Genomic DNA, 144,179 nt, shown 5'->3' with positions numbered 1-144,179 from the left:
AAAATAGATTTTTTGTCTGTCGACAACCTCTTTCAATCTATCCTTGTTCAACTTCATCTGCTTGTCCATTTCCTTGAGCAAATAAGGACCAATAATTATCATATCTTTCTTTCTATCCCAACTAATGGGTATGCGATACTTTCGTGCATAGATTTCCTCAAAAGGTGTCATCCCTAAAGATGCGTGAAAGGAGTTGTTATATGCAAACTCGGCCAAAGGAAAATACTCCTCCCACTTGTACTGCTGATCCATGTGATACATCCGTAGAATATATTCCACAACCTGATTAACCCTTTATGTTTGGCCATCAGTCTGAGGATGATATGTTGAACTAAAGTTCAGTCTGGTTCCCAAAGCTGCATTCAATGTTGTCCAAAACCTAGATGTCATCCTGGTATCCCTATCATTAAATGGGGTAGTCAATGTTACTATCGACTCCCTTTTGTTCTAAAAAAAAGAGCTTGTTACTTTGCATAGTCAATATATTATCGACTCCTCCTTGTAATACAATATGCTTTGACGTTAATTACATGCTATTTAATAAGTCTGCCAAATAGAATGCTATGTGGAATAGTCAATATCAACATCGACTCCCACTTCGCATAATGAATGCATACAATTTGCAAGTAGATATACATGTGTGTGTGTGTGTATGTATGTGTGTGTGTATACTCTCAATTATTTCAATATTCATGAAGTAAAGCTATTCATTTTCATGATAATTAGATATATATATTATAATTATATACATGTATATGATCGAATCGATATTCGAACTCATACACACACACACACATATATAGTTATATAAATATATATACTATTATCAAAATACAAAAGTGAACACATAAGTACAATATTCCATCCAATTACACATATATGTACACAAAGAACGTATAAATCTACAATCAATATCCATATTTAACCTAATATTTGAATATAAGTCTTGCTTTGAAATAAGACATATCATTTAATATTAGTTATATGAAATTCATCATTTGAATTTGAACAAACACACAAATAAAGTCATTTAAATCATCTTTCTTTGCAAGATGAAATTACGCATTCTAAAGTGGTGTGTGAGATTCCATATATTCTAGCGAAGTCCATGAGCTAAAATAACTCTACCTGAACCATGTTCTTGCCTTTATCCATGTTCACCTGCTCCTGCATTCACTTGCACTCAATTGTTCATCAACAATGATGATCCCCAATTTCTTAATAAATTCAATACTGATCATTCAATTGCATTTACATAAATAAGGTAATGTAAATCATTTCATTGCATTTGAATTCCCCTTTCATTATCATCTTATTTCACTAAAAAAATTATTTCCATTTCAGTTTTATTTCATAGACGAAAAATAAACATTGTTTTCTCAACTAAATAATTATAGATAAATATGGTTCGTGACACATTCTTAATGCAAGATTTGGTGAGACTACATATACATGTCTTTTCTTTACTGATTGATGAGTCAAAATACACACTACGACAATTTAATAAAATATTTTGTTGACCTAGCTTATTGTAGTTAATCCATAAGCATTGGTTTTATTTTGATAAAATTTAAATTTAAATAAAATAGATTTTGGACTAAGAACTTATTATTGTTGTTAAACTCTTATTTAGATTCTTCTAATGAACCTAATATTTTAAGTGTAGGTATTTAATATGACAAATAGATGTTCATAACATAAGATAATTGGGCTGATTTGAAATGATGAAGTGTGTACGCGAAGGTAGAGGTGGGTCTAGGGCCTCGCAAGGAGATGCAAAAATCGGGGATAATGGTGAGCCAGATGAAGATGATGATTGGATTCCTTCGACAGAGGTGACTCTAACTCTTCCTTTTCAGTTTGGATTTGATATGTTTGGAGGCAGGAGTGAGAACCACATGAGGGCTGCAACTGGATGGGTTTTCGTTGGTGATGGATCTATCTTAGATGGCACAGATGGCAACGGGGAGGCTAATTTATTGCCTTCTTTTGTGGTTGTGGCAGTGTTTAGGTGTGTGGTAGGCAAAAATGGGGGTTTTCCCATTTCCCGGTTGTTTGTCCTTCTGCTCGCTTATCTCTGTGCTTTGGCGTGTGCATGGTGGTACGCACGTGTGGTGGACAGGCTTGAGATTCTAGTAGAGAGGTTGTTGCTAGAGACAATGGAGTCCCAAATAGAGTTGATGAGGTTTGGCCTTCCCAACTGTTGTGGGCTCTATTTTTCCTCCAGATTTTGTGATGGGTGATGGCCCTCTATTTGTGATTTGGGTGTGGTTCTTTCGGGGGTTATCTAGAAGTGCCAATTGCAGACCTTAGTGTTGGGGGTTGGTTGGGCCCTCTTTTTTGTGCTTTATAGTATCCTCAAGGAGGTTGTTGGTATTGCATTAGTGCCTTTCTTTGGGGTTGTTGTGGTGTGCCTCTTGACCTTGGCATCTCTTCAGTCTTCATGGGGGTTTCTCTTTTTCTTGCATCATGGACCTTGTGTTTTTTTATTGTTATCTTCATCACAATGTGTTATGGTTTTGTTTTGGCTCTCATATTTCTCTCCTTCTTAGGTATTTCTATTGATGTGAATGTCTCTTCTATTGAGGGTAAGAGTGGTTGGTTGGGTGTTATTGGATGGAGTTTTTGGGGATTTTTTTGGCCTTGTTTCTTGAGGCTGGTTGTTTGAATTCTTTCATCTCCACATTGTTAGCTCTCTATCACTTTTCTCCTATGGAGGTGAAGAATTTGATGGAGGTGTTTTGCTTGGGGCATGACTGATTTGTGCCTCGTTCATCTTTGAAGGTTTTTAGAGACTTTTTAAAACTCAATTTTTCCAGCAATATGGTGTTGTTTGGATCTCTTATTTTTGGATTTTATGGAGTTGGATGATGTTTGGCATGTCTATTTGTTGGTCTATTTCTCTTCAGCTCCTATTGAGGTGGATCCTTTTCCTATAGAGGTGGAGAGGAGTTGTGCTAGAAGGGAGCTGACTTTTAGTTGGATTGTCTTTGATGACTTCAACCTGATGGTTTTGGGAGTCAGTTCAAAACCCAATATGAAGGTTTGGGGATCCTTTCAAAACCCCTAGTTCCAAATTGCTCCTTCAGGATTCTATTCATGGATCTGGTTGATGTTCAGGTTATGGGTGCCTATAAAAACCCTTGGTATTTGTTACAAGTTAAGGGAACCTTGAAAAAACCCTTAGATTTACTTGTTTTGACATCCATTAGTGTTCTCTAAGTTTGGCTTCGAGGTACTTCTATTTTCAACCGATTCTTCAATGATTTTACCTTTTTGATTAGGCTAAGGTTGGGCTGCTAATTTTCTTTGTTGTATCTTTTGGCAGCGTTCTACTTTGGGTTTCAAATCATTATAAAATCTGAGAGTTTCAGGTTCATTCAAAACCTGTTGCAAGGGGTTTCGGTTCCACTCAAAACCTATTTTTTCCTTAATAAAAAACATAAGATAATTGGGCTACTAGGAAGAAGTCTTTTTAATAGAGTAATATATGAGAGGGTGAACGACTTATAGGATTATATTCACATTATTTCATTATAACTTCTAGATATCTATTACCCTATGTTGGTCTCATGTTCTAGTTTCATGTGTATCTCTTGCCCTATTTTAGTGTCACTTCCTCATTTTATTTCCTTCATTATCTTGGTGCCAATTGATATATGTTTGGTGTGTATCACTAACACATAAGTAACTAAAGAGGAGCCTCTAAAAAAGTTGTGAATTTAGTTTATTTATTTTTTATTTATATATTAATCACCCTAGTATCTCTTGGCACTTTATTGAATGCTATATTGTGTAATTCCAATATCCCTTTCTCTCTTTGTGATGACAAATAAAAAAGTGTGATCTATATAATGACAATGTAAACTAAATCAACATAATGTTTCCAATATCTCCTATTTAATCTAATAGACTATGAAAACCTCATATACATCACATAAGTAAATGTTTCTATTTACCATTATGACTAGTTATGATGAATCCAACATCACTCAGGTGACATTGGTCTTTACATAGATTAATAAAATAAAATAATGTTGATATTCATAAATTAAAGATAGTTGATAAGGTTTTTAGACATGCAACTATTTTCTTAAACAAGTCTTAGGATTTTCTTATGTTTTGTAGATAGTCTTTTTATTGTACAACTCTACCAATATTTTGATGTTAATCAATTCGTGTTTTCATTGTCAGATTTTTTACACCAAGATTTAGGAGAAACTTTTAGAAACTTAATTATTGTTTGAAGATTGCTTCAAGATTAGTTGACAGTGTTAAATAGAGGTATTTTATTTTCTTAATGGAAATGACAAATATTGAATATTTCAACAAATCAAATTACATGTATAAAACCTAATATCTAAACCCTAACTCATTTGAAGCAAAAACAATCAAATAAATACCCTTATCTTTAAACCAAAATTCAGTCGAAGCAAAAAAAAAAACACACTAAAATGGTGTTGAAGCATACCGATGGCTAGCCAACTGACGAAGTTGGTGAGAGGAGATGGTAGGGTGTGGTGGTAGCAAAAAATCAAGTACCCATTGTAGACACCTAAAATTGTCTTGTCTAATTAAATAAATATTTTTATTTATTTAATTATTTTAGCCTAATTCTTCTATTAATTAAATAAATCTTTATTTATGTATTTAATTTATTTATCCTCTTCTAGCCTTATTTCTCATTTAAATAAATACATTTATTTAAATAATCTCTTTACTAAATTAAATAAATACTTTTATTTATTTAATTGATCCCACTTCCTCTATTAATTAAATAAATCTTTATTTATTTAATTAATTCATTAGCCTTTTCTACCTATGATACATGCCATTCATTTCATAATTCCTACACTACCTACCCTCTCATTATTTTCTTATTTCCTCTACCTACCCTTTAATCCTAGCCGACCATTTATCTTTTACACCTCTCAATCTTATCCGTCCATTTCCTAAAGTGTCTTCTATATAAGGAGATGCTTCCTTCATTATCAATTCCCTCCCAAGCATTCTATGCTTTAAAACTTTCATATGCAATCAAGCCTACTTGCAACCACATTTATGTTCTTTGTTGAGCTCTTGTGCACACATAAAATCTAAGAGCAAATATATCAAGCAAGATCAATGAAGATAGGAAGAATGGAGATTCAAACCCTAGTGGACATGTGATGGTATCATCTTTGTGATTTTTGTTGGTTTGCATTGTCTTAGGTAATCTTCATATGTTATGGTGGATCTTTGTTGTTGTTAGGCTAGGGTTTTGTGGTTGAATTCATTTAATCTTTCAATATTGTTGTTTCCATTTTTACCATAAACATTTTGGCATGCCCGGTGGGACTCTTGTCCCTTTTGCATTTAACATCTTTGTTGCAAATTTTGTGTTTTTGAAGTTGAAGATCTGACATTTTCCAACAATATTTAAACATTTTCGCGTCTGCGGCTTCTGAAAGCACGTTTTTGTTTTTTACCGCATCTGTGACCTCTGAAATCGTGTCTATATCGCCGACAATATTTTACATTTTTTTCCAGATTATAGAGTCACGTCTGTGTTCCTGAATCGCGTTTGTGATCCTTTTGACCACGTTTGTGTTGCGGAGTCGTGTCTATATTTCAGAACTGCATCTGTGGGGTTTAAAGTCGCGTCTGTGTGGGATCTAATCACGTATGTGTTTGGTTCTTGCAATTTTTGGTTTTGTTTTAGTTTATAGGGTTTCATTTCGTCATTTTGATTTTAGATCTGGTTTATTCGAGCTTATATCTTGTGATCTAGCTAACAAATTGCTGCAGCTTGTCCTTGAAGTGAAACAAATTATCGAAGGCCCCTTTTTCACAAAGTCTTTTGGATCTAAAATTTACCTAACTTGTTTTCTTGCAGGAGGGGTATTATTGCAAAACTACTAATAAATCTTTGTTGCGGGATCTTGGCAAGGGTTTTCTTTTGATTTTCATTATGTACCTTGTTTTCATAGATAAGCAAACACTTCAATTGGTGCATTGACATTGAACCAATGTCTTTTGTGTCTTGGGCAATAGGTTGTTTGTATTTAATCTTTAGAGGGCCTGCCTCCCCATGTGGTCATTAGGACTACTAGTGAGGAGGGAACAACCCAAGTGGTAGTGAGGAAAACCCACCTCTTTCAAACCACTATAAATAATTGTATCCATGGTGAAAGCCATGGGTAACGTGTGTTGATTAGTTCATACCAACACTATGTCTCCCCATAAACCCATTTGATCAAATTTATTTGATCAATAGTAGGGTGTAACCTCTACCGGCTGGGAGCCTTATGTATTTACAGAGCTGAAAGTGTCACATGTATGGCCACACAAGCGGATTCCCTTACTGACACCTTTTTGTTTTAGAAAGCCAAAATCCTTCTAGTTGTTGGGGTAGGAGGTTGGACCTCTGGAGCGGCCCACACACATATGGTTCTTAGTAGAGATACAAGTTCACCACGGGGAGTTTTCATGGGGACTAGTGCTTGGTTGCCCCAGAGAAGTGAGTGTCGAGATTGGAGCCAGTGGGGTCAAGCATCTAAGTATCCACTTTGAATAGTGTAGCCTCGGGGGAAACCCCATGTGGGATCAACAACTATTGTCCTGACCAACCATAAGAATTGTGATCATCTTCTTTTAAACATTCAAACATTCAAGACCAAACATCAAAACATTGTGTCTTTTGTGTCTTCAAGTGTATGCAAAACATTTTTGCATCAAACAACTCACTTTCTTTTGAGTCATTTTGAGTCTAAACACTTGCAAACATTGAGTCCTCATCAACATTGTGTCCTCTTGTCATGAAAAATAGTAAAAAAAATTCAGATTTGGTCATAACAAATAACTTTACAAATTGGAAAAATTGCACTCATATTCTGGAAACGCGTTTGTGTCCTGTAACCGTGTCCATGTAGGACAGAAACACGTCTGTATTATCATAAGTAAAAACTACATTCACAAATTCTTAGAAACGCGTATGTGTAGTGTCTAATCATGTTTGTGTTGGGTAACCACGTCTATGAAGTATACAGGCATGTCTGTGTTCAGTATTGGGAAAATTTACAGTCCAACAAATAATAGCAATCAGTTTCAGAATTCTTGAGCTTCCTAGTTTATTTCTCCAAGTTTTCATCTAGAATTCAGCCTATATTTGGGTCTCGCAAAGTTCATAATTGCTTTACATCTTGCATTACATTCACATTTTTCTAAAATTGAGTCAAAAGGTCACTTGCTTGTCCTCATCTTGCTTTGTCAACACAATACATACAACAACATTTTGCTAAGTGGTCCCTCATCAAGGTCTATCACCTTTGGGTCTCATTTGGTCTTACTTAGAGTCAAGGTCAACTTACCTCATCAAGAGATCTATCATGTCTTTGGAAGTCACACCTACTCTACTACATACATACTTGGTCTTACACTTTGGACATTGCAAGTACACCTCAAATTCATTTACATTCCATCCAACTCTTGGTCTTCCATACTTTTCCATTTTCATCTAGTCTCACACATCTTGGTCAAGACCTAGTTCATGGTTGAGACTCGTTCCCAAAAATCTAGGAGAGAACCTAAAGAGGCTCAAGAGTCTGCAAACATGAGTGGCTATGAGTATGACAACGATATCTTTTTTAATTCTGATCATACCACATTACCTGACATGGACATCTATAGAAACATTCAGAATGTTGAGAACATGGATGATACAAACAACAATGATGCACAAAATGACAATGTGGACAATATTTCAGTACATTCAGTAGAAGTGGAAGACTCTATTATGGATCCCCATTTTAATAGATTGGTTGAAGAGATCATGAGAAGAGATAGACATTATTTCTTACAAGTGATGGCACAAAGTGGAGCTAAAATACCTCATGATTTTGACATGTCTCAAATAGTGGAAAATCAACCTATGCAAGAAACTCAACTCAACATGGAACAAAAGAGACCTAATAGTGTAGGTACTAGAGGACCACGTTTTGTGCCTGAGTCACCATCATCCTTGTTTCAAAAACCCAAGGTCCCAAATACACATGGTCAAGCTTATGATACTCGAGAAAGAGAATCTCATGAACAACTCCATCTATGCAGACCATTATGGATGTCTTATGTAGATAAATGCAGGCAATTGCATACCAATTCTAAGGACCAACCTCTAAAACAATTGGATATCTAGAGACAAGCTCAAAATTTGGACACAAGAAAACCCCGTGTCAAATTTGGGGGCACTACACAAGAACAAACTCATGACATACCTGTAGAATATGATATGCATGGACAAAGCAGATATTTCATTCCTCATTATGACTCTATACCAAGTGGTCCCTATACGCGGTATCATTATAGGCCTCATCCATATGATCATGTTTATGATCAATAGCATCCATATATGCAGTATCCTCCTCCTCCACCCGGTGGCTCAGGCATGTGATATGGTCCAAGAAGTCGGTCTCCACCTAAGAACAATTTGGAACAACAAATAAAGGACTTACAAAAGAAAATGGAGGACATAAATACACCAAATTCAGCTTACACAATGAGAGATATATGTCCCTATCCATTTGATAAGAGCATTCCAATGCCTCTTTTTCCTACACATTTCGTAACACCAAAGTTTGATAAGTATAGAGGCAAAGGAGACCCTAAGGCATATATAAGATAATTTTTCATAGCTTACATTGAGGTAGTAGCAGAAGAAATGTACTTGATTCGATTGTTCCCACAAAGCTTAGGTGATTAAGCTATGGAATGGTTCTCCCAACTTCCACCTAGAATTAAGTCATGGGGTGATCTAGCAGAAGCTTTCATACAACATTTCTCATATAACATAGAGACATATATATCAGTTACCACTCTGTGCAACACTAAACAAAAAGATGGGTAGTCATTTTCATCATTCTTACAAAGATGGAGGAATTTAGCCAGCAGATGCTCTTGTGAAATTCCACAAAAACAAATGGTAGAGATGTTTACACAGAATGTCAACACAAAAATTGGTTATGACTTGAGGAAAGCTTGTTTGTCCACTTTTAAGGACGTCATTGAGAAAGGCTTAGCAACAGAGAAGGTCTTAATTGAGCAAGGAGTCATTAAGATATTCAAAGAAAACAAAGAGGACTTTAAAGGAAAAGACAAGCCACAATTTTGGAACAACAATATTGAAAGACTAAATAATTCAACCACAAAACCCTAGCCTAACAACAACATAGATCCACCATAACATATGAAGATTACCTAAGACAATGCAAATCAACAAAAATCATAAAGATGATATCATCACATGTCCACTAGGGTTTGAATCTCCATTCTTCCTATCTCCATTGATCTTGCTTGATATATTTGCTTTTAGATTTTATGTGTGCACAAGAGATCAACAAAGAACGGAAATATGGTTGCAAGTAGGCTTGATTGCATATGAAAGTTTGAAAGCGTAGAATGCTTGGGAGGGAATTGATAATGAAGGAAGAATCTCCTTATATAGAAGACACTTTAAGAAATGGAGGGATAAGATTGAGAGGTGTAAAAGATAAATGGTCGGCTAGGATTAAAGGGTAGGTAGAGGAAATAAGAAAATAATGAGAGGGTAGGTAGTGTAGGAATTAAGAAATGAATAACATGTGTCATAGGTAGAAAAGGCTAATGAATTAATTAAATAAATAAAGATTTATTTAATTAATAGAGGAAGTAGGATCAATTAAATAAATAAAAGTATTTATTTAATTTAGGAAAGAGATTATTTAAATAAATAAATATATTTATTTAAATGAGAAATAAGGCTAGAAGAGGATAAATGAATTAATTAAATAAATAAAGATTTATTTAATTAATAGAAGAATTAGGCTAAAATAATTAAATAAATTAAAATATTTATTTAATTAGACAGGACAATTTTACGTGTCTACACCTGTTACTCTTTATCTATGTCTATTGGCCACACTCTACTAGTGTCACAAATTGTAACCCTTTACAATTTTACACTAAAAAATTGTTTAGTAACAAGTACTTATTTTTAGATAATAACTGTACACCTATTTAGTAAATAAAGGGTACCCATTATGTAAATAATCTGTACAAATTTTCATTGTGATCCTGAAGGAAAATAGGTACTTGTTTCAATTTTAGCCTTGGGACCTTGGGGCATAACAAGTATCTATTATTTAGAAAATGGGAACCCGTTTCTATTGATATTTTTTCTAAGGCCAAAACTTCCCCTTAATGGCTACTCAACTTCTTGCATGAACCCACGAGGACACTTGTCACAATTTAACTTAATCCTCTCCTACGGTTTCATTTAGGGTTTTATATTTTTGGTTTTATAAGCATTCATTATTGTGCATTGTAATCATCCAATTATATTCAATCGTATTCTATCGACAATAGTGTTAGTATATTCTGGTTCCTACAAAGAATATTTGAATGGTCATGATGTTAGACTTGTGTGAATAATATTGTCATTGATGTCAAACCAGCTATCCGGTTTGGACCAAACAGTGTATGAGGTCCAGATATTAGTTCAGATGTTATGGATGTTGTATGCGAGGTTGTATGTGGTCTATATGTGCAGTTCAAATGTTTTAGTTTTGGTCAGAAGTTATTATACAACATGATAGAGGTAATATTGACAGCTCTTGATGATGACTTTTTGAAGTTTCTTTGATTTCTCATTGATCTCGGTATCAGCTATGATCAAGGTGTTAGCTTCTTTGGTAATTGTCAGAAGTATATCTTAGAGTTTTGTATTGCAGTTTTTTGGGTACGTATGGAGTCTACATTTTGGAGATATTGAGCTTGATCTCATGATAATGGGTCAGTATTATTGGTTCCAGTTGACCCTGCCCCGTTTTGATAATCTTGTTATTTGCATTGGAAATCAAAGTGTGTAAAGGAAGCATGGAGATGTCTTTCGGAGGCCAACACAAGCATATTGATAATGTGCTGGGCTTGGCCGACACACTATTTTGTAATTGTGCTCTCTGGTACATATACATTCTAGTAGCATAATGATGAAAAATGAATAAGAGATTGAGTGTGTGAAGGTATGTGTGATATGTGAAAGAAATTTGGCAGTGAAGATAGCAGTGTATGTGAGTTGTGAACAACAAAGGCAAACAATGTTGTAGTAGTGTAGTAGTCCTTTACCGGACTTGTTGTAGGACATTTGTACATAGATCTCTAACTAGATATACTATAGGGTTTGAAATTCATAATCTGAGATTAACCATAGAACTGAGCCCATGCATTTAGAGATGATATCCTCTTCAGTTCAACCTTTTTACTTGTACTAAGCATTCCAGTAGTTACACATCTCTTTGTATATCTACAGTGAGCAGTCTGGCAGTGAGCCACTTGGCAACAATCCACCCTTTTGTAAACACAACTATAACTAGTTATATTCTCCTAAGAGTTAACACTCTCTATGGTTTTTTCCATTTGGGTTTTCCACATATAAAATCTGGTGTTTATCTTGTGGTTGTGTTCTTCATGATTATTTTGCATTAACTGCTTATTTGATATTTCTATGGATAATTATAATTGTGGAGAAAGGTTTTTTCTATTTTTAGATATGTGGGAATACTGATTCAACCCCCCTCTCAGTATTCCAGTGCTTTCAACCTGATCAGCAATTGGTATCAAAGCTTTGGTCCCTTTCTTAGAAAGCTTAACCGCTTAAGGGAGATCTATGTTGGTTGAGTCATGGCACCTATATGTTTGGCATAATATTTTCAAATGGATGAAGATTTGAAGACAACTCTTGAAGATTTGGAAAGCGTTGAATCAGAGAATGAAGAATTGAAGGAGAATGTGAAGATAGCAAATGAATGTGTGCAGAAGTTGAGAGAGAAAATCCAAAAATTCAAGTTGAGACATAAGGAGTTTAACAATTAGTTGAAACAAGTGAATGAGACTATCAAAGATCCAATGCAAAAGATTGAGGAAAAAGACAAGATAGAGCAGTTCCCGAAAGAGACAATAAAGAAGAAATTTGGAGAATGTGAAAAGCTTGAACAATAGGTGAAGGATCTTAAAGCAGAGAATAAGATCCTTGACAGTAGCAAGCTCTTGGAAGATCTGATCAACATGTAGCAAGGTAATTCAGACAAAACCAAACTTGGTTTCCAACTCAGTATGTGTTCAAAACAGAATGATAAAGAAGAAAACAAAGAAGTCAAAGCTGAAGAAGAGAATAAGTTAGAAGATGAGAGGAAATCCTGGAATTAGAAATCAAATGCAAGAAGACCACTGGGTTGACAGCCTAATGCACAAAGGTATCCATCTTTTAATGGCTATTGTTTCAAATGTAATAAATTTGAGCACAAGGTAGCAAACTGTAGAAACATTCAATGTTATAGTTGTAAGATGTTTGGACATAAAGCAAGTCTTTGTAGGAATCATATTGTGAATTGGAAGTATAATCGGGTAATTGAAAACAAGAAGAGTTACAACTTTCATGGATAATGTTACATTTTCAATAACTATGGACATAAGGCCAGAGAATGCAGATACAAATCACATCTGGTAAGATCTGAAAGGAAGATTGTTAGTTGTTTCAAATGCAAGCAATCCGGACATTATGCAAACCAATGCAAAAATGGAAATATTGAGAAATTTGTTGAGAAGAATGTGATGAAGAATGGTGAATAAAATAAGAAAGAAAATTTGGTTTGGAGAAAGAAGAATGAGAACAAAGGAAGTGAGCTTGATCTACCAGAATCCGGTGTAGGTACCCCTTCCTTTGGTAATTAAGTTTAGAGTTTTTGGTCAGGGGTGTTGGCAATTGACACTCATCCAGTGATATTTGATGCTTGATTTATGGTCTAGGGTTGTCATTGATGGAAAATCTTCTTGGAGATATGATCTGATGGTCATGATTCATCTTAACTAGAAGCTGGATTTAACCGATATAACCGGTAAAACAGGGTATCTCAGTAATGTTTTGATCCGGAATGATTTTCAATGATTGCGGTGTTTTTGGTGATTATTTTTGTGATCTCGCTAAATGGGAAGATCCTTAGGAAGTGTGTGATTACAATTTTTTGGTTCGGTGCTATGTTTTGTTCGAGATTGAAGTCAACTTGGAGCTACATGTTACACTTCTTGAAGCCGACTTGAAGGAGATTGCTTTTATGTTAAGACCAGATATATAAGAGTGAATTGGAGATTTATTTTTGGAGCATTAGTGGTGTGGCAATCAGTTTTGGTGCGATTGAGCGCAATTTCATGTGCGCATTTGATCTGGTAGCTGATTGAGATAGTAATAGAGTATTTGCAAAGCAAAGACGGTCAGAGATTTAGTGCTTAACCAAAACTCATTCTTGCATTATAAGATGCTACTTGAGAGTTAATTTCATTCTATTTTCTTATTGTAACCAAATTGTAAGTCAATGAGACTTCCCTGAAGGTTCCAACCTTCTAGGCAACTATATTTGAGTAGTGAGCTCTCGACAATAATCCTGAATGCAAGTGCATTCCCCATCTATGTAATATTTATGTACTCCTGGCCATAGTATATGAATATTGTGGCTTTTAGCCCCACCATGGTTTTTCCCTTTCTGTGTTTCCATGTAAAAATTTCGATGATGTGGATTTGTGGATTCTTTGTTGCATGTTTATGTTCTTATCTATTATGCATTGCTTACCGGTGGATAAAGAATAAGTTTGTGGATTTGATTTCTGGTAGATCACTGATTCACCCCTCCCCTCTCAGCGATCCCTAATTCTAACAATTGGTATAAGATCCTAGTTCCTTTGAGGAAGCTTAACCGCTTGAGGAAGATTTGGGAGATTGATTCAATGGATTCTAGTTTTCGGAGACAACTCAATGTGGCACATGAGGATCTTGATGCAACTAGAAATGAGGTTTGTTCCTTGAAGAAGAACCCAAATGTTTTTGATGAATTCATTAGTGAGTTGAAGGATCAAGCAAGTATCTATAGAGAAAAGAGGAAGGAATTAATGGACAAGTTAAAGGAGAAAGAAGATTAGATCATGGAATTATAGGACAAAGTTGATAAGGTTGACAAGCTTGAGAGAGAGAATGTTGCTTTGAAGAATGAGATGCAATCCATTGTGATGAGATTGACTAAGGAAATTGAGGACCGAAAGAAGAATGAAGAGAATCTGGCACAATCACTGAAGGAAAGAGTTGATGAATGCTTCAGGATTACCTATGAGAATGATCAGTTGTAGCTTGAGTTGACACAATCAAGGAATAATGGTCAAGAACTTGAAAGACAGATTGCTACCTTGAGAGATTAACTTGCTATTGTCAATGAACACAAACACAAATTCAAAGCTAGCTCAGCAAGGTTTGATGAGATGCTAGAAATTCAAAGACATGGAAAGGAAATGCAAGGTCTAGGATTTGAGAAAGGTGAATCCTTCGGATCTGGACAAGGCAATGCAAAACCTGATCAGAAGAAGAGCAAGAATCATCTGGTAAGACAACCTAATGCTCATAGATTCAATGGTAGATGTTTTACTTTCAACAAGTTTGTTCATATGGTGAGTCAGTACAGAAGTAGGATGAATAATGGAGTAAACAACATGAACAATGTGCCTACCTTTATCGGTTAGTATTTCATATGCAATAATTTTGGACACATTTCAAATGTGTGTAGAGAAGTAGTGAATAACTTCTAAAACAAGAATGCATATAGTCTTCTAGAAGGAAATGGGAGCAAGTGTGGAGCAAAAAGGAGCGAGAATCCCAAATTTCAAATTGGGAAATGGCGGAATCCCTGGGAACAGCAGATTACCTAGAGATTGCAGTTTTTCTGGGATCGAAATTGGCGATCAGGCAGGGGGTCAGGCACCTCAAGGGTCAGAAGAGGACAAGGAAAAAAAAAAACTGGGAGAGGACAAAGATTCGAACCCCAGGGACCCACACGACAGAGGTAAAGGAAAAAAATGGCCTTCACTCTTTGGGGTGAAACCGCTGGTTAAATCTAGGCTCCCGGAAGTAACAAACATTTCAGACCCTGCCTCTAGACAGTTTGCTATTTCTTTTCCAAACAAAGTGGTTGATATGACTGTTGTTGGCCTTTCTATGACATTAGTAGGACGATTCTCTAGCTTTAGGCCTAACATTGATGATGTTAGGAATTTCATAAGGAGAAAATGGCTTGTTAAAGGACAAGTAGAAGTGGTAGCGCTGCCTAGAGGGTTTTTTACCTTCGCTTTCAACTCTGAAGAAGACATGAATAAAGCTCTCTGCGAAGGCCCTTGGATGTTTGGCAAGTTATCCCTGGCTCTTCAGAAATGGGCCCCGAATCTCATCCTCGATGAATCCTTCTTTGTTTCTATGCCAATCTGGACGCGCCTCCCAGGTCTTCCATTGCAACACTAGAATGAGGAAGTCTTCAAGGGTATTGCAAAATCCTTTGGAGAACTCTTGTCAATCGACTTGATGACGACAGCTAAATCAAGGTTAGTCTTTGCTCGCATCTACGTAAATGTTAATCAAATGACAGATATGCCTCAATCCATAGACATTATTTCTAAACTTGGAAAATGGTCCCAAGCTATTGAATATGAATCTCTACCATTTGCTTGTTTGCATTGCAAAAAATTGGGGCATTGGGCTAAATCATGTCCGCTCAAGAAAAATAAGGAAAACAAGACTGATAGCAACAACAAGAACAAAAAGACCTGGCAAATGATAAATAAAAAAGGAGACTCATCAACAACTGAGAGTAACCAAAATAGGGATATAACGGATCTTATGAATGAAGCCAAGAGGAATGGGAGTAGTAGCAACGACCAACAAGATTGTGTTTTCTCCAATGACCAACCAAAGAGAACTAAAGAAGCAGAGCAAGGAACTGAGTTGAACAATAAAAAAAACCCAGAGGACCAGGAGACTGGATCTGTTAGTCAGGAGAAGGAAGAATCCATTCCGGACCAGGAGGCTGGATCAGTGAGTCAGGAGAAGGAAGAGACCATTCCAACCCTATCACTATCAAAACCGGTTGAGGAAAACTTTAATGAAGCTCAAGACCCTTCTAATACTGAGCCTTTATTGCTTTTAACCAATGGAAGCCCAAAGCCTCACCTCTGTAAAACCCCTTCTCATAGTGTGGATTTGTTGGATGGGAATCTCCAGATATTCAGATCGAGAGAAGGAAAATCGAACAAGGAGGAATTCAATGGAGGAATCTCAACTAGAAGCAAGATCAAGAAAAAGGTAGATGTTGGAAGTCAGAACAAAAATAAGGTAAGGCCATCCCTAAAACATCAAAGGGAACAGGAAAGTTGGAAGAACCATGCTGATGGAACACAGTGTTCCATTGAGTCAGCCTTATCCCCAGTTAAAGTATGAAGATAATATGCTAGAATATCAGAGGGTTGAATGCCCCTCATAAGCAAGATGTGTTATGGAACATCATCAGAGATCATAAACCGGATGTGGTCCTTGTTCAGGAAACCAAGATGTCTAAAGAAAAAGTTGAAAAGATTAGAATTTTCAAAGAAAATGGAGTCATAGGACCAAACTCGGAGGGAGCTTCTAGAGGAATTGCGATTTTTTGGAACCAAAAAACCATTACTGGAAAGGAAATCATCTCTGCTTCTAATAGGATCTCTGTTCAGCTTGATCATATTAAGGATAACTTTGTCTAGGTATTATCTAATGTCTATGTGCCTAATACCAAATCCGGGAGAGCTAAACATTGGAAAAGCCTTGCAGCTGACAGACTCCAGTTTGCTGATCAAAGTTGGATTATTATGGGAGACTTCAATACCCCACTCAAAGATGAAGAGAAGATGGGAGGTATCCCTTTACAACTTGATGGGAAACAAGACCTCATGGACTTCATTAATGACCAAGCTCTCATTGATGTGGATCTCCAGGGCATCAATTTCACTTGGACCAATAGAAGAACCGGAGTTGATCTGATTCAAGTCAAGCTTGATAGATCTTTAATTTCTCCTAATTGGCTTTCTAAGTATAGTTGTTCCCTTGCCTCTGTTATCAAAATTGGTTCAGACCATTACCCCATCCCCTTTATTACCAACTCTTTTTTGGCAAAGAGAAACTTCCCTTTCTGATTTGAAAAAGCTTGGCTCTCCCATCCTTCTCTGGAAGCTTGCATTGCTGAATGGTGGAACTCTGAAGTGGAGGGTAAGGCTCTGTTTAGAATTGCCAAAAAGCTCAACATCATAAAAGCCAAAATTAAAACCTGGAACAAAGAGTTTTTTGGGGACATATTCAAGAACAAAATTCAAGTCAAAGCTGAAATAAAGTATGTTCAGGATAGAATCCAAGAGGTGGGGTTGACCGAAGATCTTAGGACGGCTGAAAATGATCTTTTATCTAAATACCACTCCATCATTTCTAATGAAGAGACTTTCTGGAGACAAAGATCCAAAGCCTTGTTTCTGAAGGAAGGTGATAAAAATACCCGCTTCTTTCACTTAACTGCTCTGAAGCATAGGGTAGCCAACAGAATATCCAGACTAAATTGCAATAAAGGCATCTTAACAAAGGACTGTGACATTAGGAAGGAAGTTGTCGAGCATTTCAGTACCCTGTTGGGTGATGTGGATATCCTGGATTTCAGCAAGCAAAACACCCTTTATCCCTCCTATCCTGTCGGAAGCTGACAACCACCTTTTATCCCGTATTCCCTCTAATATGGAAATCAGAAAGGTGGTGTTCTCCTTTTAGGGTGATAAATCCCCTGGTCCAGACGGCTTCCCCATGTTTTTCTTCCAAAATTTCTGGCACATTGTGGAGGCTGACATATGCAATGGTGTTAAGGAATTCTTTGGCTCTAGAAGACTCCTAAAGGAACTAAACGCCACCTTCATTTTCCTAATCCCAAATATCCCCGGAGCTAATTCTCTTAACAAGTTTAGACCCATCAGCTTGTGTAATTCTGTCTACAAGATCTTATCTAAGGTTCTGACTTCCAGATTATTAGAAATTCTTCCAAGGATTATATCTATTCAGCAGATTGACTTTGTCCTTGGAAGACAGATTTTGGACTCCATTATTTCCGTTCATGAAAATATCCACTCCCTGAAAGTGGCGAATAACCAGGGATTCTTCCTAAAGTTAGACATGGCTAAAGCTTTTGATAGAGTGAACTGGCAGTTTCTCCTTAGGATCATGAAAGTGTTTGGTTTTGGTGACAAAGTTATTGACCTCTACTCGCGACTCATGGAAACTTCCTCCTCTGTCATTATTGTCAATGGCTCCTTGTCCAGTTTCTTCAAAAGCTCTAGAGGTCTCAAATAGGGGGACCCCATATCCCCTATCCTGTTCACCATTCTTGCTAAATGCTTAGGTAGATTCATCCTTTAAAATGTGGAAGATGGCAACATTAAGGATTTGAAACCTTCTTCATCCAATGTTGTCTGCTCTCATGAACAATTCGTTGATGACTCTATTACCATGGGAGAAGCCACCATCTTGGAAGCTAAAGATATGAAGATTATTCTGATTACCTATTAATCTGCCTCTAGCCAAAAAATCAACTGGGATAAAAGCTCTTTGTTTTTCATCAATACCCCGGTCCAAAGGCAAATAAGGATTGGCAGGATTCTTGGCTGCAACATCTATGAGTTTCCCTCTACCTATTTGGGGCTTCCTCTATGTCTTAAGCCTGAGGATTCCTTCTGGAACAAGCTAATTGATAGAATTAACTTGAAACTTGCTGGCTGAAAAGGGGTTGTCCTAAGTCAAGCAGGTAAAATCACTTTGCTCAAAGTCACTCTCCAAAATCTTCCCGTGTATGCTCTTAGCTTGTTCAAAATCCCCTCAAAGTTTGCGGAAGCTATTGAAAAAATCCAAAAAAAGTTCCTTTGGTCGGGAGTGGAAGTTAAAAATAGAATTCCCCTTATTGCCTGGAATAAAATTTGTTCCCCTAAGGCCTCAAGTGGGCTAGGCTTAAGGAACATTGGTTCTATGAATAAAGCTTTATTAGCCAAACAAATATGGAGATTCAAAGGGAAGGAAAGAGAATGGAACTCTATCTGGAAAAAAAAATATCTCTATATGTAACCTTCTGAGGAAGAATTCTTTGACAACTCTTTTAATGTTGAAGGACCCGTCATATGGAATACTGTGCAATCAGCTAAAAGCTAGGTTGTTGCTGGTAGAACTTGGAACCTTGGAGATGGGAGGAGAATAAGATTTTGGGAAGATAGATGGATCTTGGATAAACCTCTGGAGGAAATCCCAATCCTTAAAGATTGGAAAGACTGATTAAAAAGCAGGTATGGATAAATGGTAAGAGATTACTGGAGAAATGGGAAATGGATTGATTTTAGCCAGCAATGTCTAGGACTCAAGTTCCTTCAAATTGCTCTCTCTGCTAAAATCCCTAGAGACAACAAAGATGACAGATTGATATGGAGGGAAACTCTAGATGGGAATTACTTATTTCCTCTGTTGTGGCTATTCACAATGTCCTGGTGGAAGAAATTCCCATCTAGGCCAAAGTCTGGAACAAGAAGTTAGTTCCTAAGGTCAATATCTTCTTCTGGATTTTCATCCAAAATAAGGTATTAACCTTGGACAATCTTCATAAAAGAGGTATTATTTTTCCTAATAGGTGTTCTCTTTGCTGCAGGGAAGAAGAGACAGCTTGCCATATTCTCAATCAATGCACTTTTAGCCAAGATATCTAGAAAATCATCCTTACCAGGTGGAACCTAAGCTGGGTCTTCCCGAACTCTCTTGGTGACACCTGGCTTCAATGGCATTGCCCTAATTCTAATCCTAAAATTGTGGAGACTTGGAAACTTACTCTGTCGATTGGTATCTGGAATATCTAGAAAAAGCGCAACAACGGGATTTTTAGGGATAAAAGGGCTATTCCTGAAGTGGTTGCAGATAAAATCTTTAGGAGTGTTTTTGAATGCCTCTACTGCACTGATCAGGGACCTGCTGCTAAAGATGATTTTAAAGACAGGTGGAACCTCTCTACCACTACTACTAGCAAGGAGACTGGAAGAGAAGGTCTAGTCTGGTGTTTTCCCCCGCAGGGATGGATTAAGGCTAACTTTGATGGGGCCTCTAAAGGGAATCTAGGTAAAGCTAGATATGAGGGCATTGTCAAAAATTTTGCTGGAAGTTGTCTTAAGGTGGTGGCTGGTCCTCTAGGGAATCAAACTAGCCATTTTGTTGAAGCCTCTGTAGCCTTGAATACCTTAATTATAGCCAAAAATCTAAATTATGATAAAATATGGCTTGAGGGAGATTCACTCAATATTATAAAGTGCTTAAAGGGGGAATCGGAGCCTTCCTGGTCTATTGAAAATATCATCATGAAAGCTAGGGCGATCATTGCCAGTTTCAAAGAAATTATTATTCAACATGTCTTTAGAGAGCAAAACGGCATTGCCGATTTCTTAGAGAATACTGGAGTTAACTCTGACTCCCAAATGATTTGGCACGAGGAGGATCTCAATTTAAATATCAAAGAGTTCATTAGAAAGGACCGTTATACGGGGAGAGAAGGACAATTTAATCATGACAAGTAAAAAGCATCATTTATGCCTTGCTGGAAAGGCCATCATTACTTGGCGCTGCGGCAGATCTTCTATTATCTCTAATAAATTGCCACATGCTTTGTGGGTTACTCAGTTCGAAAACTTGAGCAACATCAGGAAAGAAGGTTATAATTTACAGAGAAACAGAGCAAATAGCCTATATCCGAAGATGGGAGGAGACCTAAGGTGGGAAGATCCAGACAATATGTCAACCTGGAAAGTGATGCCAAAAGTCTGGGTGAAATTGTAGAAGGGCTCTCTTACCAGCTTCATGGAGAAACTTGAGGACTATGACAAAGCTAGGGTTAACTTAGTTGTTTCCAAGATTTCTGAAAACTGGTCTAATGGCTCTTTTAAACTTTATGGAGTTAAGTTTAAGCTGGACACTGGGCTCATTTCCATTGTGTCCGGAATGCCCCACTCTGGGCTTAATTTCTTTCGAGACCTCAAATTCTCCAACAACACAGTTAACCCGCTCCCACGAAAAGAGAAAGAGAGGGCTAAAATTGGCAAGGCTACTGGGGGCTACTACGAAGCTGCAAACATCAAGAAGTTGTGAGGTTGGGTTTTGAACGCAATTATGGAGTACATCACGGTTGAAGGTCATTTCTCCAGGGCCCACACCTACCACTTTGTGCTCTTAAACCATTTCAGACATGACAAAAAGGTATCCCTTCCCTACTACCTTTTTCGGTTCCTCTCTAGGTCCCTCAACAAGCACAGGACTAACCCTTCTAGCCTAATTCTCCATTGCAGGTTTCTGTTGCTCATCTATGAGCATTGCAAAACCCTCATCCTACTGGAAAATAAGAGGATTTCCACCTCTCTAGGCAAGAGAAAGATGGAAGAGGGAGAAACTAGCAAGGAGAATGCATCCTCCAACAAAAAAAGGAAAAGCGTCCCTGGGTTGGAAACAGAGGACATTGTTAAGGAAAGCAGCGGAATGGAGACGGATGACTCCAACGGTGAAGACAGCTGGAAAGACGAGGAGCTAGGTAACAAGGAAGAAAGTGGCGATAATGAGCCTGGTCAAGAAAGCCCTACCCTTAGTGAATGCCCTGGTAAGGACAACAACTCTCTGATGGAAGAAGCAAAACCCAAGGATAACGAGGAAACCAGAGTGAATTCTGAGAAGGAAATGAACAAAGACTCTGAGAGGGACCTAACTGAGGATAGGGATAGCGAGGACAAGGAAAGTGCTAGTAAAGGGCTTATCCTGGATAACCTCAAGAAGCTCTCTAAGGCTAGAATGGATTTCGATAGATGGACCTACGAGACCCTGAAAAACCTAGATAAGAAAGGGATAAAAACGGATGAAAAGAGGGAGGATGAAAATAGAGAGCAAATTAATTGGAAGCAGGAAATGGAGAATAAGGTAAAATCGTTGGAAGAGGGAAACAAAGCGATGAAAAATTTGATGGGAGTTATCCCAAGTATCCTCTCTGCTATCACTAAAAACCTGGAGGACATCGCCAAGGTCATTAATCATACCTGCACTCCAAAAACGGTCATGGATCTTGACCTGGAGGAAGAGACCATCCAGACTGGAAGCGGTGATGCTACTCTGGTGGGTGGTACTACGAAGAGAACCAGGGCCAGTATCAAGAAAGTTGTGGCTGCTTCAACAAAGGATCCCCCTAACTTCAAAGACAACATCAAAGAGCTGTATGAAATCAGCAACACCCTAGCTAAAGCCCTGGAAAAAATCTGATTGCTGGAAGGCCTGCTGGCTTTATGGGGCTTTTTTGGGTTTTCTTCGGTTTTCCGCTAGTTTTTTGTGGATTCTGTTCTTTTCTGTTTCTCGTAGCTTTGTTGTTTAAGTTCTATTTGTAAAGGGTTTTGGGGCCCCTTCAAAACCTGCTTTTTCCTTAATCAAAAACTTCTAAAACAAGAGATGATATGCTTATGGAATGTTTGAACATATCTCTAATCAGTGCAGGACAAGACCAAATCAGATGAACTTCAGACCTATGAAGAATAATGTTGTTTGTAGAGCATGCAACAAAACCAGTCATATTGCAAAATTCTACAGAAGCAAAAACAGTGCTTTGATTAACAAGATCAAATCAGATGAAAAGGGAAAGGAAAAAGCATATGAGATCAAAGATCAACATAAGAAGATGTGGAGAAAGAAGGATGAATCTAAGGCAGATAATGAATTTGTACCTGAATCTGGTGCATAATCTTCATTCGGTAACTAGGGATTTTGGCCTTAGGGGAAGACAAACTAATGCAAATCTTGTAGTACCCCTTGATGAGATCTGAAGTTGATGGATTAAAGATGATGGGAATTGAGCTTCAGTTGATATCCAAAATTCAAATGGCCGATTTTGGCATCCGGTAGTCGAACAGGGCATCCAATTGGATATTTGAGGTGTATTTGTTTTGAGGAGAAATTAGGGTTTGCAAAGTTAAAAGGGAAAATATGAGAATCATTTTTCACTTTGCGAATAGTGTTTTTGAGCTGAAGAGAAAAAGCAATCCGACGAGCGATCTAGGGAATCCGCCAGTTGGTTGAGGTATTTTTCGAAGAGCATTTTCTGAGTTCGATTTTCTGAGAATTTGAAATGGGATATGCATCTTCCATTACTACTCCATTAGTAGTTTAGGTCAAGGACAAGACTCATTGTGTATCCAAGAAACACCCCTACAAATCCATGGAAGCTGACCTGGTTAGAGCTTTCTCTTTCATTCTGCACAAAGTTTTGCACATTGATGATATTCGAGCCTACATTCACTGTGAAATTGAGGAAATTGGCTCTGAGGATATCCTGGACTTGTACACTGACAACATCATGGATGAGATTGGCAATCCCAAGATGAAATTTGCACAGCTACAGAGAAAGGGTTTCACACAATTTGTAAACTTTTTGACATTCGATGAGAAGGAATGGGTGAGGTATGTGCTAAGGAGGATCCATGCTAAATTTATATGGCTAGACCAACCATACAAGATAACTACTGATATGATTAGGGAGTAAACTGTTCAAACCAAATTGGTGAAAAGCCATGGTTGCGCAAGGTCACAAACCCTACTGTGAACAAATTATTCAGTGCAGAGTTTGATGGGCGATCAATGAAGATTAGCACAATAAAGGAGGATGATATCAAATTTGTTGCAATGGTAATTGACTACAAGGTATACTAGTCTAACAGACTGAATTTTGTATCTGGCACTGCCATCCATGTAGCTTATAAGATAGTCAAAGAAGATGCTCATTATGACCTGTGCAGTGTGCTATTGGAGGAGTTATAAATTTGAAAAAACTCAAACAAGATAAAAAGCATGTCTTTAAATTTGGTTCTTTTATTATCTGTTTGGTGCTTTATTTCATGAATCAGATCCCTAGAACCGACATAGTACAATGGGATTTTGGCAGACCGCTGGCTCAACAGATAAAGCAGAGGCTTGACAGACTTGGTAATAAGGACAATTAGAATGTTGCATTGTGGGAATTATTCAAAACATTTCAAGACAAGATGGAACAGAGAGTCAGAATCCCAAAGAAATTATAAAGAAATATGAGGGGACAATCTGCTTTATGGTGAACAAAGATGAATGTCTTATGGAAGAGGTTCAACCCCGGATGGTATGGATATTGTCTATGGGATATGAGGTTGATGAAGCCAATTTGGATGCCTATGCACAACACTTGCTAAACACTCTGGTAGACACCAAAGAGGAAAGGTTCAGAACTTTCCAAGAGAAATCAATGGAGCTACATACCAAGTTCACCAAACCGGCTAGAAAAAAAAAAAAAAAAAGAGTTGCAAAAAATGTGGAGGACATTCTTGTTGAAGAATGACATCCCCGAGAGAAAGTTAGAGTTGCTAGAGTTGTGAGGGATGCAGTTGAGAAAGCAAAGAAACAAAAGAATGCACCTGCTTTAGTTAAGGTGAAGGTGATAGGACCTTCTCCTGCTCTGGTGAAGACACCTCTCGTTGAAGCGGAACCCTCCGGTGCATCTAAGGGGAAAGGTATTTTGAGGAAAAAGAAGAAAACCAAAAGGGAATATGTAGCAGTTTCTCCAATGCAATCTGAGACTGAATCAGATACTAACATTCCTAAGGCACCAAAGAAAGGAGAGTTTGCTAGAGTAATTCAGAAACCCCAACTCGGTGGTGAGAAGAAAGAGTTGAAGGAGAAGAAGGCAAGGTTGGATCCTGTATCGGCAAGCAAGCCCAAGAGAGGAAAGAAGACAAAATCTAACTTGGATGAAGCTATAGAATCCGGTAAGATGAAGACTTCTAAAACAGAGTATCATATTGTTGCGCCTTTGTCTATTCAAGAGTTGATTGATGAAATTATTAAAGATGGAAACTTAAAGAACATCTCTGTATATTATGAGAATATGGATGACAAGGATCAAAGGCAAATTGAAGAAGCTGTAATTTTGTATATGGATGTATTTAGTAAAGCATTGATTGAATTAAAAAAATAATCTTCCCAAAGATTTGTATAGTTTAATTGATGCTAGGAGAAAAGTTGCTAGCCAAATGGACAGACAAATAAAGAAGAGTGAACTGGTTAATCAGTTCACCAGTATCACTATAGAGGAAACTGACAGATTAATTTTATTGTCTAATAAAAAGGAATTCAGGAGAAAGCACAGAGTAAATAGTTTGATGGTTGGTTGAGTTGGAGAAATAAGGAGAGAAACCAGTGAAATCTGGAAGAATTTTCTTACTGAGAACGGACTTGTAGAAATTGTCTCACAAGATGAAGCCACTCAGTCAAAAAATCCTCCAGTTAATGATGTAAATAAGGAAGAGGATACTTAGGATGTTGGGGAGCAACATATTTTGGATTTTGTTGAGGTTGAGCCTGCTAAAGAAAATGACAAATCAACAGAGGTAGAGGATGGTGCACCAAGTGGTGGCACCGATGCATAGGAGGCACCTAAAGGAGGCAAATCCAGATTGGTTGAGACTAAGAAGAAGGAAGGAGAAAAATAGGAAGAACCAGTTAGAGGAAAGGGTAAGGAAACGAAGACTCTAGTCCTTGTGGAAATTGACAGCTAAAATTTAAGACAATGGATTTTTCCACAATTCAATATCAGTTTTGATAAAGCTTTCAATCAGATGTCTCTAGCAGAAAGGATGATAGTTGTTGCTACTCTTTAGGCACAAGCTAGTCAAGAGTTAGCACAGACAGAATCTAAAGAGAAGAGACTCATTGAAAAATCAGTTAAAGTTTTGGAATAGGTGGTACCGGAACTGCAACTTGATGCAAACACCAGCTCATCATGTAAGATTTAAAACTTAATAGATCATATATCCACCCAATTTGATTCTTTGACTAAGGCATCATCCCGACAAGCTATGGAGAAATTTAAAGATGCTAAAGTTCAAACATTTTTGCAAATGATTAGTAATGATAAGGCTCAGCTAGATAAGGAGTTAAAACTAATTGATGAGGCCTTAGCAGAAGGTGGCAAAATTTATAAGTCTTTTCTAATTTTGACCAATTTTACTGCTAATATAGACAAGCAAATAGATAGTTGTAGAGGACGGATAGTTGATATTTCTCAAGCCTATAATCCTACATCTAGCCTAACCGACAATATTGAAGGACAAATTTTGGGTACTTCTAAGCAGATTGGGAATTTTGAGAAGGAGAAGGAGAAGATGATCAGGTAGACAGGTGAACTTCAAAACCTAATTGGTCCCCGATTGAACACCTTAATGTATCATAAGATGGACTGCTTTCAGAACATGTCTCAGGAGACTCCTACTAAGATTGTGGCTGTAGAATTTTACACTTATGTTTTGAATGGTTTTGTTTCAATTTTTGAGAAGTTGTGACCAGGATGGAACACATATCTTGGGTTCCTTAAGATGGCATATGTCGATGTCCTGAAACATGTATAGGTTTGATTCTCTGGTATGTGTATATATGTACATGCAATTTTGATGCACACCCTATCTTTGGCATTGTTGTCAAAGGGGGAGAGATGAGGTGAAAAATGTACAGGCTCATTGTATGTATGGAGTGTACAATTTTTGGATTGTTGATCTAAGAGAGAGCCTTAGAATTCTTTTATTCTTTCATCCGGTGTACATGTTTCAACACTTAAGACATTTTTCACAGGTGTTGCCATCAATGCTAAAGGGGGAGATTGTTGGTAATTGACACTCATCTGGTGATCTTTGATGATTTATTTATGGTCTATGGTTTTCATTGATGGTAACTCTTCTTGGAGATTCGATCCAATGGTCGTGATTCATCTTAACTAGAACCTAGAATTAACGGGTATGTTGTTAATCGGTAAAATAGGGTATCTCGGTAATGTTTTGGTCTGGAATGATTTCTGATGATTGCGGTGTTTTTGGTGATTTTTTTTGTGATCTTCGTAAATGGGAAGATCCTTAGGAAGCGCATGATTACAATATTTTGGTCTGGTGCTATGTTTTGTTCGAGATTGAAGTCAACTTGGAGCTACACGTTACACTTCTTGAAGCCGACTTGAAGGAGATTGCTTTTATGTTAAGATCGGATATATAAGATCAAATTGGCGATTGATTTTTGGAGCATTAGTGGTGTGATGATCAGTTTTGGTGCAATTGAGTGCAATTTCACATGCGCATTTGATCTAGTAGCCGACTGAGACAATAACAAAGTATTTGCAGAGCGAAGACAGTCAGAGATTCACTACTTAACTAGAACTCATTCTTGCATTGTCAGATGCTACTTGAGAGTTCATTTCATTGTATTTTCTCATTGTAACCAAATTATAAGTTAGTGAGACTTCCCTCAAGGTTGTATCCTTCTGGGAAACTATATTTGAGCGGTGAGCTCTAGGCAGTAAGCCTGAATGCAAGTGCATTCCCCATCTATGTAATATTTATGTACTTCTGGCCATAGTATATGAATATTGTGGGTTTCAGCCCCACCATGGTTTTTCCCTTTCTAGGTTTCCACGTAAAAATTTAGTGTTGTGGATTCTTTGTTGCATGTTTATGTTCTTATCGGTTATGCATTGCTTACCAGTGGATAGAGAATAAGTTTGTGGATTTGATTTCTGGTAGATCACTGATTCACCCCCCCCCCCCCTTAGTGATCCCTGATTCTAACAAGGGGGAGGCTTGATTTGAAACAAATATATTTTATCCTCCCCATCTAAGTGGATCATTCGGAATGAGAGTGCTTTGAGTGGTATCCGGTAATCAGAGTAATCTTGCTGACATCATCAAAAAGACAGTTCTTGGCAGCAAAACCCTAATGAAGTATCTTTAGCAAGATAAGTATCAGTTTTTGAGTTCAGTTCTTTCATATCAGCTGTTTGAGAATATTGCAAATAGTAGAGCAATAGTAGAGTGAGCAGTGCAAGAAATCATGGAAGTAAAATTGATCATTGGAGAATCTAACATCAAGGAATTTCAGACTGTGGACAAAGTACTCCTGGATAAGTTTAACCCAGAAAATATTCGAGTTGTTGAAGCTGGTATGAATAATGATGAATTGCAGTGGGTCAAAGAATTGGAAGGCAAAGGTCTAAATCTATGGACCAAATTCCCCTAGTTTGATAATGTAGAGGTCATCAAGATAATTCTTAGTCGTGTACGAAACAACTGCATTGTGTTGGATAAACCCTATTTGATCATGAAGGAAATCATTTCTATGATCATCGGCTTATACGACAGTGGAGATGTTCCAGCAAAGAAGTCAATCTTGAACAAAGAAATGGAAGCCCTAACTGGCATGAAGGGTGATCAACGAGCTTTAATCATCAACACAGTCATCAACCCTGTGGTGAGGTATGTTGCCTATAGAATCTCTTATAAAATCTATTTCAGAAATAGGGAAGGTGCCACCTTGGCAATTGTAGTATATGGCACATATGCTTGTGATGGAGAACCAATAATTCAACTTGTGTGAATTGTTGAAAGAATTGTTGTTAGAAAACATTAATATGACAAAGGAGAAGAACTATGCTTTTCGGTTTGGGTCTTTGCTTGTAAGTTTGGTTATGTACTATTTGGAATCCCTTCTAATAAAAGATAATGTTACATGGGAGTTTGGTGTTCCAATTGCAAGACAAATATTTAGATATTTGAACGATTTTGCTAACAAAGAGGAAGTTTTCAATGTCTATTTCAAATCATTTGTGGACGTGGAGTGTTGGCCTGATTTCTATATCTTTCTCTTCTAGTTCTAGAGATTCGTTCTCCAAAAAGAAGAAAAGGAAACAATTTATTCCCATCAGTATGTAAAAGACAAAGAGAAGCAAGGTGGAATATGGTGTGGTAATTGATGATCCAGAATCCCCTGTAGCTAGAGGAGTTTCGAAAGTTGTAGAGCAGGAAGCTGGAGATTCAGATGATGAGTCTAATTTGTTGAAATTGGTTGACAACATGGATGGAATCGAGAATATCAGTGGGAAATGGCTAACTTCAGTAGAGTCAGATACAATTGAGAGCTTTATGATGGAGCACTTGATTTGGAACAACATGAGCCTAGAAGATATCAGTAATCTGATTTCAAAATATTTGAATGAGGTTCTAAAAGAAAGAATGTTTAAGCAGTCAGTTGAGGAGAAAGGTCTGGATATGCAGAATTTGATGAATGAATGTATTATTGCACAAAAGAACTTGTCAATATGTATTGAGGAATTAAGAGATTGTATTCATAGTGCTAGTAGATTCTACAGATATTGTATCTCTTGACCGACAGTTGCAGTGAAACACAAAGTAAGATTGATGCTATTGAAGATGAACTGACAAGTCTAGGCAAGTCTTTTGATTTTTTGAGTGATAAGGATGGTGAGCAGAGGAAAAGAGTTAACTCTCTTCAAGTTGATTTCTTACTACTGCAAAGGAAAAAAGAAGAATTTGTGAGCATGTTTTGGAAGGTTAAGGAGATTGTTGAAGCTAAGATAGAGTATTTTTCAGAGTTGCTTGAGAATGCAGTTGAGTATGAGTAGAATCTATCTGCTCCAGATAATTTTTCAAATTTAGTTGATCTATTGGTAGAGTGCAAAATTATTTCAGTAAGTATCAAACTAGCTACACATTCTTGGGAACCTAAAAGAAAAATACAAATTCACATTTCTGAAGAAGAACAACTGCAAGGTTCTTGCATGATATTTAGGTTTTGACATTTTTCGTTGTATATATCTGTCCCTTTTTTTTCTTTTGTTTCATCAAAGGAATCCTTTGTCCTTGATGTCAAAAGGGGGATAAAGTGATATGGATTTGAGGAGTTGCATAAGGGGGAGTTGTGCGCAATTATGTTTTGAATATGTTTTGCCATCAATGACAAAGGGAGAGATTGTTAGACTTGTGTGAATAATGTTGTCATTGATGTCAAACTAGCTATCTAGTTTGGATAAGACAGTGTATGAGGTTTGGGTATTAGTCCGAATGTTATGGATGTGATGAATGTTAAGGATGTTGTATGCGAGATTGTATGCAGTCTGTATGTGCAGTTCAAATGTTGCGGTTTTGGTCAGAAGTTATTATGCAACATAATAGAGGTAATATGGACAACTCTAGATAATGACTTTTTGAAGTTTCTTTGATTTCTCATTGATCCCGACATCATCTATGTGTCTCAGTGTTAGATGTTTTGGTAATTGTCAGAAGTATCTCTTCGATTTTGTGTTGCAGTTTTCTTGGTATGTATGGAGTCTACATTTGGAGATATTGAGCTTGATCTCATGATAATGCGTTAGTATTCTTGGGTCTGGATGACCCTGCCCCATTATGGTAATCTCGGTATATGCATTGGCAATCATAGTGTGTAAAGGAAGTGTGTAGAAGTCTTGCGAAGGCCGACACAAGCATATTGATAATGTGTTGGGCTTGGTCAACATACTATTTTGTATTTGTGCTCTTCGATATATTTACATTATAGTAGCACAAGGATGAACAACGAACAAGAGATTGAGTGTGTGAAGGTATGTGTGATATGAGAAAGAAAGTTGGCAGCGAAGATAGTAATGTATGTGAGTTGCAGACAACAAAGACAAACAATGTTGCAGTAGTCCTTTACCGGACCTGTTGCAAGACAGTTGTACAGAGATCTCTAATCGGATCTATTGTAGGGTTTGAAATTTGTAAATTGAGCTTAACCTTATAACTGATCCCATGCATTTAGAGATGATATCCTTTTCAGTTCAAGCTTTTTACTTGCAGTGAGCATTCCGACAGTTAGACATCTCTTTGTATATCTGCAATGAGCAGTCTGGCAGTGAGTCGTTTTGTAATCTAGCAGTGAGCCAGCCCTTTGTAAACATGACTATAACTAGTTATATTCTCTTAAGAGTTAACACTCTCTATGGTTTTTCCCATTTGGGTTTTCCACGTATAAAATATGATGTTTATCTTGTGGTTGTGTTCTTTATGCTTATTTTGCATTAACTGCTTGTTTGATATTTTTGTGGATAATTATAATTGTGGAGAAAGGTTTTTCATGTTTTTAGATCTATGGGAATACTAATTCACACCCACCCCCCCCAACTCAGTATTCTGGTGCTTTCAACCTAATCAACACATGACATGTTTTGACTAAATCCCAACAATGATAACTACAAGGATATTCTGACCATCAAATAGGAATATTTCAATGAATCTTCTTTTTCAGGCTTTGTATTGTTTTTCAATGACACTTTTTGGCAAGGGGATTTTTTGAACCCAAGGCAATATTCATGATCTAACATTTCATTGATGTCAGTAGTGCCATGCTCCCTTGGTCCCCTCCTAGCCCTAATGTGCCCCAAATGAGCTATTTTCTTTCTTTTTGGCATAATTTGTGCATACAAAGTCAAAATTAGGCAAATGAGATATCATCATAAAGCTATTTTTAAGCACTTTCAATGGTGTAAGTCTCATCATTAGATTTTGTTGTTGGTACATGTTATCTTAATTCAAAGTTAGAGCATCATTTTTAATTTCTAAGTTCACAATTTTTCGATAGTATATTTAATTTTCACAAATCTTGTGATGTTGGAAATCTATTTCAAATATCTTCAATTATGTCCATGCACTTTTTCTAGAACCTACCCTAGATACATTTTATTTAGTTTTCTATGAATTCATATTCGGGTCAACTAATTGGACATTTTGATATAAAAGAAAAGGAAATTTTGAATGAGATGACTTCTTTTGATCTATTTTACATGCATTAAGGTTATTGGTCTCTAATTTTTTCATTTAAGGAGGTATCATGGTTTTTTTTCCTATTCTTTGATTGTCATCCTCATAAAGGATAATTATGAGTTTAGGTGAAACGACATACTAACACATTTCAAGTGGCTTGATATTTTACCTTATATATATGAACTCATATCTACACTAACTACACTAAGGGGTAGATCAACTTGGGTTTTATCATTGACCATGTTGTAGGGATGATTTGTTCTAGTGTTGATAACCTCACATTTCTTCATTCCTAGGCGTTCTTGATGTAGATTGTATACCCTTTGATGATGATACTTTAGAGGAGATTGAGTATCTCACGTGTCTTGCATATTCAATGGTTCAAAGACTTGCCTCTTTGTTCCTACTCACATTTTGATTCAATCTCCATCTTTTGTTGTTCTTGATTAGCTTGGCATCACCACATCTTTGGTCCATATTGATTCAGTGCAACAAAACATTCATCCTCTTCTAGAAATGACTACTTGGGATTCATATCTTGCAAACATATCATCCTTGTTTGTGGAGTCTTTAGGGGTCACGATCTTCTTATCCATCTTTCACCAGTGCATTTATTCCATTTTTATCTTTTTTTGAGAGGATTGGTTTGCTCCTTTTCCTTGGTTATGAAAGCTTAATGTTTTTATTACATGGGTACTTCATTAGGCCTTGTAGTTGGGACCCATCCATTCATGCATCCATCTTTGCATTCATCATTAAGTTTGTAGTTTCCCCCTAAGTTAATATTAAGGGTGGGTGTTGGATCAATGAGATAATCACCTTTGTAATTATTTAATTAATCATTAATTACTTAAGTCCCCTATTTCTTATTCATTTAAGCTAAACTTAGGAGTTCTTTTATATATTTAGATTAAGCTAAGTATAGGTTGTGTTGTCTCATAGAATAAGATGAGGATGCTTGTCATGCAATTTAAATTAATCCTCATGTGGCGTTTCATCTAGGGTTTTATGCTTTTGCTTTTATAAGCATTCATTATTGTACATTGTAGTCATTTAGTTTTATTCAAACAATCAATATAGGCATAGCATCATACTTTTCTAGATCAATCTCTCTCTCAAGGTTGCCAAACACTCAATAATGGCCTTTTATTTTTAGATGTGATGTGTGTTTTGGTTGCAAGTGATTTTTGAGAGTTATGGGGTTCACTATCAACTCCAATAGATGGAAACCCTAGAAAAGTAGAAAGTTGAAACATGTGAAACACACAAGTGAACATATGTAGAGAAATGTTATTGAAGTGAACATTTGAATGAAAATGGGAACATTTGGTTACACCTTGAATTCCACAAAGATGATAAGGGAAATAGAGTGAGAAGTAATTTTGTGGGGAAATAATGTGAAAGTGAACTAAGATACTAGATGGGAAAGTATTTGGTTTTTTATCAGAATCTTGTAAAATTGACATTGTTTAAAAGGATCAAAAGGAAGGTTTCAAAAAAAAGACAAGGTGAACCAAAGGAGAACAATATTAAATTAGCACATCAAATTTTGCATCAGGTTGGAAGGAGAAATCTTGCAAACTTTAGAAAATGCTAAAAATTAGACCAAAACCTTCAAATTTAGGAATTTTGAGACCACAATGACATTCAACACATGAGTAGGTACATGAAGGACAATAGAAAATAACATTTAGACAAAGGTGGCAAATGAGGACCCCATAAAAAGATTTCTTAGTCTATTATATATGATGGGTTATATAAAACCTAAGTGCATAAAGGCACTAAGACTTAACAAAAACATGACATGAGTGGAGTAAGTCATAACAAGGTGGCTATTGAATCATTGGTTCCATGATGTGATGTTGATTTCCAACCATTTGATTCACATCATAATAAAAATGAACCTTTTTAAATTAAATTTGACCAAATAAAAAGTGTATATCCAAGAAACTCTTAAGATTCTAAAAATATAATATATGGTTATCATAATTTTAATAGATAATTTTAATTAATTTTTTACAAACTCTATCTAAAATTTTAATAGATATTCATATTGAAAAACATTCATATATTCAAATTGATTATCATTTTTCAAATCTAAAAGATGTATCACACTCTAGGAGATTCATTAACTACATGTTTTATAAAAATCAAATTTCATTTTTTGACAAAGTTAGGTTTGTTAGAAAATTAATTTTTATTTGAAAAAAGTTGTAAAAACATCATAACTAATTGTCTACTTGCAAAAGAAAACACAAATATATAACACATCTTCCTTCACTTATATCCAAAGATTTTGTAAAACAATCTCATACTTAAACTAGTGGCAATGACATTTTTATTTTAAATTTTCATAGTACCTTATCGAAATATCTGAATTTTGTCAAATTAATTTAAAATATAATAGCTTATAAAATACATCCAGTTTCTTAACTTTTATTATTACATATTTATTATTGCAACTTTTACAAATGATACTTGGTTTCTTTCAATGTTTTCACATGAAGTTGTTTAAATTTGACCCACCATAATCTCATTCTCAACCAAAATACAAACTTAAAATATGAATTCATTTTAATATGAAAATATTATGTGTTGTTTGTACAAATTAACTTCTACAACTTTTAAATGATTTTCTATAATTTATCTCTTTAATATATAGGTCATTATAATATACAAATTCAAAATCTATTTCATTAGGGTACATTTATGGGTTTTGTCACATTATATTATTTTTTATTTTATAAGTAGTGTTAATCAGGGCACTGACCCTTAACATAGTCCAAGGACTATCGACAACACTTTAACAACACCTTAACAACACAAAACAAAACTTAAAATGAGAGTCTTGCAGTAGTAAAAGAGAGCAACAAGGGTATACCCCATAAATCCAAAGAAACATTAACCAACATCATAAGCCAAAAACAAATAGACCTAGAGCTAGGGGGGTGGCTTATGGAGCCCAACCAACTCAATGACATTTCCCCATTCCCCAGTTAGGAACCTTTAGAGTTCCATGCAGGCCTATTTATCTGCATCATCTTCAGTAGTCTTGTCCTGTAGGAGGCAAAGGGTCATCATCGAGCTATGAATGATTCTCATGCAGAATTTGTTGATGCTGGCTAGTTGCTTATCTCTGATGTCTCATTTACGCTTTATCTCCCTCAGTTCCTCCTTCAAATTATGTATTTCCTTGTATGTTCCAATAGTATCAAGATGGTCCCATAGCTCATTGACCTCACATTTGAGGTCTTGAATCTCATCATTCCTAGGGTGGTCAATAGGTTGTACTTTCTCATCCATCTGTATTTCCTATTGGTCTTCTTCCTTTTTTCTTCTTCCCCTTTTTCTTGTCACTTTTCTTACCCTTTTCCATTCCTTCCACAAAAACCCCATTGTTACCCTCGAGCCCTTCATCCAATTAAGAAGCCATCGTAATGCTTGGGTCCGCATTCTGTAAAATTTTCTCTAAGGCCGCATTTTCAAAATTCTTGAAGTAGGGAGATCATTTGTTGTATTTAAATCTTAAGGGCCCAGTTGGGGACTAAAGTCATCCACATTGGCAACAGTTCCAATCTCTTCCCCCTCAAGTTCATTTAAATTACTGTCACCCTCACTCATTTCAGGATCATCTTTAGTGTCAACGACAATTTGATTCTTATCCTTTTTCTCACTAACATCCTTGGAAGCAAGCCTTCGTGATCTTCTCCTTCCCTTAGTTTCTATGACTGGGTCATCTTCATCCATGTCCTCCGAGCTAGAATTATTAATCACAATTCATTTTCATTTTCCAACGAATTCGCCCTTGTCCTTAGAGAAAAGGGGTTTTCACTCTCTAGTGACAAAGGAGGAAGGGAAGGCAGGGGGGCTCAACTTAGTGGTGGTAATCGAAGAAGAGGGGAGAGGTGAGGAAACAAAAGCTTCATTAGAGAATTGGAAGAATCTGGAAGGGGCCACTCCACTCGCAAATGCCACCCAAGGGTGAGAGGCATGCATAGGGGGTTGGACTAACATAACATTACCGAGGGGGGTATAAGGACAAATGGTAATGATAGAGCCTATAAATCAAAACTTGGTGGAGGGGATAGGTTTTTTATCCTCATTCTTTGAGTCTAGGGCTTCCTTGATAGATCATTCTAGAGTGCAACACATAGAAAGGCAAACATTAAAGATCATGGTTCCTGAGATGATTTAGCAATGGTAAATGACAATAATAATAAACTTTGTGGTGGCCCTCAAGAGTGAAATATTTCATTATCATTAAACATACCATGCCCCACGAATGTTTGTGTTCTTCTCTGGTGAAACCACCTTGCAATTTGACAAGGGCTTCCTTCCCCTTGAAGAATTTGTTGAGGTCATTACTCTTTGCCACATGACTCGCCCGCTTCCATCTCCTTCCCTCCAAAGAAAGGTCAGTCGCATGAGCAATAACTTCCTCAAAAACTTCAAAGGAGATTCGCCCAACAACAACTCTGTGATTATTCCAGGAAACAATGAATTGAATAGAGAGATGTGCATCATGTCCATACATGTTTTCTATGAACTCCTCCACCCCACCTTCAATGCAATAGTTCCAACCCACCAGGTCCTTCTTGAAATAGTCGGGCTTATTTGGCTCAAAGCAAACTCTATCCCCTCCCATGGTGGAATCACTAGAATTAATAGCTAAAGTAGTTTCCTGAACTCTTGACATAAACTCTTTAGCATGAAAGATAACCAAAAAACATTGTCTTGTAAAAATAAGATTAACTTGACCAAAAATGTAAAAATTGTGGAAATCATACAAGCTAGCAGCAAAATTATTGCACAGATTATCCTCTAGAAAAAAGGGACATGTGTGAAGGGTAACTCTAGCCTTTCGAAGTGACATTAGAAATTAACGATGCCACCTTGTAATTGGGGCATAAGGAATAATCATTAATAAGACACCCACATGTCCATCCAATCTCTTTTCTTTCCATGAGTGTGTGAATTTCTAGAGGTGTCACATGTGTTCCAACCCAAGTAAACTGCATCATTAAAATGAAATATAGAGAGGCAATACCAAGTGATGATGGAGAGGAGGTTACCACACATAGAAGCCCATTTGGCAGTCCACATCATATGACCATTGTTGCCAGTTGACACCGAGTCAAGATAGTTGAAATTTGAAAACTCCCTCTTCTGGAAACACCCATAGGCTAGATGAGGAGGGTGGGTAAAATCAAAGAGGTGGATATCCATGGGGGATTCAAGTGTTATAATCTCCTTGGAGGAGTAGTATGAAATTGATGGGTAAGGAATTCAAACTCCTCTAGCATCTTAGTCCCTGGCTAGGGAGCCCAAGCGTCATCAAGGAATTGACAACCCTGTTACCTTCTTTGAAAATATGACCTATAGTGAAGGAATCAAAACCTAAGATTAGCCTGAGAATATCTCTGATAATGCCATTAATTGACCAATTGATTTTGTTCGACCCTTTAATAGCATCAATGATGACCTTGGAATCCCCTTCAATATCAATAACACAAATGCCAATAGAGAGAGTGATTCGAAGACCCCAAGCAAGGGCCATACCTTCAGCCTGGTTACTAGTACAACCATTCAAATTGCTAGTATAAGCAGCCATAAGCTCTCTAGAGTGTGATCTTAAAATTCCTCCACCCACTGCCAGCCCCATGGAGTGTCTAGTAGCACCATCAAAGTTTATCTTGAAGCAGCCAGGGGACGGTGGTGACCACTTGGTATTCGTTCTAAGAAAATGCTTAGAGTTATTAAAGGCTACAAAAGAGCATGGGAGGTTCCATTGAAGAGCTACCTCAATGTCACTAACAGAGGAAGGGTTGGGGGAGGTTTAACAACTGTAACATAGATATTCTCGAGAAGGAGCTTGAGGAAGGATCTGAAAACTGTCTCTACATGGGTTTCAACATCATGAAAGATCTTGTTATTCCTTTCCTTCCAAATGCACCAGCCTAGGTGTAGTTGTATTAGCCTCCATAGTTGGCGAATCAAGGGATTAGAAGTTGAACCCCCCCATTCCTGTATCAAGTGGGTCAAATCCTCATTCAAGGTCCAATAAAGATCAAACTTCTAATAAACTATCCCTCAAAGGGTTCTAGCAAAAACACAATGTGGGATTAAGTGAGGAACATTTTCTTCATCCAATTTGCACATGACACATCTATTAGAAAACTAAAAACCTCAACCTCTTTTGGAGAGGTTGTCTTGGGTGAGGATTTTATTATGAAGGGTAGTCCACCAAAAGAAATTGATTTTAGGGATGAGGTGGGGGTTCCAAACTTGCTTCCACCAATCAGGGGCATTGTTATCCCTGAGAGGAGTGTGGTAAGTTGTTTTAACTGAAAAGTCCCAACTTGGGTTCCATCTCCAAATGGATTTATCCTCCTAGTGGAAAAGGGGTAGTTTGGCTTTACCGAGCATGTTTTGCAACTCTTGGGCAAAGGGCAGCAAGAGGGGTTGGTCACGACAACGGGCCAAAATATCCTTCTAAGTGTTTGCAAAGAGATAATTGTTAACCCAATGACCAAAGAAAGTAATAGTGTAGCCCTGAAGTCTCTTGAGAGAAGGAGAAGAAATTAGAGGTTCATCTCCCAACCAACAATCCTCCCAAAAGCGAATGTTTCTTCCATCGCCTAAAAGCCACCTTATATCATGAGAGACAATGTCTCTACACCTTAGAATGTTGTTCCAAATTTTGGAGCCCATGGGGATACCATCCAAATCTAGAACCTTGTGGAAATCGTCTTGACCAAGATACTTTGCACACATAATGCGACCCCAATTAGCATTTTGGTAGGCCAACTTCCAAGCAATTTTAGCAATAAGGGCCTTATTAAAAAGAGAATTTTTCTTGATTCCCAATCGACCATTATATTTCAGGAGGCATACTTTGTCCCAACTTACCAAAGCCAGCCTTTTTTTTTCTTCCATACCCGTCCAACGAAAAGTTCTTTTGATTCTTTCCAATTTCTCAACCATTGGGGCAAATATTTTAATTAATGATAGGAAATACACATGGATCCCTTGCAAAGAGGCCAAGAGCTAATGTTTACTTGCACTACTGAGAAGTCTACCCTTCCAACCTGCAAGTTTCTTCTGCATTCTCTTGAGGATGGAGTTCCAAAAGGAGTTAGAAACTTCCTTAATAGTAAGTGGTAGTCCAAGATAGGTGCCCGAGAGAGAAGCAATTTGACATCCCATAATCCCCTTGATTTTGATTTGGAGTCTGTCAGAAGTATGGAAGAAATAAATGTTCGTTTTGTCATAATTGATATGTTGGCCAGACGCATCTGCATAATGATTAAGAAAGGTTTTCCACCCCTTGGCTTGAACCACCGAAGCTACCTGAAAAAGGATAATGTCATCTACAAAACAGTTGGGGGGGGGGGTGAGGAAGTTGGTTTGATCCCCAATAAGTTTCCATTGCAGACTAAAGAACTAAAGTTCCTGCCAATAACCTCAACCAAAATAATAAAAAGGTAGGGGGATAGAGGATCACCTTGGTAAAGTCCCTTGGACACCCCAAAGGAATCCCTAGGGATGCCATTAACAAGAATAGAATATTTGGCTATGGTGATGCATTCATTGATAAGGTTAAGTAGTCTATCACCAGCCCCAAGCTTTTTAAGGACTTTAAATAAGAAATTCCAATTAACTCTGTCGTAGGCCTTAGAGATGTCAAACTTCAAGACCATACCTGGCTGACGACTTTTGTCCATAGAGTGAATAACCTCATGAGTAGTGATGGTGGCATCTAGGATTTGTCTTCTTGGTACAAAACCTTTTTGACTCGAGCTTATAAGATTATCAAGGAAAGGCTTAATCCTGTTGACAAGGACTTTGGAAAATATTTTGTAGACTATGCTACAAAGGTTGATAGGTTTGAAGTCCTTGAGGCATGTAGGTTCTTGAACTTTAGGAATCAAGGCAATAAAAGTGTTGTTTAGATTTTTAAGCAACTTTCCTGATCTGAAAAAATCCTTAGTGACTATCACAACATCAGGACCAACGATATCCTAGAAGTCTTGAAAGAAAGTTAGAGGGAAGCCATATGGGCCTAGGGCCTTATAGGCACCCATAGAGAAGACTACCACCCTCACCTCATCATCAAAAATCGGGGCACTTATTACAACATTGTCCTCCTAATTCAGGGGAGTCGGGAGGCATTAAAGGAGAACTGTTTCATTGAAAAGAGAATCCTTGCATCTGTTATCATCTTCAAATAGCCTACAAAATTAGTCTGAGTCCATAGACCCTAAAGCATCATCGTCCTCAATTTCCTAATTCTGATCATTCTTTAAGAAAGTAATTAGATTTCTTCTCTTGTGCCTACTAGTCGATTTGTGGAAGAAAGCAAAGTTTCTATCCCTCTCTCAACCACTAAACTCTAGATTTTTGCTTCCAAAAGATCTCCTCTTGCTTCAAATTTTCCTTCCATTCCCTTCTTAAAGCTTCCTCCTCGCAATGGGTGGCATCAAGGAGGTCTCCCTGATCAATATGCTCTTGGATTGCAGATAATTTGCTACTAAGTTCCTTTTTCTTGACAAAAATATTTCCAAAAGTGTTTTTGTTCCATTCCTTCACATTTGTTTGGATTAGGTCTAGTTTTTGAGTCACCCTAAACATAGGTGTTCCTATGATAGGGGTGTTCCACCATCTTTTGATGCAGTTCCTAAAATCTGGATGAGAAGTCCACACTATTTCATAACGGAAAGGGTAACCTCCCTTAACGTGAGTAGGACACAACCAAGAGAATGGGATTATGGTCAGACACCATCCAAGGTAAGGCAAACATGGAGGCATTGAAACCAAGATCCCAGTTGCATGAAATAAAAAATCTGTCTAGTCTAACTTGAATGAGATGATCACCTTTCCTCTAATTGGACCAATTAAAACTTTGTCCGACCAACTCCACATCCATCAACGCATTCTTGTTAATGAAGTCAGCCAGGTTTGTCATATCAGAATAATCAAGGAGACCCCCAAGCTTTTCAGAATGGAAAAGAGGGGAGTTGAAATCCCCAACAATGATCTAGTGAGTGTCAAAGTCACTTTGGACTAAAAGGGAGATGTCATTCCAGAGGGTAAGATGACCCATTCTAGTGTTGGGAGCATAGACATTGATAAGAAACCAGGAACCATTATGGGAAGATAATTTAGTAGCAAGGAAGTTGATTGAGGAAGAGACAAAAATGTTAGAAAATCATAGGGGATCCCACATAGTAACCACCCCACCAGAGGCCCCAATGACATTACTGATGAGAAATAGGGAACTAGGCCAAATTTTAGTAGTAATAGTAATAAAGGAGGTATCAATCATTATAACTTCTCGAAGTAAGAGAACATCTATCTTATTTTCTAGAATATAATTCTTAAGGGCATATTGTTTCTGGGGACTATTAAGGCCCCACATTTTCCATGAAAGGATCTTCATTTCTTACCTTTGGTTGATGCCTCCACGGTCCTCTACCTTCCATTGGCGATTTCCTTCCTTAGCCACTTCCTTCTGTTGAGATAGTCTATGCAATGGGAAGCCCGTCTTTGGGTCAATCCCAACATCAACTTTCATGTTCCTAGTCTTTCACCTCTACGTAATCCAACCATCATCACTAGAGAGGAGACAACTGCTTGATAAGGCCCTTGACGAAGAAAAATTCTTCAGAGGTGCAGAGGGGACCGTTGTGCTAGCCGAACAAGTCCCCATAATCGTCTTATTCAGAGCCTTGGAATTTGGGGTCAGGACCTCCTCAGTTTTGCTAGCAAGAGTTGAAGGCCAGTCTAGGATCTCCCCCTCCTCCAGAGGTGTCTCCCTCAAAGTGGGGCTAGAACTAGGCATGCTAGAGGGAGTCAAAAGCACTTGTCCATCCTCGTTAGTCAGAGGGTGAGGTACTCCCTGTGAAAGCATATTATTCGCATAGTCTGGTAAGGAGGGGATCGTGGTTATAACAACCCTGCCAACAGACTTAGTAGGGGTTTCCAGTAACTTATCTATTCCTTCCTAGAAGGGATATTCATTGCTATCCGACATAGAACCAGTATCCCCCTTCTCTGAGGAGTCCACATTGACCATAGGTCCATTAAGCTCGAGAGGCTTAGGATCAGGGACCTTACATTCAGAAACTAGGTGGCTAGCTTTGAAGCATTTTTGACAAAAGAGAGTAGCATTTTCATAAACCAAAGCCCGAGTCCAACTTCCCAATTTGGATTTTAGAGTTATACGTTGGTAAGATTTTTATTAACCATAGCCAAAACATAGAAACGAGCATACACCAGCTTAGATTTAGCCCAGGTAATTTCGTCCACCACCACAAAGTGCTTGAATGTATTTCCAATCCATTTGAACACCGATTCATCCCAGTATTCCAAATGTAGTCCCGGAAGGCGGACCTAGATAGGGGAAAACTTATGCAAATCAACTGTCGGGTTGAAACCTGGTTTTCATCTACATAGAGAAAGGTGATGCTTGACGTACATCCGAAATCCAAAGAGAACCATGACAACATCCTCCTCTATCGTAAACTTAAGAAGAAAGAGAGCACCAAGCATGGCGCTAATAGAGACACTGCCCTTTAGCTTCCATTTTGCAACAACCCATTTCCTAACCATATCGACGTTAGGTCTGAGGGAGAAGAATTTTCCCACCAAAGTATTGTTCATGTTGGACACAATACGATCCACAACCACACCCAGTAAGACAATAATCATGCCCTCCTCAGTTTTTAATTGTTCAAGGACAAAATTGGGGTCCACCACTCCTTGAGTGCTGCCAACAAGCGTGTTCTACCAACCCTTGTCAAGTGTGCTACCATTTGGCTGCACCCTCTCTGTCTCCCCAACTTTGGAAACAATTTCATCATGGGCGGTAGTCGCCTTGGAATTGGAAATTGTAACATTTAAAGTTGAAAGGGGCCCTAAATCCAAGGGTTGGGAACCCAAAGGTCCCAACAAAACCACCATCACAGTACCATTTACTATCGTCTCCTTTACATGCAAAGTGTTTGTAGGGGCCCCCACGGAATGAGAAGCCACCTTATCACCAAGGGAAGTATTATCCCCCAAAAGACCAAGAAAATTTGTGACAAATCCTATCATCGTAGCAATCCGACGGAGGATCAACAGGTGGGGGGATCTGGCCCCCACCTTCCATGAACACCATGAGAGGAGATTCAAAATTCAAAATCGTTGTAGAGTGGGAAAGTTGCAATATTGTTATATGATACATATAATTTCTATATATCCCTTGTATGTCAATATTAACATATTTAATAATCATGAGCAATTTGTATTTTGGAAAATTGCCTATCTCCTAAAGAAAACAAATTATACTAGATAATCACATTATAAAATGTTTACATCTTTTGTGTATTGCTATATTTGTGATTTATACTAAGTTTAATATAAAATAAGAATGCGTGAAAAATTTATTATTGAATATAAAATATATGAACAAAATTAATATGCAATCACAATAACATTTTCATTAAACATACAATCAATTTAATAGTAAAAAACACAAATATATTAAATTTTATTCAATCAATATAAATTATAATATACAATGATTTTTTTTTGGACGATTGGTAAGGTTGTGCCAAGACTTCGAGTTCTTTCCATGTAGATTTAATGTTCAATTGTCACTAGCTGAATTCACCTAATGACTAGCTGGGTTGTTTGAGACTAGCTAAAAAAAAACTTCTTTAAGAGTCCTTAATCACTCAAATAGTAGCTAAAAAAACTTCTTTAAAGAGTCCTTAATCACAAAAATAGTAGCTAAAAAAAACTTCTTTAAAAAATCCCTACTCACTCAAATTACTATTTGACATGATACAAAATGTACCTTTGACTATAATATTAATTAATTAAAAAATATTTTATTTTAATTTTCTATTAATTAATAAATAAGGTCAAAACTGCATCATGCATAGAGAAAAGTCTTTTTAACTTGGCCATGCAATTAGTATTGATCATTTCATTTCATAATATTTATTTATCATTCTTGATATGAACTTCATCAAATCCCCCCTTCTACTATCGGGAAAAAATATTAGGTGCACGCAAATAACAACTTCCATATTTTTTTTTAATTAGAAAAGAGGGGATTTGGTGAAGTTCATATTTGGAATAAATAAATACTGTGAAATGAAATGAAATGATCAATACTAATTGGGGGCAAAATTAAAAAGACTTTTCTCTATACAATATAGATGATGCACTTTTGATTTTATTTATTTATTAATTAATAGAAAAATAAAATAATAATAATTTGAGTGATTAAAAAAAAAAATATGGAAGTTGTTATGCTGATTCACCTAATATTCCCGGTGGTCCTGGAGAAAGCCCGACAAAAGCAGTTTATTAGCGAGTTTTACAGATAGGCAAAGCTAGATAAATCTTTTTATAGTGATAAAAAGAACGTGGTTTTGAATTACAATTGACAAATAAATGTCGTCCGACGTGCGAATATAGTTGAGGCGTCGTAATATATTTTTCCTCTGAATTGTTTTCCATTTTTTGTGGGTGTCGGCAGGGAGACAAGGCATGCATTAACTAAGATTTGAACATGATGGCTTACGTAGTTGCACTTTTGCTTGAAATATGTGTTAGGGAGGGAAGAAGGGAATTTTGTTTCTGCGTGGAAGATGGCCGTGTCACTGGATTTGGAAGAGGCTCTGGGTAGAGCAAGCAATGCATGGGCCAGTGAAGACAATGCGTTTTCCACATCGTTCAGCAACCGCAGAAGCAGCGGCTTGAAGAATGACGAAGAGGCTCTCAAATGGGCTGCTCTTGAAAAGCTCCCAACTTATGATCGCCTTAGGAAGTCTGTTCTCAGTGAAGTTGCAGCAACTGGAAGTTTCAAATACCAGAATGTTGATGTCACAACACTTTCTACTGAAACGCGGAGGAAGTTCATTCAGAGAGTTCTGCAGGTCGCAGAAGTGGACAACGAGCACTTTATTTCGAAATTCATAGAAAGAATTGAGAGGTAAATAAAAACGCTACTTTTTTCCAGTCAAGATATTCAAAACAGGGTAAGGTGCTGATAATGATAATGGGTGTAATTACAGAGTGGGGATTCAATTGCCAACAATAGAAGTTCGGTTCGACCACCTGACTGCTGATGCGGATGTGCATGTTGGAGGAAGAGCTCTTCCTACTGTTATCAATTTTACTACAAACTTGGTTGAGGTAAACTGCTATGCTGGTTCTGTTTATTTGTTATTACTGGACTCTTAAAATGAGGAAAGGGGCTTCTGATTCTTTGGGTTCCTCGGTGTTCTGATGCATTGTAAATGTACACCTTTGTTTGTGGCGCAAAGAACCATATACTGGCCAACTTGCTAAATTATATATGATTGCATTAAAGTTTTACTAGTATTTGAGAAAAGGGAAGAAAGTAGGAACCAGGACCCCAAATCTGATGGTAGCTTGCCTGGTTATAGGATTCTGTTCACAGCCTCTTGCAGTGGGATGCGAATGCAATTGAATTTGAGGAACTTACAATTTAACCGCCTTCTAAAAATGTTGTTGTGCAGGGGTTTCTCAACTACCTGCACATATTGCGGTCTAAAAGGACAACTCTTACTATCCTTCATGACGTAAGTGGCATCATTAAGCCTTCACGGTAAGTTTATTCTATCATATCTGAATATGAATATGTGCAAAATATATAAATGGAGGACTACAGTTTTTAATTTTTCTTTTGTCTTGTAATTAACCTTTCATTGATCTATTCAGGATGATGCTTCTTCTTGGTCCACCTGGATCTGGGAAGACTACACTGCTAACAGCTTTGGCTGGAAGATCTGACCGCAATCTCAGGGTAGCTTGAAGTTCTACTTGTTTTATAGTACCTAAAGACAGTATTTGTTGTTGAGAGAAGTTGAGCTTGTTCATGCCTGTTGAAATGTTTGGATACAATTGTTGACTTTATTTGGCCCTACACCCCTAAGTTGATCTTGGTGACGACAACAAATTATTTCTTATAGTCTGTTTGTCATAAAGAAACGCTAATGTCATCACATGCATTACTACAGATGGCCGGAACTGTGACCTACAATGGACACTCGTTGACAGAATTTGTACCACAAAGAACATCCGCTTACATTAGCCAGCATGATTTGCACTATCCGGAAATGACTGTAAGAGAAACACTGGATTTCTCTGGCCAATGTCAAGGTGTCGGATCAAGATATGGTGAGTTCTTGTGCATGCATTGCTTTCAACTGCATTGTTTTCTCAATTTTGTGACCATACTGATATTTGTGTTGCTCACAGACCTACTGCAAGAACTTTCGCGACGTGAGAAGCAAGCAGGCATCAAACCAGATCCAGATGTAGACGTCTTTATGAAGGTAGGTACTTATCTCAGAGGGTTGTTTTTGATTAAGAGTTTCTCAATGAATTCTTTGCTTTATGATTTCTGCCACTTATTGCACACACTGAAAGCTGCACTGTGGCCACAGGAAACGGCAATTGAGGGCCAGAAGACCAGCCTTATCACAGACTATGTGTTGAAGGTTTGTTTTCAAAAATTCTATATTAAGAGGTACAAATTCTTCCAATATTTTGAATATTCAGATTATTCACCTAGTTAACTGGGCCCTTATGCGTTCTAGCTTTTGGGACTGGACATTTGTGCTGATACAATAATAGGAAATCAAATGCTTCGTGGAGTCTCTGGGGGTCAAAAGAAAAGAGTCACTACAGGTGAGATATCCAAGGAAAGTTCCTTGATGGCAAAGTTGATGCAATTAAATTTGAATATGCATTACTGAAACAATGCACTTTTGCGATTGTTATTGAACATTTCTTGCAGGGGAAATGCTAGTTGGTCGTCCAAAAGCTCTTTTTATGGATGAAATTTCAACAGGGTTGGACAGTGCTACAACTTTTCAGATAATCAAGTGTCTACGCCAAATAGTCCATGTCCTGGATGGCACAATGTTGATATCTCTTCTGCAACCTGCTCCTGAAACATATGAACTATTTGATGACATCCTCTTATTATCTGACGGAGAGATTGTGTATCAAGGACCTCGGGAATATGTGCTTGATTTTTTTGAGTCTATGGGTTTCAAATGCCCAGAGAGAAAAGGGGTTGCCGATTTCTTGCAGGAAGTACGTTTTTTGATTTAATATGCAGGACTTGGTGATATTTAGGTGGCAACTTCAAAGCATAAAGATTCAATTCATTTTCACACACGATATCGTACTTGGATGTAGGCTAAATGGCAAGTTCAAGTTTACTATTGACCTTAGGCACGAGGTCAAAATATAGGAGCATGAAACTTGAACATAATATGGGAAAAAATCTCCTTGTGGAATTCTGAAGATGGTCTCATATACCATATTTGTGCCTTGCTTGCTAGTGACCTAAAAAATAAACTTACCATTATTCTAGCTAGAATGGACCTTGTACTCGATTCTCTTTAATAAATTTGGCATAACACTGCCCTTTTTAATATTTATGTGTCAACAGTTATCAAATAATACGTCTGAATCATTTTTAGATAAGTTTTCTGTTATATCTCATTTATTAACTATGTTTTTGTGTTGAGCTGCTTGAATTTAATAGGTGACCTCAAAAAAGGATCAAGAGCAATATTGGGTGGATAGAAGTCAGCCATATCACTACATACCTGTCAAGGAATTTGCAGAGGCTTTCCGCTTATTTCATGTAGGCAAGCGTCTTACAGAAGAGTTATCTCATCCATATGACAGAACAATGAACCATCCTGCTGCTCTAACATCTACCAACTATGGTGTTAGTAGAATGAACATGCTCAAAGCTTGCTTCTCTCGAGAAGTGCTGCTTATGAAGAGAAACTCTTTTGTCTACATATTTAAAACAGGACAGGTGAGTCACTTGGATCCCAAATTTGGAGAGCTCAAGCATTCCTTATATTCATCTTATCAGAGAAAGGAGAATGAATCCTGACATACAGATAATACAGATTGCAGTTGTTGGGTCAATCACAATGACTCTTTTTTTGCGCACGGAAATGCACCAACGGAACATTACAGATGGAAATCTCTACATGGGAGCTATGTTCTTTGGTCTAGTCCATATGATGTTTAATGGCTTTCCAGAAATGTCAATGATGGTTGGCCGCCTTCCAGTTTTCTACAAGCAAAGAGACCTCCTATTCTATCCAGCTTGGGCCTATACATTACCAACATGGATAGTGAAGATCCCAATATCTTTTCTAGAAGCTTTGATTTTTGCTTCCATTACATACTATGTTATTGGCTTTGCACCAGAAGCTGAGAGGTAATTCTTGTAGATCTGTATTTTTATTTCATAGGTAATGTTGGATGCATAGGAATCTTACCGATCCACTTACAAGAGGTTTGATATTTCTTTGTGAATAAGATTGCTTCATAGATACGAGAAGAAGAATAAGAAAGATAATGATTTAAATCATAAGGATTACTTTATAGATCACTCACTACTTTCATAATACTTTATTCAAGTGATTCTTTCACCACTAACATTTCATCCATAGTTAAGCGACGTAGACAGAATCATTAGATCTCTGAATTACTTAAGCTTATCCACTTATATGTTTGTGTTTTCCTTAATCCTGACAGAGCACTAAGTACATCTATCTTCATAATGATTTCAAGAACTGTATAGAACCAAAAGTGGCCTGAAACAATGGCAGATAATTTGCAAGCGTGCAATCTATTTTTTGTAGCCTAATTCTACTCTTGCATCTACCTACTTTCTACCAATTTCCATGAGCATGTGACCCCTGCCCTTATTTGTTAGAAGTTAAGTTACACATAAAAAAAAAAGATCTATGCTATCCCATGTGTAGCTAATAGTTATGATATTTAGTAGTTTACCTTGTACTTAATAACATTCTTTTCTGTCATCTGGTATCTAATCAAAATTGTATCGCCCAAAATGGGTGGTATTGGGATTTTGTAACTCTTTCATATTAATTCCCCTTGAGTTACATAATTAGCTACATGTAAAATGAACAGAGAGACCTATAAGATTTTCAACTCTTCAATCTTTTATATTGATGCGAACATAGTTCAGTTTGTTAGGTAGAGATGTGGACTCTGTCTCGACCCTTAGTAGATTCTTTTTACAAATTATCATCTGCTAAATCTTATCAAAACATATTAGAGACTTGAACTCTTGAGTGTCCTAGTTTTTCCAACTATCATCTTAGTGCAAACTTATTTCCCTCTATGCTGTCCGTAAGCATTTTCATTTCCTTGGAGAAAACAATTTAACTTTTTTCCCCTAACACATCATTTACAATAAGTGAATTAACTTGTAGGAACCTGTCAGCTAAAGGATCTTTGTATTGCAAACTAGGAAGGTAGATGAGTGGTGATTTGAATTCATAACAAAGCCCTTAGCAAATTGCTGTGAGAATTAAATATTAACTTCATTGAATTGAGAGTCTCCTTGAACAATTACAATGGGCCAAAAACTTCACAAAGATTGCTTGTCTTGGAATGCAATCAAGTTTTCACATGGCTTGCTGATGTAAGATAAACATCTTACAAAACTAACCATGTTAATGATATTTTAGTTTTAGCATGTAACAACAGCCCCTTGGTTGCTACCAATTTTTTTATTTATTTATTTTATTCTCAATTTGTATCAACTTAATTGTCCAAGTATCTTGGTTCTAGCATAGAAGTGTCAACTTCATTATTTCTTCTATCACCGTGGTGGTGACAACTCTTGTAATGTCCCCTTTTTGGGACATTAGAAGTCTATTAAATAATTTAAATTTAAGTCGTCAAATTATGTCAAATTTAGTGATGACTTAATTTAATCATTTAATAAAGTAATAAAATGACTTTAATAGAGCTTAGTGTGAGTTAATAAAGTCATTTTAAAGGGGTTAATAAAGAGACAAGAAAAGAATTCCAAGAGACAGGCAGAGGATATGCGAAGAGTCACAGAGATGTGCTATTTAAGATCATGGAGAGGCTCGTTTGTTATGCTTGGTTTATGCTTTGTTATTGTTCTCTCTTGGAGAGTTATGGGAAGCTTTGGTTTTCAGCTGGTTTGAGGATGGAAACCCTTGAGTTGGGACATAGTGGACAAAAACCCATTGTCTGTTGGAGATATCACTCAGGTGTTTCACTTTGTGCTTCAAATTCATTTTGCTGGTTATCCAATCCGACTGTAAGTTTTGTGGCTACGATTGGATATTTTTTGTTGTTAATCATCTGAGGATTTTAAGGCAATATCAATATGTAATTTTCAGGTCTTTGATCTAAACTGTTATTATATGATTTACGTTGGAATTTGTTGCAAGTTATTGAATGAATAGAAATCAGTTGCATGCAAATTGTTTGTTAAAATTTTTGTGGAACATCTGGTAAAAATCTAGAGTAGATATTTTTAGGGGGATATTTCAGTGGTATCAGAGCTAGTTTTCCTACCATCCTGTGAGAATTCACAAGTGACAGAAAGGTGCAGCTTGGCTCCCTGGTCGGGTTTAATGATCAAAATTAATAAAATTTGTAAATCTTCTTCAGGACAAATTTAAGGAATTGTGAATTAGAGATATATTTTGTTGAATAAAAGATGATTAAAGCTATGGTTGAAGTTGAGTATTGATTTCTACTCATAAGAAGAAATTGAGGAGTTAAGAATCTTCTTCAGGTTCCGGTTGATAGAAATATATAATTGGAATTCTTTGCTTCATTGTTGCAGGGGCCTTGATTTAAGTCGTGGCTATTCACATCTTGGCTGTCGATTTTTCCTTCCAGCGTGGATTGTGGAAGGAGATCTTTTACTGCTTATGTGTTGAGTATTAACTTAGGTGTGAATTTAGTTGAAAGGTCGAATTGATGATGGTCATTTCTTTCTTCAGTTGGTTGTAAATATATGTTTCTATTCATTCATCCGAGACAATTAAGCGAGGAGTTTTGAGTGTACGGTCACGCTGCCATTGTATATTTGTTGGGAAAAAAAAAAGATGTCGAGAAGAGTTTATTGGTGATGTGCCATGGGATTTCTTCTGAATTGTGAAACATTCTTTGGATTCGTGAGCTGTAATTACGGGTGCTGGCATGAATAATGGTGGCACATTATATCTGTGGGTGATTTCTTTGACACCTTGCGCACTTGGTACCTGAAATGTTCGGGTGAAGATGGTATCGGGGATAAATATTATTCATTAATAAAGAATCAATTTCTCTTTGAGCACAATTCTTTCTCCTCTTGGTGTAGGAAGATGGAGCAATTCTTCATATTCCAGCCGTGAACAGTGTGGCATTCTAAGCATTTAGAAGTTACGAGAGCATTTCAAAGGGGTTTCTGCATAATAAGAGACTTGCAAAAATCATGTTATTCAGGAGAATTCTTGCGATAGCTATGGGAGGCGAATTTGTAAAATTCATATCGCAGGTCTTTATCTCATCACGCGAAACCTACATATGAGCGCAAGTCTTGGCTTTACCTGGTGTAAGCTCCTCATCTTTGTCATGAATCCATCATAGCTCACAAGATTATTCTTTTGGAGCGATATGACATAATTCTCCTACCTAGTGGAGACTATTTCTGAAGTTCATGGAACTTTAAGCTTGGTCGCAGGTTCTTGCTCTAGGATGTGAGAATAGTTGATGCTTTGGCAAATTGTAGAACAGTGTTTATTGGGCCAACCATACATCACTCCTGAGCATTCACCAGCGTATGCCTTCTCACCTTTCAGTGTTGGATGCGTCTGAGAACATGTTCGTTTCCTTGTTGAGCAGTCACCTTGCGAAGAGTTGCATATAGCTTTGACTCCTGTAGTGACTACCTTAAATCAACATAAGTGGCTAAGGAATCTAGATGATGCGATTAAGATGGTGGTTACTTCTTTCTTATCGGAGATCATGAGGATTATAACACCCCTAGTACCTTATGTGAAGATGATGATACAATGAAAGAGGTTCTACAGCTGATTGTAGAGAGTCTACAAGGGTTACGAGATGTCAAAGCTCCTACCTTTGGCAAGAGGGCTAAAATTTTAGAAATTATGGCAAGGACTAGATCATTCATCCTTATGTTGGATCTTCAATGTGATAAGATGATTCTTCAAATGTTTCATTGTTTCATTGCTGAAATCAGGAAACATCATCCAAATAAGGGGAAGACAGATATGTTCAACATCATGTCCATGATCCTAGATGAAAATGATGATGTTTGTAAGTAGTTGCAGTCTAATTTGTTAGACATTTGGAGAAGAGAACTGCATGTTTCAACTGCAGCCTACGATCTCTCAAGAAGTTTGGTTGAACAGAAAATTGAGAAATTCAAGGAAGTATTGACTAAAGAGGAGCTAAGTTCATTGGGTTTTCAGATTTCAGGATTTCCAAAAAAGAGCAAGAACCAAATGAGAAGAGAACATATTTGTTTCACATGTCATGAGGCTTGGACACTTGATCACATTTGTGGAAATAATAAGGAAATAAATTTATCACAGCAAAGTGGGGATGCGGACAAAGTTACAGATGAGGAGGGGATCATGACTCACAAGGAGCAGGATAAAACTACAGATTTGAATACACCTGATACTGTGCATAATGAAAATAAGAGGGAAAATGACTTCCAATCAAACAAGGTTGATATAATGGAGGGCGAGTCAATCACTACAAGTGAGGGGTATTCAAAAACTCTTTATTGGTGATTTGCAGATCCACATCGATAGAACATGTGAAGAGAAAAACTTCTCTGATGAATTCATAAATGACCATAAAGTTATCCCATTAGCGCCACATGAAGATTGCATGATATCATCTAGAAAGTCAACTAAGAGTGATGGAGATAATGATCTTTCAGTTAAGAACAAATCAGAAGATGAAATGTGTGACAGCTCATGTACCTTTGATGAATTTGAACAAAAGCCTTTAGCAATGCAAGATTTGAAAGATAGATTATTGGTCACAGAGGAGAGAGTTATGCAAATTTTAACAAGGGTAGATGAATTTCATAAATATATTAAGGATCTTACTTGGGAAACTCGAATTGAGGAGAGACACAAGGGAGTTGCAAGTGGAGTTACCAATACTCAATTGCACAAAATCAAAGAAGCATTCGAAAAGATGAAATCAAACTACTTGCAGCTATTAATGGATAGGGATCTTGCTATTAAATTTGCTGAAGGCAAGGATAAAGAGGTTGATGATCTTTGTTACCAGCTAAGTGTAGCTCATTTTTCTCTATACAAATCAGGAAATCAGATGTCTGTTATAACTACAACCAAGGAAGAAGAAGTTGGTTAAGGGAGATGGAAATCAAACAAATAGCATAAGGTATTGAAAAACTCCTTAAGGAGGAAATGGGGCATAATGATTCTAGCATTTTACATACTAAGAAGACTCACAATACGGATGAAAGGATTGAAGAGCTCCACCTGGGAACACCTTGCAACCTTGTGACATCGTTTGAGGAAGATTCATTTAAGACACCACCAATTTTGAACATTTGGGAAGGACATGTGGCAAGTCAAGATTTGGTGATTTGTGATGAATCCAAAAAATGTATAGAGGAGCCTAAATTTCTGATTTGGGGCAGCAGAATTTTAGCTTCCCATTCACATGAATTAACAGCCCTTACTCATGGAAAACATAATGAAGAGGGGTCTACAAGTGTTGGTACCCGAAGTGCAAGTATTGGCCATAACATTTTCAGTAAAGAGGTGCTTGAAAGGGTTGAAAATATGAAACAAGAGTATGGTAGCAATTCTGATTTTGGTAATGGCAGTTATATTTCTTTACACCATTGTGAGGTCACAACATTTTCACACCAGGATGATGATAAGCAGGGCTTTACCAGTTCGGAAGTTTCACTTAATGGTGATCAATTCATTGGTGTAGAAGTTGATTTTATTGATGACAATTGTAGTGAACCAGACTTTCGAGAGTTATCAGTGTTGGACAGTGAAGGCATACACACCTCATTCTTGAGACTGTCATCTATTCCTCTTGATAGGACGGCGATATTTTTGTTGCTTGGCGACTTCATACTCTTTGATTTCTTATGGTCTGGTGGCTGTCCTAGTTGGAATCATGTCGCACTTCCTATTTCTGCATTGAATACTCCAGCGATTCAGTGGTATGGGAGTGCCGAGGGGTGTTTCTTTTGGATAGAGATGGAGTGTGGAAGGTTTTTCTTTGATTGGCATTGGTTTGGTGTCATGTTTGAAAACATTTATGTTGCTGATCAGAATTATGGCAGCGTGGTTTGGTATCCTTTCGTGATGGTTTATTGGCATATGGGGGTTCATCTTCGTATTGTCTTGTTGTCCTTCATGCATGGTTGGTTACCTTAGGGTGGTTGGTTGACAAACTCCTTCATCACTTACAACAATTGACACTCATCCGGTGACTTATGATGGTTGATTATTGATTTAGGGTTGTCATTGATGGCAACTCTTCATGAGATTCCTATCCGGTAATCATAGACTTTGATTTCCGGAAGAGGATGTCAATCGGTAGCTAGTTAACCAGTATCTCAAGAAGAACATAACAGTTTTGGTCTGGATGCTTTCCAGTGATTGCGGTGTTGTGAATCGTGTAAGGATTGATTGAGCCGACATAGAGACATCATTTTATTGTTGTTTTAGTGATCCGCATTTATCCTTTGTGATCCGGTCAAGCCGACATGAGACTACATGTTACACTAGCAGGCCAACATGGTAAATGACCTATTTTGTGATTGCGGATATATAAGACTGGTGTAGATGATCTTTTTGGAGGATGACATGATTGTATGCGAGCTAGTGGTGATCGAGAATCCGTTTTGGCGTAGTTTCACGTGTGCATTCTTGATCCGGTAGTTGACTGAGACAGTGAACAGGGCAGAATAGAGCAGAACAACAGAGGTGATCCAATCAGTATATTTGGCACTTAACCGGAACTCATCCAAGCATTGTAGATGCTATTTTGGAGTTCATTTTGCTGTAATTCATCATTGTAATTAATCAGTAAGGCAGTGAGCCTTCTGGGGTTGTAGCCCTTATTGTATTTGAGTAGTGAGCTTTAGGCAGTGTGCCTGAATGCTTGTGCATTCCCCATATTGTATTATTGTTTTGCTACTGGCCATAGTGGAATAATATTGTAGGTTCAAATCCCACTGTGGTTTTTCCCATTTGGGTTTCCACGTAAAAATCCGGTTTTATGATTTTGTGGTTGATTGTTTTATGTTTCTACATTTCAGTTTCAAGTGTATGCTTCTGGTGGTTTAAAGTTAAGTCTGAAAATTTGCTAACCGGTAGATCACTGATTCACCCCCCCCTCTCAGTGATCCCTGACTCCAACAGGTTGGTTACCTCAGGGTGGTTGGTTGACAAACTCCTTCATCTCTTACAACAAGTTCTACAGATTGGTATGGGATCTGGGCACTAACATATTTGGTGCATTGTCTCTTGTGGACCAAGATATGCTGCTTCACCTTGGGTATGCGGATGTTTTAATCAGTATGGTGCAACGGATTAGGAGTGGTATTGGTATGCAAATTCATGATTGCTTGAGGACAAGAAATCTTTAAGGAGGGAGGACTGTAATGTCCCCTTTTTGGGACATTAGAAGTCTATTAAATAATTTAAATTTAAGTTGTCAAATTATGTCATATTTAATGACGACTTAATTTAATTATTTAATAAAGTAATAAAATGACCTAATGGAGCTTAGTGTGAGTTAATAAAGCTATTTTAAAGGGGTTAATAAAGAGACACAGGAAAAGAATTGCAAGAGACAGGTAAAGGATATGTGAAGAGTCATAGAGATGTGCTATTTAAGATCATGGAGAGGCTCATTTGTTATGCCTGGTTTATGCTTTGTTATTGTTCTCTCTTGGAGAGTTCTGGGAAGCTTTGGCTTTCAGCTGGTTTGAGGACGGAAACCCATTGTCTATTGGAGATATCACTCAGGTGTCTCACTTTTTGCTTCGAATTCATTTTGTTGGTTATCTAATCCGACTGTAAGTTCTGTGGCTACAATTGGATATTTTCTGTTGTTAATCATCTGAAGATTTAAGGCAATATCCATATGTAATTTTCAGGTCTTTGTTCTAAACTGCTATTATATGATTTACATTGGAATTTGTTGCAAGTTATTGAATGAATAGAAATCAGTTGCATGCAAATTGTTTGTTAAAATTTATGTGGAACATTTGGTAAAAATCTGGAGTAAATATCCTTAGGCACCAACACTTATGCTTACATTCAAAGGTGGTAAACTCCATAGGTTAGGGTCACCCCTAGACCTAGACCTATGCCTTGAGGATTCATTCCTGATGACCTTGCTTCATATTACACCCTTGAATGTTAGAGGAAGTCCATTCTCTCCTCTTGTATGAGATCTTTAATCTCTCTTTAAACCTTGACTATTAATTAAGGGCAGTCTATTAACTCAGTCCTATTACAATAGAAGATAACCATTGGCCATCAGGAAGTGTACAAACATACACAATTTCACAGGGTTCATATACTTCCATATTTTCTTGATTTTATAGAGTGTGATTCGAGTGCCCATCACATATACACAAAGTGATTGGCTCATACATATCCCACACACAGAGTGACTAGCTCTAGCATACATCGCATATATATAGTGACTAGCTCCGACATACATCACATATGCACAATGATTAGCTCTAGCGTATGTCACATATACATAGTGACTAGCTCTAGTATACATGATATACATAATGACTAGCTCCAACGTGCATTACATATACATAGTGATAAGCTCTAGCTTATGTCATAGACTAATGACTAGCTCCAGTATATGTCACATGCATGTTGACTAGCTCCTGTGTATGTCATATACATAACGACTAACATATACATAGTGAGAGATTGACACATCCACAATGGATAACTATCACTTGCCTATGGTGCATCCCAAAAAGAAAAGGAATGTCAATGCACTGTGCACTACACTATGGGTCACATTCTTTTCCTCAAACTTCCTCAGCAAGGAGCAAGTGGGAACAAGATTCGATGTAACCCATACTACATCAACTGTCCATCCTCGTTCCAACAAGGCCAAGTATACCATTTCCACATCAAGATATGCCAAAACTATCCTATGAAGTTGGTCCAATTATTACCTACCTATTCTTCATTAGAAACCCTCTTGCATGTAGTCCATCAGACAACTAAGAAAACAAGGACATCCATCACCAACATACCACTAGCCCCAAGGCCCACATGCTCCTAGCAAAATTCGTCTTGTTGTCTAAGTGGTGTTGATGTGTTTTTTTATGCACTTCAAACACAAAATAAAATACCAAGGTATCTTATCCTCTCTTGAATAAAGTCTCTCAAATGCTATGCTTCGCGATCAAATGAGACAACTCCAAGGTTTCTACTGTCAAAACTTGACTCCTGGATAAGCTCAATGGTTGATGTGATTGTTAGTAATCCAAGGTGACTTACATTGAATACTTGAATGTTGAACGTTTGGATGTTGCTGGAACTTGGATTCTAACTATTTTCTTGGAAAATAAAATGGCAAAAGAGATAGGGTTTAGGGATTCTAGATTAATCCTAAGAATTTGAGAACAATGAACAATCTTTGGTGAAACTCGACTAAGCCTTGCTTTGACATGCAAAGCAACAACTGTGCAAAACTTAATGCGATCTTCTAAGGAAAGCGGGGATGTTCAAATCACTATCAACAACAAGGATACCATCAAGGTGATGCATATCAAGGTACGAATAGCAATTGAAGTTAAGCTCATTTAAGGATTCCAGTTGACCACACAAGGCAAACTTACAATCAGCAAATTGCTAGTGGTATGGATAAATGAATTTCACCATTTATCATTCACAATTCCTACCATTCATCTAATCAACATGAAAGCAAATGAATTGAGAAGTAGAGACCATGCAACTTGTTGAAATGACACATTAATTCACCATAGCTTCAATGAAATCATATTCTCTTTACAACAAGATTTTGGCAACAATCTTTGCCTTCTCCTAATCTAACTTCTATTTCTAATTGTTTGGCTACTATCTATCTTCTATTACTCTACTATTGTTAAATTGCTATTATTCTATTAACCCTTTACAAATGAGAGGTTTGAGCCTTTTATAGTGCTCTCAATACAATTCAATGGCTCAAATTGATTCACAATCAATGGCCAAGATTACAAGATGGAAACCTTAATCAGGGTTTGTTAATACAACTCTCTCTGACCAATGATAAAATTACACTTAGGTTCAATATTGAATGTGAACCAATGAAATATGAGGGTAGGTAGCTCGAAGTTTGTGCCTCTATAGAATGAGTTAGGTGCATTGCATCCAAACATGCTAATGTGGAACTCCTCTGCTTGGTGGAATGATGATTAGGATGACACCTCAACTTGCACTTGTAGACTTGATAGATTATCATGAATGAGTATTGAGTAATATGTCTTGATACTCAACATTATTCAATTTGCTCAATGTGATGATGATGGTTGATCTTCCCTTATTCATGATCTTAATCTTGTCATTCCTTGGTGTCATTCTTGACTTCATATTGTGGAATTCTTGATTTCTCATCATCTCCTTGTAGTGTGAACCTTGATCTTGTTGCTGAAACTAAGTCCTTCATGGTAATGTTGTTTGTCTCCATCTTGACATTTAATGAACCCTTGAACGTGATGAACTCTTCACAATGTTGATTTGCCTTGGTATGATTGTATAGTCTTTCCATTATACTTTGGAGTCTTGACTTCTTTATGTTGTAGCAATCTTGCAAGAACAAGAAAAATTCCTTTAAGAATAATTACAAATGAGGAGCAATACTTGAAAACTTCTAAAGAATGTATATATAACTGCTCTCACTACTCTTGGAAATGACTATCTTAGGTCTGATTTATGAATTAAGCTCGCATCTCTGATTTCCAAGTTATTTTCAGATCTGATGTTATGTGAATTTTCACACAATTCTGCCCAGGCTGCCCTCAAATTGGACTGAAAACCTCTCAAACTAGGACAAAGATTCCTCCAATCAAGTTCGCCTTTCTTGAAAGTGTATTTTGATCAATGAAATGATCAAATTCTGTCGTCAAAATCGCTGATCTCTTTTGTCAAATTGCTGTTTTGATGATGAAAATTGCCCTTCAAAAGTGTATTTCGCTGTGCTTTGAAGATAAAAATCGCTGGTGTTTTTGAAATGCAGATCTGATTTTGCTTGAATGATGTTTTGATGTGTGACAAAATGAATTACAAACCCCTTATATAGGCGCTAAGGACTTAGAGTCACCACTTTTCTCTTCAATTTCTTCTAGGCTGACTTGCATAATATTTAAATAAAATGTCCCTTTAAACTTCTATTTGCTGGGCGCTCTTACCCTTGAGACAACCGACTTGTATATTATTAATAAAATGTTCTTTTGATGCTAAGAGGATTCGGCAATTTTCCTTTGTTTTGCATTTGCGTTGATCTTGATCGATGAATGTCAAATCATTTACATCAACACCTTGGGTGGCATTTTCACTCTCCTTTGCACTTTGATATTTGCAATTTCATTTGTTTGATTAATCCATAATGGTGAATTTAATAAGGCAATTGGCCTTTTCCCTTTTATTTGTATCACCAAATCTTGATTGACATTCTCAATTTCATTTGCATTGGTAAACTTGGGCGGCAAAATACCATTGGTTTGCACTTAAACATCCTTGGAAGCAATTTTGACTTCGTTTGTACTTGAAATGAGCGGCTTTTCTATGTTCATTTGGAGTTGAAGGCTTGAGCAGCTTTTTAATGTTCATTTGGACTTGATCACTTGGGCGGCTTTCTTGTGTTCATTTGGACTTGATCATTTGGGCGGCTTTTTGAGCTTCATTTGGACTTGAAGACTTTGGTGGCTTTTTCTCCTTCATTTGGACTTGATCACTTGGGCAGCTTTTTCATCTCCATTTGGACTTGATCACTTGGGTGGCTTTGTCATCTTCATTTGGACATGATCACTTGGGCGACATTTTAAGCTTCATTTGGACTTGATCACTTGGGCGTCTTTTCGATGTTCATTTGGACTTGATCACTTGGGCGGCTTTTTCATCTGAATTTGGACTTGATCACTTGGGCGGCTTTTTCATCTTCATTAGTAGTAAGGTTCTTTGATGTAATTTGTCTCTTGCTCTTTGCATAAACAAAATTACTTTGTCAAATTGGCCATTCCACCTTCATTTGCACAAGCAATTCGGCGTTTGCCTCTTCATTTGTACCTTTCTCATCTTGCATTTTGTTTGTACCCCTTTTCTTCATCAATCTAAAACTTGAATGGGGCGGCATTTTGACATCCATTTGTACCAAATTCGCTTCATGTTTCATTCGTACCACTTCCAAGTCTTGAAATCTCCAGCTTGAAGGGCAGAATTTTCACCTTCATTCGTACCAAGTTCCAATTGCCATTCTAAGGTTTATTCGTAACTCAATCAAATTGGTATTTTTGCCCTCATTTGCACAAACTTGATCTTACTAAGCAAGAACTCATCAAGGTCACTTTTTTGAGCAAACTCATGCCTTTGTCAAATTTTTCATTTCAAGACCCTAGTTTGACCTATACTATGATACTTCACAATTTATTTGTCCTTGAAAGCAATTTTGATGACTTTTTTCTCATTTTGACCTATGTCAATCCAAAATCCTAATTCATGGCATTTCAAACCCTAAGACTTTTTCTTGCGAATTGACAACTTTTAGCAACATTAACCACCTTAGCAAGGTTGGCAACACAACTTCAATCCTGACTTGAGAAGACATATTCACCTCTCATAAGCAAGGGCTAACAACTACTAAACTTACCAAGCTAAGACAACCTAACTAAACACCTAAGCCTAAGCAAAAAGTGGGGGTCCCCATTTACAATGGGGTGATGTGTGAAAACGTCACAACAAGTGGTATGGCTAATAGTTTACCAACATGATATACTCCTTGACTATTGTCAATCTCAAGCATTACATATTAGAGGTATGCAACCTTATCTCTTAACAAATCAAATGATTTCCATTAGTGATCACCTCAAATGGAGAATTGCAGCCTACATATTAGAGGTATGCAACCTTTAACTATGCCCTCATAGGGCCCTTACTCCATCTGTAGCCATAAAAGTTAGCACCTATACTCGGCTTAGCACTATAACTAGAAAAGAGTTTCCTAATTCGAAACAAGTAGATCACAATTGATTGATCTAGGAGTATATACACAAAGTCTTATAGGTCTTGCACAAGTGCATAAAATCACTTGAATCCAACACAAGATGGTCTCTACTCAATAGATAAAGAAATTGACTATAAGGTTTTCAAACCATTCACTTCATTCAACTTGCTATTCAAAAACACATTATGTATTAAATACAAGTTATCATGTTTTCATAGATCTTTCATAACCATCTAATGCCTATTCAAACTCATTTGAAGCCTATTGAAGAGAGAAAGTCAAACCAATTAAAAACAATTCCTAAACTTGGGAGTTACCCCCCTGAAACCCTCCCCCTACGGATTTGAGGTCACAGGGGCATCCTTCACCCAAGGATTGCCTACATACCCACTTCCAAATGAATTAAAATCACATGTAGTTCTCGTTAGTAGGTATCTCAAACTTCAAAGGACCTATACATGTTCTCCATAATTAAGGTTTCATTAATTAATCACTTAACAATAGTTGGGAAACCATAACTAAGTTCATACTTTACCAACCCTCACTATAACACTTCCCTTTTAGGTATCAAGGTTTTGACTCAAAGGCCTTCCATTATTATTCATAAACCAATTTGAATGTCCCAAGGTTGGTTTTATCAACCCAAGGGCTAAACTTATTACTCAACGTGAACTACTCTAGTTCACACAAAGCCATAGGAAAACACTTCCATTCAAAAGTCACATAATATTATTAATATGGAGGTTCTGCCCCAAGGGTCAATAGATATCTTATAGTCATATAAAAGCTTTTACTCTGATTCCCAAATACCATTCTAAAGTTATATAGCATATATTACTATTGCACTAAACAATGGGGATAAAATGATGTTAAAGGAACTTATCACACCCATTGCCGCTACAATAGATTTTCTCTTGTTAAGTTCACAAGGGTCAATAGATGTCTTCTAGTCATATAAAAGCTTTTACCCTGATTCTGAAATGCCATTCTAAAATTATATAGCATATATTATTATTGCACTAAACAAGAGGGATAAAATGATGTTAAAGGAACTTATCACACCTATTGCCACTACAATAGATTTTCCCTTGCTTAGCTGACCACATGATTATATTTAATAATTTCCCAACTTGAAAAGTTTATTAATCGCTTATATCCCAATGTACAAGTACACAATCATTTAGAATTTCCCACAAGAGATGTAATGCTACATTATTAATGCCAACACATATGATAATTATTTCATCATCTTATGTTGAGGCCAATAAGGTGGAGGGTTGCATATATATATTTAGCTTGACATATATTAATACCCACTTCATATCCAATCTTATCAAACAAGAGTCAAGTTTTCATTGCTACCATATAGGGTTCCTTTTACTGATTCTCAACCATTAATAATATTTCACTTAATGCCAAGCCTACTAGGAACTCTTCGCAATATAACACAATCTAATTTCAAGATAGAGATTAAGGCCCAAGACGCTTTTCTTAGCCATGGAATAATAATATAATGGTTACACAAACATTCAATGCCACTATTGGCTATAATCTTTTGAGATGATTATGACCCAATATAGTTCCACATATAAGGAAATATGGTCATCTACGAAGTGTTTATTAATGTCATGCATGAATATGATTGTGGATGCATATTCAACAATGCCAAAATGCCTATTTGAATTAAGTTCTTTACAATTTGTGTATTAAGACTTTGACGAGAACATACAAGAGGTTACTTTCTTCAGGATTAAAATCCTACTTAGTTCCCTTTCAACATAAAGGGTTCTCACAACTTATAGCTCCTTGACCAATTCGATGGAGAAGGGGACTTTCTCTTGAAATCGAACATTGCAGCATTCCTTTGATAAACTCAAAGAGGTAATGAGTTCATGTCTTGTTTTGGCAATTTTGGATTTCTCACTCCCTTTCTTTAGAATTTGATGCTTCGGGAGAAGGCATTGGGGTAGTCTTGATGCAAAATAGACACCCCATGGCATTCAAGACTACAAGTCTCAAGGAGATGGAGAGGGATTTCTCCATTTACGATACAGAGGTGTTGGCTATCATGCATGCCCTTGCTAAATTTAGACAGTACTTGGTTTGTGGGCAGTTTGTGGTGAAAACTGAACATAATAGATTGAAATTCTTCCTCAATCAAAAGGATTTGAATGACATGCAACAAAAATGGGTAAGCAAACTTCAAGCCTATGATTTTGGCCTTAAGTATGTTAAGGGGAAAAATAATGTGTTGGTTGGCGCACTATCTAGGAAACCTGATTTCTGCTCTATGACTGATATATCTACTGATTGGAGAGCTTCCAATTTGGCTGAGTACACTAAGAATTTAGTTGCTAATGATATTTTGGAGGGGAAGTTGCAAGATGATAGGTTTAAGATAATTGATGAGCTCATCCTCTACAAAGATTGGGTTTATCTTGTACTAGAATGATACAAAATAAATTACAAAGATTGGGTTTATCTTGTAACATAACAATATAGAATAAATTACCAAGGTAATTTACCCTTTCTTGAACAAAATCACCTCAGATGCTAAGAATGAGATCAACTAAAATGATTCCAAGGTTTCTACATGTCAGGTCTTGACGAGTGGGTAACTCAATGGTTGATGTGAATTGCTGTGTTTCACTTGGGGGCTTACGCAAATGTTTGGATTATCATGAATGATGCGGAATAGGTGTGTTGACAACTTAAGATTTATCAATGTGGCTTTGGATTTACTTCTTACTAAAAAAGGGGGAAAAAGAATAGGGTTCGGGAAATCTATTCTAAGCCTAGGAATGTAGGAAATGATGAATGGATCTAGTGGAATCAAACCAGACAAGGTCTCACAATCAGGTATTGACACAAGCTTAGTGCAATCGTCTAAGGTGTACTTAAAGATTTTCAGGCTATCACCATCAAACGTTGACACCATCCAAGTTGATGCTTGTCAATGGACGCGTAATAGTTGAAGTTATGCTTACTTAAATTCCAGTTGACCACACAAGGCACACTTACTAGCGACAAGAGGCTAGTGGTATGGATTAAGGATTCCACACAAATAAATTCAACAAATCTTCCACTCAATCTAACATACATGAAAATAAATTCTAATCTAACTTGGAGGAATTGAGAACCGTGAATGCAAATACAACACTTGAAGAGCAAAATCACCAACAATTGAACAATGATTAGGATTCAAATAGCTGCAGCATATACCAACAATTCTACAAAAACTCTCCCTTACAAATGAGAGACAAGGAGGCATATATAGAGTCTTTTACAAAATGGATGGCCCAAATTGATCTAAGATCAACGACCGAGATCATGCCAACAAAACCCTAGAATTGCCCTAATTAGGGTTACATAAAAAATGGTGCCACCAACATATGGCCCAATGAAAAGATACCTAGTCATCAAATAGGGAATCTTCTAGAAGATTCCTCCCTGCATCTCTCTCTCTCCTAGCATACTCCAGGAATCTGGCCAATACTGAATTTAACTCCTCCATGGAAATGCTAGGCAAGGTATCCTGTTGTAAATCAATCACGTCCAATGAATCCGAGCAAGCATTCAAAGTGTTCTCCCATTCTGGCATGAGCTTCTGCGAACTATGAACATGAATCAACAAAGAGATCAAGTCGTCTATCTGACTCTTCTTCGAAGAGTCCAACTGGCAAAAATACATAAATTTCATCTTGTCTCTTAATTCGGCTAAGTGTAAACCACTAGCATCACTAACATCAACACCCAATAATTCCTCAATCGAGGCAAGGATCTTCATCTGAATGTCTTGAATTAATCCTTCCATCTCCATACAACTCGACTGGGCGTTCTCATAAGTTGATTTCTTCATGGCTAGTGAACGATACCAGCCATGGAAATCGTATCTGTCTCCACTGTGCACAATGTTCTCGCTGACCAAGGTGGAATTAGGAATCTTCTTCAATGCCTAGAGGCGTGGAATAGTCTTGTCTTGAATAGGTCGGAATTCTTCCCAAACTCCCTCCAAATACTGGATTTTGAATACAAGCCCTGTTGCCCTATCATATGCATGGACAAACTGAGTAAGGAAATCATTTGCCTGCTTTCTTGTGCTTTCAATCCACTTTTCCACCTCTGAGTGTGTACCTCTCGCTACCTCACAGTGTGAATGTATTCCATGGTCAACTGCAATAGGGGGAATAAGGGTGGGATCTCCACGCCTTGTCCTTGCAATATATTCTCTGAGTCTAATATTTTCTTCTCTGTACCTTTCATTCTCCGCAACCGCTTTGTCTAACCTTGCATTGATTGCTTGGAGGTTTTCACCAATCTCTTGGAATTCCTGTTTTTTGGATGTACGACCAAGGGCAATTGAAGTGATCTGGAAATCCATAGGAGTAGCAGTGTCCGCTGTCACGCCTGCAATAGGAACAACAATCTACGCAATCCGCATTCTTGTCTCATCTCTAGCTATGTGCGATAAAATCTTTGCTCTCTCGGGCTCCTTCCCTTTAGCACTCCTAGCTAGGTAGTCATCAATATCATCAATAGGCTGTACCTCTATCATTTGTTTACTTTTCTCCATACTTCTCCTCAGCCATTCAGGAATAGCGGCTATCTCCATACCATCATCGAGACATACTTCTCGATCAAGTCCTTTCAATGCCGAAATAACATCATCATTATCATCAGGATTATTCCTGGTCCAATCATATACTTCATTTCCCAAGCTAACTTCCAAAAGGACAGTTGGGGATCCCGGCTGATCATCATTCTCATTAGGAGGTGCAGATGTCGCTGTGGCATGGAACTCCTGAATATTCTTTGGTAGTATCACTGTGTTGGAACACTGTTGAGTCTCCTTATTCTGTTCTGTTACTTCAATCACTTCGATTGATGAGACACTGGGAGGGGGTGAAGGAATGATAAGTGGAGGAATGATAGTCTTTTGTTTCTTCTTCACTTCCTCAATCTTCTTCCCTCTGGCCTTGACTTCTCTTGACGTGTTCTTCCTTCTCTTGGGAGCTTGACTCTCTTCGTCTGCATGAATCCTGACATCACTGAGAGTCCTTTGATCATCCTCGGAAGTAGACTCTTCCGGTTTCATCTTTTCATAAGTGAAGGGAACACCCATGTCAACTAACTTATTCATCTGTATATCCACCCATAGGCGGGAGAAATTCAAGACCTCTTTCATCAATATATTCAGGTCAATCTCTTCTGACTCTTATACTGTGGATGTGTATGATCTCTATCATCTAATTATAGGATTGTCTTCTTCATTTCACTCTTATACTGTGGATGTGTATGATCTCTATCATCTAATACCTGATCAGGAATGAGGAAAAGTCCACACTTCCTCATGAAATCCATTGACATTCTGGACCACATTTTTCTCTTCACTGCTTGCTCATCCATCAGGTTAGGCCAATAATCTTCTATGTCAACCTTGTGAGTGAACTTCTCTCCTCTGATCCTTCCGACCTTCTTGTCTGGATCGAATCTTTCTCTCTTCTTATATGTAGCAAATCGATAGAATGCAAGCTCCTCACTCGCAGTGTTGGTGGCTATGGCGGATTGGCAAACCTCTGACGTCTTCCCAACTGAAATAGGGAATGTCATTCTTGTCTTGTGCTTCTCTCTCTGGAAAACATCGAACTCTAGAAGCTGTCTCACCACTTCCAACAATATCATTTTGTCAGTTGGATACCTAGGAAGTCTGTGTTGTGACGTTTTCACACATCGCCCCATTGCAAATGGGGACCCATGTTTTTTTCTTTTTAGGGTTTGTTCTTTAGGTTTTTTAGGGTTTTGTTAGCTAGCCTTTGCATTTTGAACGTCACCCAGGGGATCAATAGGGTAGCAAGTCCGGCTTGAGTAAGGTCCTGATCCTGAAATTTGGCTAAGTCTGGAATGTCCTGATCCTGAATTTGACTAAGTCTGGAAACTGAAAAAACCTCCAAAAACTAGATTTTGCAATATAACTCCTGGAGGTCTGAAACCACTCTCAAACATCCTGAAAGCATATATGGAATATAACTTAAAGTATAAACTTATACTTAAATGTTATATTCCATAAAATTTATCCTGATAGAGAGTTCGAAAAGTCAAATTTCGCTCGTGTCCTTCTCCAAGGGTCTAGAGCGAAAAGCGCTCCTGTTCCTCTCCAAGGGACCAAGGCGAATCGCTCGTGTCCCTCACCAAGGGACCAGAGCGAAAATGCTTAGTTGAGCCATTCCTGACCTTGTTTGGACGAATCGAGACATCAAAGGCATGGTGAAGGACGAAATGAGCATGATAGAGCATCCAGACTTGATCAAAAGCAATGAAATGATGAAGTTTTTGCCTAGAGGGTCAAATTTGCTCCTGTCCCTCACTGAAGGACCAGAGCGAAATTCTTCATAAGGTACGATCTGGGCAAAGATCAAGTCAAGTTTATGTTTGAAGGCAAGGAAGGAGGTGAAATGAGACCATTGAAGATAAATTTTGAAGGTGATAAAGTAAAATGAAGCCCACAAGAGCAAGATCGCTCCTGTCCCTCTCCAAGGGACCAGGGCAATATGATGGTTATATTGCCTTTTATCCAAGTTTAGACCACTCCAAGACGAAGTACATGGTGGTGAAGACATTTTAAGGCGTCTTAATCAAGCATAAAGCATCAAAGGTCGCCAACATTGAAAGATTTGCACTAAAATATCCCAGTTCGCTCCTGCCCCTCAGGAAGGGACCAGAGCGAAATTTGTATAAAGGCATAAATTTTGAAAGTTTATCACACATCAAGTGACTAAGAAGGATCAAAGGACTTCATTTTACGCGTTGAAGGTAATTGCAAGTTGGTCGAAACAAGGACAAGCTCAAAATGTTGAAGTTCGCTCCTATCCCTCAGGAAGGGACCAGAGCGATATTGATTAGATTGGCCAATTCATGCAAAAATCACGTTAAATCAATGTTTTGCAAGGTCATACAAGGTCTAAGGCGTCTTTCGAAGGTGATATACCAAAGTGTTGAACGTCAAAATGCTACCAATTTGTGCAAAGAGCCTATATCGCTCCTGTCCTTTGGACAAGGACCAAGGCGATTTCATTAAAACACTCATGATTCTTTAAATGCATGTCAAGGCAAGTGCACGTGAGATCAAGGACGTCCTTCAAGAGGCAATGAACGAAGAATCAAGGTTGAAAGATCACACATTTTGGCTAGAGCTTCAAGATCGCTCCTGTCCCTCTCCAAGGGACAAGGGCGATAATCTTTCTAAAGTCTAAATGCCTTGTAAAAATCAAGCGGAACAAGCATGGAATGAACAAACAATGTTATTATTCGCCCTACAATGAAGATTAGAGATTAAAGATGCAAGGTCAAGGAGAAATTATGAGGATCGCTCCTGTCCCTCTCCAAGGGACCAGGGCGATATTTGCCAAAACACATGTTATCCTTTAAAGATCACGTTAAAATAAAGTTGCACAAGGTTTGAAACGTCCTCTAAAAGGTGATGAAGGAGGAGTTGATATCAAAAATGGAGAATTTCAAGTGAAAACATTAAGATCGCTCCTGTCCCTCTCCAAGGGACAAGGGCGATAATACATCCAAAGGCACTCATTCACACATGCAAGTCAATCTAGCTCGAAGGACCCAACGAACATGCCAAATTCAACGTGGAGATGAAGACCTTGGACGTAAAAAAATTGCAAGAATCAAAACCAAATTGATGGATCGCTCCTGTCCCCCAGTCAGGGACCAGGGCGATGAGGTACGTACCTTCCATTTTCAAAATTTGGCGCTCAAACAAACATTTTTGAATTTATTTAAATGCTAGAAAATTCGATAAGATTGAAAATTTAATTAAAAATAGCATTTAAATATTGCATTTAAATATTAATTAATTTTTGCCTTGTAAAAAAAAATCGAAGTTTATTAATTAAAAACGATGGCAAATTAATTAATTATTATAGAGCGCTTGGTATTTTATTGTTTTATGAAGGTCGGCCTTGGTTTTGATTAAAGATGGCTTTTAATTGTCTTTGTTTTCACCAAGTCGGCCTAAGGTAATGCATGAGGAAAGTGTTTATAAAAGGAGGTGTTTATTTCATTTTTTTTTTTAATCATTATTCAAGCATCCTCTTTCATATGCGATTTGGAGCGAATTTCAAAGGGAAGGTACAAGCATTAATAAAAGGAGTTCGAGTTTCAAGTTAGGCAAACTTGCCAAGGACATTGAAGAACACATTAAAGATATCCCCAAGGGTGGCGAATTGACAAAGAGGACGTTCCTTATCATTGGAGATCACGTCAAAGTCATCTAATTTCAAATTTTGCCTAGGCGATTTTCTTCATTTTGCATTTTAGAGTTAAGCTCTCAAGTAAGGCATCAAATGGAGATCTCTTCAAGGAAAATCAAGCCGGATCCAGGACGGTCTTCGTCAGGACGGTCTTCGCCAGGACGATCAAGCCAGGACAGGGGCAACCTCTCTCAATCCAGCGTTCCAAGGCGAGGTACATCATCATCTTGCAAATCAAGGATAAAAGGAGTTAGAACAAGAGTTAATTAAAGATAGCCTCTCAACGACATCAAATTGAATATCTAGCAAGCTACAAGTGTCAGATGAGGTGGCATCCCAGTCATCACTCCTCCAGTCAGTGTGGTCCACCTCAGCATGTCTAGATTCAATGTATTTAACTCATGGAAGGTGGCACAAACTCCGATGTACCTACCCCGACTATCCATTGGTCGATTTTTCTAGAAGGGACATGTGTCCAAGCAATACAATTTTGTCATTGGTCAAGCATTAAATGTTATGTAATGGTTGTAACAAACCCTAATTAGGGTTTTCATTGTAAAATCTTGGCCATTGATCTTGAATTGATCTAAGCCATCAAATTGTATTGTGGGCACTATATAAGCCCAGGCATTTCATTTATAAAGGCTAATTAGCAATAAGTTAGAGATAGTATGTAAATAGTTGGAAGAGTTAGAATATAGTTGATAGAATAGCAATTAGAGTAGAATAGGAGGACAAGGCAAGAAATTGTTGCCATTGATTGTAAACAAACTCCATTTTCATTGAAGTAATGGTGAAGCGTGTCGTTTCTTGCAATTTGCATGGTTTCTTGTTGAGTCTTCAATCTTAGATGGTAGATGATTAGATGAATGGAGGAAATGTGATTGATTGATGGTGGAATTCGTATATCCATACTACTAGCAGTTTGTTGATTGCAGACTTGCCTTGTGTAGTCAACTGGAATCATTCAGCCTAAGCTCAATTTCAATTTGTTGCCTCTTCATTGATATGCATCAACTTGGATGGTATCTATGCCTGCGGTGATAATTTGAACATCATAAAGCTCCCCTTAGAAGATCGCACTAGTCTTGTGTAGATGTTCCATTGATGTCAAAACAAGACCTAGTTAGAGTTTCATCAAAAAATCAAGTCATTGCTCCTACATTCTTAGTATTAGGATTAGATCCTCTCTTCGCCCTTATCCTTTTTCATTTTTTCAAATCTAAGTTAGTAAGAGCCTGTGTCCAGCAAAGCAGATCAGAAGTTAAATCATCACATGTAAGTCCCCTTGTGATCCCAGCAAATCACATCATACCACTGGAGCTTGTCCACACGTAGAGACCCTACATCAAAGAACCTTGGAGTCTACCTAACTGATCCTTTACGCGAATCTTCAGCAGTTAGAGACTATTTTCTCAAGAGAGGATAAGATGCCTATTGGTATTTTATTCTGTGTATGACGGTGTACAAAATACACGTCAACAGTCTGTAGGGTTCAAATTGAAACCCATGAATCCTGAGGTATGTGAAAGTGGGAAAATGTATATACCATGATCCATACTTTTCTATTAACTCTGTTGCCTCCTTGGACAATCTTCTGTGGATTCCGCCTTGCAACATCCGTGTGATGTACATAGTGAATGCATCATTCACTCTCTTATAGTCTTCAATTCTATGCATGCTCAGCTGGGGGTAGCACTCATGACCCTTGAACTATCCTTGCCCATTCCCAACTTCACCTTTGCATATTAATCCTCTGTATGAAACAAATCGTGCAAGCAAGTACACCAGGTAGGAAGTCATGGCGAATGACTTGGACCGCTCTACATTCCTCAGCTGAAAATCCTGATTGTCACTTATAATCTTGGACCAATTCACTAGTGTTCCTCTAAGACAACCCTGGATGAAGTAAAACATCCATCCATCAAATATTGCTCCCTGCAACATCCCCATCACCCTGTTGAGTAGGAATATCAAATCACTATATTCCTCCTTAAAATCTATGCACATGAGTGTCTTGGGAGCCTTGGAATGATGAGATCTAGGCTCAATCATCCACTCTTTATTAATTAAATTCTTGCATACACCCATCTTCTTTGTGTATCTTTCTGCATAATCCTCCTTGGTCACATCCTTCATGTCTGTTTTGCGTGGAATTCCGAATACCTCAACAATGGCATCCTCAGCAAGGTAGGCGATGACAACGCCCTTAGGAGTCTTAATCATTCTTGTGAGCGGATCGTAATATCGTGCACATTCCAGAATAAGCTCACTGCACTGTATGGATTGTGGAAATCCAACGACATGGAAAATGCCACTCTTCATAATATTCGCATATGTTGGGGAAGGAACCTGATCTCTGACTCCGAACATCCGACGTTGCATCTGGTCGAAGTCTAGGAAATGCATGTTTGTATCAGTGATCTCCTTCCATCTGGATGAAATCTTAAACTCTAGATAAAATCCAGTCTCCAGCATCTTCAATAGTTCTTTCCTTTCCTTATATCCCGACTTTGACATCGCACCTGTACGAAGCTCGAAGTTAGACTTAGGAAAATAATATTCGTAATAAAATTCCCGGCTTTCTAAAGATTTAGCTAATTTAGAGCATGGAGTCAAGAAAATAATCCATACACTTGGTAAATTTCAGCAATTAAGTTCAAAGTGTGACAACACTAAGACATGGAAGCCTTCCATAAAATTCATTGAATACCTCCTTATGCTTAGCAAATATGCAAGTTAGAATGCAAAGGAGTATACCGGACAAATGATGACTAAGGAAAGGTGTGAAAGGTTGTGTTTTCACACAATGAATGTTTGAAGACACCTTCCGCAGTCAACAATGGAAGTCAACAATTCTGAGGACAACCAGCACCTTGCAAAGTGGTTTAAATCCTTGAAAATGATGAAAAATGGCTAAGGAAACAACCCCAAGCAAATTTGCCAAAAATGGTTAGGTGGCTGGAAATGAAATTTTTTGAGGACAACTGCCTAACAATGGAGTTTCAGACCTACAACATCGATAAAATGGTCTAAAAAATGCACAGAAAACTCCATAAAACACCTCCGAATACTAAATGCCTAAGTTGGAATTGGCTGGGCAATAAAAACTTAAGTCTGAAAATTAATGGCAGCCATTAATGGAGGTCAAAATCTGAAACAAACCTCAAATCTAAAGCGAATCAGCAGGCTGGAAATGATGGCAGCCACCAAGCATGAATAAAAATCACCAAAACATGGCACCAAATCACCTCCCAAGCAAAATCGAATTTTTTCCAAGCATGGTGCCAAAATGGAAATCTGAAAATGATGCCAATGGCAGCTTAGATCTGCAATAGCAAGGATGGCAGCAATCTGGAAAAATTGCCCAAGTTGGGATTGGATACCCCAAACACAAAATATCGCCTTCCTTAGCAAAAATCGAAATTTTCAGAATTCTGAAAAATGTTGTTAATGGTAGCCTTGATCTGTAGCAATGAAGGTCTGAATAGCAAGCAAAAATGGTGGAGGAAAAATCGCCTAAGTCTCCAAACATGAAATTGCCAATTTTCACCAAAAAATGCTAAAGTTTGAAAAAATCGCAAAACTTAGCAAAATCGAAATTCTGAAACTGGTCTTTAATGGCAGCCAAGAGGAATAGATCAGCAAGCTGGAAAAAATGGAGGAAAATAAATCCTCAATCCCACACTTCACAAAAGCGCCTTGGTAAAAATTCGCCCAACTTGGAGAAAAATCGCTTTCATGGAGACACCTAGCAGAAATAATAATAAAATAATGTTAAGTCTCCTCTCATATACTTGCTTTCACCTCTCACTTTCACCACATAAGCAATGTGGGATAAAACACTTGTATAAATACTTGCTTGGTGAAAACCTAACTTGCTTTTAGAAGGTTCAAATATTAAATGATTATTGCAAGTTATTAAATTTTGCTTTTAAATTTTAAATAATCATTAATAATTATTTAAAAGCAACTAAATGGGGCTTATTTATTAAATATTGCAAATTAAATCCAAAATAAGCCTCAAGGGGAAATTCGATATGGGTTGGGATTGAAAAATCCCTTTAAAAATCATTAAAATCGTCAAAAATCCCCATAAGGGAAATTCGACCTATGCTTGGACAAAAATCCACGCATAAATTCATCAAAATGCACACAAAAACCCTCCCAGGGGAAAATCGATATGAGCTTGAACAAAAATCCAGACAAAAATCCACTCTTATTGCAAAAAATCACCCTCAGGGGAAATTCGATATGGGTCTGGACAAAATCCACACTCAAAACTCACTTAACTTGAAAAAAAACCTCCTTGGTGGAATTTCGACTTCAGTCTGGATGAAAATCCGGACTCAAAACTCTTCAAAATATTCCCAGTGGAAAATCGATCCCTGTCTGGATGAAAATCTGGACAAAAATCCTCACTTAGTTATCACAAAAATCCTAGTGGAAAATCGACCCAGGCATGGAATCATCTGCACTCCAGTCTGTACTCCAGTCCGCACTCTTGGTGGAAAATTGATGGCAGTTTGGATAAATCTTGACACTTAGCCAAATTTTAGCACTTCCAGGGGAAATTCGACTTGGGTATGGATAAACAGTGGGGGAAAATAGTAACCAGTATGGATTTCAGGGGAAACCCATGTGTAGTATGGATTTTGAGTAAGGGAATGGGTTGGGTAGTCTAGAATGTGAGGGGAAAAACACCTTTAGCATGGAATTTGACCCTTTAACCCTTGGAATATGAATTTCCCTTAGGATTTTATCAATTAAACCACTCAAAAATCACTTAGAAACTTTAAATTTGACTGGACTTAGGCTAATTTTCCAAAAATATGAGTGAAATGCTAGGAAAATATTGGAATAAAGTGCGAAATCAATTTAAATAATACCTTAGGAGCGAGAAGACAACTCCAAAAGGTTTGTGAATATCTTGGCACTCTAAAATCAATGATGCGCGTGTTTAAAAACACGTTAACGCTCAATAGGTCTACACTTAGACAAAACTTAGGATCATTAAAATATCAACGTTTTGCAACTTGATCCTATAACTTCAAAAACCCTAGACGGCACTAGGCATTATCAAAACTCCGAGACTCGGGCACAGGAAATGCAAAATTGCCCACTAAGCAGCCAAAACCCTAACCTAACGACGTAGAAAGACGGCAAAGAGGGGGTCCTCGTTAGCAATGGGGCGATGTGTGAAAAGGTCACAACAGTATGTTAAGGGGAAAAATAATGTGGTGGTTGGCGCACTATTTAGGAAACCTTATTTCTGCTCTATGACTGATATATCAACCGATTGGAGAGCTTCCAATTTGGCTGAGTACACTTAGTTGCTAATGATATTTTGGAGGGGAAGTTGCAAGATGATAGGTTTAAGATAATTGATGAGCTCATCCTCTACAAAGATTGGGTTTATCTTGTACGAGAATGAAAGGTGAAAGAAAGAATTTTAAGAGCATATCATGACACAACACTTGCTGGTCATCCAAGTTTCTATGAGACATAGAAGCAAGTTAGGGAACGTTTTTCATGGAAAGGGCTCAAGAATGATGTGGTGAAGCATGTTAGGGAGTGTTTGGCTTGCCAACAAAACAAAACAAAACAGAGCATGTCTTTCTAGCTAGTTTGTTGCAGCCCCTGCCCATCCCAAATCATAAGTGGGAAAGCATATCTATGGATTTCATTACGGGGTTGCCAAAGGTGCAAGGTAAGGACTGTATCCATGTAGTGGTTGATAGGCTTACTAAATATGCTCATTTCTATGCAATTTCTTAGAGTACAAGGCCCCACAAGTTGCTAATCCATTTTAAGAGAGATTTTTAGACTACATGGGTTGCCAATGAATATTGTAAGTGACAGGGACATAAGGTTTATCAGCTTGTTTTGGCAAGAACTCTTTCAGTTGACGGGCATGAAGTTAACCACAAGCACTAGCTACCATCCACAAACTAATGGGAAAACTGAAATTGTGGACAAATGGATTGAAGGTTACTTGAGGAACTATGGTATAGGGCACCAAACAATATGAATTTAGTGTCTGCACCTTGGGGAGTATTGCTACAACACCACATATCACATGTCAATAAGTATGGCCCCTTTTAAAGCACTTTATGGTTATAATGCTACTTCATTCATGGACTTGATCTTTACAGATAGTAGAGTTCCAAGGGCAGGGGGTGTGGTGCAGCAGAGTATGGATATCTTGAATTCTCTCAAAGAAAATATGTAGTAGGCCCAAAACTAGTAGCAGATGTATGTTAATTGGTATCGAATTAAAGAGGATTTTTGAGGTTGGAGATATGATACTTTTGAGATTACAACCCTATAGGCAATCTTCCATCAAAGGAAATGGAGTTGAGAAGCTGAAACCACAATTTTATGGGCCCTACAAGGTGTTGAGGAAGATTGGTGAGGTCGCTTATGAGTTTGAACTTCTGGCAAACAGCAGAATACATAACATTTTTCATGTCTCTAGTCTCAAGAAAGCCCTTGGACAACATGTCACCCCTTCACTTGAGCTGCCACCACTTGATGATGAAGGGAAATTGATCCTAGAACTTGAAATGGTTTTGGATGTGAGGGAGTAGAGGTTGAGGAACAAGATCATTTCCGAGTTTCTAGTAAAATGGAAGAACCGTACGCTTGAAGATGCAACATGGGGAGGAGTAGAGATCTTTGAGCACCCTAGTCTGAAATTGCTTGAGGGCAAGCGATTTGGGGATGGAAGGACTGTGATATTCCCAATATAGGTTGGGTCAACCAACCACTCTAGCAACGGTGTTTGTAAACACCCGTCTTTCCTATTTGCCATAAATAAATAAATAATAAATTATTAAATAATTTCAAATAGCAATAGATAAATAATAAATTTATTTATTATTCAACAAATTTTAAATCTTTTTAGCACTTGAGGCCAACATCTCTCTTTTACTCTCAAGAAGACTTGAGGTCTCTCTAGCTCGGGAGTATTAATACATCTTTGCCTTCCAAAGACATCATCTTGGACTAATCTATGTTTGGATTCAATGAATGTTAGTGCCTTCTAAGATGAAAACCTTTGAAGGTCTCTTATAGGTAGGGCAACTCCCCCTACCCTACTCATTTCTATTTCATTATCTTAGGAATTTCACCCATCCGAGTTGAGTAACATTGCAAGAACAACGGGCGTGCACGTGAAGCAAATCTCATGAACATGTATATCTCTTGTTACAAGAGTCAAGGTGTCTCTTTTGTTGTGTTTCTAACAACACCAACAAAGCAAGAAAGGCATCATGATATAAGGGCTTGAGGAGAATCCAATCATCACGCAACAGCTAGGGGAGTTCATCTTATAGAAAATCAGTTCATCACTAAAGAGTGGATAAAGGAAGGCACACATCACCTTGATAGCGCATTGGACTTGATCAAGCCAAGTCCCTAGGCAAGTTCTGGGCACTGGTGTGTACACGGGCATCATTGAAGATTTGTATTCTTTTTCTCACAAACAGTACAAAAATCAGAATAGCATATTATTTCCTACAATTCTAATACGCTTGCTCCACTATTAATTGTTTATGTGGTTCTATTCAATGGACTGAGTTTTAATGTGATGAACTGATGCATAAATCATTACATTGTTATTTGGGCTGATTTAGATTAGTATCTTGTTGTGTTAATCTCTATGATCTGCGCATATAATTTTGTAAGCATTGTGTGGGGTATTACAAATTAATGGGTCCAATAGCATTGCTTGCAATAGGTTGGTTATTGTCAAAACAAGTAACATTAGTAAATGATGCTCATTAGAAAGAGAATCACAATGCCTTAGCATTCTACATATTTTACAACTAGGATGAGACCATGGAAAATACTCTTTTATTATTCAACATTTTGCATCCCGCATGGGAATATGAATAAACTTCCAGTCATCACTATTAAAATCAAATACAAAATAACCTTAGCAATTAACAAGTCTCAGAAAACATGGCAAAATTACTTTAAGTCAATAATATTACATTAGTTATCATTTTCTATTCATACCATATTCTTTATTATAAATCTTGAAATCCTTACATGAGAACGAGAAGAGTAAATATTCCATACTCTATCATGTCCCCACCTTAGTTGCATTTTCCACGCTGTCCTAAGATGAGTTTGTTGCCGGGAATAATCATTATGTTATGTTGTTATATTATGTTTATGTTGTCGTCGGTAATAATGAGTTACAGCGGTCAGTTAGTTAGCCGACGGGTAGGTAGTTGGAGTCGCGACGGTTGTGTCGTACCCCTTCGGGTATTATATATTGTGTACCTTTTCTTCAAAGTAGGATCATGTTAGTCGTGTCAGATGTAATGTTATAAGCACTTATTGTACATGGACTGTGGAATTAATATAGAGGCTGGTTATTTAATATATTTCCATTATGTTCTGTGCATTTACATTCTGCATTTAACCGTTTACCCGAGAGGGCAAACATTTGGCGCCGCTGCCTAGACAAACTCGGGAACGGAAGACACGGATGGCGCACAGACACAATGGGCCTACCCGTTGGTGAAATAAACCCAGAGGCTGACGACACCCGAACAGAACTTTACACAGGAGAAGACACGGCAACGCGAGAATTTTCAATTTTGCTCCAGGTAGCCATTCAGACCTACGTCCGACGAGAAGCGGCGGAGGCAGAAATCCCACCAAGCGCCATGTGGACAGCGCTGGAGGTTAGCCCGGCAGTAAACCGGTTGATGAACCACCTCCCCCGGTTGCTTGCACAGGCATCGCTGGCACAACAGGCCTGCCTCGAGGAGATTGCCCAGGAAGAGCGACGACAACAAATCCTGCAACTCTACGAAGAGAACAGCCGACGGGAAACGGAACGAGATGGCGCCAGGCCAGGAGGAAATTGAACCTTGTAATAATCCTGACACACTGCTGATATAAATTGTGGCCGAAAGGCAAAATAAAATAAAAATAATAAAAGTTTTTTTTGTGTACATGGCGTGTGGTTGCTGTGTATGGAAGTGACTTATGCCCAATAGACTAAATAAGGACAAAAATAAAAAGATACAGAGTGACGAATGGGAAGGGGCACAAACCGTGTTGAATCTCAGACAGCAGATAGAACGAAGGCGTAGGCTAAGGCAGCTTGCCGAGGGACGACCGGTCGAGGGGTTGCCCGAAGGGAACCCAGGAGGTGTCACGGAGGTTGCGGAGGCAGAGATAGACGGAGAGAACTACACTGTCTACACTGTTGTAGGGCTGCCAAAAGGAGTCACGGAGGGTGCCGAAGGAGAACTCTACAGTTCGCCAGAATACCACCGTAGGGTAAGAAGCCGCGAAGAGTTGGTGGAACAAACAAGGCGAAGTCTAAACCTGATCGATGCTACGAGAGACTTGCTAAAGAATTTGTCCATTTCAGAGGACAACCGGAGGGAGACAACCAACCGGAGGGAGACAACGGAAGGTGACGGTACGACTGAAGGTGCCGAGGGAGCACAAGGGTATCGTATGGGAGGCAATTTGTTTGGTCTGGTGTCAGCAACTTTTTCCGGAGGACCCACGAGTGGAGGTTCAGTTGCAGGAGGCCGAGGATCGCCAAGTACAAGCACACAAGGAATTAGAGGAGCGAGACCCAGCGGTGGGATGGCGAGTAAACAAAAATTGCCAAAGTTCATAGGGGAGGGCAAGGAAGACCCCTTACGGCACTGCCGTACATGTGAAACCATTTGGTCCGCCAACGGAGTAACAGACGAGGATGACTAGGTACAGCAGTTCCCAGCCATGTTACGAGGAGTTGCCATAGATTGGTACTCCGATGTGGACAAGCAAAAAGTGGCCACATGGGCCAATCTACAAAAGGAATTCACGGGGGAGTTTCGGTTGCTCCGTGATGACAATGAAATTGTCACGGAGATATACAGTACCAAACAAGGTACCAGAGAGACAGTACGGGCATACAGTCGGAGGCTGAAAGAACTCTTGGGTAAAATGGAAAGCCAACCCGCAGATGGATTGAAGAAAGGATGGTTCGTTGAAGGGTTGAAATCCTCCCTACGGAGGAAGATGAAAATTGTACCCCCGATGTCATATGACGACGCTTATAATAGGGCGATGGACCTGGAGAGCGAACACAAAACATCAAAGAAGAAGAAAAGTAATAAATCCTCATCCGAGGACAATGACTCTTCACAGGAAAGCAGTAGCGATGACGAGGCTCGCAAACGGGTGCAAGCGCTCCAGAAAGACATGGAGCGAATGAGAAAGGAATTCAAAATAATGAGAAGCACTGGTCGAAACGAAGGGGACATATGGTGCACTGAGTGCAAAGAGGAAGGGCACACAAAGGGTACTTGCCAAAAGAAGGCATTCTGCGAGATTTGCCAAGTGATGGGACACTCCACCAAGGAGTGCCCATACAACATGAAAACCCGAAGTACGCAAATGAACTAGGTGTTGTTCACGGAGCAGGCCACAACATCCGCACCAATGGGTACCGGCCAACATACTAACACAACGGCATCATCTGGAGGATACCGGGACAACAGACGCGGCGGCGGAAGGAATAGCAACAATAACAATAACGGAAGCCATATCCAGTATGACGCCAAGGGCCGGCCAATTATCCAATGTAGGGCTTGTAATCAGTGGGGGCACTTCGCCCATGATTGCACGAAGGAAGCCACCCCTCAGCACCTCTACCGTTGGTGTGGGCCAGGCGACCATGAGGACGCAAATTGCCCGCAGGCAGGGGTTAATCTCCTCAACATTGAGAAGGCTGAGAAGACTGGTGAGAAAGAAGTATTGGCGATCACCCGTGCCCAGACGAAAAAAGCCACTTATCCCGACCCCCATACGGAGAAGGAGAGATTACGGGAGGCAAAGGCCAATATTGAACGTGAGATGACGACCGAACGACGGGACAACGAGGTGGCGAGTACATCATCTCGTACGGAAGCGGAAAATAACATCATTGGGTAAATCTTGGAGATAGAGGTGCCGATAAAGGTAAAAGACCTTCTAGATTCTATGCCACAATTGAGGACTGCCATCCTCACCAATATGCAAAGCACGACAGTGTCGAGTGCACCACAGGTAGGGGTTCCCGCCACCGCATTATCGAGTGCACCACAGGTAGGGGTTCCCGCCACTGCATCGTCGAGTGCACCACAGGTACGGGTTCTCGCCACCGCATCGTCGAGTGCACCACAAGTAGGGGTTCCCGCCACCGCTTCGAAGAGTACACCACAGGTGGAGGTTTCCGTCATCCCTTCGATTGACCCGATGTTACTAGCCTTGAGCAGTGGTAGACACCCAGCTGTGGTAGAAATGGGTATCCGTGGGACCATTCTGAAGGACACCATTGTGGACGGGGGATCTGGGGTGAATGTACTACCAGAAGAAACATGGAAGCGGCTGGGGAAGCCCACCCTGTGGCCACCCACATTCAACTTGGTGGGAGCGGACCAACACGGCATTAAGCCACTCGGCCTGTTGATGGCCCAGCAAGTGACGATTGGTACGCAACCATTTTTGTTAGATTTCGTGGTTATTCCCTCGAAGAAGAAAGGCTATGACGCCATCCTGGGGAGAGCGTGGTTGATCAATGCAAGGGTAAACCACAACTGGAAGAAAAATACACTTCCCATGGAGAAGGGAGGGCGGAAATATACCATTGACCTACACACCCAAGATGTTGGCGAAGAGCTCGCCTCTTCCGACTCCAACTCAGAGGACTATAATAAAGGGGAAGGGGGTCTCGATGAAAGCAAGGGCAAGAACGCGATGGAGCCGAACAGTGAAGGGGTGCTCGAATTGGAGGGATGTTCTGAAGATGAGGTATGCTCACTTAACGGGCTCTTCCACTGGCAAATGGAGGATTATGAAATATTCCAAAGCTACAGGCTCGAAGTAGAGGAACCAGAGCAACCAACAGAGGTGTACCTGCCGGAATACAAAGAATATTGGAAGGGAGACGCCCCAAACCCTGGCGACGTAAATAATCCGAAGAGTGTCGGCAACGATTGGAACCTTGTGTGGAAGGCCGCAGCCTTCAAAATCTTTATTATCCTCCTTCTTCTTATGTACGGGAAGGAGACCGTGGTCCCTGTAGAAATTGTGGTTCCACGTCTTCAGATGGCTATTGAAAATAGATTGGCCACCAACGGGCCCAAATTGAAACCCTACCACCCGAAGCGCGCAGGGAACCTGAGAGGCCGGACGGACACCCGAGAGCTCGAACAGACACCCGAGAGGATGGAAGGGGACTTGAGAGGCCAGGCAGGCGACTCAAGAGGCACAGGACCACAGCAGGTGACTCTCGGGCGAGGAAAACCGAGAAGGATGAAGGGCAATCCCAGAGACAGGGGACCTGAGCAGATGACTCTCTAAGACAACTAAATTAGGAGATGAGAAAAAAAAAAAAAAAGAGAGTACGGTCGTATGGCAGGCGACCGTACGGTCAAAAACTTATAAAAAATGAAAACTGTATGGTCGTACGTCAGCGATCGTACAGTCAAAAAATTATATAAAAAAAAGAAGAAAAATTATTAAAAAAAAAGGAACGGACCACTGTACGGCAGTGACCACCGTGTGGTGGGCCACCCCGGCGGTGGCAACACCGACGGCGACCACCGTACGGTGGATGCCATTGTGCGGTGGTCAACCGCACACCCAGCATAAATCCCCGCACGCCGCACACAAAGCCGCGCAGCAGCTCCGTCGTCATGGTCCGTCGTACGGTAAGAAGGGTGTCGATCGCACGAGAAGGTGGCCGCATGATCGGAGGTGCTAGTGGAGGTGTGTCCGTATGGTAAGAAGGGTGTCGATCGCACGGGAAGGTGGCCGCACGATCGAAGTGCACCTGGGGTGCTGCCCCAGGACCCCGCGAGGGGCGCTGCCCCTCGTCCCCGCTGGGGTGCTGCCCCAGACCCCACTGGGGGCGTTGCCCCCAGACCCCCAGTTTATTTTTTGAGCTAAAATACACTTTTTCGAGTTGAGCGAAGGGCATCTGAGAAGTCATGGTAAGTGTGGGTTGTTCTGTACGGTGAGAAAGAAGCCTGACGCTAAGCATTGGCGAGAAGCCATAAGCCGTAGAGGGAGACGGATTTGGAGGTTGCGAACAAACAGAGTTTGAGGGAAGGCATTGCAGGTCCGCGCAGTTGTATGACACCAGGGAGTTATTCAGTTCAATTTTTAGCCTTTGGGGAGTGTGATGGAGGATTTGAGGTGTCTCCTAGCATTTGTGCCAGTGGATTGTGGCCACCTCCAGGCATGACTGGTACGCTTTGAGGAACTCGGAGTATGTCTCGGCTGGACGTGAGGTTGCCTTGGTGGATGCACAGAGGGCTCGGGAGGAGCTGACCACCAGGTTGGAGGCAATAGTTGCGTGAGACTTAGTTCAGCATACCCAGGAGTTGGATGCCGGGAGAGCAGCACGGGTGGCTATCGAGGACAAATTGGCTAGGGAGACAGTATCAATTGAGTAGCAGCTGGTGGAAGCTGAGACTGAAAAACGTGTTTTGCAGACAAGTTTGGGTTAGGCACAGGAGGATTGTGATGGCAAAGGAAGCAATATTGGTGAAATCCGCACTTGAGCATCGGATGGTAGCAGAAAAGGGTTTTCAGGCGAGGATGCAACAAGTGTATAAGATCCGGGCCCGCCTGGCGTCAGTAGTTCCTGCCGTTCATCTCTATTTTGTATTAAGTCGTCGGAGTCGACTTTTTTTCTTGGGGGGGATGATGTTGCCGGGAATAATCATTATGTTATGTTGTTATATTATGTTTATGTTGTCGTCGGTAATAATGAGTTACGGCGGTTAGTTAGTTAGCCGACGGGTAGGTAGTTGGAGTCGCGACGGTTGTGTCGTACCCCTTCGGGTATTATATATTGTGTACCTTTTCTTCGAAGTAGCATCATGTTAGTCGTGTCAGATGTAATGTTATAAGCACTTATTGTACATGGACTGTGGAATTAATATAGAGGCTGGTTATTTAATATATTTCCATTATGTTCTGTGCATTTACGTTCTGCATTTAACCGTTTACCCGAGAGGGCAAATAGAGTTCAGATATAATTAATTCAAGCAATGTCTTCATTACATTGAGAGGCAATTCATTTACAAAGTAGAAGAAAGTTGGTGGCAGATCAGTTCTGACGCATGTCAGAACAGTCTGCCTTTGCAGCAGTTAAATAATCTAGTTTAACAGCAACTTTATTATGAATACGTATTAAAGAGCAATCCAATATTAATAAGGAACACACTCAGATTTATTTCAGATTAACAAGTGGCGATTGTATTAAGACTTGCTAGGGGAAACTAATAGTTATTTCAGCGTTTTCCAAAGCCATGATTAGTTAAGAAATATATTAAGGCAGTGATTTATTAAGAAGGGACACCACCCATAGGAAGAGGCAAGAAGAGGTGCCTAATCAACCTTCTTGGAAACTATATAATGAAGAACCTCATTCGGGAGAGGGCATAATGGAAAGGGAAAGACAGATTGATCTAGGACAGATCTGGAATCAGAGTTCATTAAGGAAAGTTTGCATTAATATTGGCATTTGACATTCTTTACAGCAGTCTATCTCTGAATATAATTGTGGTATGCATTATGGTTCATAAGTATAATTTGCTAATTTACATAAGAATAATACTAAATAAATATATTTGTCCATTATATGGAGTAATAATGAATATAGGTATATGTTATTTTATATAAATATATATAGACATGAACGTGTGTATATATATATATATATATATATAATTATTTAATAAATAGGAATAAGGACCACTTATAATGAATTCTGTTTTATATCACAAAAATTATATATATATATATATATATATCAAAACACATACATTTATAATACATGGAAGACTATTATAATGACCTAGCCTTAAACCTTACGCTAGTGCTTTTAGGAAGGATAGGTTGGTTTGTGTAGGGAGAGGCAGAGTAATTCCATCCCAAAATAGGTGAGCCCCAAGAGGTGGTATTGACGAGTGTTCATGAAACCCTTGGGCCAAGTGGTGGTCTTGACGGGTGTTCATGAAACTCTTGGGCCTATTTGTGGAGAGGGTTTCCAATTACCCTATGGCAGTAAACCTCCATCCTCCATTAAGGTTAGGAAAGAAGTAAGGATAAGGTCTAAATATAATAATTATCAATCGTATTATGAACAATTACTTAACTCTAGCTTAATAATTTGAAATAAAGAATAATGGTGCATAATAATGTATAATGTTGCATGTTAAACAGGCAGTTCCTAGTAGGGGACATTACAAACTCAAAACTATTTGAAAGATGTTATCCTTAGCTTTGGGGATGGAGTTGAAGATAAACCTGTTTCTAGTGCTGAAATCTACAATCCTTCTTGTGCCTCTATTGTTGTGTTCCTTATTCTAACGCCATTTCCCACTCCTAGGATTTCCTCTTCTTGTGTTCTTTAACTTCTCAAAAATCTCCTCTCCTTGTGTCATTGAAGAATCTCTCTAACCCTTATACATCAACATATGTCCCTACCTTGTTCCAAAGCTCTAAGGGTGGCACAGGTTGGGACAATGTAGGCAACAGTGGTCAAGTTTGGATTCAAACCCACTAATTAAATGTGCTCTAAAGTGTTTAAAGCCCTTTCAAGGAATCCATTTCGTTCATAGCCTCCAGTTTGAGCACTCCATGAGACCATGTTATGGTCCTCCCTCTTCTCATGCCATTCTTTGTCTTCCTCCTCACGTTTCTCTATTCGTTCTCCCAATGCTTTTGTTTTTATTTTATTTTTCTTGTCCTTTTCTCTCTATATTTTTCTCCCGCACGCTCTCCACTTTCCTACTTAGTACACTTTTTTCTTCCCATGACCTATAGTTTCCCCCTCTTCTTTTGTTTTCTCCTTTGCAGCTTGTGTTCTCCACCTTCCTTTATCTTGCATGCTTTAGGAGGGTCCACAACCTAACTAAGAGATCTCTCCTTTCTTCTTTAATGCCTATCAAAGCTCTCATTTTCAACGCAAGAGAGGAGAATGCTTAGCAACATTGTGGAATGTGGATTTTCACCTAAAAATTGCCCTCCCTTCGAACTTTCTTTTTGAATCCTTTTAATGGATTATGCATGCCCATATCGTCCTCCTGTCACCAATCCTTCATTTAATGGAGATGGATACCCATGACTTTCCTTTACCTTGTTGAGTACTATTTTGGAGATTTTTTTTATTTTTTATTTTGGTAAGCATTGCTAGGGTGACAACTCCCATTATTAAATTTCAAAGAAACAAAAAACAAACAATGCATCAACCCAAAATGGGTGTGCCACCTTATTACATATGCAAATTTTCTCCTTTCATTGAGGATCTTAAAGACACCGGATGCTTTTCTTTTGAAGGTGGAGTCTTCTTCCTTTTCACCTCTGCCCATTCTTGTTTTGTCTTAAGTGGGATATGCATTCCATTGCTATCCACATCCAAGGTTCCATCATTATTGATGACTCAATGGAGATTTCTCGGATCTTGGGCTGCAAATCATATTGCTCCAAGGAGAGTGAGGATATCTCTATCAAAGAAACATTTAAACTTTGTTTCAGCACAAACCCATGAGAAGTCCTGCACATTGATATGAGAAGGGGAGCATGGAGGAGGATTCTTCCCATGAAGTGTATGAGAAGAGGTAGTAGCATAATGACTAGATTCCACCCCATCCCACCAAGTGAGTCGGCTGGGTGGGGCAACTTTAGCCTTCTCTGAAGCTTGCCTCTTCTTACATTAGGAAGTAACATGGTCTTTAGAAAAGCATTTTCAACACCTAAAAGCAATCTACAAGGTGGCACGAACGTCTATTACCAACTTTTGGTAAGATCTCTATTGGCAGACCTTTTGATAGATCGATTTCAACGCATAAACGAGTGTACGTAGAATTTTTGTAATTGTTTGTTTCCTTTGAGACACTATGGTACTTGCCTAGACCATTTCCAATAGCCTTCTGACAACCAATTTCCCAAAACTAAAGAGGAAAGTAAGGTAAATGCACCCAAAAAAATGCTGAAAAATTGTCCCGATTCGTGGGTCAAAAGAAGGGAACCATGGCTTCGTGCATAATAAATCTCCTTGAAAGAACCACAAACCAATTTTGAGTACCAATTCCTTATCTTCCAGAGATTCAAATTCCAGAATGAAAAACCCTTTGGCACAAAAGGGTAAATATTGATTTTTGCCTCCATATATTCTTTCCAATTTGTGTTGATATAGGAATGGAGGTTGCATAACTTTGGCCAAACCTTCATAAATATGCAAATGAGGGCGTGATCCTGCAAATAATCCTCTGTCACATGCTAAACTGTCTAGAAAAACCTTGGGAACTAAAGCCGAATGATGAATAGAGAAAGAAGGGCCCTGAAAAGTACAAGAATGGGGAGAAGGGGGTTCAGAAGGAGATTCCCTAGTCGGTGCAAAAGTGCTAGAAAAATAGCAACCCCCGTTCAGTCCAGGGCATCTTAGCAGAACACAACTTTGAAATTAAGAGATGAAGCTGTCTTTTTTTGTGGGGATGGAGAACTAATGGATCTACAGTTTGCAACATTTTCACAAGGGCGAGCGGACACAACAAAGACCTCAGCATCATCCTCGCCAAGTAATGAATCTGGACTTCTATGTGAACCAACATGCCTCTCGGCACCTAGGTCTGAGGCTACAATGAAAGGAATGGAGGAGTGATCGGTGGAGAAAGAAGTACACCCTAAACCGCCTAAGTTTGTGCCACTCTTGCCAAGAACCGGCCTCAGTGAACCTCAACAATCCTCTCTGATGGGCAAGGTAGCGGATGAAGGAGCAGAGGCAGACAAAGTCATTGTAGTCTATTAGTGTTTTTATATTTATGTAATTTTCACTATTCTACAAATATTTATGAATGTCCATATCTTTGCAATTAATTTGTTGACTCCTCTATTTCTTTCTTTTTATGTTTTTTATTTATTTACCTTGTACACGTTCTCGCATGTTGTAGCTGACATGGGATGTGGCATAGCACTAGCTAATTATTGTATAACACACATGTCATCCTTAATTCTTTGATATCATCTTCCCTAGTTGGAGACAAGTCTTTTGTCTTCAGACAAAAGTCAGTTACTTATTGGGATTTACAATTGAATCTTGAAGGGTTCAGGTGGCTGCCATGAAAGTTAGGGCCCTTAGAGAATTGTTTGCACCAACAATGTGTTTGTTGTTAAAAGCTTCTTGGATAAAATGAAATTCCTTTGAAATTTTGTCAATCACTATTCTGCAATAGCTCATCCCTCTAATTGAATCTTCCAAAATGATAAAGCATTTCAATTGGATCCTACACCAAAATAATATATCTAATGCCGATAAAAAATTTATTTGCTCAACACAAGTGCTTATGCTTATTTGACATACAATATCCTATTGAACTAGGAACATGCCCCTCTGCCTTTAAAACCTTTAGTGGTGCATATTTTTACTGGTTAGGTACTTAAGAACCTTAAACACCTTTGGAGATACTTATATTAGCCAATCAAATCGAAGAATGATTATGCTTCTGATGTAAGAGAACAGATACTTCCTGCTCATAGACACCCAAACACAAAACCATAACATAATATTTGCAGAGGCTCTGTTCTAAATGAACATCAAATTGTAAAAAGAAACACAACTTTAGTCATAACAAATCTGCAATCACAAAATTACAATCTTAGCCTACCAATGGCCTTTCTATCTGCACAATGACAAATTTACTCTCCCTTGTTCTGATTTACTTCCTCTGCACCTTCAATACATACACCCATCTCTCTGCACACATTCATTGCACTCACCACTCCTTTCTCACAATGCACAACCTCACACACACATTCCTTTGCCTTGGCCGATGCCTTCTTTTTCGGTCTCTACCCCTCTGCTTAACTGCTGCAGCTAGACCTCATACCATAATATATCTGCTTCTTTTTCGGTCTCTACCCCTCTGCTTAACTGCTGCAGCTAGACCTCATACCATGATATATCTGCTTTCAGTCTTCTACCTCCTGCGCAGACCCTTCACACATCGCCTTTTTCCTTGCACAGGAGTTTGGTTTTTCAATTCATGCTGCCCTTCTTGCTAATGCAGCCCCCTCTTATATCATTCCATGTCAAACTTTTAAACAGCAGCCACACACTCCATAATTCCCTCCCCTTTGAACCCCACTTTCTTCCTTTCTTGGGGTCAATTCTACCTGTTCACCAATAGGATCGTTCCAAATGAATGTCCCCCTCTCTCTCCTCAACGCCTCCTCTATTTTGTTCTTCCATTCAACCATTGCACCATGCATTACATTCTGATATCTGCCCTGGATTTTCTTTTCTTAGCGATTTATTAATTGTTTTGCCTCCACATTGTAGCGATCACTCTTCCATCTTCTCAGCTGATTCCTCTACCATCGATGCCCCTCTCTCATCACATTAAAGTTGCAAACCATTTCAAGTTTTGAATGGTCAGAAGACCCATGCAGCTACAGAAGCTGTGATGGATATCCATACCCTGTTTTGATGCTCCCATTCTAGCACGGGCAGGCAGGATGCTCCTGCATCAGCTTCTATTTTGTTCTATTGTGCATGTAGCCAATCTAAGCCCTTATATTAGAATCTTTTCTTGTATTGGAAGTTTCCAATGCCTTATTGACCATGGGAATCTATTCTATGCATTTGATTGTGATTTGCCTATGATTTAGTGCTAGCATGATTGTATATTTGTATAAGTTAGTTTTACAAAAGCATTGTCAAAAATGTTTGTCTTAATTCCTTGTGAGAAACCATTGATTCAGACTTGTTTTTCTATACCCTTTAGGCCCATTATGGATTCCACATAACATTATCAAAATTCCTGAGGTCATCAACTCCAAAGATATTTGAATTCTCTTCTCTTTTCTTGAATTTTCTTTTGTTAACTAAATGGATGACAATGGCCTTCTTGATCTCATCTTCTGAAAGATCAACTTGTTCCCACACTTGCATGCAAATCATGTACAAAGTGACTTTTGGGAAAAATTCAGTAGTCTCCTTTTTGTTCCTTGAAAGACATGAAGATTCCTTTTGGTCCACAAAATCCACAATATCTCAGTAGATAGGACCAGCCAAACTCTCAAAAACAGATTGCCAAGCTTACAATCAGAAAACTTGAAATATCTAAATGGAAAATCCCACCACAAGACAGATTTAACACTAGCCCACAAGGAACAAATAGAAATAAAACAATTCCAAAAAGACTTATAAAAGGATAATCAAAATATGCTTAAAGGATTCACAATCTCTAGACATAAGACAAACAACATTACCAGACCCAAGAATTTCCCAACAGCTAACTTCAACATAACTAGAAACCATCTGTAAGAGGATTTTTTAGGTTCAATAAATCTGGATCATATATTCCCAAGCCTGGATACCAACTTAGTCTTAGGATCACCAACCCTCTAAAGGGAATTGAGGCAAGTATGGAAGTTATCAATGTTTGAGAAATATCAAGGCATTCTTATTTGTAGTATCTAACAACTTATTACCACAGACCCCAGAAAAATTGTCTCACAATCTCAAATTATAATTATTCTCTAATACCAGTTGCTCAGTGCTCAAAGCAGCAATAACCAAAGAATATGTCCTTTTCTGTGTATCAAGAACACCAAAATCTCTCTTGAGAGCATCCCACATGATAAACCCATTGTTATTTATAATATGGGTAAACACTCTAACACCCTTATTTAACCATTTAAGAGCCAGAACAGCCTCTACAAAGGGCAAGAGATCTAGCATCAATCTTTACTGTCCACCAAAGTGACCTGAAAGGAACAAAATGGGTCATTTTTAATATTCTTAACATTATTATCAACAACATATTTTTTTGCGATCCCGCAAGGCTTCCATATGGATCCAAATACCACAGATCCCTTAACCTGGCATTTAAAATTACCAAACAATAAATCAATTAATCAAATATCTCTCGACATTGGTATACCTTTAGGTAGCCCCTCTTCAATATCATTTCTTGCTAAATTCTTCTAGGAATCACACATAACAAGGGCCAAAGAAATCATTTGACAGCTAAAGAAACACCTTGAACAAAAAGACTTTTTCAATCCATACCTCCTTTGAACCCCGCTGACAATAAATGTACCAACTCACAACATGCCTCTTTTTGGCTCCTTTACCATCAGACCATAGGTATCCCCTAATCATTTCTCTAGTTGATTCAAATGAGAAGAGAAAACAAGCCAAGCTGAGGAAAAAAGTAAAGTATCCTCATCATCCATTGCATTTTATACTGTAGTTTATGTATAGTGCACTGTTGTAAGCTATGTTACACAAGGATGTGTCCCTACCTATCAAACCCCCATCCCTATCCCTTGATGCATTTTGGGAACGGGGGAATGATTCCTAATGTCCCCTAGCCATCCCCCCCTATATGAGAAAATCCAAAAACGTCCTGGAATGGGTTCCCAAAATTGGGGACAGCAGGAGATGTATAGGGGATGCGTGGTCATCCCCAAGCTGGCCGGGGATGTTTCAGATGTCTCTCGACTGTCCGGGGTTGGCCAGGTTTCTCCTGCAGAAAAAGAATTTATTATAATGTTTAAAAAAAATAGTTCATAGCATTAAAAAAAAAGACTCTTAAATATATCATGATAGCATTACAACAACAGTATAATGTGACAGCTTAATAACAGCAGCAATAATATATCATGCAAGCATTCGAACAGTAATTAAATTAATCATGACAGCAGAGACAGCACCAACTGTAGTATAACAGCAATTAATATATCATGATTCAAATTCACAGTTGATTATATAAGTTAAAATTTGGGTTTTAGATTTTATTGTTCAAAAATGTCACAAACTTCAAAATTCTTGATATGGTACTAAAGGTGCATTTTCTATAGTCTGGTATAGTGTGGTATTGTGTGAGAAGTACAAAAAAAAAATTTCTTTCTGGAATATGGTTAGCAAGTATGCTTCTGCAGACATCATCCAACATCATTTTAACATTGTCATGTTATATTACTACTGGTATACTGCTGTTCATTAACTTGTAGAAACTTGACTCTCTCACTATACATATATATATATATAGAAAAGGTATAGTTTCTAGGCAAACATTGAATGGCTACATACAGGTCGCATAAGGAATTTTAACTCAGTATTAGATTCTTCTATACTATGAAAAGTATTTAAAAAGAGAGACAAGGACAATAGATCTCTTGATAGCCTCACTTCTTCTATGTATGATAAACTGATGATAGTGAGAGTATTTTTGAACATATATCAATGTCCACACACTCCTATATTTATATAGTAGACTTTACCACCTCTCTCAACCTTGCCATGAGCACGATTTTTGTTTGTTGCGAAGTGCTTTTTGGGGTTTAACTATTGTTGTGATGTATTCACACATCACCCCGTTGCAAATGGGGACCCCCACTTTTTCGCTTTCTAGGTTAGTTGTCTTAGCTTAGTCGTTGGTGGTTGTCATGTCTATGCTATTAGCCTTTTGCATGTAGTTGCTTAGGGGTTGATCAAGTCTCTCTCTTTAGGATGAAGTGAGGTACAACACTATCTTTGCCCTCCAAAGCTTCTAATGGTTAGCATTCTAAGATTAGACTCCAAGGTGAAGATTCCCTTTGTCCTAGAGCAATTCTAATCGCCATGACTAAGGATGATATTCATGAGTTAAGAGGTATGAAAGAGAGATTGAGATCATTGAAATCTCTTGGCTCAGGTCAATTAGGGTTTGAGACAAAGGTATGTCTCAAGTGCATTGAAATGTCAAGACTTAGTGCAAAGGCCTTCAAATTGGCTGATTTGGTGAAGAAGGTTTTGACAACAAAGGATGAAGTTTTGAATCATGATTTGCCTTAGATGAAAATTTGATAAACCGAGTCTCAAAATCTTGACAAAACTTTGGAATGCATGATGGATTGCAAAGGTCTCCTAATTGGCCGATTCCCTAATGAGTTGCAAATGTGAGTTGAAAATCTGCCTAGAGCAAAAGTTGCAAAGGTGAGTTGAAAATCCACCTTGACAATAAGTTGCAAAGCTCCCTTGAAATGCCGCCTTCAAGAAAAAGTTGCAAAGGTGAGTTGAAAATCCGCCTTGATGTTAGGTTGCAAAGGTGCTACAAAAACCCGCCACAATCCAAAGTTGCAAAGATACTTCAAAAAACTGCCAAGTGTGCAAGATGCAAAGGTACCCTAAAATGCCGCCTCCAAACAAGATTGCAAAGGTGAGTTCAAAATCCGCCTAGAGAAAAAGTTGCAAAGTTGTCTTGAAAATCCGCCTTGATGACAAGTTGCAAAGGTCTCTTGAAAATCCGCCTAGGTGTGCATATTGCAAAGGTCCTCCAAAAAGCCACCTAGACCATGACTTGCAAAGGTGCTCCAAAAAGCCGCCCAAGTGGATGACTTGCAAAGGTCTCTTGAATAACCGCCATGATCATGAAATGCAAAGGTGCTCTAAAAATCCACCTTGATGTTGAGTTGCAAAGGTCTCTCCAAAAGCCGCCATGATGAAGGAGTTGCAAAGGTGTCTTGGAAAGCCGCCTCAATCTAATCTTGCAAAGGTGTCCTCAAAATCCACCATGATGAAGGAGTTGCAAAGGTGTCTTAGAAAGCCGCCCAAAGGTATCAACTGCAAAGGAACCTCAAATCACCGCCCAAGCCTTGCAATGAAAAGGAGGTCAATTTGGCCCCCCAAGTCTTCAAGGTAGTAATTTTGTCAGCAGATTCCATTCTGATTTACAGCAAATCTCCAAGGTGGCAATACTGGTGACAGATACAAATGAGTTTCATTCTAATCTGCAATTCAGTATACAAAACACACCCAGTCCAGCAATTTGATGATCATTTTGCTCATATATTTGATCACAATTCACTTGAAGAAGGCGATTTTGAGGGAGAAAAGGTTTTCAGATCGAGTTAAAGGCATCTTTTCATTTATTTTGGAGGCAGACAAGAGGCAAACTTTGGTGAAATTTTGTGCATCATCAGACCTATAGCAAGCACAAAATCAGACATTTAAAAGTGGAAGGCAAGTAAAATTAATATGTATTTTATGTATTTGACACACTTTTGTTTGCTTTGCAGGTGATTAAGTAAGGAATCAAGGACAAGTCAACATCAAGACCTAGCTCGAGTCATGAGATCAAAGTCAAGGTCCTGAAGCATGGAGGAGACAACTTAATGATGAAGGAAAGTTTTACAATCTTTAATTCCTTTCGGGAATCCAAGAATCAAAGATAGTAAACCAAGTGCACCATTCATCCAGTGTATCTTGAACAAGGGAGGATCGATCAAGGTCATCACACAGTCTACATCAAATATGATCAAGGAAACAGATAGTTTCAGAAGAGTTAATCAAAGTTTGTTAGATCATAACAATGCTTCTCATTATCATCACATTGAGCAAACTAAATAATGTTGAGTATCAAGAGATATTGCTCAGCATTCCTTCATGATGATGAATCAAGTCTACGAGCAAGTTGAGATGGCATCCTAGTCATCATCCCACCAATCAGAGGAGTTCCACTTCAGCATGTCTGGATTCAATGAACCAAGCTCATCCATGGGGGCACCAACTCCAATGTACCTACCCCCATTATTTATTGGTCGAATATTCTAAAGAGGACATGTGTCCAAATGTTGTAATTATTTCATTGGCTAGAATAGAGTTTGTTATGGTTTTCATCTTGTAATATCGGCCATTAATCTCAAATCAATCTGAGCTTTTGAATTATAATGAGCTCTCTATATAAAGCTCAAGCTCTTCATTTGTAAGGGTTAGTAGTTAGAAGCAGAGAATTAGTGAATAGGAGAAAGATAGAAAATAGGAGGTTAATAATAGTTAGAGTTAGATTAGGAGGAGGAATTGTTATTAAGACTTGTAAATGGAGATACTCTTTTCATTGAAGTCATGGTGAAATGTGTTATTTCAACAAGTCACATGATTTCTACTTTTCATTTGCTTTCATGTTGATTATATTGAATGGAGGAATTTGTTGAATGTATTTGTGTGGAATGCATTTAGTCCATACCACTAGCCTCTTGCTGATTGTAAGTGTGCCTTGTGTGGTCAACTGGAATTATATGAACTTAACTTCAATTGTTATGCGTCCATTGTTTATGCATTAACTTGAATGGTAATCAATGTTTGATGGTAATGATTTGAACATCTTTGAATTGCACCTTAGAAGATTGCACTGAGCTTGTGTCAAATTGTTTGGTTTGATGATGAGACCTTGCCTATTAGGATTCCATCAAATCACTCATCCTTTTCTTGCATTCTTAGGATTAGAATAGAATTCATCAACTCTTTCTCTTTTGTCCTTTTTTCAATTCAAGCTAGTTTAAGGTAAAAAGCATCACAAGATTGCAACATCAGATGATCAAGTTCTAGCAATTCAAGTATTCAATTATTCAACGTAAGTCTCCGTGGATTACTAGCAATCACATCAACCATTGAGCTTATCCACAAGTCGTGACCCGACATTACGAACCTTGGAGTTGTCTCATTTGATCGCGAAGCATAACATTTGAGAGACTTTGTTCAAGAGAGGATAAGATACCTTGGTATTTTATTTTGTGTTTGATTGTGCATAAAAAAACACATCAACAACTACCATATGTAAATTTGGAATCTATGAATCCCTTCAAAATATTGCTAGAAAAAATAAAGTGCATTTTACTCCTCGTAATGGATTAAGCAGCTTCTAAAGTATTCTGAGCTCTTAAATGGTAGACAATCCTCATAATACATAGGTATGTGATATAAGCCAACTATCAATCTACCACAAATTCTCTCTCTAAATTGCAATTGAAACTAAGTTGACTGTTTTCATTGTACCTTTTGCAATAAATTGACAAACCACAATTGCAATGGTGTGATGAATGCTGGAGAATTCATTTCCACTTATAAAGGAAGCAATTTTCTTTGATAAGACATTGAATAACAGTTCTGATTTATCTATTGATCTCAGCATTACTATAAGTAGAAAAAGCATTGTTCTAGTGTCGTTGGTACCTAGATCTTGTCATTGACAAGAACTGTGGTATTGTGGTCTTCAGTGGTAAAGTATAATACCAAGGTGCTGAAGAGCTAAAGCAAAGCAACATAAATTCCATGTAATGTACCGTACGGTAACTCAACTTCCACGTACAATCTACACCACTGCCACCATACCTCCACAGTACGGGCTACCTCCATCGTACGGTCAACACCCTCCACCATACGGTCAACCCACCGTACAGCCAACACAACCCTGTACACCCTCCACTGTACGACCCTACACTCTGTACGCTCCTTGCCTTCCGTATGGTCAATTGATTCTCCGTGTACGGACTAATAATCACGGCCTCGAAAAGATGGTTATGTTATATGTAATATGTTGGTGCTATGACTATGTGAGAGATGTAAAGACAAGCAATGACATTACGAACCATTACTGGAATATTGGAATGCTCGGATTATGAATATTATTCAAAACACAATATCAAATATCGTTGTCTAATATAGATTTGTCTTTGAATGAAGACTTCACAAATTTGTAGCATAATATGAAATATTGGAATGACATTTCCAATGGCAGACTAGGGTGGTTGTGAACCATCGAAACTGCAATCACAGAATAGGGAGGATCTTGCACCTCCGAAACTGCATAGTGCCAAACTCCAACTGGAATTCGCAAATACAAAGAAAACATCAAATTCACCATCATACCTACAACTATGCCAAACTCAGCCTTATAAATGGGCTCTAGAAAGTTTCCTGAAGGGTTACAAATGACCGACACCAAAAGTTTATTATTTTATTAATTTGGGCCCCTTTATTTAGTAATTAAATTAATTAATTAAATAAGTCCTTATGATATTATTTAAAATTTAGGACCACTTAATTAATTAACTTAATTAAGTCTCTTTATTAAAATTGGGGACATTACAATCCTCTCGGCCCAAAGATTGCCTGCCCTCAAGCAATCCGCAACTATTTGCCATTTGACAAGCTCCGGGATCCCAGACCATGCACAAATGCCAGTAGCCGTATTCGTTGAAAGCTTGACGCCACACCACGACTGCAAGCACCGCTTGCAAATCCCCAATCGGATTGTGCTGCTCCACTCTGATATTGCCCTGCTCGGAGTTGAGAAATAATTCATCAAAATCCATCTTGCTTTTCTCATATAGATGCCACTCACAAGGAGAGATGACAATCATGCACGCCTCATGCCCAACCGAAAGGGAAACTTCGTATTCAACCAATTGTAGAGATTGCTCCTGTAAGGGATCATTGCTAGAGTTCGCATCTCCATGAAGAAGATCAACCATTGCTGGCTTGACAAAATTCATACAAACATCTTCATCCTTGCAGTTGTCATGAAATTTTAAGTGTTCTCCACTTGAAGGGACAATTGTTGTCTCTAGCTTGTCCATATCCTCCTGTCGCAGGAGTGAACATGAGGACTTGTCTTCATCTTTCTTTGATTTTGATTGACTTCCAAATTCAGGATCCAACTCCTCTTTTCTTTTCCTTATATAGTACCTATCAAAGGAATCGGTTTTCTTGATCTGCTCAGGTTCACTTGAGTATTCATCAAAGATTCTGATAACCTCCTCATGCATAGGTATACTTTTTCCGGTCAGAACTAGATATTCTTGAAATGTTAGAAGATTCTTCCTCTTTTGATATTTGTTATACCACTAGGTGATTTTATTGGCAGCAATTTCATTATCCCTTTCTTCCATTTCTGTAGTCATCCCAAGCATTCCACAGGTTGGCAAGATTTTAGCTCTGATACCACTGTAATGTACCGTACCGTACGGTAACTCAACTTCCACATACGCTCTACACCACTGCCACCGTACCTCCACTGTACAGGCTACCTCCACCGTACAATCAACACCCTCCACCATACGGCCAACCCACTGTACAACCAACACAACCCCGTACACCCTCCACCATACAGCCCTACACTCCATACGCTCCTTGCCTTCTGTACGGTATGGTCAATTGATTCTCCGTGTATGGACTAATAATCACAGCCTCGGAAAGATGGTTATGTTATATGTAATATGCTGGTGCTATGACTATGTGAGAGATGTAAAGACAAGCAATGACGTTATGAACAATTACTGGAATATTGGAATGCTCGGATTATGAATATTATTCAAAACACAATATCAAATATCGTTGTCTAATACAGATTTGTCTTTGAATGAAGACTTCAAAAATTTGTAGCATAATATGAAATATCAGAATGATATTTCCAATGGCAGACTAGGGTGGTTGTGAACCACCGAAACTGCGATCACAGAATAGGGAGGATCTTGCACCTCTGAAACTACACAGTGCCAAACTCCAACTGGAATTTGCAAATACAAAGAAAACATCAAATTCACCATCATACCTCCAACTATGCCAAACTCGGCCTTATAAATGGGCTTTGGGAAGTTTCCCGAAGGGTTACAAACAGCCGACACCAAAAGTTAATTATTTTATTAATTTGGGCCCCTTTATTTAGTAATTAAATTAATTAATTAACTTAATTAAGTCACTTTATTAAAATTGGGGACATTACATTCAACCAAGCAACTGGGTGAATATCCTTCAACAGATATGTAAGCTACTGTTAAGTCAAAATTAAATGGATCCAATACATGATTTCCAGCTTATACTACCTGCAAGAGCTAGTCAATAAAGTACTGATAAGACATCAATTTCTGAAAGTAATGAATAATTCATCTTTTTATGTAACCTCAATTTGTAGCATGACCATGCATTCTTTTATGTAAATTTAAAGCTCTTTTTCGCAAGCTGTCACACAGCCTTCCTTGATAGAATTTTGACCAATATGGTTTGTTACGTATCATTAGCTTTTTATTCTACAATTCTAGAAAATTACTGTAATGCACCATAAATGGGACTTTTAAATTTTTTACTTGTTTGTTGGGAATATAAACCATCCTTTCCCTAAACTTAAAGACAGCCTACGTTATTATTGTTCAGGGCTCTTAACATCAAACTTTACCTCTTTATGCTTGATGTCTAGCTTAAATGAAAACAGAAGAACGAAATCACCACATATAAAGATTTGTCTCTTCTAAATTAAGATCTGGACGAAAATTACCATGACTTACATCAAAACTGTAATAACAGTTACAGTGACAGTCAAATGGCCAAAGGTTGTTTTTAGAGATTCCTTCTTTTGTTTGCAGATTTTTTAGGCAATTACTTCTCCTCTTTATGATCCATCAAATGGCACTGGGGCTCTTCAAATTCATAGCATCATTGGGTCGGAATATGATCATCTCACAAACATTTGGATCGTTTGCTTTACTTGTTGTGTTTGTTCTTGGAGGATTTGTGATTTCTCGAGGTACAGTCTACATTTGACAGTATTATACACATGCAATTATTTAAATTGGAGCATATGACTTTTAGCAATATTTAACTTATTAACTATAATAGAAATGGTTGATTTTATTTTATCATGTTTCTTCAACAGAGAATATACCCGGCTGGTGGATTTGGGCATATTGGTGCTCCCCAATGTCTTACAGCCAAAATGCCCTCGCTGTAAATGAATTTTTGGCTCCCAGATGGAATAAAGTAAGTGAGGGAATTTCTGGATAAATCATCAAAGGCCAATGATTTCATTTAAATATTTCACTTACTTGCAGTCAAGTAGTACTACTCATATTATATACATTATTTCATCTAAATATTTCACTTATATGCAGCCGAGTAGTACTACGTCAAATAAGACATTGGGACGTGCAATAATAGAAGCTCGTGGTTTATTTGCTGAAGCTAGATTTTATTGGATTGGTATTGGAGCACTGATTGGGTTCTGTGTAATTTTTAATATTCTGTTTACCTTGGCTTTAGCTTACCTTAATCGTAAGTGTGTGATGTTATTAGAACTTTAAATGCAACGCTGTTTCCTCAATTCTTTATTTAATATTTTTACTGTGAGATGGGAGATCTAATAGAAGTTAGAACACTTTCCAATTACAGCTTTTGGAAAACCACAGGGTGTACTATCTGAAGATGTAATTGAAGAGAAACATGCAAACAGAACTGGAGAAAGTACCCATGGAGGAAAACTTATACCTGTAGATGCATCTCGAAAAGATTCAAGAGGTAAATCATGAGATTTCCTGAAATCTTTTAACTTCTTGTGAATGTCTGAATCTACTCTTCAACACTGAATTTCTTTGTTTTAGCCAAGGACAGAAACATATATGAGGTTTAGAAAGTTAACCAGCAATAGATCAAGGGATTTCTTGAAATCCTTTCACTGGATGTGAATGTCTGAATCTACTCCTCAAAGCTGACTTTTCTTTGTTTCTAGCCAATTACTGAAACATATATAAAGTTTAGAAAGCGACCAGTGATAAGTCAAGATGTTTCTTTAAATACATTTACTGCTTGTGAATGTGTGGGTCTACCATTAAAGATAAAATGCCTTGCCTCAGATAGAGACTAAAACATGTTTCAAACTGAGAATGGTACTGTTTACTATCTATTGTAAATCTTGTAATGGAAAATAATTATTGTGTGGAATGAATCTATAAATTTTCTCTGTATCTTGAGTAACAGAACACTATAACAAAATAAAGTAGAGTCAGAGCTTAGAAAGTCTTTTAAAACTGAAAGCATTCTATTACTTAAATAGAAAAATAACAAATAAACTGAAAAATATGCTATAGAAAAAGGTTTCTTAAATGCTTAAATGAAAAGGTCATGAAGCATATCAATTGAACGGTTCCAAAACTATCTGAAGAAGCTAGCACTATTCCTTCACAGATTTTAACATTTTTGTCAGGCCATGGATACTCGCTAGAGAGAAGAGATAGTTCAAACTCTGAATTCTATTCTGCCCATGGTGGAGAAGTTTCTGATCTCCAAGCTTCGTTACCTCACAAGAAAGGAATGGTCCTTCCTTTCCAGCCATTATCAATTGCTTTTGAAAACATCAGATACTATGTTGACTTGCCAGAGGTTGGTGCAGCTATTTTGTTTGATTTAAGTTTTACTTATTTGGCAATAGTTTAACATGCCTAGCTTCTCACCAATAGGAAATCCGGATCTGATAGCTAGTTATGTGTCAGGAAATGAAAAATGAAGGTGTGGATCAAAACAGGTTACAACTCCTCTCCAACATAAGTGGATCCTTCAAGCCAGGTGTGCTTACAGCCTTGATGGGAGTTAGTGGAGCTGGAAAAACCACATTGATGGATGTCTTGGCTGGGAGAAAAACAGGAGGCTACATAGAAGGAAGTATAAACATCTCTGGATACCCTAAGAAACAAGAAACATTTGCTCGCATCTCAGGGTACTGCGAACAAAATGACATCCACTCCCCAAATGTCACAGTCTATGAATCACTTGTGTACTCTGCATGGCTGCGTCTTCAACGAGATGTCGTTGAGAGAACTAGAATGGTGGGACTTCAAGTTCCTCTCTTTACATGCAGTGATTTGGATAGACGGTCTTTCCTTTTAATGAAACTAAGCTAGCAGGTGTTTTTGGTGATCTTTGTTGCAATGACTACAGATGTTTGTGCAAGAGGTGATGGAACTCGTGGAGCTTACTCCTCTGAGGGATGCTCTGGTAGGGCTTCCTGGGTCAACAGGCCTTTCTACGGAGCAGAGGAAAAGGCTTACCATTGCAGTGGAACTTGTTGCCAACCCTTCAATAATCTTCATGGATGAACCAACTTCAGGATTAGATGCCCGTGCTGCAGCTATAGTAATGCGTACTGTGCGCAACACAGTGGATACTGGTCGGACAGTTGTCTGTACCATCCACCAACCCAGCATTGATATCTTTGAATCTTTTGATGAGGTAAACCCAAGTATCTTCATGATTCAGAGACATCATAAGTAAATGTATTTCATATTGGGCCCACTAAACTTCATAGCTTTGCTTCCGAAAGGTGAACTTAATTGCAAATATCTGAAATAAGGTAGATATATTCTAATCAATGGTAAAGGTTCACTTCTTTGTCTTGCTGAACTGCAGCTGCTACTTATGAAAAGGGGTGGCCAAATGATCTATGCAGGACCATTGGGTCAGCATTCTCATAAACTTATTGAATATTTTGAGGTACATTTGGCCTTTTTATTCACTTCTTGACAGCTACTGATTAATACATTGTGCATGCCATTGTCAACACATAGCAGAAAGGAATAATGTTGTTTGTTTCTTGTGTCATTATTTAGTCTGTGGAAGGGGTTCCACGAATTACAGAAGGATACAATCCAGCAACATGGGTGCTGGAAGTCAGCGCCATATCTGTTGAGCAAAGTCTCGGAATAGACTTTGCTGATATTTACACAAAATCTTCACTTTATGAGTATGTAGTTGATTGAACTTTCTCGAGGAAAAACTGTAGTCATCCTTCACTTAGAGGACTCCTTTAAGGATGGAAAAATTTCATGCTTTTGCTTAACGTATTTTCTGTTTGTCAGATGGAATCAACAACTTATTAAAGAACTAAGCACCCCTGCTCCGGGCTCAAAGGATCTAAATTTTCCAACACAGTACGCACAGTCCTTCCCAGTTCAGTGCATGGCATGCCTTTGGAAGCAATATTGGTCATATTGGCGTAATCCACACTATGTTGTTGTGCGTTTTTTCTTCAGCACAATAGTTGCCCTTCTGTTTGGGAGCATCTTTTGGGACCTTGGGACAAAGAGGTTAGATGCTCTTCTCACTGGCACAATAGTCTAGATTTTCCAATATGCACCTGCAGCCATCAGATTTGTGTATCACACCTTTGCATTGATTTATCAGAATTTTTCTTAAGACTACATGTTTCAATTCAGCTGCCACCTGTCATACTGGCAATTTATTTTTTGAACATTCTATAATTTAATTTTGTAGAGGCAATCAACAAGATTTATTCAATATTTTGGGAGCAATGTACTGCTCTGTACTTTTTATTGGAGTAAGCAATGCATCCAGTGTACAACCTGTGGTCGATGTGGAAAGGACTGTCTTCTATAGAGAAAGAGCTGCTGGAATGTACTCAGCGTTCCCTTACGCCTTTGGACAGGTACTCTAAATTCTGTCGCTGAATCCTTCTTAAATGATGTTCAACAGTGCAGCCTCAGATTAAATGGATGATCCTCTTGTTATTTATTTGTGCAGGTGGCAATTGAGGTTCCTTATGTTCTTCTGCAGTCTGTAGTTTATGCCCTCTTGGTCTATTCCATGATCTCATTTGAGTGGACAGCAGTCAAGTTTTTCTGGTTCTTCTTTTTCATGTATTTCACTTTTCTATACTTCACCTTCTTTGGAATGGTGACAGTTGCCATGACTCCAAACTTCCATGTTGCAGCAATCATTGCATCTGCATTTTATTCTACATGGAACCTCTTTTGTGGTTTCATCATTCCTCGACCTGTAAGTCCATGTTAAAGCTTTTTTGCTGAGGCAAATTTTATATATCACGGGTTAAAAAATATTAAAATGTATAGCATCAAGTCACGATGATTATTAATGCAATCAAATCCTTTTTCTTTGAACCAGAAAATGCCTGTGTGGTGGAGATGGTACAACTGGGTGACACCTATTTCCTGGACACTCTATGGTTTGATTGCATCACAGCTTGCTGATGTAGATACAGAGATGGAGACAGCAGATGGGAAAGTGGCGGTGTCTGAATTCATAAGGAATTACTTTGGGATGAGACATGACTTTCTGGGAATTGTAGCATTGGTGATTGTTTGCATCCCTATTGGCTTTGCTGCCTTGTTTGGTCTGGCCATTAAAAAGTTCAATTTCCAAAAAAGATAGGCATTCCATACAACCAATTTTTAGCAGTTTGGTCTGACTATTGAAATGCTCAATTTCTAAAGAAGATAGGCATTCCATATAGCCAGCTTATTGCACATTCATCCAATGTATCAGATAGGCCTATTTCATGTTCTTGTGAGAACCATATAAATCATATGCTTCAGTTGAAGTCATATGAACATTTTAACCATGTCCTGTAATTCATTTCAGAAGTAGGTGTATTGTGGGGTTTATACACAGGAGCTGATCAGCGTTATTGAGAGACTTGGTAAGGGGGAGAACAGAGGCTCTCACCCACTGCATCAGAATCCCTATTGTAACCGTATTCTTGCATCCTGCTACGTAACAACCAGTTTTTGGGAATAGCTTCCTTAATGCTACCCATTGCTTTCATAAATACTCTCAAAATTAATGTTGTTCAAGTAAGGTTTTAAATCACTAAGATTAACTGTAGATATTGCTTTATTAACTCCTGCTACGTAACTACCAGTTTGGGGGAATAGCTTCCTTAATGCTACCCATTGCTTTCATAAATATACTCTCAAAATTAATGGTGTTCAAGGTTGGTTTTAAATCACTAAGGTTTTCAGAGGCATTATGATGAAAACAACATCTGTTGCTACAGTTAAATAAGCCCTGCTCTGTTTCTGCCAAATTGCCAATTGAACAATGGTATTGCAGGTACAGAAACGAACACAGCAGAATAGAAAGGAAATACAAGAAGATAAGCAATACGAGAACCATATCAGCAAAAAACATAACTCTCTATTCTCAAATTTGCAAGTTGAAACTCTATTGATTAAGATTCAACCGCAGCATATAGAAAAAGAATATATCAGCAAAGCAAGCAGCAAGAATAATTTTCCTTTAAACTAATGAGAACAACAGAAAATCTCCTTTATTTTTGAAATAAAAATTTACATTTTGTCTATCTCTTTCTTGCCATTAATTCAAAAAAAATGTTTCCCTATATACAAACCAGTCCATGGGACCAGCAAAGAATTTGTGTTGTAATGTCATGGTCCAGTGCGACTGCTTGTGTAGGTTTTAAAGCAGCAGTGCTGGTAGTTTTTCTAATATAATTGAGCAATTATATTTTAAGAATTACTGTTCTGTGAAAAGGGGGTTTTGAAGTTATATACATCAACTGCACAATGAAAGAAATCTTCAATATATATATAACATTTTACTCTTCGAATATATATTTCTAAAATTTTAGTAATATTGTTCTTTTGTAGAATTTTCATAATAGCATTTATTTGCCAGTTCATAAATGAACCATTGTATATAGGGCAAGTAGAACAATAATTTGAAATTTTAAAAAAGCCAAATATTTGATATAATATTTAGAATATTATATTAATTTTTAAAATTATAAGAATATGATAATTATAAAATCGTAAATAATTTGTTGGTTTTATAAAACTAAAAATATATGATTATAAATATTACAGAATTTAATTCATTTATGGGTTTTGTCAAGTTGATCCCTTCTTTAATATGAGGGCTAATGTTCAATGGCATTCGCCATATGAGGGGTGGATTAATGTCAACTTTGATGGAGCTATCAGAGGAAATCTAGATTTGACCAGGGTAGGTTGTGTTCTTAGATACCGAAACAAACAACAAAGTGGAACTTTTAGCGGCTTGGTATGGAGTTCTATTATGCATTAGAATGGGGTCAACAAACTCCACCTAGAGCGTGACTTTATGGGTGCGATTAATGCAATTCGGTGCCAAGATATGTCGAATGGAAAGCTTAAAAAACTCCCCTCGTGAATTTGGCATGGCTTGGGCTAATTGGAAGATTTCAAACTTGTGTACAACTACCAAGAGGCCAATGTTGAAGCATGGAAACTGTAGAAGGAAGTACTTGGAATGATTACAACCATCACTATCGTAGATTTGGCAAACTTGAATACCCACTACGCAACATTAGAACGGAAATGACTATCCAATAGACAAAATGGTTGACAATTTTTTTATTTATTAAATAAATTAAAAATTATAAAATAGTTATTTTGTGATTTTTAATTTATTTAATAAATGAAAAAAATGTCACTATGCATTAGAACTAGCGAAGAGGACGCCAGACACTAGTGCATTAATGTCGAAAGCAAGGGAACATTTATTAGTCAGGGAAGAAGGGGTGGTGGAGGGCCTTATCAACCATGAAATTGCGAGAGATGACATTATTCACATGATGGACTCTATGATTTACCTAAGAGTTTTAGAGAGGCAAATGGTGTTCTGCGAGAGGATTACAAACCAACTCTCAAAGGACATTTTCAACATATCAAAACCAGAGGTGATGGAGGCCATCAAGAATATCTTGGGAGAGGCCCTCCTCTCATCAAATTGTTGCTATGGGGTAGATAGTGATGTCACGTCTCTTTTCATGGCCTGACTACTATTGGAACTTGAGGAGAAGATCTTTGTCAAGATCCTCATGCAAAAGCTAGTTAGGGCAAAGTGGTGGATGGACATGCAACAATACCTTGATTTGGTGGTCACTGGTTTTGGATTTTTCCCATCTTAAGGAGTTTGATGGGAAATTCAGTGATGGGGGACCTTTTGTGCGAAACTCATTGAATGACCTCCGGGTTTGAGAAGCCGACTCTTCATACAATTGGGGGGAGAAAAGGGGAAGAAGGAAACTTAAAACAAACGATCTACACTACTTAGGCGATACGCCATAATATTTTGGAAAAACGTTAACAACGTATAAAACCCAAATACATGCGGCTTTAAAGCTCATTCAACAATCTACATGCTCAGAACTATTTGAGAGAGTAATTCAACAAAACTCATTCAACATAAAATGACATTAACCATTCATCCAACAGATAACAAGTCTCAGAACATAGTTTAATCCGTGGAGTCTCACAACAAATACCATAGAAGTTATTGAATTTGAAAACATCACAGAAGTTAGTATATTAAGCTTCAAATAAAACAATCACAAAGGCCATAGGCACAATCTGATAGTCTATCATTCACCAAATTTAATTAACATAAAGGCCTCTTTAATAAGCCAAAGTCTAAAAATCTCTCTTAAAGTCTGAACCCCTTTAAAGTAGAAAAAGAGCATATATAGAGCCCCCGACTCTTAACCAACAGTACGCAACATCAACAACATCCTAGCAACTGCTTCTAACAGGAAACTCCCAGTGTGACACTCCGCGAGACCTACCCAGGGAAACGACCTTCGAAGTTGTTATCCCAACTGCGTCATGGCAACCCTTGCACTTGCCCAAAATAAGAAAATCGCAATGCAAACCACATTTTGGTTCACGAACTACCATGGAAGACACGTGGTGACTCGAGGGAGACCCGAAGTCAAGCGTGAAAAGAGAACCAGATCATGCAACGCAGGGACACCAATTGTCACCATCTTTACACGATGGATGGTGGGACTGAGAAGCATACACCGAGATAAAAACTTGAGCCACGTGGTAGCTCCGCGTTCTCTCAACTTTAAGCGAGAAAAGCGAGTAACTTAGGACAATGCCAAGACACCACTTGTCATGCATGTTGACGAACGGGAAAAACAACCAAAAATCAAAAGAAGTCGCTGCCATTTGACCAAAATGCCGCCTATGAGCAATCCCAAAATAATATTAACTTTTCTTGGCGACTAAATGGGGAATTTTGCCTGCGGAATGCTAGAACCCAAAATTGTTGGTTCGGAGACTAGACTTCATGCCAGAACGGGGAAAAGCAGATCGAAGACCTGCTACAACAGAAACCATTCATCCTTGGAGGGTAGCACTTGCACTTCCAGATTTTGGTAGTGTTGATCTAAACAGATTACTTCATCAAATGGCAAGTCCGCTGGTTCATCATGGACCAGTTTCAAGAGTGCGTAGAGTTGGGCCAGGGGTTGCAGGAGACACTCGACTTCCTCCACCGAAATAGGATTGCTCAGGCGGTGTAAGAAGGTCCTATCTTGTTGTAATTGCTCTATTTGGCTCAACACTTGTTCAATCCCTAGCATGGAGCCATCCGTGGGAAAAGGAGAAGGCAGACCTAAGAAAACAAACCTCTCTACGCGCTGCTTGATATCTGGAACCGAAATCTTTAAAGTCTCAAGTGTTGCTGATACATGCATGATTACCCAGTGCTGGTTAATGAAAACATTAGTCTTCCTGATTAATTGCTTGCGGTCTGTAATTCTTTTTGCTCTCAATTCTTCATCTGGAGTAGCATACAACAACTGAATTAAGCTCTAGGCTACGGGGAGATTAGGACCAATAAAAAGCATAGAGTTGTTAATGAGAGTGCCTGCTTTAGCATAGAGAGATTGCGCTTCTCCTAGGAATCTCAGTATGGGTTGCAGCAAAGGACAATACTGCTTAATTCTTTCCCAATGGGAAACATACAATTCCACCAAAATTGGAGAGAAATCTTGAGGAACCTCCAGAGGGGGAGGAAGGTTTGATAACCGCGAGACTTCCTCATCTTTTGCTCTTATCTCATCTTGCAGCTCCTTGCACTTGTCTTGTTCATGGACCACCTAACTTTCTAGAGCGAGGATCTTGGTGTTTCCATCTTGTACAACTTGTTTAAGTCGCGACATGCGATCTCACTCTTGCTGCAACAAGCCTTCCACATCCAGGAATTTCTTTTCAGCTTGGTCGATGCTACTCCATTTTTCACGCACATTTTTTTCAAACTTTGCTCTTTCCTCCGAAAGCGTGACCTGTGCATCACTCAACTGCCGAGCACGTTCTTCTTTTAGGCGGTTCTCCTCATGCAACTGTGTATGAATTTTGGTAGCATCTCTGGAAGCAACTTTTAGCTGCTGTATTTTTTGCTCCCTCTCCTGCAATTCTTTAAGGGCCACATTCCTTATTGCCTCCCATCCTTTCAATTGAGAACTCACATTGTTCATGGCGGACTACAACTTTCCTTTTTCAGAGTTAGCCTGGGTTAACAATCCCTGCAAGTAGTTGATTTCAGCATTCCTTGCTCTGTCTTCCTTTCTCTATTGGTCCAAGGATTCTCGGAGGCTCGCATTCTCTGCTTGTATTTTCTCCAGACGATGACTCTTTTTGATGAAATATGAAGACATAACCTTCGAAGTTTCTTCCATCATTTCTACTTTGTTAGATGTCATAGCGTTAAAGAGATTGACCCCGACATCATGCAAGGTGTAATAATTGGGTCTCATTTGGGCCTTCGACTTGCCAATCTTGGGGAACATGGTCACAAAGAAGAGACTATCCTTTTCCTCATTGAAATGTGTCTGTACATGCAGACGGGTTGGCCTGGCACCATATTTCTCCTTTCTCTTACCGGTCCTGCCAATACGTGCAGTCTTGGAATAGGTAACCTATTGTTGATAAGCATCCGAGTTCACAATATCTTGGCCTGCAAACGCTACACCAGGAGGGATTGCAAAGTGGAATTGGGAAATAGGGCCACCGAAAGAGGCTTGAATGGGATGTGCAAGCGTGGTTGGAGAAAACAATGAGACAAAAGGAGAGGCTCCTAAAGAAAATGGATCAGCGGATGCTGCCCCGACATTTGGGGGAGGGGTGGACTCTCTGAAACCAAGCCTACGCGAGACAGTGGCTGCATCAGGCATCTATGGGGAAAACACTGCAGGAATAAAATTGGGGGCATGGAGCAAAATGGAGACCTGCGATAACGCAACTTGAGGTTTGACCAGAGTCCCAATGGGTGCTAATGCGAGGGTAGTGGGGATTTGGGCAGGCATAGATGCAAGTTGGGATGCTACAGAAGATACAAATTGAGCAGAGAGAAACGGAAAACAAGGGCGTACTTGAATCGTAGAAGTCATCGGTCGTTGAGAGGCTGAGGGAACCACATGGACTCAAGAAGACGAACCCTTCTTTGCAAAATCCAGATATTGCTTTTTACTGGAAGGGGAATCAGGCACCTGCTTCTCAGTCGATCTTTTGGCAGTTTGGGAATGGGGTCTCCGAATTGAACTGGCGAGAGGAAGATGAATACTAGACTCGATCTCTTGCTCTTCTACACTTATAACTTCTACCTCTTGCTGTTGGGCCGCCTCGGGGGATGATTCGCCACTTGGGCACTCATCACTTGTCTCATGACTTGTTGTGATGTCGCCATTCGATCTCAAAATGCTCGTCAAAAGGAGCGTTCTCGATGTTAGCCCTGGGCTGATTCACTTCCTAATGGTAGATCCAAAAATCCTCCCTCTTTTTCTTAGGCCATGAATCCAAACTCATGGCTTCTAGCATGCTTTGGGGAATGGGCTTCGCTGGATTGTACTTTTGTATGATAGAGTAAAAATTCAACCACGAGGGACATTTCAAAACAGGAAAAATCACTGGGACCCACATAGATATTTGGGTCATTCACTGGTGGGTTGGTGCGTCCTTCCCACAAACTCTGTGGTTCATACTTAACTGCATTTTTCTCTTAGACAGGCACCCATCCGGGTCGTAACTCCACACATCATCAATTAATACCAAGCCAAGTTGCACCAGCTTGGAGGTCAAGACATTTTCAGAAATGCTCCTTCATACGAGAGTAATGTGGCCAATAGCCTTGTGGTCCTTTGTTATGGAGGTATCATGTTTTCCTGCCCCTATAGCTCTGTCGATCTCCACCAATTGCCGAAAAATTTCAAGGGTGAGGGTTCTCTCTGTGACATAGGTAGGTAGGCAGGAGGGCTCTTCAGAGAAGCCATGCACCCAGATAAAGGAAAAGTCACTACCTAGAAACCAGTCACAAGGGGGGCGTTCATTGTACACACAATTCATTTGTATCTCGAAAAAGCGGGCAAGAGGCTCTTTGAGGATCAAAATGAGATCTCGAAGGACGGGAGTTAGGAAACGGTCTGAAAAATGGCAGGCATCGTAAGAAGCTAGCAGGATGTGTGTCCAGGCTGACACACACATCTTGTTTCCTAACTCATCATGGGTAGCCAATCGCATGAATTGGCTGAAAAAAGCATCATTCTGGTGTAGGAAAAGGTGAACTAGGAATGAGGCGAACTTGAACTGCCGAAAATGTTGGAATTCGGCTAATTGCTTCACCATTTCTCTGGCTATTAAAACAAAGAAGTCGAAATGAAATGGTCCTTTCCGCTTTTGGTATTTGAATAGGAAACCCATCATGAGAGCATTGATATCTCGGTCGTTATCAGGACCGCATAGCCACGTAAGGGTCGAGGAGATATCTTGCGGGTCATCATGCCTCAAGTCGCTGAAGGACAGAGGGAGTCTTGGAGGTCTAGCTGTTGGACTTCGTTTCAGCGCACCATGACAAAATGAGACAATATATCTTCTAGTGTCCCAATATTTCTCCATGGAACTCTCACCGAACACCTCCATTCCATAAAAAATGGGACAACACATCATATCCCTCACAACCTCTGGGGTTATAACTACTCTTAGAAAAGAGCCCTTAATTGAAGAAGAACCAGGCTCAAACATGTTTGTGCACACACCTACAAACTCTGGATAGTGCGGAACCATGGGAACCACGAACTGAGGAGCAACACTATTCCAAAATTTGACTAATGTAGATTGCGGCTCATTTATGTGATTTACCATCCTACTGCAAGCGGCCTCTCTGAGGTTCTTTGACTTCTTGTGAAGTTCGGGCTCAATGACATTTTCTAAAGAATCTATCACCGTCTCCGGGTTGCAGGTAGTTGACTTTGATTTAGCTTTGGTTCTTTGATATTCCAGCTTTGGGGGCACGACATGAGAGGAATATGAGAGCTCCCCAAATACATCTACCCACATTTTTCCTTGGAAAGAACATGAGGAAACTGCTTCCATCTCCATCTTCTGCAAGAAAGCTTCTCTTTCTCACACCTCTGAATATTTTCGGCGCTTGGGGTTGTAGAATGAACAATATGATAGGCACTTTTGGAGACCTTCCTTAACTGCATTGCATGCCTAGATTTACATGAAAAAAGGCATTTAATGACAAGCGCCTGTTCGCACATATACCAGTTCATTTTCCTAGTTGCAATTAATTCTAAAAAAGGATAAGCGCTGCCATCTGTGTTTCTTGAGAAGATGCCTATTCAGTTAGCCGTTACTTCGAGCCACTTGAGGCGATTTGTTTGTTCGGATAAATCTCCCCATTAAGGAGAGTATCCATAGCCAGCGAGGCTCGCATGAGTTATAATAGACTTGCGGGTATTCTAGCTTAGACACGATGTACCTATATATACGCGTGGCGTCTGAGGAAACCGCTTCTCTTTTTGAGGTACAAGACAGGGCATACACAACCTTTAATCCACTACTTGTGCGAGTTGATGAGAAAAGATAAAAGTGTAAAAAATCATGAGCACTGGATTTCCACTTCATTCATCACCTGGAGCTGAAAATTTTCTATATATATGTCTTTTCAGACATTCTTTTGCATAGTATCTAGCTCAATGATGGAGTTTCCTGAAAAATAGATACTCTTGTTAGACTTACCAGTAGTAAGTCTCAAGTCGCTTTCTTAGGCAATATTTCAGACCAGAGGTTACAAGGGATGATGGGACGCAAAAATCCTTTGATCATTGTTGCCATCAAACTGGTGCTTGGGGAGGATTTCATTGACGACGTGGACAAATACCGTGTCGACATGGATATCTGCTCATGTTTTGTGGCTTCATTACTGGATGACGGGATGACTGGTTATCTGACCTCAGAGCTAGCAAAAGAACTCTTCTCTCTGGAGTATCTAGGTGGCCTGGAGGATGTCGTGGTGTACTACATCCCTTTTAGAGGCTTACCTCTGGCCTCAGATTTGTAGCGTTTCATCACCCTTGGTGAGGAGGTGACCTGGTATCCACTTATAGGTGGCTTGAAGACCATGTTGTTGTCATCTCATCGCTTCCGAGGGGAGCTTGCTACGGAGTTTCTCCTCCAGGTCCATCTGATAGTGCCTATTTCAGCTGGCACCGAGTGGTATACTGAATTCAGAGACTACATATTCCCGCAGATCTTGACGCCACATATTCTCCCTAACCTGGTGTTTGTGTCGATAGCTCAGGAGCTCGATGATGACTCTAGCCAGGAGTGGCCGAAGGTAGATGATGCTAAAGATGAAGATGATGACTCCAAATTCCAGATGGATGAGGATGATGATGAAGAAGATCACTAAGATACTGCCACCCTATTTCAAATTTTTTTTTTCTTTATTTCTCAAATCTAGGCCGCAGGCCTTCTGCATATATTGTACCAAGATACTTATAATATAATGATTTCCTTTTGCTTTTTCAAGGTGTATCTTGTGGTTCACTTTTTCTTTTGGGGAATGCATGACGAAACATAATTAAATAAATAAGGCATGCTAAAATATATTATTTACATTATTGTACATTAGGAAATTTGCTACTAGTGAAAGGGTTTAAGATGAAACCCATTGACTGGGATTCCAAGAGATTCCACCTGCATATTCTCGAGATCAAAAGCATTAAAACCCTTGCAATTTGTAATGCAGAAGGGTCCCTCCCATAAACCATCAAATTTAGCATGTTGACCAGGCTTGGTTGCCCTCCCATTATACTTCAAAACAAGGTCACCTTGTTTGAGTCCTGGGTCAGAACTTTTCTTATTATCAAACCACCTCTTGATGGTTTTGAAGGGACGAAAATGCCGCTTCCCTTGCTTCCTCTTGCTCCATAAGCTCTTCCAATCTCACCTCCATGGGACTATTTTCGGCCACCTCAATAGATTTGAGTAACTGTAAGGCAGGGATCTCCAAAGACCCAGGGAATAAGGCATCCTTGTCATAGACTAACTTGCATGCGGAGTTCTTTAGAATATGCTTGGGCATGATCCAGTCTGCCTATAACACACTTCTCAAGTGGTGATGCCACTCCCTTTTGTGCTCAGAGCCCACCCTTTTAATGAGTCTTATGAGATTCTTGTTAGTGGACTCAGCTAGGCCATTTCCCTGTGGATAATAGTTTGAGGAGGTCTTTAGGTAGATACCTCGACTGAGAGCGAACTAGGTGACACGTGAGCCTATGAATGCTCGTGCATTGTCCAATATTACGGTCTTTGGTGGATCATATCGACACACTAAATCTTCCAGAAATACGAATCTCTGTCTCTGATGAATTCCTCAGGGGGACAACTTCAGACCATCTGGTGAAGTAGTTAGTAGCAGTCAGGATCCACCTGTGTCCGACTGATCTTGGAGGGTTGATCATTCCTATGAAATCGAGACCCCACTAAGCAAAGGGTTCTTCCACCATTATGGGCCTGAGTGACATTGTTGCCTTTCTACACCTACCATTGTAGTACTGGCATTCTTTGCATTCTCTTACCAGAGTATGCACATCTTTAAACATAGAGGGCCAAAAGTACCCAACACAGGTGATCTTAATGATGGTGGTTTGCATTGAATAGTGGCCTCCCGATAATCCATAATGGAATTCATATAGAATCTTACTATCTTGGCCTTGGTCCACATAGTAGAGTAGGATTCTGTCAAAATTTCTCTTAAAAAGAACTCCTTCCACCAGGTGGAAGCTGTTGTTCTGCATCCTATAGAAGCTCTTCTTTTTGAGAGGGAAGTCTGCAGGGAAAATTCTAGTCTTCATAAAATGTTCCCAATTCTCCATCCATCATGCTTTTGTTGGTTCAGAGGTGACCATTACAACTTCCTTTGTAGTAGTCTCGGCCTCTAGGGGGCCAGACTCTTGGGCTATATATTCACACAAGCCTTTGCCGCGGATTACCTTGGTGGGTTTGACATCAATGTCATATTCTAGGATTTTGGTAATCTAGATCACTCTCTTCTCTGTAATGTTGTCTTCCATTATATATTCCCTAACTGAAGGGTGGGTGACATACACAATAGTCTTATTACAGGCAATAAAATACCTAAACATTTTTAGGCCCTTGACAATGGGCAAAGATTTCTTTTCAATGAAATTGTATTTAGCCTTGTATTCTTTCAGAGTTTTGGAATGGAAAGCTATGGGATGCTCACCTCTTTTGTCTGCTTCTTTATGGGTTAGAACAACGACAATGCTATAATTGCTAGAGAAAACATACATTATAAAATCCTTGGACATATCAGGGTTGGAGAGCATGGGAGCTGAAGAGATGGCATCTTTGATCCTCTCGAATGTCTCTTTAGCTTCAAGAGTCCATTTAAAATGTGTTTCCTTTTTAAGCATTAGATTGATGGGCCTCACCGTCCCAACAAAGTCTGAGATAAAGTGGCTAACAAAGTTAACTTTACCTAGGAAGGACTGAATGCCCTTCTTGTTGACAGGAAGAGGAAGCTCCTTTATTTCCTTTACTCAATTTGGATCGATGGAAACTCCTTCTTTTGACACTACATGCCCCAGTAATTTCCCTTGAGGGAACCCAAAGATGCATTTCTTTGGGTTTAATGAGATGCCAAACTCCAAGCACTTCTGGAACACTAGCTCGAGATGATCGAAGTCGAGATGATCGAAGTGGTCTTTTTTGTGCTTTGAAAACATGGTCAAGTCATCCAAGTATATGAGGATGATTTTGTTAATGAGCTCCTTGAAATCCAGATCCATAGCTCTCTGAAAAGTGGCGCCAATATTTGACAACCCAAACGACATTTTTTAATAAGAAAATATTCCCCATTTGGTTGTAAAGGTTGTCTTATGTTGATCTTTTGGCTTTACCAATAGCTGGTTATAACTTGAGAACCCATCCAACATCGAGAACATCTTTGACCCTGATTCAATGCTTAACAACTATTCCATGGGTGGCAAAGGGTAATGGTCTTTTAGAGAGGCTTGGTTTAAGTCCCAGAAGTCTACACAGAGCCGGATATCTCCGTTCTTCTTCCTGACTGGCACCAAATTGGATACCCATGTACTATGCTTGATGGGATAGATGATCTTTGATTCTATCAATTTATTCAATTCTTGAGCCATAAGAAACTCAATCTTCGGATTGATAGGTCTCTGCTTCTGTTGAACCGACTTGGCCCCATCAGCGAGCTCAATGGTGTGCTGAATGATGCTAGAATTGTATCCTTTCAAATCTTCATATGATAATACTAGCACGCCCACATACTCATCACAATATCGATCCAATCTCTCCTGGTCTTCTAAGGGAACTTCCTTTCCGACCTTAAATATTCTCCCATTCCCTATTGACATTTCAGCGTAGTCACCTTTATTAGCCGTGAGTGTTCGCTTGTCATTTTTGGCATCATCATGGTCAAACAAATTCTCCAGGGTGATCAATCCATTTGGGAGCTTGTTGGATTTCAATTGAATGATTTGATCCCCGTAAGCCTCCTTTACTTTAGGCTGCAATTGATCAACAAACTCTCCCGAGTTTTGAATAAACAAAGCGATTTACTCATCACTCTCAAAAACTTTCCAGTGGGTGTCATTGTCTAGAATAGGTAGTTGAACGATCACATAGACTGCATGGGGATTGGCGAGCAGGTCCACAACAGGGTTGAATTGCAACATAATAGTAGCCATCCAATTAGCGGATGCATTTGTCTTTCGAGGAACCCTTTGGATATTGAAAGCATTGAAGCTTTCTATCAGATCCAATATCTTATGACGGTAGGATCTCATACAGACGTGCTTGGCACTAGAGATTCCTCGGACCTGGTGTACGATCATCTCAAAATTGCCCAAAACTTTCAATTGATTTATGCCATCCATTCTGCTAAATTTAGGCCTTGGATCAACCCTTCATATTATGCTTCATTGTTGGAGCAAGCAAACTGCAAGCGAAAAGACCTTAGGATCTGTTCACCCAAAGGTGAAGTAAGGCGAATCCCAGTGCCTGAACCTACTTTGCATCTTGCACCATCAAAGTGTAAGGTCCAAAGCATAGAAGACAACTCTTCCTTGGTTAGCAAATCCTTAGTTAATTTTGGGTTGACTTGATCTTCATAAAAAATACAGTAAGTACCAAGACCTGTGGCGTGATAGTTGGAATATGGATCAAAATTTATGAATTCATTGAGAAAAACTTCCTGCTCTGGTGTAATATCCCCGGTCACCTCTTCATCTTCAAGAAGCTCTACCATTTTTCTCTCTTCATTAGAGATGGAGGTATGAGTTGGCTCAAAGTTGAGCATAGCTTGATCCGCTGCGTGCTTGGTGTGTAGGGGTTCTAAAAGAATTTTGAGTTTAGCACCATGCTGGGTTCAAAGGATGAGGTGAGACTAGTCTAAAGATAGGTAACCTCCTATTTTGGCGGTGAAGTCTCGAGAAAGGCAGAGGCCAAAAACAGGTAGAATGTCAATAAGTACTACTTCTTGAGACATGGTGACACTAAGACATGCAAACAATGTTAGCGGAAGGCTTTTAATAAGACCCACAGTCTGGACCTTATTTCCATCTAGTTGCATAACACCCCTATTTAAAGGCTCATATTTAATATTCAAAACCACAGCAATTTGCTTAGCCATGACGATGGTGTTGGCACCAGAATCTATCATAGAATTGTGTAAAAGTTTATCTCTTACTATGAGGGTCAAATAGAAAAGATTTGGTTTAGGCTTACCTTCCACTTGGGATTTAGGAGGTACGACTTCATTTGTCAACATCGTCGGTGAGCGTGGTTGTTCTCCTGGGGGCTGAAATCTTTCTTCGTTGGCTCGCAGAGAAACGACAACATTCCTGCTAGTAGGTTTCTCCACCTCTGATAGAGCTTCATTCAACGGATTCTTCTACTCTAGGATACTAAGGAGATCTCATAAGGAGACGTTGGCTGAGGCTTTCTTTAGCTGCTCCACCATGTCCAACACTAATGGTACCGATGTCCTTGCCTCTGTTAGCTTATAGGGGATAAATTCCTTTCTTGGATATGTGGTAGCAATTGAAGGTTGTTCAAGAACTTTATCTAATATGAATCTCCCCTGCATGCCTACATTCTCTCTTGTGAAATGTCTTTTTGACTAGAGGTTGTAATCCGACTGCACTTGAGGAGCCCCCAAGCTTGATGTGGCTGCGCCATTTGTGAGCATGACGTCTTCGTCCTCCATCTAAGAGAATAATGCGCGGTCCGGAGCTATCTTCGTTTCCTTCTCTATTGACATACCTTGAATCTGTGTGATGAAATATGCATTGTCCATGCCAGGGGATGCGTAAACCGAATCATCCAGAGCCACACCTAGGTTCTGCTGATCAGTAATTTTTTGTTGTAAATTGTCTTTCGGGCAATTTCTTGGGGTGTGGGCATTTTTACATTGAAAACACCAAGAATTGGTATCATCCACTATATTATTCTGTCCTACAGTCAACTATTTGCTGGTGCTAGGATAGATAGTGTTGGGATAGTTATTTTGCAAAGGATTGGGCACTGGAACTATCTAGCTATTTAGCTGACTTAAGGAAGTTCAATTATTCGCATATTGGTTTTGCTGATATGTGGGTCCATTCCCTTTGAAATTTTGTTGGAAATGAGGTCTAGCAGGTGGGATTTGGGACCTTTTCAAATTAGCAAGTTCATTCGAGAAAGATCTCAACAAATTTTTCATATCGTTGACCTCCGCAGTCAGAGATGAGGGGGAAGGCAGATTTGCTTGTTGGGATCCGGGGTAGACATAGATAGATTGGGGAGCAGATGTGTTAGGCACGACTGGCTCAGGGACCAAATTTGATAGCTCAGGAAAGACCGACATGAGTGGTCGTGGTGCAAGCTTTCCAGCATCAACTAGATTGTTTTCTGCTCGGACCGCCAAATCAAATGCATCTGGGAGAGTATTGCCTCTGAGAGATTGGATCATCATGGATATATCTGAATTGAAGGATTTCAGATAAAAAACAAACGCCATATCCGCAGGTGGATGAGTGGACAACGATATTCTTTTCTAGGTCTTTTGAAACCTCATATTCAATTCTGTCACCGCTTCTTGAGGGGCTCTCTTTATGGTAATCAATTGCTGCATCAAGGATGACCTATCAGCCTTGTTGGAAAATCTCTCAAAGAAGCGGTCACCTAGCTGATCCCAATCGGCTATAGAGTCTGGGCTGAGAGATCTTTACCAATCTAAAGCTTTCCCTTTGAATGAAGCCATGAGCAATCTCAGAGCTACATTTTTCTTTGTAAAGTTATGGACAGTGCAGACATCGACCACATCTTGTAGGTATTCTCCAGGCATCTTGGGACATTCTCAGGTGAGATTAGGGACAACTTTTAGCGTGGAAGTGGGAATCGGCCCCCATACTGCAGGTGGAATAGGTGGAATGGGAGGGCTCCCGCTATTCCAAGTCACAAAGTTTCTAGGAGGGATCTAAGCCATTATTATGGGAACAACCGCAGAGAAAATAGGTGGATTCCAGGAAGGAGTAGCTACGAGCGAATGGATGCTTACCAGGGGTGGGCGAAGCAAATTGAGATTTAAAGTTGTTTGGCTCCTGGTAACGGGTCTATGACTCATAAACTTGCTTAGGCTTGTTTAAAATTACGGTCCCACCGGGCGTGCCAGGAACTGTTGACTCTTAATTTACCTTAAACACTAATAGCCTTATGGGAAATTCAGTGATGGGGGATCTTTTGCGCAAAACTCACTGAATGACCTCTAGGTTTGAGAAGCCAACACTTCATACAATTGGGGGGAGAAAAGGGGAAGAAGGAAACTTAAAACAAATGGTCTACACTACTTAGGCGATACACCATAATATTTTGAAAAAGCGTTAACAACATATAAAACCTAGATACATGCAGATTTAAAGCTTATTCAACAATCTACATGCTCAGAACCATTTGAGAGAGTAATTCAACAAAACTCATTCAACATAAAATGACATTAACCATTCATCCAATAGATAACAAGTCTCAGAACATTGTTTAATCCATGGAGTCTCACAACAAATACCATAGAAGTTATTGAATTTGAAAACAACATAGAAGTCAGTATATTAAGCTTCAAATAAAATAATCACAAAGGCCATAGGAACAATTTGACATGTCTATCATTCACCAAATTTAATTAACATAAAGGCCTCTTCAATGAGCCAAAGTCTAAAAATCTCTCTAAAAGTCTGAACCCCTTTAAAAGCAGAAAAAGAAAGCATATATAGAGCCCCTGACTATTAACCAATAGTACGCAACATCGACAACATCATAGCAACCTCTTCTACAGGAAACTCCTAGTGTGGCACTCCTTGAGATGCTACCCAATGAAACAGACTTCGAAGTTGTTATCCCAACCGCAACATGGCGACCCCTTCACCTGCCCAACAATAAAATCACGATGCAAATTGCATTCTGGTTCACAAACTACCATGGAAGACATGCGGGGACTTGGGGGAGACCTGAAGTCGAGCGCGAAAAGGGAACCAGATCGTGCAATGTGGGGACACCAAGTGTCACCATCTTTACACGATGGATGGTGGGGCCAAGAAGCATACATTGAGATAAAAACTTGAGCCACATGGCAGCTCAACGTTCTCTCAACTTTGAGCGATAAAAGCGAGCAACTCAGGACAACGCTGAGACACCACTTGGCACGCATGTTGACGAATGGGAAAATGACCAAAAATCAAAAGAAGTCACTTCCATTTGATCAAAATGCCACCTACGAGCAATCCCGAAATAATATTAATAGGTTTTAGATTTTTTCCATCTTAAGGAGTTTGACTAGGGCTTACCTTATGCTACAATGGCCCATGGATTCCCTAGGGGTCACCTTATGATACAATGGCCCATGTATCCCTTTCCTTATGTAGTTGAGAGAGGAGGATGAAGAGGCTCAATTGCTTTAGGTGAGAAAAGGCATTTCTCTCTTAAAGGAGATTGTGGGTGCTACTAGAGTCGTAGGGATACTTGTAGCATTGGCACTCTCAACGCCCTTGATGCCTCCAAATGGGTTACCATGGAAGAGATTGCAAAGTTTATGGAGGATATGAGTTTAAATTAATAGTTAAGCTTATTATGCTTCTTTTTTGGCAATTTGACTAAATGTTGATGTAAACTTTGTTATTTTGGTTCTCTTAGTGCTAAATTGACTTGTCATAGTCATTTAAGCAAGTAGAGCTACTCTGATGAAATGCATTCATTGTGCTCCATTTTATATTTTCGTGTTGATTTCCTATGCAACATTTGATAAGTCTAAGGATGAAGGTTTTCAAACTTTGTACAAGCAAGAGTGATGCATGTAGATTTGTCTAATTATTATGTGCAAACTATTATCTAAAATGATGTCTTACATATTCAAACTAAAATGTACTTTCTAACATATTAACTTACAAACTTTTTAACATGTTAACTTGCAAATATTTTTCTATTATCCTAACATCCCTTGTTCTACAAGTACTTGTAATGTTGAATAATTATGGTTTCCACCATTAGAGGGAGAAAACCACACACATATCTCGACATTGACTTGTACACCTAGAACTGATAAATGTAAGCAGACTTGGATCTCATCCTCGAAAGAGCACCTAACATGTGGTCGTCATGGTCCTTTGAAATTTTCGCACATCAAAGGGGGATTGATTCATCACTATAAATAAAGCTTATCCCAAAGATCACAACTCTGTACTTGTTTCCTATACACAAAAAGAAGGGGAAATAGGTTGGGAAGAGGAGTTTGCCTAATTCAAACCTCGGTTGAGGAATCAACCTTGAATGAAATGTTGAAAATATTGAAATAAATAATAGAAAGATGTACCTCAGATTTGCAATGACTGATAATGATGCTTTTCTTCTTGAATGTAATCACATATGTTGTATGAAATGACATGAGCATGACAAAACCCTAATCACACACACATGCTTGCATAGGAATGATGCAAAGTCACTCCACAATAGATAGATGAAGAATATGAAGCCTTTAAGACCTCTAGAAATGCTTGATGATGAATGCTTCAATACTTGAATGCTTGATTGCTTGTGCTCCCAATTTCACCATATATCCAAAATGAGAGGCGAAGACCTTATATACATGCTTGTCGGGAAAACATGTTAATTTTTCGACATAGGCCAACACAAAGAAAGGTTTCCAACTCAAATTTGAGATAGGGCAAAGGGTTTAAAATAAGGCCCACTTAGGGAGGGCCATGACATGGCGCCATGGTCCCAATGAGGAGAAGGGCGCCACTCCCTGGTCCTACCCTAATATGGGGCTAGGATAAAGGGGCAATGCAAGGTAGGATGTGATATTAAGGCCATATTTTCATGATGCAAATAAATTGGTCCTATTCAAGCATAGGGATGCAAACACTAAGGTGAGGGCCCCAAATGTGGTTTGAATTGTAAGAGGGTATAATTTAGGATGCTACATTTAGACCCCACTTTAGCGAGAGTATGAGCTTATGCAAATACTCACAGTAAAGTAGAAGAAAGAGAATGCGCTTACATAAATACTACTGTTGGAACTCCTATGATGACTGGTTGCAAATTGTCTAAAAATGACGAATCTCCAAAAGCTAATTACTATACAAATCTATGGTTGGTGGATGCTATATCTTATTCAGACTAGACCTGATATTATGCATGCTGTGTGCATGGCTACCAGATATCAAGCTGATCTAAATGAGAGTCATATCACTACTGTAAAGAGGATATTCAGATACTTGAAATGAACTATGGATTATGGTTTGTGGTATCCTAGGAATGATGATTTCATGTTATGTGCTTACACTGATGTTGATTGGGCTAGTGATGTTGATGATCGGAAGAGTGCCTCTAGTGGAGCATTGTTTTTACTAAGTCTTTGCCTACAGATACATTTGTCTATTTGAGAGACAAGTTAGGGGTATCTACCCCTCCTGATTGGAACTAGATGCATTGAATTGCATCAATCCGGTGGACTTCACAGTCTTATCCTTTTGTCCGGATTGATGAGTTGGTGGTACTCCTTTGGTGGAGTAGTTTGTTTGAGGCTGAATTGGTTATATGTTTTAGGGGGAGAGAATCATGATTTGTTTATTCAAAGGGGGAGAGTGAGTTTGGTTTTCTATTTTGAAGACCTTTGTCATTGGTGTCAAAGGGGGAGAAAAGCATGTGAAAAACTGTTTTATCTACTTGATTTAAGGGGGAGTTTGTTGGAGATGTTTTCTTTCTTTGCATTGATTTTTTTTCACATTCATATGTTGCCATCAATACCAAAGGGGGAGATTGTTGGACATTGTTGTTGCTAGGATATGTTGTTGTCATTGATGTCAACATATTCTTGTAACTCATTGCTCTGGTGATTGCAGATTGGTTTATTGGGAACATGGTTTGGTGTTTGGAGTATTCCTAGTATCAATACATCTTTTCTATATTGGTTTAAGTGATCCAAGAAGCTTAATTGATCATATCATATGATCCGGTTTGCAGTTTGGTTTTGCTAATAAGTGCTTTGCAGAGTTCGGTATTTTCCTCCGGTATATTTCGGTGTGATCAGATCTTGAGCAGAGACTTTGGGATATTGGTTGGGATGTTCTTGTGTATCTTCATTTTAGATGGTTCATGATTTGGTTCTCCGCAAGGTATCTTTCTTCGTGATAGTTGCTACTATTTGAGTATTCTTGAGGTTCAGATGTTGATTGATGAAGATTTGATAAGTGGTATTGGTACAACTATTATTGATGGTTCTAACGTTCTTGTTGCTATTTCCTAACTATGTCCTATTTGTTTTGATGATTCGTGTTGATCGTTGTGCAAATTTTTGGTGATTTTGCTAAACAGATGATGTTCTTCGTGTTATGTGGTATTCTTGGTGGTGTAGCCTGTCGCGATTGATTTTGGCATGATTTTTGATGGTGTTGGGTAATTTTAAATTCGATTTAGGTCCATGTTATGTCATGTATATCATTATATTTTTCCGGTGATCGATCTTTGTATCGTGTAATGTAATTTTGTAATTAGGTGTTGAGGGCTTAGCCGATCTTATGGTCAAGGTTGATAAAATGTATAAATAGGTGTCATATTCATGTAATTTGTGTATGGGTGTGATGTCTGTATTATTTGAGAGTGGAAGAGGTGTGAACAAGTGAATAGATCCTTCGACATTGTGATTAGATTGAAGTGGTGCAGAGCAGACATATGTGCTTAATCGGAATTGTCATCATGCATTTGCAGATACTATTATTGCAGTTCATTTGATTCTGGATTGGTGTCTGAATATTTTGTAAGTCAGTGAGACTTCCTTGTAAGGTAGTGAACCTTCCCTAAGGGTTGTATCCTTCCGAGTTATTATATTTTGAGCAGTGAGCTCTAGGCAGTGAGCTTGAATGCAGGTGCATTCCCCAATGTAATATTTACACATACTACTTCAAAGTATCATATTATTGTGGGTAGGTTCCCAACATGGTTTTTCCCTTAATCGGGTTTTCCATGTCAAAATCTTGGTGTTGTGTGATGTAATATCAATTTGCTTATCCTTATTGTTACTACAATTTATTAGATTTGTGATTGTGGTTACGTTTGTTAATTCGATGAAAATTGATTCACTCCCCCTCTTAGTTTTCCTTCATTGTTGTTTCTATCACGGAAAACAAATACATCCATGGTTTCAAGGACATCTCGTGTAAGAGTTTGTTTTCTCTGGTTTCGGGAATATATACCCCTGTGTAAGGCATATATCAATGCCGCATCTGGTTTCAAGTGTGAAGCATCTCATATAAGAGTTTGTTTCCTTTGGTTGCGAGAATGAACTCCCCATTTAAGACATGTGTAATGCCCTGCCAGGAAACCCCGAAGGGATAAGCCAAAACACAAGAATAGAGTGCAATAATTTTATTTTTTTAAAAAAAGTTACACCACATAAGATACAACAAGATATCAAAGATTCAGATTACATAGTGGAAGACATCAACTAACACCTAAGAAGTTTCCCAACGAGATTACTTAAATTTCACAATTCACTTAACTCACACAATTAATCCAATAAGTTGATTACCTTAATAACGAGATAATTCTTAATCAGGATAATTTCTTTCAGAAGATGGAAATATAAATCACAAGCAAAGATTCATCCATTAAGATCTATTCATAATCTTCATTCAAGCTTTTCATAAAAAATACAAGCCATACATCTAATATTCTAACACACTAGAATTTCATCATAAACATATGAGATCTTTTCAAGCATACTTAATTTCCTTAACAACAACTGAATATATTCCATTACTCTAAGTTACATTCTTTCATATTCCAATTTATTGCATTTAAAAGATGATTGCATACATGCATCTATGATAAATCTCATCTAAACCACTTATGCATTCGATCAAAATGGCATTCAAGAAAGGACTGCATATAAGCATTTAAAGTTAATTCCATTTATCCACTTATCCATTCTAACATAAGCTAATCATACAAGATAAAGCTGAATAAAGGAAACATAAGAGAATAACATCACATAACACCATAATGATCTCGGAGTTCACCCCTAAAAGGCTACATCTCTGGGTCTACTCAACTGCAAGACCCCTCTGATAAATAATAAAGTTAAGAATACATGAGGTTACACCTTTACAATCTGGCCATCAAGGCGAAATATAAACAATATACAAACGACCACATCGGTCAATTAATACATAAATGATCCCGGAAAAGAAAAGGATCCAGCTGAACATAATCAAAGCTAATACAAAGGTCCAGGAGAGCATCCACAAAACTGAGTCATCACCACCCAAGGTCTAACATGAAACCAAGAACTTACAAGGGCAAAGACAATAGGACGACTGACAAAAGTACTCCTAACAGGAACAAAATGACAACACACTAGCGAACGTAGGGACAAGTGTCATCACACAACCTGGTATGGTTACCATGGCAACTCTTCATAGGTCCCAGCCCCATACACTGGGTTACCCTGGCAACCTAATCCGAGCTTCCGGCCCATCCAAGCCTCATGTGGACCCACACATCCTCTCATGGAGACAAGGATGATGGTTTGCCATTTCAGGCCTTCTCACAGCATGTCGAGCCTATGTTAGCACTTGTCCCATGTGTGAGGCACATTATCTTACTTAGAGATTACATTCTAATCTATGGATAGGTTATCACTTATTAGACTCACTTTCGACGGGTTACCCAGCAGCCACTTTGGGCGCGGCCCCCAATCGAAAGCCACTTTCCCGTACGACACTAGACTAAACTCAGACGAACTCAAAAACCAAGGAATAGACATGGTCAGACAAACAGAGTTCAAGAAGGAGGAACAACCATCTGGACAAACACGAATCATCATTCGACACCCACACAAAGGATATGACCAAATACGACACTACCACAAATCAACAATCAACTCAGAACCGAGGATGAAAACAAGTACCCCAAGTCAATCCATACGACAGGGACCTATCAAACAAAGCACGACTTGCCATTTCATAATCAAAAGCAAAAATAGAAATTAAACTCACAAAGGCAATATTCAGCAGATACAATCTTTTACCAAATTGATTTAAACATTAAAAGTTGATCAAGTTTTCTAAATTGATCTATATTAGATTGCAGTTATCTACCTCATCTAGGTATAGGTTGTTCTTGGTTTTCTAACTCACTGATGTTCATTACATCGAACATACAAAAATACGCCATAATGAGTTCTTTAACCAAATTCACAAGGATATAATTTAAACAACCATTAACCAATTAATTAAGATATTTAATCTCCAATTAAAACATCATTGACATACTGGTTCAAAACCAATCTCTACAGTTTCAAATTTGTCAAGCTCAGTTACCCTATATAGATCAAGGAAACATAAATATATACGGAATCCAAATAAAGGTAATCATTTTCAAAATCCAAAAATTACTTCCTTACGCATGTATAAAAGAATCCAAAATTGACTGTTAATTAATGAGTATATTTACCAATCCACGATAAATAAAATATACACAATTAATAACTAATAGTGCACAATCACCCAGTTAGTTATTAGTTAATATATAATTATTAATCTTTGTTAATAAAATATATTTTACCAATAATTAATGCATTGCACATATTTCAAATTAAATATCGATTAGTTTATACATATATATAAATTAATTTCCATTAATATATATATATATATAATAATAATAATTAATTGAAAACTTTATTTTAAACAAAAAAAATACTTTTAATTTAATAAATTTATTTATTAATTTTTTTTTTTTAACTAAAAAAATAAAAAATAAAATAAAAAACAAATTTAAAAAACTGGGGGGGGGGGGGGGGGGGGGTTTCCACGTGGTCCCCCTTGGAAAGCTCACGCAACCCCCAAAGGGGAAGCGCTGCTTCCCAAGGGAGCACGCAGCTCTCCCCAAAGGGAGCGCTGCTATTCCCAAAGGGAAGCACGCAACTTCCTTGGGGTGCACTGCTATCCCAATGGGATACACAGCTCCCCATTAAAAATATATCTTTTTTTTTTATATAATAGATTTTCATTTTTTAAAACAAAACTGTTTACTGTGTAAAGCACAGTCTAAAAAAAACAGTCTTCCAGACACTAACATAAATTATTTATATTTTTCTTTTTAAAACCAAAACCCCATTGATATATTTTTAAAATACCCAGAACAGGGAAGGGGAAAATTTCTCCAAAACCAACAGCATATTTGCCAAATAAAATTGATTAACATTCATATATCACCCAACAGGCAGATATTTCTGATTTAAAACTTGAATGAGAAGGCATTAACTTATAATTTTAACAAATTTCATTGAAGAACAACCATTCTCAAGTTTATTTTTTTTTAATTTTAAAAACAACCAGAGCAACCATAATCCAGAATTGAAATGGAAATAGAACAAGAAGGGATTGGATGAGAATTACAAACACAACTGTATCATTTTTCCCTAATAGCTGAGATTTTTATTTATTTTTAATCTCCACAAACAGATTTCCTCAGAATCCAAAACAATTTCTGATAAGCAAAGAACCAAAATATAAACCAGAATCTTACCTCTTAGAGCAATCCTGGAAAAGATTTAGTGAGGAGCCCAACCTGTAGGCTCAAGAAGTTTCTCCTCCTCCAAACCCCCAAATTTCAATCCAAAAATATTTTCCAACCAACATTTTTCCAAAAACATCCCTCCTCCAAAATTCCCAAATTTTTTAGGTTATAGGGAAGAGTTGACCAAAATTCCATTTTTGGAATTAAAATTTTTATTTAAAAATAATTCTCAAAATTAATTCTTTTCTAACTATATCAACAATAAATTAAATTGCTTTCCAATTCAGAATCGATTTTCTCAATTAATTCAATTTAACCTTTCTAATCTCAAAAGCCAACAGAATACAATTAAATCTATTGCAATTAAATACAAAACTTTCTTTTTCGACAACATATACAAAATGCATTTAATAATCAAAATCAGCTATTTAATTGAACTTACTCCCAATTTAAAACGAGCAATCCAAAATCAACGATAATCGCATAACGAAATCCCTATTAATTTAGTCCATTAATCTTGAATGCACAAACACATATATAATCAAAATAATTACTAAGGACTAATTAATCAATTTAACCATACACACCAAGCACGCAAATCGAGAAAGTCAACCAACCAGATGACTCGCAAACCCGAACAAAAAGGGATTACCGACGACGACTGACGATGCTCACCTGAGCACGACTAGGGTCAACTAGGGTCTTACGACCACCTAATCCAACTCTAAGGATTAAAGAGGTACACTCAAACCTGCAAATCCAGGTGAAGACGAGCCTCGCACTCATGCGGCATTGTACCTGAAATCCCCTGCAACCAAGAGTCATACATGCATACATATATAAAATTTAATGAAAGTGTTAGCCCGATATTAATACCACGAAATAGGAACACTAAACAACTTGCATACAACTAGTGCGAAAACCACATCAACAACTATGCATTAAATCAAACATCTGACTATAACATTATATTAAGATAAACTGACCAAGATTAAACCGAGATTAGAAATTGATTAGGGCAGGGGTACTATAACATGCAAAAATGATATGCCCAAATATAGTACAATATAGTACAAAGGCAATGATATGGGTGCCCCCCACCTTAAGATGTTAGCATAGGTCTATGCTGATGTCTTAAGGAAGATTAGAGACAATGATACGTAGCCTTCAACATCAAGGAGATATCCCTGAAGCAATAATGTCCATAAATCCACGCTAAAGAGGGAATACTCTTATAAGCAAGGATAAGATAGTTGAAATAGAGATATCTTGCAACAAGTGTAAAGGAGATCCTTGGAAGAGAAGAGATCTCTTCTCAAAAGACATCTACCTCCAAGAGGAGTTTCTTGAACAAAATAACATCTTCTACCAAAAGAAAGGAAGGGGAACAAGAATGCATACCTTCCCCCTATTGCTATGTGAAAGAGATTCTTGATGAAGGATGACACACTTTTGACCCAATGTGAGGGGGTAAGTTTATAATAGATTCATATTGCCAAGTGAAGAAGATGTTGTAGCCAAGGACTTACATATCTTGGATAAGAGAGAATCCTTGAGAAAATAACTTCACACAAGGAATGACATCAAAATAAGCAAACACCACTCAACAAAGGAAAAGTAGATCCTTAGAAATGAAGAAAGAAAGAAATTATTGCCCCCCAAGTGTAAGGATAATGAGAAGAATTACACAACTTCCAAAGAGAGATTGTTCATAAAAGACACACCATTTCAAACAAAGAATAGGTCCTAACAATGGACACACATGTACTTGCATGAAGGAAAATTCTATGCAAGAAAGGACATCAATTAGTGAAGAATGCAATACAAAAGAATATGTAATCTTCAAAGAGAAAGCACAAGAAGAAAAGAAGATCACATATTTCCCTAAGGAGGGATAAGCCATGAGAGACATACTATTTCATGGAAGAAAGGATATCAACACATGAAAAATGAATCCCCCAAAGGGAATTGTGATACTTTAGAGAGCAATAGATAAAGTGAAAATGCCATCCTTGCCCCCCAAGCAAGAGGACAAGGATAGATTAGGGGGAAGAATCATGCATTTCCTTAGGAGAGATTATTCATATGAGATGTACCATTTTAAAGAATAGGTCCTAAAAAGGGACACACGTGCATCCACATTAAGGATAAATCTATGCAATAAAGGACATCAAGTGATGCAGAATGCAATCCCTAATGGAAATAGTGAAACTTTAAAGATAATAGATAGGATAGAGGTAAAAGAGAATCGAGTTGCTACCCCAAGATGTTTGAAATTGAAAAAGCACCACCTCTAATGAAAAAGAGCTCCCAATTAAGTTATACTTGTGTCATAGGGTGAGGAGCAACATGAGGGTGAAAGGAGTGCTAAGGCACTACCTTTTCACCAAGAAAGAGAGAAAGATCTGTTGAAAGACATATACAAGCACGATGTATTGTTCTTGAACAAATTACTTAAATTCTTTACATTTTCCAAGAGAATGAGAACCACTATAATGAAAAAGACAATATCCATTTCCTTCTTTATTCTTAGTGCTAACTTCATGAGAGGAAAAACAATATTTTTGTCATACTTCAATTTCCAAAAGATTCAAGTAGCTAAATGTTCTTGATCATCAATAGGTGTAGGCTTATTCTTTTGTGATGTAGGATTATGATTGTTAGAAGGAGAAGGTTTGTCATCCATTATTTTAACTTTACCACTATCAATAAGTCCTTTTATTGCATTTTGAAAACCAGGAAAATCATTGGTAGTGTGATCATGAGTTTGGTGATATGAGAAAAAGGAGGTTTTGAAGAAGAAGCACTTTTAGACTCTACGAATCCTTTGTCTAGCAAAATAATCTTAAAAGTCTTGAATATTAAGGAGGCGATCCATAGGAGAATCATGATAATGTCCTAGGCCTTATGTACTAATTTGTGTAGGAGGGTTTATAGGGACTCTAATTCCTTGTTCAAATTTTCCAAGTCCTTGTCCTCTAAAACCTTGTTTTGATACTATGTTATAGCCACTCCTATAGGAATTTCTTAGTTGAGAAGGGTGAGGAACATTATAATGAATTTATTTAAAATTTTTAGTGTAAGGATGTTTAGAAGGAACAAAGGGATTAGTAAATGAAGAAGGAATATCTTGTGAAGGAGATTTTCCTTTCTTTCATCATGCATATCCTCTTTGGTTGATTGAGAGGGAAGATCCTTATCATCTAAGGCCCCATGTTTACTTAACATTATGTGGGGAGATAGATCATGAATAAAATTCATAACATCAATTTCTCTACAATTTTTTTGATGACTAAGATAATCTCTAGGAGAATAAAGAGGATCTAGAGAGATGGAAACACCCATATCTTGATTGTGCCCCCCTTGCACTAGAGTATGTGTTCGAGAAGAAGATGGGGCCATGTTGCTCTTCAATGCTTTCTCTCCATTAGAAAGGTCATTTATAGGAGTATTAGCTTGTTCTTCATTCTCATTATATACTCTAGGAGAGGTACAAGTATTAAGTTTTCCATTAACATTTCTAGGATTGGGATCTACAAAAGCTTTTACGTGATCTACGTATGAAATACATTTTTCCAAAAACATCACCATAACACAACACACATGATAGATGAAAGCTTTGAGATCTAATTGATGAAAAAGAAGCAACTTGGAAACCCTAAAAATACAATATGTCCAAGTGCTATGAATGAAAAGAAGTAACATGAAGTGAAAGAAGCCATTATTCGACACATGATTATAGTAAATGTAGGTAAAAAGTAATGTAATCATATGTGAAATAGCAAATAAATTAAATCCATTAATTATTATGATGAATATTTAAATTTAGCTCCAAGAAAATTAATCATAATAAATTAGGGTTTTGTAAATAAAACCTCTTAATTTATGTAAATTAATAAGATCTATGAATGGAAAATTAATATTTATAGTAAAAATAGACAACCCACAAATTTTATTTTTTTAATTGTATATATATATATATATATATTTGTATTTTGAAAAAAAAATGTGAAATGAAGTTTGAAAATGAGAATTTGAAATTTGAAAATATTTTAGATCTAAAAATGCAAATTAAACAACCCACAAAGGTCAATTTTAAATTAAAAAGTTAGGGTTTTTGAGATTAACCACTCAATTTTAAAATTTAAATTTGAATAAACATTAATAATAAGATCCAAAATGGTAAATTCAAAATTTAAACAACCCACAAGTTCACTTTTAATTTTTTTTTAAAATAGATCTTTTTAATAAATTAACCACTTAATTTTAAAAATTAAATTTGAAAATTAAACTTGTAAGTAAAATTTTGAATTATGAAATATGATAAACACTTAGATATGAAATAATTAATCCAAATTAAACAATTCACAAGCTTAATTTTGAATTTAAAAATTAGGGTTTTAGTGAAATTAACCTCTAAATTTTTAAAATTTGCATGGAAATCAAACTTGTAAATGAAAACTTGAATTTTAAATTGTATAAACCCTCAGATCTGAGAACATAGATCAAAAGTAAAGATGTAAGACGTCAGGTTCACCAAAATGTAATGGTGAAAAATTAGGGTTTCCACTATTAGAGAGAGAGAACCACTAATTTTAGACTTACAAAGACCATTACATTTAAAAGAGGGGGAATCTAATAGATTCAATCACAAATCAGCAAGGATTAAGATTGAATACTAATTGGATTGATTAATTTGGGATCCTCTTTTGTAAGTTGAATTACTGAATTTAGATAATGTGATGGAAATGAAGGTAAAAACATGAAAACAGTAAGCTACAGATGTGGGATTGAGTTGTACACCTAGAACTGAGAAATGTAAGAAAACTCGAATCTAATCCCCGGAAGAGCACCTAAAATATCATGACCACAGTGGTGGCCGCCATGGTCCTCCAAAATTTTCGCACACTAAAGGGAGATTGTTTCGTCACTATAAATAAAGCTTATCCTAAAGATCACAGCTCTGTACCCGTTTCCTACACACAAAAAGAAGGAGAAATAGGTTGGGAATAGAGGTTAGCCTAAGTCAAACCCCGATTGATGAATCAACCTTGAATGAAATGTTGCAAATAGTGAAATAAATAATAGAAAGATATACGTAAGATCTGCCAAGACTGATAACGATTCTTTGCTTCTTGAATGTAATCACATATGTTGTATGAAATGGCATGAACATGATAAAACCCTAATCACACACACATGATTGCATATGAATGATGTAAAGTTTCTCCACAATAGATAGATGAAGAATATGCAACCTTGAAGACCTCTAGAAATGCTTGATGATGAATGCTTCAATACTTGAATGCTTGAATGCTTGATTGCTTAATTGCTTGTGCTCCTAGTTTTAGCATATATCCAAAATGAGAGGGGAAGACCTCCTTATATACATGCCCATCGAGAAAACATGTTAATTTTTTGATAGAGGCCGACATAGAGAAAGGTTTCCCACTCAAATTTGAGATAGGGCAAAGGGTTTAAAATAGGGCCAAATTAGGGATGTCCATGGTGTGGTGCTATGGTCCCAATGAGGACCAAGGCGCCACGCCCCAGTCCTACCCTAATATGGGGCTAGGATAAAGAGGCAATGCAAGGTATAATGTGATATTAAGGCCATATTTACATGACGCAAGCATAAATGGGTCCTAGTCAAGCATAGGGATGCCGACACTAAGGTGAGGGCCCCAAATATAGTCTAAATTGTAAGGGGGTACAATTTAGGATGCTATAGTACTAATTACTAAAATGGTATATCAGGCCTTGGGTCATAAACATATGTATCAACAATACTCGTGAAATTCTCTTCAATATCATCCATTTCAAAAAAGTTCTTCCAATATCATCCACTTTGAAGTTCACTCCAATACCATCCACTTTGAAGTAGCTCCATGATCTATTTTCTTTACCAAAGAGGGCTAGCTTTCTATTGCCTTCTCTTAGAATGCAGATTATCAAGAATCTATGACTACATGACTGACCAAATAAATAAATTGGTTTGCCTAAATTGAAAAAATATATCACCTCTTGAGGCATCTTTTCAATCAATTTCTAGGATGGGATTATTGTCTTACTCTTAATTCCCACAACCATAATTTTTTTGAATCCAACATTATTAGAATAAGTGTTGACCCACATACACAAAAGTTTGAATTCATCCACATAGTATTCATATTGGGTACGTTAGGAGAAAACATAGATGCACTATGTGGCATGTGTAAGCTTTTTTAATTCTAAAAGCCACAACACTCTAGAACTAGTGACAATATAAAAAAAAAAACTCTTAAAGAAAACTATATCCCCAAGAGTCCATGTGGAAAATTATTGTACAATAACCCATGATTGCTTTGGAAAGTCATAAACCTCTATGAAGTTTTTGTGCTCTACTACTACTTGATATAGTTCGCCCTTCCACAAAATGTCTCCCACCATTATCCCATGCATTTTGCTGAGTATTCTACTTCGTATGAGGATTAATTTTTATTAAGTTAAAATTTTATTTTAATATTTTATGTCTTCTTTTACAATAAAAAATAATAATTAAAAGATATTAGAATTAATTTAATTTATTATTTTTCCTTATTAAATTTTATTTATTGTAGGATAATTATATTTGAATTTTATTTTAATTTACATAATTAAATAAATTTCAACTTAAAACCTAAATCAAACATTTAGAGTGAGATAGAAACTAACTTTTGATTACTCATTTCACGCCAATAATTTAATTATAGCATGTGTCCTTTGGGAGTTAAATTCAGGGTAGTATGCCATTTGATTATTATCTCCATCTCTATATCTCTTTGTTATCTATATCTCCTTACCTCTCCCTATATCTCTCTCTTTTCCCCCTCTATCCTTCCCACTATATCTATCTCCATCTCACCCTCTCTCCCTCTCACTCCCTCTTTCTATATCTCTTTGCTTTTATATCCTCTATCTCCCTTTCTCCCTCTCACTCCCTCTTTTTATATCACTCCACTTCTCTCTCTCTCTCTCTCTCTCTCTCTCTCTCTCTCTCTCTCTCTCTCTCTCTCTCTCTCTCTCTCTCTCTCTCTCTCTCTCTCTCTATCTATCTATATATATATATATCTTTTCCCCCTCTATCCTTCCCACTATATCTATCTCCATCTCACCCTCTCTCCCTCTCGCTCCCTCTTTCTATATCTCTTTGCTTTTATATCCTCTATCTCCCTTTCTCCCTCTCACTCCCTCTTTTTATATCACTCCACTTCTCTCTCTCTCTCTCTCTATCTACCTATCTATATATATATATATATTTCTCCCTCTTTATATCTATCTCCATAAATCTTTCACTCACACACACATTTCCTATTTATCCCTCCTCATCTCTATCTTTATATCTCTTTCACTCACACAAACACACACTCCCTATTTCTATCCCCATCTCTCTATCTCTAGATCTTATAAACTCATCTTCCTTCATCTTTCCTCTCTCTTTCACTATATCCCTCTCCATCTTTCCACACGTCACTTCCTGTTTCTTTATCTTTCTATCTCTTTACCCTCCCCTCTTATTGTCACCATCTTTCTATCTATCTTTACCCATCTCCCTCTACCTCTCTCCTTCCATCTCTCCCTCTCTCTCACCCCCTTTATATTTTACAATTTATATCTACTTTCTCCTTTGTATCCCCATCTCTATCTCTTTCTATCCCTATATATCCCTCTCTCCCTCTCTCCCCATCGCTCCCCTTTTTTATATCTTTCTACTTCTACTCTCTCTAATGCATATACACACATTCCTTGTTTCCCCCTCCGTATGTCTGCCAAATCTATCTCTCTATCTTTCCACCTCTTCATCTCTCTCCCTCTCTCTAAAGTCTAAACCTTTTTCTCCAATACTTTTCTTTGTCACCCTCTTGAGACAATGACTTTCTTCTACTTGACCTTCATCAAGTCAAGATTCATAAAAGAAAGTTTCCACTTAACCTTAATCAACTCAAGATTCATAAATAAGGTTTTCACATTGTCTTTTTCCATTTAGCCTTCATCAACACAAGAATCATAAAATAATTTTTTGAATACATTATCTTTTTCCACTTACCATTATCAAAGAATAGGCTTAAGTTTACATAAAAATACATCATTTGTTAATATATAATTGTATTAAGATATTCCATCAACATAAACAAAATTTAAATGATAATTAACACAAGTATACAAACATTACCATAACACTTATCTTAACTTAGCATATAAAAAACTAACAACCTTTCTTTCTTTAACACACATGATTCTAAAGATCTCATAATTATTATTCTATATTATTTACAAATGATAGGTTTTATTAATCTATTATTCAAGTTCTAATTATATTAATTTTCAATTTAATAAATTAATAAACTATTTAATTACTATGCTAATAGGTGTAGCCTACAATGATAGAAAACAAAGTAGACAACATGAACATCTTTTCGTTTATAATATTTAATTATTTCATATCAAGTTTTATTTGATATTTATGAACATTTTTTACATAAACTGTTACAAATATAAATATACTAATTAATTTATAATATAAATAATATATTGAATTAAACATTTTTATTATTTCAATTACTTTTATATAGTACATTTCAATCTATAGAAAATCCAAGTTTTTCCACTTAACCTTCATCAACTCCAGATCATTAAAAAATAAAAGTGTCAAATGAATCAGGAGAAAGATGAGAGTTTTCCTTTATTTAATCGCACTCACAATGGATAAATATACATTCATTATTGTGTACAATTTATGATTTCAAAATAGATGGCAAGTAAGGGGGTTGATGAGCTCTTCAATGTATGTAGGGTGAGATATGATCAGAGTTCGTCTGCACTAGAGAGTTGAAATAAATATACAAACATCTTCTGCAAGCCACTACAAAATATAACATTTGTAGATATTTTCAAATTTTATCATGAGGGAGTTCATCCATGAAAAGAAAATGTCCAATGCATTGGGAGAAAGACGAAATATTTGCTTGATTGAATCACACTCGTAATGGATAAATCTTGTTTGCACATTCATTGATGTGTAAAATTTATGATTTCAAAAGAGATGGCATGTAAAGGGATTGTGATTGTCTCTTTATTGCCTATTGGGTGAGATGAGTTTCAGAGTTCACCAGTTGAAATAAATGTACAAATATCTTCTACAAGCAATAAAGGAAATATCTCCATGATGATGTTTAGTGGGCTCCATGATGATGTTTAATGGGCTCCATGATGATAGTAAAATAAAAGAAATATCTTTATTTTTATTAGTTTGTGTAAGTTAAAAATTCAAATTTCTAACCAAAAAAAAATACACATTCTTAAAAAATAAAATGACATATAAACACATTTCACAAAGCATACTAAATATCTTACTTGACTCCCAGTTATTACTATCAGCCGAGGCTTTCACTGGCCCATTAAACATCATCATGGAGCCCACCAACACTCAATGCATGGGAGAAAGGGACTTTCGTTATTTATTTTGCTTGGTCACGACCAAATTTTTTAATGAATGAAAGTTATATTATAAATTAAGAAATATAGTGAATTTTGTAAAATATTGGGGAAATCACATTTCTATTTTTTCCTACATTGGAATCATTAATGCTAATTGCATTAACTAGTGTTTTTAATGATTGGTAATATTGACAGTAACATTGGTCTTTTTTCCTTGTAATTACAATTATATAATTGAAAAAACTAATAGAATATTTTTTCAGATATTACCTATAATTATTTTTTATTTTTATTTTTTTTAAAAAGGTGGCAGTGCCACTTAATATATTTTATTTATATATTTCTTTAAAAAAGTTGATTCAAAGAGCTCCTAGAGAAAAGAACCAGAAAGAAAAACTCTGATCCTTGCTTGATAATACATATAAAGGTTGTGAAGCTCATATCCCTAATATGCCAAAAAGATACAATATATCTCATAATGTTCAGAATATCGAATGCTAGAAATCATCCCCGAGTATCGAATGCTTCCTGGAGTATTTTCAAAAAGATGAAGTCCGAACCAAACATCACGAAAGCTATACATATTTACATAGCAGCCCACAGACTGCCTAACTTAAGCATTTATGCAGCTTGAAGTCCACACGCTTCATAGATTTCCAAATGGACATCCATTCACATCATTCAGATATAGAAAATCTATAGAACCCTGCAATTATAATACCTCAGATACAAACTTTCTATCATTATGAAAAAGACAACTGCACAACCATGTGCAATATTATCCTGTACACATGTCCTCCAAAATTAGTTTTCTAAGAGTTGGAAAAGAATCGAGATCGTAATTTGGACCCATCATATTAAGCTCCACCTTAGAACTTCCCATATTTGCCAAATGATCTGCAACTCGGTTCCCTTCTCTATACACATGTGAAATGGTAAAGTTTACAAATGTATCAATAAGAGCCCATGCTTGTTAAAGAAAATATTTTATCTGCCAATTGTCAATATTTCTCTTCATGCAAGCATTGATAATAATAGTTGAGTCACCTTCGATGTGAATATAAGAAATGTTCAATTTTTTTAACTAATAGAATGCCTTCAAGCAAAGCATATGCCTCTGCGAAGTTGTTAGTACCCAGTCGAATGGAAACAGATTTTAAAGCAAAAACACACCCTGTGTGGTCCCTTATGCATACTCTTACTCCTGCATCACCCAGGTTCCCTTTAGAGGAGCCATCAAAATTCAATTTGAAATGCGTTGAATCTAGAGGACACCATTTCACTTTATTTCTATCAACTTTACTAGTTATCACTCTCAGAAAGCAAGGTGACATAGAAAAGAGAGGAAAATGGGTTGGGATTGGGGGTTTGCCTTTAGGTCAAACCCCACTTTTGGAATTAATCAAGTAATGAAAGAAAGTACTTGCAAGTAGATGCAAATGAAAGACTGAATTGTAAATCACCTCAAGGGAGGTTGTAGTAGCAATGTTGATAGAAATGTTTGTGTGGAATTGTATGTTGAAATCAATATCCTCTTCAATGGTTGAATCCTTGACTTGAATGCAACACCTAGTCTTGAAGGGAGACTTGAGAATGCTCAATTCTAGAAAAGAATGCTTGAATGCTCTTGAATGATTGATCGCTTATGCAACATGACCTTATCTAAATTCCAATTATCCCACTTATGCAAATGAGAGGACGAATGTCCCTTAAATACATGTTTGGTGGATTTGAATTTTGTCACGGGTTGACATCGATAGCTTTTTTTCGCTCACTGCACAACCCACAATGCATGCTCTAGGAAGGTCCTGCCCCAAAATAGGGCAGGGACAGGGGTGCCACGCCCCTATCTTCCCTTTTACTTTGTCAATCGAAGTTGTAAGATCCTTAGTCCACTGGGGGCTTGGTGTATCTTGCCTCCTTGACGTGGTGAAATTTTTTCAATGTTGTTTCCTTGTACTTTACCGGAAGTATGAGCGTACGCTTATACTCCCACTAAAGTGGGGGCTAAATGTAGCATCCTAAAATTGTGACACTTGCAATTTTGACTGCATTTGGGTCTTCACGATGGCGATGCAACACGGAACCTGAATGGAGACCCCGAAACTTGTTCATGACATCAAAAACTGCATTTTTCAGCACCTTGGCTTGATCCTCCTTGCACCCTGCTATCCTTGGTGGTGGGACCATGGCGCCCAACGCCCTGGTCCTTCAGGACTAGGGCGCCCAACACCCTGGTCCCCCAGGACCATGGCGCCTAGCGCCCTAGTCCCTGGCCCTATTTTGGGCCTAGTCTCTTTTGGGCATCGGGTCTTTAAGTTTGCAAATTGGAAAATAATATTTCCTGGTCAGCCTAAGGTTAGGAAAATTAGTCTATCAGCCCTAATTGACAAGTATATAAACTACATTTTCTCTCCCATTTTGGTAGATGGAAAAAAAGGCGGAAATGATATTCAAACATTCAAACATTTAAACATTCAAGCATTCAAGCATTCCTTCAAGCAATTGAGCATTCTAAGTCTCCATTCAAGGCTAAGTGTTGCATTCAAGACAAGGATTCAACCATTGAAGAGGAGATCACATACAACATACAACATACTACATACATTACACCTTCGCATGTAAGAATACAAACATTCTTACAACAAGGTATCAATACTTGTTTACATTACAAACATTTACATTTACAACATTCTCATTTCTTGGTTAATTCCAAAACCGGGGTTTGACCTAAAGGCAAACCCCTCATCCCTAACCCCCCAATCGTCCCCTCTTTTCTATGTGTAGGTTGCAGGTACGCGATTGTAATTGAAGATCTGGAATCCTTGTGCAGAGACGAACAGATCCCCCTTCGTTTCGCGGATTTTTCGGAGGACCGTGTGCACGTCGGGCGCCATCGTCCCGTCAACTTTCGCTCAAATTTGCAGAACAGCACCATCTCGACATTTAACCACTAATTCCAGATCCGTAGCTTCATCCCATATCCCTATCTCTATTTATAAGTGAATCTTTCTTGCTTCTACATGCATTCCTAGTTCAATCTTTCTATCTACATTCTTTACAAAAGAGGGTATCCTTGATGTCTTAACCCTTGAAACTCATTTAGAATCCAATCTTGCATTGCGTGGGATTGGATCTTGTGGGTTTCAACCCCTCTTTTGAATGTAAAGTCTCCCCTAAGTGAAAACCACCAACCCTAGTGACTCTCCCTTCTCTCTCCTTGGAGTTGGGGAGGGGAGAACGACTAGGGTTCGATTTTTCCGCTTTACACATTTGTGTCAATTACACTCTTTATTTGCTGATGACACTCTGCTATTCGGTAAAGCAAATGTTCAGGAGGCAAAGTAAATCATAAAAACTTTGGAGCTATACATGGAAGTTTCAGGTCAAATAATTAATGCCCAAAAATCTAAAATATATGTTTTTAATACAAATGTTATAGTCACAAGGAATATTGTGGATTCTTTGGGTTTTTTTTCAGAATGTCTTCCTTCCACATATCTTGGCATTCCATTTTTTGTTGGTGCCAATAATCCAGCTTATTGAAAAGCTATTAGAGATAAAATTAAGAATGCTATATCCACATGGAAGGCTCATTGGTTGTCTTTATCAGGAAGATTACTCCTAATAAAATTTGTCTTGTCTACCATTCCCAATTATTTCATGTCTATCCTCAAAGTCCCAGTTGGAGTCATACAACAGATTGAAAAAAATATTAGAGGTTTCTTATGGACGGATAATATATCAGAAGAAAAGAAGATTTTTCTTATTTCAGTTCAGGAAATGGCTCATGATAAGAGGGGAGGGGGTGTTGGTCTAGATGATCTATCTAAAAGGAACATCTCTTTTGGAGGTAAACTTGTGTGGCAAATGGTCTCCAAACTAGGCACCAAGTGGTGCAGAATCATGCAAGAAAAATACTCGAACTCCATAAATCCTTCTCAAGTCATTACAACCCTTGATCCCTCGAAAGGGTCAGCTGTTTGGAACTTCATGATGTCTTGTAGGCAGATTATTACAAGATATGTTTCTTGGGAAGTCCATAATGAAGAGAGCATTCAATTTTGGGAGGATTCCTCGAATGGCATGCCTCCCTTAAAATTTTCAGAACTCTTTTTGGATGCCATTCCAATTATTAAAAATTGTTGGGGTTCGCTTTTGATAGATTATGTTAGGGGTGGAAATATTTTATGGGAAAGCTATCTGGAAAGATCCTCTTGATCTTCCAATTAGAGATGATCAAAGGTCAAGTCTTCAGGAAATATTGTCTTCAAGAAGAGTGTATATTTCAAATCATGATGACAAATTATTATGGGCTCCAGCTTAGAATGACAAATATTCAGTTAGAGATGGTTATGTGGCTGCCCGACATATGAAAAATCAGCAATTGAAGAGTCGAGCTTATTCATTTTGCCAGAATAGTGTTTTACTTCCTAAAGCAGGCTATTTTACTTGGCTAGCATTAAGAAAAAGGATATTAACAAGTGATAAGTTGGAAAAATTACACATTACTAAATCTTTCTCTTGTGTCCTCTGCAAAGCTGAAACTAAAACTGGGGATCATTTACTTCTTAGGTGCCCTTTTTCTCAACAATGTTGGCTCCATGTTATAGAGAAATTAAATATATCTATGCCACTACCCTATACTTTATGGGAACTTTTTCAATCATGGCCTACTCTTTTCACAAAATCTTTGTTTGCTAGCATCTGGAAATGTATTCTGACAACTATCATTTGGTCAATCTAGTGGGAAAGAAATAAAAGAATTTTTAGACAAATGGAATCCCCAATTCATTTGGTTTTTAGAAGAAATTGAGAAATATGCTTCATAACAGGTTAATGCTCATATCAAGAATATTAGTAGCAATTTTAATTTTTCATCTTGGGATGGCTTCATTAGCAAAATTTGGAAAGATCTTACTATCCCCTCTTTTTGTGCCACATTTGGTAGGGAAAGTTAGTCAATCAATAAAAGCTTAACTAAATGGCAACCTCCTTCAGTTGGCTTTGTCAAGTTAAATTTTAATGGTTCATCTAGGGGAAATCCTGGTGATTCAGGAATTGAGGTTTGTATTAGAGATCATTTAGGCTTTCTTTTGGCAGCTAAGTCCTCTTCCATTCCTCCTGGAACTAACAATGTAGAAGAAGCTCTTGCTTTACTATATGTACTGACATTGGCAAAAAAAATTAGATTTCACAGGCTGCATGTTGAAGGAGATTCCTCTATAATAGTGAAAGCTTGCATTTCTAGATGTTCATTTAACTGGAAAATTTCCTACATTTTAAAGCAAGCATGGTCATTAATAGAATCATTTGAGGAATGCTGCATTTCTCACATATTTAGAGAAGGTAATAGAGTGGTAGATGTTCTAGCAAATTTGGGTTGTGATAAGCTGGTAGTGGATTCTGCATCTCCAAATTTCAAGTTAGAAAAAATTCCTCAACTTGCAAACATTATCAATGAGGAAAGGAAAAATATTTAAATATTTGACACACTCACCCTACCATCAACCTCTCACCTGAATGATTTTACTCTAGCTTTGTTGAGCGAGCATTTAATGAAGTTTTCCATACTTACAACAAGTGGACTATAAGTATGGCATAATCGATTTTTTCTATGCACTTCCATGTTGGAAGTACGATGGCGGTTTCCCTATGAATTTCGTGAGATCTAAATAATTTCCATGTTTAATTTCTCACATGCGGCATCCTCTATCACCTTGAAGAATAATTAATAATCTTAGTATTAAGCATATTTCCCTTTCCTGCTATTTATTTTACAACAGATGAAGATATGAAATTATTTTGGCAGAGTATGAGAATTTCAAGACAAACAATGCTTTTACCGGGTTTCACTCATAACTGGCATATGCTCGCTTATGTAGTTTGCCTTGTTTTATTGCATTATGGACTACTCCCTGAGAAATTACAGAGTGCTTGTGTTAATTGCTGACTGGGAAATACCATTTGAGGACCATATTACTGAAGATCAGTTGGGCATTATTTTCAACACCACCTACCATCACTGCATATGAAGCATCAAGCGGATTATTGGGGAAGAAATACTTTATCGACAGGATAAAATGTTTCTCTTTCCTTCAAAACTGTGTTCTATATTTCTCTCTAATATAGTGGATTTGCTGTAGTCTTGGGTTCCCTTGAAAAATATCGTTCATAAAATGATTCAGGCAGATTACTTGAATCATAATCAACTCTTAGATGCCATCCGTCAGTATGATTTGTGGAATGGTCAGGCAAGAGTGGGTGGACTTTTCTCTAGGCAGCTTCTGCTCACACATGAGGAATATACTATAATATTTGATAGCATAAAGCGGTCTCTTTCCCTGCAAAATGTGAGACCCTTCCAAATTGCTGCCCGTAATGCTGGGAGAAGCTTAAACCCAAAATTAAAAAGTAGATTTTTCTCTAAAATGCATGGCATCTTAGCAATTTTAGGTCATGATCATGGACAAACAAATTCATCTATTATTTCTTCGGTAATGCGAGTGGGTGATGAATTTTCTATGTAGGTGAACAATATTTCTCCTCCTCCTCGGCTCTCCTTTGATCAAATCAATGAAATCCATGGTTCATCGATTGAAGATCTAATTTCGGCCTTCGTTGCTCTCAATATCGGTGATGGAATTTTGTCGAGATTACAAGGATTGGAGAAGTAATCCTTGACTCTCACCTCGGGTTCAGGGACCAACTCGTCATTGTTGGTTATGGGCTCGTAGTGTTTGCAGCATATGGAGATGTAATTTTGAAGATCTTTTCTGGATTGGGGCCTTCTGCTTCAACCCATTAAGTCATTGAAGTACCATTATGGGAGTCATTTTGTATTTCAGCTCTGTATAACTAGTTTTGTGAGCACTCCCGTAAATTGATAAATTAGTTTGCATACTGGTTCTTCCTGGTATAACATATCCGGTTTCATCAACATTCTGGTATTTAAAGCTTCAATAATATAACCGGTTTTTGTTGACTTTTCCTCTATGGTCTAATACTCCCATCTGCTAACTGGTATCGTCAGTGTTCAGGTTTCACATCTTCACCGGTAGCAATGATAATTCTATACTGGTATTATAGTTTTGGAATAATTTTACCAATTGCGTTCCTCTCTTTGCACTTTACAAATATTCGAATATACTCTCTGGTCACTGGTGTTGGTAGGTCTGCAATGCTCAGGGGCTCCTTTTAGCTCTGTTTTTTCTTTCTTTATTGTATCCGAGAAAGGATATTGGGGTTTCTTCCTAGTTCTTTCTCCATTGAGCTCTTGAATCAGTTTTCTTTATATATATATATTCATGGCTTTCCACTTTCGCCAAAAAAAAAAAAAGTGTCATAGCTCGTTGATATGTTGCACCTGCATTCTTTAAACCAAATGGCATGATGTTCCAACAATATGTTCCCCAAGTACATGTGAATGTTGTCTTTTCTTGGTCTTTTGGTGCAATCCTGATTTTATTATAACTAGAGAAACCGTCCATCAGTGAAAGCATCTCGTTTCCTGTTATAAGATCTACAATCATATCAATATTTGGAAGCGGAAAATCATCCTTGGGACAAGCCTTGTTTAGATATCTGGAGTTAGTGCAGATTTTGATGCGCCCAGTGTGCTTGGTTATTGGGAATTGGTTGGAGATCCACTTTGCATAGTCTATGGGTCTTATGAAACCCACATCTAACAATTTTTGCAGTTCAATTTTGACTAGTAGGGCTGTTTGTGGAGGCATCTTTCTTAACTTTTGCTTGTAGGGATTTGTTCCTGGTAATAGTGGTAGATGGTGTAAAACCAATTCAAGATCCAGTCCTAGCATATCTGCATAGGACCATGCAAATTTGTTAGCCATTTTATTGAAAAATTGAATAAATTTCTCTTTTTCCAGAGGATTTAGGGATTGTGCTAGGTGAGTTTTATGTATATTCTTGGCATCTCCTATGTTGATCTCTCCAGTTTCTTCCATTAGGAGTGCTGATTTCTCTTGATCTATTGTAAGATCATCGACTCTATCTCTGGTCACACTTTCTATTTCTTCTGAGTCATCTGGGTTGGAGGAAGATCTTGCCTCTACAAAATATGTTGTTCTATCTAGATCTATGGTGAATCCTGCCTTGTGGTCATCAAATGGGAAT

General features: G+C 38.0%; 1 protein-coding gene across 1 annotated transcript; it reads left to right on the top strand.

The window, feature by feature from the left end:
- Positions 1-44,005: 44,005 nt before the first annotated feature.
- On the top strand, positions 44,006-103,023 carry LOC131077320 (pleiotropic drug resistance protein 1). Its single transcript, XM_058014792.2, has 24 exons — positions 44,006-44,581; positions 44,664-44,784; positions 45,132-45,220; positions 45,334-45,418; positions 45,633-45,792; positions 45,874-45,950; positions 46,062-46,115; positions 46,215-46,305; positions 46,415-46,716; positions 47,174-47,455; positions 47,553-47,869; positions 98,196-98,356; positions 98,486-98,589; positions 98,721-98,880; positions 98,998-99,123; positions 99,809-99,984; positions 100,095-100,427; positions 100,540-100,830; positions 101,008-101,091; positions 101,208-101,341; positions 101,457-101,684; positions 101,872-102,043; positions 102,139-102,393; positions 102,520-103,023. The coding sequence occupies exons 1-24, from the start codon at positions 44,238-44,240 to the stop codon at positions 102,784-102,786; spliced, it is 4,413 nt and encodes a 1,470-aa protein (XP_057870775.1). The 5' UTR covers positions 44,006-44,237; the 3' UTR covers positions 102,787-103,023.
- Positions 103,024-144,179: the final 41,156 nt, after the last annotated feature.

Source organism: Cryptomeria japonica, chromosome 6, assembly GCF_030272615.1.
Source record: "Cryptomeria japonica chromosome 6, Sugi_1.0, whole genome shotgun sequence".
In the NCBI taxonomy this organism is placed as follows: domain Eukaryota; kingdom Viridiplantae; phylum Streptophyta; class Pinopsida; order Cupressales; family Cupressaceae; genus Cryptomeria; species Cryptomeria japonica.
Note: the sequence above shows the minus strand (reverse complement) of the source record. Positions and strands in the feature narration are given on the sequence as shown.

What these genes read in the sequence shown, in the direction of transcription:
- LOC131077320 (XM_058014792.2), top strand. Translation starts at nt 44,238, where the DNA reads ATGGCCGTGTCACTGGATTTGGAAGAGGCTCTGGGTAGAGCAAGCAAT. An exon ending in TTTGCACCAGAAGCTGAGAG is followed by an intron (nt 47,870 to 98,195) that starts GTAATTCTTGTA and finishes TTTTGTTTGCAG; the next exon opens with ATTTTTTAGGCAATTACTTC. An exon ending in TCGTTGAGAGAACTAGAATG is followed by an intron (nt 100,428 to 100,539) that starts GTGGGACTTCAA and finishes CAATGACTACAG; the next exon opens with ATGTTTGTGCAAGAGGTGAT.